This window comes from Haemorhous mexicanus, chromosome 1, assembly GCF_027477595.1.
Source record: "Haemorhous mexicanus isolate bHaeMex1 chromosome 1, bHaeMex1.pri, whole genome shotgun sequence".
Lineage (NCBI taxonomy): Eukaryota > Metazoa > Chordata > Aves > Passeriformes > Fringillidae > Haemorhous > Haemorhous mexicanus.
Genome location: NC_082341.1, coordinates 140162987 through 140288874, shown reverse-complemented (window position 1 = coordinate 140288874; position 125888 = coordinate 140162987). Strand labels below are relative to the sequence as shown.

The following is a 125888-nucleotide window of genomic DNA, read 5'->3' as shown; positions in this document are numbered from 1 at the left end:
GAAGAGCAAAGGCACTTGCAGCCAGTATCTTCTGTGAAACCTAACATAGTCTACATGTAGAATAACTTGAGTAGACTTCTTGTGTTCTTGCTTCAGAATTTTTCCTGCTTGAAATCACATTTTTAATCTTGCCCTGTGTTGTAAACTTTCTGGAATATTTTTGATTGGGAGGGAGGATTAAAAAAGGCCTGACAAGTGAGCTGTGTGTGTTTTATAACTTTCATTCTGAAATTTGAAGTTCTTAGGATGAATGATGCAAATATGAGACTGCAAAACTCCAGTTCAGCAGTTTTGGATTTTGGAGGGAGTTTGTAAGTTTCTGGGGTTTTCAGCTACTGTTTTACCCTTGCCTGGATTTCCTTAGCACCTTTGCACTGCAGAGTATGCCTCAGTATGTTAAAGAGAAAATCACAGATCCTTTTTCTGAGTTCTGTCAGGTACAGTGGCTGGTGACTGAGGTGAGTGTGGATGTTGGAAAGGAAGAGGCATTATCACTGCATACAGTTTTGTGTTTAAGGTTGAGGGAAACACCAATGACTCACCTTCAACTTGTTCCAGCTGTGTGCCTGTTTCCCTCTTAACTCCTTAAGTTCTGGGATTCATCTATGTGTGTAAATTTGTTTCAGCTTGCCAGCACTCCTGCTTACTGTCTGAAATTACATGTTGCCTGGGAAAGGAGAAACAGTTTAGTGATGTTCAGCCTTAAAGCTAAGACCAGTTTTTACTGTTGTGTTACTGGGTGGATTCACAACAAGACAAGTCTTCAACTGCATGGAGACAGGATCAGTGACAATGGACACAAAACATGGGAAAAATTCAGTTAGATTTAAGTGGGAATAACAATATTTTGTTTTATTACCTAAAAGATCATTAGACACTAGAAGCAGTCACCCAGAAAGGATATGCAGTCTCCACCTTTAGATTTACTAAGTACCTCAGTACCCTGATAGACCTAAACCTGCTTTGAGGAGGGAGTTGAACTCTGCCCTTCAAAGGTCCCTTCCTTGGCTGAGCAACTGGAATTGAGGAGGTGATAGCAGTAAGCAGTTATAAGTAGATTGCTGCTGGTCTGTAACCATGGTCCCAGAAAGCTGGTCCTAAAGCACAAGGATTCACTTTATGTATAACATTGGTTCCTAGGATGGGGACGAGGAGTCTGAAACACACTTGTAGTTAACAAGTTGCTTTTGGAGAGCAGTTCCAAGTCTGAGCATATTCAATGCCAAGTTCCTTATTCCCCAAGTTTTCTATCCGGGGGTTGATTAAATTGCAATCTGTAGACTCACTCTATATTGTTACAGCCCCAAAGCAGCCACTTTAGAACAATCCAGATTGTGTAATAGCCATGTTCCTTATTAACACAATCATAGAAGTGCAGTTGTGTAATAATTAAAGAATTTTTAAATGAGATAAAATAGGAATGTTTTGTTGTAAACAGCAGGGAAAGGGCCCACATGCAGATTTTCCTTTGACTGGAAGGATTTACTTAAAAGTACAGATTTAAAATAATCTCATCCCAGGAGTGAGATACTATGTTATCATAGCTTTCAGTTCTCTGTGTTTTGGACCCTTCAAAAAATGATGCAAATATATGAGAGCTGTGTAGACACAGAAAAGGTACATGCAGATTGTAGCGCTACTGAAATGCTTGGTAACTTTGTGTCATGTCAGTTCCATGAAGTTTGTAGGCTTGAGAATGTTCTGTAAATGTGAAAGCCTTAAAGCAAAGCTGCTGTTCAAAATTATAACTACCTTCTGTAAAAGTATTGAGCAACAAAATATCTTTGCCATCTTTACACTTTAATTCTTGCACCACCATGATGCTGTGTGTGTCAGAGTCTCCCATTAAAGATTTCAGTCCAGCTCACAAACCCCAACACATTTATGACTTTCACATTCACTAAAGCATTAATCATTACTCTTTTATTTGGTCCTTAGGAAGCTCAAAGGGTGGAGTTTGGATGTAAAACTATTGCTTTTTGGGTTGATTCTGAATTTTTTTTTTTAAGGAGTGTGGCAGGCTATGAGTTTTTTGGTTTTGCACTGTCATTTAAGTCCTAGTGCTGTCATCAGTGATGATTATAGTACACAGATGGGTTTCAGGACAGGATTTCAAAATAATTCATACTGATTTCAAGAAGAGATATTTGCTAGTCAGTTTACTAAAGCAGAAATCATATAATGGATGTAAGATTCAGAGCAAACTATATTCACTGGTGGCATCTCAGGTAGATGCAATTGTGTTGTATGTAATGCTTCCTATTTTCTGAAATGGCAATTTTAGATGAAAGGGGTTTTAAACAAATGATTTATTTTTAGTACTTTGTCAGTACCCCTCATCTGTGCTTAGGAGAATTTTAAAAAATGTTCTTGTCACTCTTTAAACAAAAAATGGAACAGAAGGGTGGTTGTATAGTAGGAGAGTGGTGCATGTGTTCTGAAGCCCACCTGCTGCTACAGATATGAAGTAATGTTTCTAAAAATCATTCTTGTAAATTGATCGATCTCACCTGGTTTCAATGGCTGAAAGGGAAATGCTTCATTCAAAATGTTGCTATGAAGGACTTTGGTTCCAGGTACCTCTTGGTGAAGTAAATCCACTGCTTTCAGCAGTCCTGTAAGAATTCAGTGCTCTTTGTTTTTTTCTGAATGTCCCAACACTGCTGTTCAGAGAGGAAAGCTTGGCTGAATCTAAATATCCAAGAACAAGCCCTGTCACGGGCTCTCCTGATGGTGCTGCAACAGCCCTCAGCTGTGCCAGCAGTCACCTGAGGGCTTTTCCATGTGGCTGAACGTGTGCTTGGCTGGGACTGTCCCTGTGGTTATGGAGAATGTGCTGCCGTGCTGCCTTCCCTGCCTGGCAATCTGGGACACCTTCAAAAGAACTGAGTTATGATTGAATTACACAGGCAGGGGAGAGTAGAAGGGGGAAGACAAAGTTTATTCTCAGGCAGAGGGTGATGCTGGCCAGAGTGTATTTGCAGTAGGTTGGCAGTAGATGAAGCTTTCTTCAAGCAGGACAATTGCAAAATCTGTCATAACTTTCCCTTCACTAAGCTTTAGCAATCTCATTAGTAGCAATATTTTATAAACATCCAAGAATAGTTGTTCTCTAAATTACATGAAGATAAGGTCTGCTTCGTGTCTCTTGTTTTGGCTTTGCTTTTACAAAAAAAATGTTTTTAGTAACTGCTAAAAGAAGAACTTGGAAAGGGGAGAGGAAGACTGTTAATAATTTCTTCTCTTTCCTTTTTGGAATAACAAAGGGTGAAAGATATAGAGAAATTTTGTACTTCTGCTCCGAGGACTCTTTTAAAACGAAGGGGTTTTTTATTTTTTAAATTTGTTGAGCAGATACAATGTTATAATATCAAGTTTTGCCTCTTTTGGAGAATATAAAGATTGTTGTTTTCCCTTTAAGCAACTGTAACATGTAAAGCTATGATTGTCGGGATTAAAATATTTCATCTATCCTATGTAGAGAAGATGTGTTGCCATGTTTGTAATTATTTTAATAAAATTTTATTAGTTTCAATAATTGTCTTCTCAATTCCCATTGTAGAAATGCCATCAGAAATGAAGCCTGCAAAAGCCATTCAAGGATCTTTAACAGGAGGGTTGTGGTAAGGCAGCAGTGCTGCTTCTGGTAGAGGGCTCCTTTTATAGTGTGTGAGAGTGGAAGAACTGAATGAGGGACTTCTACTCTTCCCTGCAACTGTTTATGTAACCTGTAATATCCAGGAGGGAAGCAAAATCAGAGGACTGTAAGCTGTACATTAAAACAAAAGATTAAACTAAATCCCACCTGCAGCTTGGAAATGCAGACATATTTTCTACTCCACGTCATCACTAGGTTTATAGCCTAAGACTCTGTTGTGCCAACAAAGAGCACGGACTGTTGGAATTGTTGTGAGTCACAACGGGGAATGAGCAAACGTGGGAGATCAACAGAAAATGCCAAGAGCACAGAGGGGCTGAAAAGTGGACTTGGCTTTCCTTGATCATTTTGTAACTCAGCAGAGGATTTGGTGTATGAGCTACCTTTGTAAATAAACAAGGTGGCAGCAAGTCAATGCCTTCCTCTGAAGAACAAGACTTCCAAGGCCTATGGATAACAGCAGGGTAAGGTGATTAGCTGATTAGCACCAAGAATTGGCTACCCAGGAACTTTGGGAGGTGCATGTGAGCTCCCTGCAGCTGGATTAATGAGTAGGAGTGTCCTTAGAAAGGATGGCAACTGGCAATAGAAGCCAAATTGTGAAACAAGTTCCTTGCCATGTATATGTAGCCAGCTGATTACTTGTGTCATGCGACCCTGGCTAAATAAAGTGTAATTTAAGGACATGAAAATGCAAATCTGCATGCCTCCTAATGAATACTTTCATTTTGTGTGAGAATGAGTAATGCTTTGCCAGGAGCAAAACCACCACTGATGTACAGCTCTCCATTAATTGTTCACACAGAGGATGGCTATGGTTTCTTAGCAGCCTGGGGAAAGAAATAGGCCACATAACCACATCTTCTTGGCTTCACATCACACACATCTTCAGAAGTAGTCTATTTGTGTCTTGATCAGTGCATCCTCAGTGATAGGAGGATATTTGAATGAAGGGTATGAATAATCCATATCTCTCCTTGTAAAAAAGTAGGCTGCATGGTAGCAGACTAGACCAGGCATGGCAGGCCTCATCCATCTGCCCTGTGCCAGTAGAAAAGTCTAAACTTCTCCATCCACTGTGTCCCAAAGTATCTTCAGTGTGAGGGTTTGTGTTCATATGTGCACTCTGGCCACTGAACAAAGCTGAGCTTTAGCAGGAGGTGAAATCATAATGCACTATATACATTCCACAGCTTAAGGCATTTAAAGGGTGTTTGAATTAGATTATTGTCATGTTGGATCTCATCTTCCTGGAGATAACCAACCCTGAATATGCTAAGTTGGCAATGAGGAGAAATTTTAATGCAAAGAACATAAAAGTTTAAGCTTCTTTCAGTAGGTTAACATCTTGTTGTAGTGAACATCTACTGTAAAGGCGAGAATTTGCCTTAAAAAAATGAGGTGCTTGTGAGAGCTCACACACACTGCAGTAGCATCTGGAAAGGTGCTGGCCTGGCTGCTCAGCTCCAGCTGCCTTGGCTGAAGTGGCCACAGGCTGGAAACTGCCCTGTGTGAGTTTATAAGAGTTGGAGACATGCAGATGCAATTTCTCTTACAAGGACCCTGGGCAGGGCATGTAGAAGCAATTGTTTAAGGCAATTATCTTTTTATTCCCACGTTGAGAAGACTAAATTGTGTTCCTGCAGAGATCAGGAGTGGTGGTGTTTAAGGAAATATTGTGCTGTGCCAAAGAGCCATTCACTGAACATGTAAAAGTATTCACCTTGTGCCTGACCAGTGAGGCTACCTGTAGAAGGATCAAGATTCTACATGTGGACAGAGATTTCTTGTTTATCTCATAGCAAAGAAATGTATGCTTTATGTCCCCTCTTAGCAATTAGAAGTCAAAGTACGTCTTTGGAGTTTTGGGGTGTAAATTATTTCTGTATGTTTTCATATTTTACAGTAGGGCCCACAGAGATGCATTGTGGTATTTGATAATAATTGTTTGCCTAATGCATAATTTAGGCTTTTTTTGCCTATTTCTTCTGCTTTAAGGTACATTTTTCCTCCCATGATGCCAGATTGAGGTACTTTTGAAGAAACAAAAGGTGATGACATTTAGATAGTAATAGTTTTTCCTACATCAAGCTGCAGTTCCTTCTTCTCACTTACACAAACCATGTGTTGTATGGTTTCCTCGATGTAAAACCCCTTTCCTAATGAATTTAAATGAAGAAATTTTGTTTCCAATACAGGAAATTTAAAAGTTTGCTCAGAGTAAAGAACAGAGAACAACCTGTTTGTTTCTTTTCCATAAGTTTCTTTGACCTAACTAGTACTATTTGTGTGGTGCTGTGCCTTCCTTACTGCATATGTTGGGAGAGGCTTATTTCTACTTCATTTCTTCCCTGTTCCACACTTCATATTGCCTTATAAATCTCCCTGAAGGATCTGAAACTCACTCAGGGCAGTCCGCTTCCAAAGCTTTGAAAACACTTATTGGAAATTATTAGTAGGAAAAATATAATCCAATATTTTGTGTGATTTGAACATAAAGCAAATGTTACCCAGAATGGGAAATGTCAGATAATTTCTGTGAGTCTCCAGGAGGTTCAAATTAGGTTAAAAGTAACACGAACATTCATCTATTTTGGCTTTCAACAAGGTTAGATATTAGTTTCCTGGACAAATTCTGTGCGTGTTTTCAACAAATATAGAATTTAAACTATAATTACACATCTTAAAGGTACTAATAATTTGCAGTGTCCCTGCCAAGTAAACAGAATTTATGAGAGGTCAAACACTTGTGATTTTTGAGTTGTTACTGGTATAGCCAAATCTAGATTAAGGAACTTAATTTAGCCACATCATTTCAAATTTTGGCTACATTTAGTAGAGGGCTGCAGGAGCCTTTTGGATCAAAGGTGCCTTGTGTCAATAGTACAGTGAAGGAATATCCCTGATGTGAAATGAGCTGTCCATTTTGACTTCACTCAATCCTCATCCCCCCAAAAACTATCTGACTGCATCTTGTGTATATAATTTATCTGTCAATTCTCTCAAAAAGGAGAGCTTATGTTACTTGGAAAGCCTTCATGCCAATTCCAAAATGAAAAGCAATACACACTGCCAATGCAGCAATTGCCTGCAGGCTTATTGAATTTCTTTCTTCACTCCTACTTACCACCAAAACCAGCTCAAGGAAAAAAAAATCCCCATAAAAAGCTTGTTAGGAGTCAACAAAACTAAAAGCTGATAAAATACTAAGTGTTTTCCTGGGGTGAAAAAAAAGGAGAAATTAGATATTAAACATTATTAATAGTCTATCATGTATATGCTTTGCTCTTGAATAGAGCCAGACCCAGCAGGACTGTTTTATGTGTAGGCAGAGGGAGCCACAAAGAGATATATGAAGTGTTAGTTTAAGGCCACATATTCCAGTACCCCACCATGTTCTCCTTATCTTCACTTCTCCTACAGCTTCTGAGCTGGTCTCATGGAGAGACAGAACACAGCCCTCCCCTTTCCTCTCTGTTAGTGCTGCACTTGTAAGAAAAGAAAAGAGGATATAAGGGGATATCCATCAGCTGGCAGGTTCCATCTAGGTAACAAGCAGCATCCATTCACTTAGTTATTAGTATATACATTAGTATTATATATTAGTTAAATTTATATGCAAAATTTATATATATATATATATATATTCATTAAATATCTGTGATGCAGGAATCATCAACTCAACATCACCAGTTCTGGAGCAGCGGGGAATTTGAGATGCAGTGTTTTCCTCCTGTGGGTTTTTCCATCTGTATGGTTCTCAAACTGAAGAATTATTATGGATCCATATAAGGGAATAAAGACAAAGGATGTGAAGGGAAGTCATGGGAGAAGCCTCTACTCCAGAAGAGTGTTTGAAAGGGATGTCTAAAGAAACAGGAGAAGGCAAAGGGAGGAGGAGCCTGAGGAAAGTACAAGGACAGAGTGAAACAGCATAGAGCACGTTATGAAAAAGAGAGAAAAGAAGCTGTCAGATAAGAAGAATCCAAAAGTACTAGGCAAAGTTAGGAAGAAATTAAAACAGAAAGATAGACAAGATAAAAATTCCAGATAGCCACAAATATCAAGGAAGAGTATTAAATTTGTATAGGTGCATGGGCAATAACATTGGTTGAAATGTAATTTCTAAATATTTGTTGGTGTTAGTTGTAATAACTGGGACATAAAAGCTGGACAAAACATGGTGGGAAAAGAAAGAGGATGAAACGTGCTCTGTTATTTGTCTCTTAATTTTATCTGTTTCCTGTGTATTGGCTCATTAGGAATCCTGCCTGCCTGCCAAGAGAGAAACCATTTTGGATTTGCATAGTTGTAGCCATATGGGGAAAAGATACAGTGTTCTCCCTGAAAAAAAATTGTTTTCTCTCTAATGTAAGATAAGATATTTTGGACACACCATGCTGTTTGCATGGAAATATTACAGTTGAGGAGTTACATGGCAGAAGCAGAAATGGAATAATAAACTTGAGGGAAGTAGTCTGGTTGGCAGCTTATTGGAGGTTTTGGTTAGTATTTATGACAATCCAAAGGCTTCTAGTACCACAAGCATCTTTCTTTTCTTTTTGGTTTATTTGTGATGAGAGAAGAATGACGGAAAAGATCCAATTTTAAATTTCCAACATATTTATATTTTTTTCTCTTGTGTTTGGAATGGTGATTTATTAAGTGACAGGGAAGAAGACTTGCCACTGGGGGAATGGCTCACTGCAGCTCTTGCTATGCACTGGACAAAGTCTTCAAGCTCTAATTTGCACAGGAGCTCTTATACAAAATGCCACAAATAAATAACATAACGTGGGGATGGCTGAGAGCAAGAAGTCACTGCAGTCCAAACCTCCTGAGCTAGAGATCCTGGCTGAACAATCCTGTGTCTCAACAAGGGATAGAAGGCTTCTCATGTTGGAGCAGCCTGCCAGGAACCTTAATAATCAATTTATTATTGCTAGACTGATCTAAAATGAGGATAAAAATTTCCAGAGCGTAGTTGTTCCAAGCACTATAGGTGGCTTGTGTGTCTTGATGTTGTCAAATGGCCTGGAATATGGAACTAGAAATGTGGCTGTTGTGTTAGTCAGGAGCTTCCAACTCCAGACCTGCTTTCAAGATCCTTCATGGTGCTTCTAGATGTATCTGTCAAGCTTATAAATGGAAAAGGTAAAAAGTTCACTGAAAAATTAGGGCCTTAAACCTATTCTTTACATTGTCCTGATCTGCCCCTGAAAGATTTAGTAAATAGCCTCAGGCTACCTCATAAAGACATTAGTAGCAATGAGGATGCTATGTCACAGGACTTGGTGCAGAAGAAGAGTCCCAGGAAGGCCTGGGGGTTCCCAGCAGGTGTGCACAGCCCATGGCACTCTTCTAGCACCTCTCTGCTGGCTTACCCTTGGAGTTTCACTTTTAGGAAAGGCTTAATCTGTGTGTTAAAAATCCCCTAAACTATAGCAATGTGGGGATTGCCCTGTAAATATCAGCAAGTAAGGATGTGTTATATTCCTACAGCAGTATTGCCCTAGGCACACTGTGTGTTCCCAAAATTGCTTTCAGGTGAACAGCTCAGCTGTCTGTACTTCTGTATCTGGCATCAAGACTGTGACAGGTTTCCTGCACTCTTTACTCAGATCTTCTAAAACTGAGAGAATGGTGTTCTATAATTTTTTGTTTCAACAGTAGTCACTGATAAACCAGAAGGAAGAGATGTGGTAGTTTGCAGAAAGGGTTATGTTAGTCTCTTGGGCAGACATGTAAGAACACAGTATTCAACCACCTTTCTTCAGCCAGGTAGTGGGATTACAATTAGTGGGGAATGTCTTTGAAAACCATTACTCCATCTGTCATCACCCCACAGTCTGAATGAGTGATAGAAAATAGTTTCATTTTCAGGTGCCTACATCAAAAATTTAAACCTGCTATGCCTTCTACAGCTGCACTCGAACCCTTGAGACTTCTGAATTCCCCATGTGGCTAAATGCCCAATTTCATACATGCAGGCTGAACTTTGCAGGAGCTGAAGTTGTGTTCCTTTTCCTGGAGTCCATCCTACCTGGTGGGCACTCTCTGAGGTCTGTCCTATCAGGAAAACAAACCAAGAAGAAGGAATTTTTAGCTGTACAGCCTGTGTGCATGCCCAGGACATTTAACACCAGGCTTACATCCCTGTTTTTCCTGATTTTAGAACAAAGATTTGAACCTCCACATCTCACCTCTCACAGGGCACTAGGAGGCTTTTCCAGTTTTGCAATTCCTAGATGATTTTTGGATCAGGTCTGCCCCAGGAAGTTTGATAATTGCTCCCATATAATCAATGTTTAAGTGCTTTTTTCAAAGCAAACCAGCTATATCTAAGGAAAAGAAGCAATCAATTGTTTGGGACTCCAGTAACCCCAACACAAATGCTTTTTGTACCTTGTATACAATATGATGCAGTTTATGGAAAAGTTTTGGTGTGACAAAAACTCTCCAGCAGTATAAACAAAGTGGATTTATTTTAACTGAGTATCAGCTAGTGATATCTGACAGATAAGAGATATCTGCAACATAAGGGTGGCTTTATTCTACTGCTTATTTGAACAAGTTACAAAGTATTGCAGGATTTTTTTGTCCACAGTCTCACAGTGGACGTAAATGATGTCTATAGTGTGGGTTTTAACATATATTTTTTTACTAAATATACTAAGTTTTTTTCATTAGCTACTCTGGTGTGTTTTCTCTATTAACCTACTACTTGCTTTTATAAAAAACTCTCTCCAAAGTATCTTGCTGGAAGTTTGAAAAAGCAAATAATGAAAATTATTATGTTGTGTGTGTTGCAGAGTCAAATAGAAAAACAGTTGTTGACAATTTGGCATTTAATAAACATGCTGCAGCTACCTCAGCCAAATCTCTCGCCTGGTGTAAACAACACTACCAGGTTAGATGTTAAAATAATATTTTTAATTTTTATGGCCTCTGATCTCCTGGATCTGAGATTGTACAATCGTGACAGTTTATCAGCCTCATTAGACTGTCCCCAACCAGGTTCAGATCTTTTGCCCTCAGTGTTCCTAAGCAGTCTCAAACCTGACACCTCAAAACAAATGTCCATCTCACTTGGCCTTTCTGTGCCAGCTCTGAAGACCCACACTCATTTCCTCAGTTAAGAGAGGCATGGACTTGCTGGAGTGAGCCCAGCAGAGGGGGACTAGAGCATCTCACTTGGGAGAAGATGCTGAAGAAGCTCGGACTGTCCAGTCTGGAAAAGAGAAGGCTCAGGGGGATCTTATATATGTAAATAAATACCTGGTGGGACAGGATGAAAAAAAGAAAGCCAATTTTCCCAGTGGGGTCTGATGACAAGTTGAGAGGCAGTGGTCACAAACCTAAAAAACTAAATTCAATCTGAACAAAAACCCCCCAGTTTTTTACTCAGATTATGATCAAACACACATTGCCAGAAGAGTTCCTTGGATATACTCAAGCCATCTGGCCACCAACTGTTGCTACACGAGCAGGGAGGTTGGAGCAGGTGACTTTCAGAGGTCCATTCCAACCTCAGCCACCCTGCGGGTCTGCGATAATTCCTTTGTACGTGAGACCACCGAGTGGAAATGTGCCAGTACCAAACACTGCAATGCACTCAGATTTAATACAAACCTATAACATGACAATGCAGCTGTGCCAGAGCTAAATCAGGCCCCAGAAATTGCTAGGAGTGTATTCCCCAAGGCTGGCATGACATGGGTCCAAGGCCTCCCCTAGTACAAAGCATACACCCAAGAACAATAGTTGGAAATGTCCAAAACAAATTTCTCCCAGCAATTTCAATATGATTGTGGCCAGGATCTGGCACAGGAGAGGACAGGGCTGAGTTCTAATGCAGGTCTTTAGGAAAGCTTGGTTTGATGGATCCTCTGAAGATGGAGTACTATCTTGTGTCTGATGTGAACATCTGACTCATACCCTGAGCATAAACATAGATGGAAGGGGTTCTGGAGGAATCATCTTTGTTAAAGGTTGTTTGCATTTTGCATTTTACAGGAGCAAAGGGTTTTTTCAGAGCAAAACATTTTTCAGAAGCAAACTTTAATGTAAGCATGATATATGGCTAGAGAGAGTGAGAAAAACATCAGTGGAATGGGAAAATCTGCTCTAAGTCTTGCCAAGAGTTTCATGCTTCTACTCTATTGCTACTTCCGCCACTGGTAAGCATGATTGGCTACCTTCCCTCCCTGTAAACTTACATAAGCTTTTCAAAACTTCTCCCCTCTTTCCATATTCCCTTTTAATAATGGCTGATTTTACAGTTGTGAGCTGTGGTTTCCTTTGTTTTAGCAGCTGCTGAATGCCCTGCTGCTGGCTGGGCAAGAGCTCCTGCTCCTGTCCACTCCATGGATCATGCCATTTACCTTTCTCCAGATGTCTTCCAAGCAGGCAGTGGTCATTTTGGATAAAAAGTTAGCAAGATAGTTTCCTCACAAAAATATATGCTGTGATCCTATCATCCTGGTCTTAGACATCTTTTTTGCCCACTGCTTTTTGCTCCAAGATCACATCCAAGCATAGAAAGAATTGACATTTGGGAATTCAAATGCATGCACCCTCATAGCAGTAATTTCTTATTACAAAAAGAAGAGCATGGAAAAACCCACCTAGCTAAACTGGTTTTATGTAGTGTTCCCTGCCTTTCTTTTCCACCCTCTTCCTGCAGATGATCACAATTTAAGCATCAAGCATCTCTCAAACATTGCTTTGCTACCTCAGTTTATAATTCACACGTAGCGTTACGTGTGAATTATAAGCTGAGGTAGCAAAGCAATGTTTGCACAGCCTTTCACAGAGCCACAGCCTCCTCAGCTGACCCAGCAACCATTTGCTTGGCTGCATCAGTGTATCAAATGACATTAGAGAAGCAGATACCAAAACAAAGCACCTTGGCATGGGATGCCTTAACTTGGATGAGAAGACACCTCAATCTGAGGCACCTGAATGAGGCTCAGCAAACTGTGCTAGAGCTGGGCCACTTTTTGACCATGCTCTCATCCTTGGCTTGTGGAGGGCATTTTTTAGAAGTCATGAAACCATAGGTAGCTGTAAGCCAGTGATCCACACACCTCTGATCCCATCACATATGTTCAAAAGCTGACATATGTCCAAGGCATCACACGGAGCTACTAAGGAAACTGTTAGGGGAGCTGGGTTACAGTTGCCTGTGAGCGATGTCCAGATCAAAGGTATTTGGGAGGCAGCAGTGTTCCTGCTCCTCTCCAAAGAGCCACCATCAGGGAGATGCTGCTTTAACCAGTGAAGAGGGTTGAGAAATATAGTCACCATGTGCACTTACTTACAGACATTTTGTCAAGGAACAGACCCAAATCCATAATTTTCTTTTAAAAAACCCCTCGTTAGGTCATGTCTCTCTTTGATACTATCTCACACAGCTGGATAAACACATCATGGGTGAACAGCTGGCTCATGGGTTGGGTACAAAGGGTTACAGTGAATGGGGTGACATCAGACTGGAGATCTGTCCCTAGTGAGGTTCTGCAGGGCTCCATCCTTGGCCCTGTGCTCTTCAACATCTTCATAAATTACTTGGGACTGGAAGGGACACTGAGCCAGTTCACAGACAATGCAAAACTGGAAGGAGCTGTTGAGTCCCAAGAAGTCAGGGAGTCCCCACAGAGAAACCTCAACAAACCAAAGGACTGGGCAATCACCAACCACATGCAGTTCAACAAGGGACAGTGCTGGATTCTACTCTGGGATGCAGCAACCCTGGATGTATGTACAGACTGGGGAGTGAGATGCTGGAAAGCAGTGCCATGGAAAGGGACCTGGGGGTTCCTGGTCCATGGCAAGTTGGACATGAGCCAGCAGTGCCCTGGCAGGGAGGAGGGCCAAGTGTGTCCTGGGGGGCATCAGGCACAGCATCACCAGCCAGCCAGGAGGGGATTGTCCTGCTCTGCTCTGGGCCTCACCTCAAGTGTTGGGGGCAGTTTTGGGTGCCATGATATAAGAAAGACATTAAACTTCTAGAGAGTGTCCAAGGGAGGGCAACAAAGATGGTGAAGGCCCTTGAGGGGAAGCTGTATGAGGAGCAGCTGAGGTCACTTGGTCTGTTCAGCCTGAAGAAGAGGACATTGAGGAGAGGCATCACTGTGGTTACAACTTCCTCATGAGGGGAAGAGGAGGGGCAGGCACTGATCTCATCTCTGTGGTGCCCAGTCACAGGACCTGAGGGAATGGCCTGAAGCTGTGTCAGGGGAGGTTTAGGTTGGATATTAGAAAAAAGTTCTTCACTCAGAGGGTGGTTGGGCACTGGAACAGGCTCCCAGGGAGGTGGTCACAGCACCAGCCTGACAGAGTTCAAGAAAAATTTTCACAATGCTCTCAGGTACATAGTGTGACTTTTGGTGATGGTGCAGGGCTGGGAGCTGGACTATGATCCTTGTGGGACCCTTCCAAATCAGCTTAATCTGTGATTCTGTGCTGTCATTTACAAGCTGAGCCATTCAGCTGGGGGGTGAGAGATGGATACTCAAGAAGGTCCTCAGCCTCAGTGTACATTCAGATCCACATCTACTGCTCCCCAGGCACTGCTAGCCATCTGTTTCACTAGCTGGAATCATCAAGAGATGCTTGGTGGACAGTGTTTGCAGACAGAGCTTGTCGTGGGCTGATTGCTCCAAAGGCAATTTATTTATTGAGGGGCTCTCAGCTCCTCATTCCAAGGTGGTTTTCTGTAGTGGGACACATGGAATATTTTAGGCAGTAACTGATGAATGCAAACATAAATCTTTTGGGGGACAGAAAACAGGGAGCCATGCATGGATAAAGATCCTAGAACGTGGGCTTCTTTCTCCTGCTCCTTTCTAGTCTAACAAATCCTGTTTTCCTGGGATTGTTTAGATCACTTCACCCCCATTCTGCCTTCCACTACTAATTACTTAGGATACATTCAGAGCTGTAGGTTTTGATATCATGAGGCAAATGGGAAATAGTCAGTTGTGTAGTGTTAGGGTACTGCTGCTGGCTAACAAAGAAGTCACCAGCTGTGTTTTGCAAGGACACCATTCCTGGATATTTTCTCAGAATGCATCTGATAAGCCACACTGGCAGGGCTAGGGGCATAGATTGAATATAGTGATACACATTTCATGTTTTGCAATTAAGGTTTGAGAATGTGTTTGCTGAAGAGGGTCTCAGCCTTCCACATTTGCCAGGATGAGGTAGAAGCAAAGCTTCCAGGATCTTTGAAATCAAGCCAAATGATGCTATGGAGTTTGAAACCTCCTGCTGAGAAGAAAGCCAAGATTTTTTATATACTTAAAAAGACTATTAGTATTGTTATTATTATTATTATTATTATTATTATTATTATTTATTTCTATTTTGTATTTAGATGCAGCAATTCAGGTAAAATTTAGTTGCAGATGCTCAAATATGTTCTTCAGGGATTTAGCTCCTAGTTTCTATCCCATATGTATAAGGGGTATGAGACAAGGTACCTTATCTTTCCCTAATATTAAAAGCATCTTAAGTTTTGAAGATGACAATTTATATGGTGCCATCAGTGGCACAACACAAATTCCCTTTTAAAAATCCCGTGCCTGACACTGTCCCAGCTACATCCCTCTGCATCCCTCATGAGGGACAGATAAAATGTGGATTTTGATACTTCAACAATTGCTTACTGTGCAAGATGCTGTTCCCCAGAAGCACTAAACAGCAGGGAGTGGACTTGGGCCCAGGGATATTATTAGTTGTACTCACCAAGCCAGCTATCAGTCAGAAAATATTCAGCTGCCAGCTGTGTGCCAAACCAGCACTGGGGTAAAAGAAGGAGAGTCATGAGGGCATTGAAGATGATCAGTAGCTGTTTTTAGACTGAACCATGTGATTTGTAATATTCCCTTTGTTAATTTTCATGCTAGTTAAAAAAAGTCCTAACTTAGTATTTTCCCCAAGGAGAGAAGTTGACATTAAATAATGAAAATCAACACAGAGGTCCAGCTGATCTGAAACTCTCCCTCAAAGTGATGATAAAAAACTTCAGTATTGAGTTCAGGGAAAGGAAAGTGAAATATCTGCATTTGGCATGGCCTCACATACTCCTCTGCTTTAAAGGGCTCAGTGGACAGAGAAAAATGTCCAAAATAAAGTAGAAATGAAATCTTCCAGATTATCATATGTATTATTCTGCCAGAGCATGACTGAGTCCTTTAATACTTATTTAAGCCTTTCAGTCCCCAAGGAGCATGATTTATGGGCTTGCTGCTGATCATCAGAAGATAGGCATGGTTATAGGCTACAACTCCTTACGTACTGTGGTTCATGCTCTTGGCTCCAGCAGTCTTCTCAGCCCCTGGGGTACTGTTGAAATGGCTGCCATCACAGTTTCTCTGCCCTATTCTCTAATTTAATTTTACTTTGAAGAATTGTTCTGAAGAATGATGACCTCAAATTTTCACTTTTTTCCCCTTATGGTTTATCTCTATTTTATTTTAAGGAAAGAAATCAGTCTAATATTGTTTCCAGAAGATAGATATGGTACACTTCTCCAAAACTTGCAATGAAGTAAAAGCTGACATTCAGCTCCCATCATGATTGGCAGGGTATACAGCTCAAACAAAACAATATTTTACTGTGGTTTATTGCACTTTGTAAAAATTAAAAGCTGTATTTTGCGACTCTCACATTTTAAAAATATATCTTCAGTTACATCTGTACAATTCCTCTGACAAAACTGAATGTAAGCTCTTTTGTTGCCCTTTCACCAAGACTCTTGGTTTCTGTACAGGTATTTGTACAAGGTCATGTAGGGGGCTGGCATCCCAAGGGCACTGAGCTCGCTCTCCCCTCTCCTATTCCTGTCACTATTTGCTCCTTCACTGTAGGATCACCTACTGCTCCAGGCTCCCTCCTGAGCTGGGCTAAAGGAGGTGACAGTGTTTCAGAGAGAATGCCCATGACTTCTCTTTTAATTTGTTTTCCTGAGCTGTTTGCTCAATGTATAAGACAAGGAGCAAGCAACGATGTGACAGTGGAAAAGTATAATATTTTGCAGATTATAAAACTGTCTTGAACACATTTTTTTATTACTGGAGAAAATTTTACTTTTGAAACTCGGTGTAAATTAACTACACAAATTTCAGGATTTTATCTAAGAATTCTCAACTGTCCAAAATTCTTTTTAAACTCCCTTCTTTATTATCATTTGGCAGAGATACTTCTTGTATATTCCAACAAGTATTGCAATCACTTTATTGCTAAATAGATATGCTGGAGAAAACATGCACTTAACATCACAACATTTAACACTTAGCCTTTATTCACATTAAATAGTAAATATCTCTAAATTATACTTGGAAGACATCTCCAAAGCCAGTTACTAAATTAGAAGGCTATTAAGAGAAGATGCTGAATACAACATGTGTCTTTGCTGAACAATGCTTCTGTTACAACAAATTGAGCCACAAATTCTGACATTTCAATAAAGAAGGTTCCATCATATCACTTTTCTCACTTTGAAAGCCCTTTTGATTGTCATTGCTCATTGTGGTAACAATTCTGTGTTTTCAGGTACACAATCATCTTTGCTCCCTTTCCTTCTGGCAACAGAAACAGTGGGAAAACAAACTAGACATTTCAAGATGATAGGGTTAGTCACTAGGATATAATTTTTAAGAAATATCTTAAATATTTTCTCCATTAAATGCATAAGTAATAAGGAAACAGGAAAAGCAAAGTAGAAATATAAAGTAAACATACATTTAAACCAGAATATATTATAAATATATATATATATATATATAATTTTATACATATTCATTATATATATATAATCAAATATATATATATCTACAAACGCATATATATATTCAGGTGTAAGAGGGAGCTCATAGGAAGATGGGATTTGCAGAGAAAAGCAAAAGGGCAATAATTACAACTTTCAATGAGCAAAGTTTTCTCTTGAGATATGGCAAAAATTTTCACTATGAGGATGGACAAGCACTGGAAGAAGTTGCCCAGAGAACCTGTGGAATCTTCCACCTTGGACTTTTTCAAACCTCAGCTAGATAAGGCTCTTGGTAACCTGACCTAAGTTTGAAGTTAACTCTGCCTTGAGCAAGAGATGGTCCCTTTCAAACTCAGCTACTCTACGGTTTTTTGTGGAGGGAGGGAGGGGTGGGTTTCTATGTGTGTGAGAGATAAAGCAGTGATTGCATAAAACTTAGGGTACATGATGTAAAATCGTTGTAAAAAACTATGCAAACACCAGCTCACCATTTCATCTTTGCATTCCAGATCCTTGTGAAGCTGTTTTGTTGAGGCCATGTTAGAGCAAATTTAAACCCATATATGTGTGTTGCAAACCTCCTCTGTAGCTGTAGTGCCATGAAAAGCATTGCAAAACAGAAAGCCTGAACTTTGGTATACATTAATTTTTCAGTAATTTTCTGATCTATATGCTGGCAAACTAAAATCACCATTCTCCAAAAGAAGTGGATTTTCTGCAGCTGCCAGGCTGGAATTTGAACTCTCACCTTCAGAATGCAGTATCCACACAGGAGGACACTGGCTCTTGCACACTCCAAGAGAAGCATTGTGTCCAAAGCTGGCAGGCAGGAACTGGTATTGTGGTGCCAGTCCAAACTGGGAAAGGAGGATACACACCATTTAGAATATATTTTTTATATTTTAGAATATATTTTTGTTACTATTTTCTGGTTTTCTTTCTTTTATTTTTTTTTTCAGAAAGAGCTGAAAATTATATTTGAGAGCTACTGAAGTTATTTTAGAGAGGTTAACCCCCTTCCCCTGTCTTTTCTTCTTTGAGCCCTTAATAAAAACATACAGCTTTGATGAATTGATGAATTTGTTCTTTAGGCAAAACACTCATGGACATTGCTGGAAGCTCTGCAAGAGCAAAGTCTGCACAAGGAGGTAAAAAATCGAGGAGTTTGATCATGTTTCAGAGAGGGAGAAGAGTCAGAAGGGTGACAATCTTTTGATCTCCCCAGGGTTTGGATGGAGGAGTTGTGGGTGTCCAGAGGTGTGCAGAGCAGTCCTCTCAGCCTGTTTTGGGAGCCCATGGGTTTTATAGGATTGACAGATCATGAAGACTGGAGGGACCTTGGGAGTCCTGAGTGCAACCCCTTGCTAAAAGCCAGTACAATCAGCAGAGGCCAGACCAGGCTGCTTAAGGCCTTGTTGTAGGAAGGAGAGCCCACAACTTGTTTGGCCAAACTGCTTTCAGTTCTTATTCTTCCTCATAAGGAAAATTATTTTCTATAATACCCAGCACAAATGTCCCTGTTTCAGTACATGACCACTGTCTCCTGTTCTTCTGTCCAGCACCTCCATAGGGGTCCTGGCACTTCCTGCTCAGTAACATCCTCACAGGTGTGGAAAGGAACAGCTTGGTCTCCTTTAAATCCTCTCCTTCAGGGTGAACAAGCCCACCTTTTGAAGCTTTCCTTCACAGGATTAGTGCTCCAGCCCCCAAACATTGTGGTTCTCCAGTAGTCTTGCTCTGATTTGGGGAGACAATATTCCATTATTTCTACTATAATTTCAGTTGACATTTTGAAGAACTAATGAATTAAGCGTATTTTAAGAATTTAAAGAAGGTAAAAATTGACTTAGAAATAAAAAGTTGAAGCTGGGTTTTATATATTTCTTTTTGAAGGTTAGATATAAAGCTTGTCAGATTCATTAATTTCTTTCACTGAAAATAAAGATATGTCTTTTCTGCTGCAATGTAAGGCTGCTAAGACTTACATGTTATTGCTGAGATTCTGGTCTTAGGAAAGATCATGACTTTCACATAGCAATGAGTTGCCCAGTTATAAGAATACGGAGAAATTTTTTCTAAAGTAAACCTTAGTGTTGCTCATTTTGAGATGATGAAGTAAGAATACTTACAGATCAAATCCTAGGGAGCCCAATAAAGAATTGAAAGATTCAATTACAATTACTTTCTATCACAAAAGCAGCAGTGCTTTGGCTTTAATACAGCTGAAATGTAGAAGGTAAGATCTTTTACAGTCAGTTACTCTGTGGAGCACAACACATAAAAATTAATTTTCTATGAACTGAAATTTAGTTCTAGAAAATAATATGATTTCTGAACATTGTGTAATGAATCATCTCAGAACTATTCAAATACATTGATTTGGCGGCTAAGAGTTTTGAGTGATCTATGTAAAATAAACCTGTTCTTAGCTGTCCCCATTGCTAAAGCTATTGCCCAGACTGTCATCATCTGGTATTTCAATTATTGCCACATCATCCACTTGGGCCTAGACTAAAGCATTCTTTCTATGACTGCTAATTGAACATGCTCAGATAATTTTCCCAGCTCCTGCCCGTGACAAAGCCAGCCTCAGAGTGAGTGCAGTGTTCACTAGAGCCACGGTACACAAGGTGCCATATCTACAGCCAGTTCCTCTCTGGTAACTGATGTGAAGCTGCAGAGACAGAGGTCACCATGTCCTACTGAACTCATCCCAGCACTTTTCCTTCCTCTGATTTTAAAGACTTGGAGCCCCTGACATTTTTTCCCTCTGACTGTAAAAATGTTCTGGGCTCTGCAGGCTCTGGTTTGGCTTCCAGGCCACTGACACCACACTTTGACAGACATCAGTCATCTTCAGTACCAGCAGGACACCTGTCATAAAGTCCTTTCATGCTTTTATTTCAGACACTTCCAGAAGTGGAGCTGTGTTAGTGAGGAGGTCCTGGTATCACTATTTGCAAATATTACTCCAAAACTCTAGAAAGCTGTTGTAAAGTCAAAGATGCATAATTATGGGTTTGTAGACATGAAGCAGTAAAGGAGATTAGTTCCTGAAGTCCTCACAAAAATGTAGTGAACACCTTTGTTTGGTTTCCCATTCTTGTACTTTGATATCTCTTTCCCTGATATTAAAACTTGGAGGATCTCTAGGGTGCTGGTACACTTCTTATTTCTGCAGCAGAAAATCACATACTCTAAAGATAGTGCTAGTGCAAAAAGGCTCACTCTTAGCTGTCTAGGGTACAAGGACTGCACATCTTGGAGAGCTCGAGTTGACACTAAACACACTTGACTGAAATAAATTATGGCATTAGTTGCAACAAGTTTTACAGAAAAGTTTCACTGTGTAAGTAGATTGGGGGATATAAAGACCATAAACCACATATACACATGCCTTTTTTTGGCACTCTTTCCCTTAGCATCCACTCCAAACCCACTTGGATACCACTGACACTGAGCTAGACTGACCTTGACTGACTGAGTTCTTAGATCTCTGTTAATTAGTTGACAGGTGACATCTTTGTAATTCTTGGATTATGACAGATACTGGTGCTCTGCATAGCACAATGGAATCTCACACACCGTAACCCCGTCATGACAGTTATAATAAATAAATATTTTGCATCAGAAAATAATCATATAACAGAATCATAAAATGGCTCGGATTGGAAAGGACCTTAAAAACCATTTAGTTCCAACCTTCCTGCTATGAGCAGGGACACCTTCCACTAGGACCAGGTTGCTCAGAGCTCCATCCAACCTTGAGCATTTCCAGGAATGGGGCAGCCACAGCTTCTCTGGGCAATCTGTGCCAGTGTCTCACCACCCTCACAGTAAAGAATTCCTTCTTAATAGCTAATCTAGAACTACTCTCTTTCAGTTTGAAGACATCCCCCCTTGTGTCACTACAGACCCTTGTAAAAATTCTCTCTTTTCTTGTAGGCTGCCTTCAGGCATTGGAAGGCTGCAATTAGGTCACTCCAAAGCCTTCTGTCTTCCAGACTGAATAATTCCAATTCTCTTGGGCTTTCCTGAAAAAGTGCTCCATCCCTCTAATCATCTTGGTGGCCTCCTCTGGACTCACTCCAACAGGTGAATGTCTTTCCTGTGCTGGGGACCCCACAGCATTCCAGGTGGGTTCTCATGAGAGCAGAGTAGAGGGATAAAATTGCCTCTGTAGACCAGCTGCCCACTCTGCTTTTGATGCAGCCCAGGACATGTTTGCCTTTCTGGGCTGCAAGTGCACATTGCTGTGGCATGTCCAGCCTCTCATCTGCCAGCACCCCCGAGTCCTTCTTTGCAGGCTGCTCTTGTATTGGTACTGCAGGCTGCCCCGATCCAGGGGTAACATTGCACTTGCTCTTGTTAAGTCCCATGAGATTCCCATGTGCCCACTTTTTGAGCTTGTCCAGGTCCCTCTGGATGGACCCCATCCTTCAGGCGTGTCAGCTGCATCACTCAGCTTGATGTCTTCTGCAAAATTGCTGAGGATGCACTCAATCCCTGCTGCAGTGTGACTTTAAAAATCTTTGTAATTTATACTAGTGATTAAACTAGTGTAGTGCTACTATTATGCACTAGAAAATATAAAGATGGGCAGCACAGGGATTACAGAAATATCTGAGAGCTTGAGAAATTCAGGACAGTCTCATATGTCCCTTTTGATTTCAGGCAACTTACATACCCTCTTTGTAAGTCAGTCTTCATTATGGAAACTGATGATACTGATCCTTCTCTGCTCCAGAAGAATATTATACAATAAATGCAGTCAAAAATTCTGAGGTCTCAGGATGGTATGGCAAACACCATACAGTCAGACTTCACTTATCTATGGTTAGATTGTTTAGGCCATGGATGAAAAGCCAGCTTGGATCTAACACAGCATATTAGCTCAGGCACAGTGCCACATGAATGCAGTTATGTTCTTTCTAAGGCCAGCTCTGCTGTGGAAAGAGTGCTTCTGCTTTTGTGAGAACCTAGCTGGCTCCATCCCGAGGCAGCTCAGGTACTTCAGCACCAGAATTATTGGCGCGGGGTTTGGGGGGAGGGGGCAAGAAGGAGGAGCAGAAACACCCAGCACAGACCTCGATCGTGGATCTAGCTGGGTTTATAAGACCTGGCTTTGCACCAGCTGTACCAGATCCACGCTGCCTCCCAGCTTTTGCACCTGCTTCACAGAGCCTCAGGCCCTTCGGGGCTCATTAGGTCAGGCACAAGGGGGTGAGAACCACAAGCAAAGAGTCACGGTCTGCCCGTACCTAGCTGGGGAACAGGCTGTGAATGAGGAGCAGAGAAATGAATGGCACTGTGGAGTCAGGGCAGTGGATGTTATGAGGAATTAACAGATCTTCCTGTATCAAAACCAAATTCACTTGGAAACTCTTGGCTTCCCCCTTGTTTCAGCCTTCCTTACCTGTACTATTGGGATTGCCATTTTACTAACTTTACAATACCTTTGCCAAGTAGAGATGTGGCTAGAAACAAGTACAAATCACTTACAGAAGTCACACTTTAGGACTTCCAGAGCCATCTTGCCAAGACAATGAAAGTGGTGTTTCAAGGAAGAGACCTCGAAATGTGTGAGATCAGACTTTAGGAAGCCAGAAGGAAAGGGGGGGGGGGCAGAATAAATCAATCAAGGTCTTAAATCCAGACTTGAAACACGTAGTTATCAAGAAGAAAAAGGAAAGGAAAAATTAAAAAAAAAAGAGAGAAAGAGCAGGGCGAGAAGTGAGGAGGACTAGCTTTCCCCAGCCTGTAAGCAGGGCAGAGAAAGAGAAAGGACTAGGAGGCTTTGCGGGGAGAGGGAGAAGCCCGCCGAGGAAGAGCCTCCAGGCAAAAGCATCAGCGGCTCTCGGGCCGGCTGGCGTTAGGGCCCGGCGGAGGCGGGGGCGCGGGCCGGGGCGGGCGGCGCCAGGGCTGGGCGGCGGGAGGGCCGGGGCCGCGGCACCACCCACGTACCGGGCCCCGCGCGGCCGCGCATCCCCGCGGAGCCCGCACGGCCCCGCCGCCCGCGCCCCCGCCTCGCCGCATAAAAGGAGCGGGCGGAGGCGGGCGGCCGGGGGCCTGGCGCGGACACCGCCTGCATGTGCCCGGGAGCCCCCGGCCGCCCGCCCCGCCGAGCCCGCGTCCCGGCGGCCGCCGCCGGCCCGCGTGGGGCTGCCCCGCGGCTCGGAGCCGCGCTCGGGAGCCGGCGGCGGGACGGGGCGGCCGCGGGGCCGCGCCGCGGGAGGTAGGGGGGGACGGCTTCGCCCCGCCGTGCCGCGACCTGAGCGCGTGTGGGCGGGGAGCGCCCCGCGCCGGGATAAATAGCGCTGTGCCCCGGCTGACAGCCCGTCCCGGGGCGCGCGGGGCCGGCGGCAGCGGGACAGGCTTGGGGCTCTTGGTGACTCCGCTCCGCGGCCCCGCTCCTGCCCCGACACGGGTTGCGGTTTGTCTGTTTGTTTTTGGGGAGAGCCAGAGCAGTGGAGGACCAGGAGAGCCCGGGTCCAAGCTTTTCACCTCTCTCTCCCCGCAGCACAGGGGAGATGCTGAAAGCGGCGGTGAGTTCGCAGCGCCCGAGAAGGGCGGAGAGAAGCTTGTGAACTCCCCAGCGGCGGCCGCTGCCCCGCGACCCTCCGCCGGCCCCTCCTCGCCCCGCACGCTGCCGGCCTCGCCGCCCCTCGCTGCCGCCGGAGGAGGCTGCCCACCCCAGCGGCCCAGGATGCAGTTTCGCCTCTTCTCCTTTGCCTTGATCATCCTGAACTGCATGGATTACGGCCACTGCCAGCCCGGCCGCTGGAGACGCAGCAAAAGAGGTGAGTGGCGCCGGCTGCTCACCCGGGACGCCGCCCGGGGCAGCTGCGGGAGCGCCCGCGGGGAAGGGCCGCTCTCCGGCAGGTGAGCCGCGCTCCGGCTCCCCGGGCACCGGGCCGGCGTGTGGGGCGGCAGCGGGGGCGAGCCGGGGGCGCGGGGCCGTGCCGGCCTGGCGACCGCTCCGCGGGGCTGCTCGCCGCCGTCCTGCTGAGGAGGGCGAACCGGGAGCAGGAGGAGCGGCGTGGACGTGAACTCCGAGGGGAAGGGACCGGCCGGAGCCCGGGGCAGCCGGGGACGAGAATGCCGAGCGGTAGGCGCACGGCCCCCACGGCGTGTCCTCCCCCGGGGCCGGCGGAGCCGGGGTCTCGTTCGGAGCTGCCCGCAGCGGGAGGGGCCGTGGCGGGCCGGGGACGTCGCTCATGTCGCCGTCGTTCCTCGTCCAACGGGTCGCGGCTGCCGGGGAATCGCTGTAAGCCCGCGCAGTTAGAGTCGCGTGTCCACGGGACGGACTTTGAAGCTGCTTTCCGTGGACGTTTCCGAGGCAGAAATGCGGCTTCTCCCCTCCATCCTCCGGTACCGCCGTGCCGCTCCCGCGGGGCTTGACCGCCGGGAGAGCCGCGGCGGCGGAGAGCACCGCGCCTTGCCCAGCGCCTGGGGGAGTTCTGTGCCGCCAGCTTTGCTGAAAACGTGCAGATCCCTTTGAGGAAAAGACATAAACGGTGCGTTGGGGCTTCATCGGTTTGCCTAAACGCTGATGTCGGGATGCCGGAGCTTTGAGCCGGAGTGGTGTAATATGCCAGTACAGCTCCCGTGTGGACGGAGAGGTTACTGCAGCGCCTTCCGGCAGGCAGCCTGGCCGAGGCTTCGTCTGCTTCTTTTTTACCTTTTTTTTTTTTTTTTTTTTTTTTGAGTGGTGGGGAGGTTCACCTTATTATAAAATGTTTTATTATCCACATATTCTGAATTATTTTTCTATCCATTATTTTTCTATTTTCTCAGCCATGCATCCCCTTCACATTTCTAAAGTTCGCTGAAAATCAGGTGGCTCAAGCTGCTGAGAAATTTCTGAAAGAATTGCACTTTAAGTGGTGTTATCTGGAAGGGGAGGGACTTAATATCTCCAGTGTTAAGCTGCTACAAATAGTAATAAAACTGTGAGAAGAAAATAGTTTGCACTTTTGTGCTTATATCACTTTCAGAGTAGGTGCAAATAAAATTGCAAGGCTGTTTGGTTTTGATGGTTTCCAGAGTTTAATTTATGTGTGTGTGGCTAAAACGATAGCAGTCCTTTAAAGTGACCAGACTATCTGTGCTAACAAAGGGTATACTGTGTCTTTAATTAAATGTGGAACTACTTAGAGTGCTGGCTAGACAGCGGAGGGTGATAGTGGTATTTCTGCTTTACAACAGAGCTTAAGGGCTGCATTGTGGGAGTACTGAAATGAATAGACATCTAACTCAAGTTGTGTGAATTGTCCTCTTACAAAAACTTAAGCTGGTTTTAATTGATCTCATGTTCACTGATTGATCCTAGACCAATTGTTGTGCTTGTTGAACAGTTGGCTTTTCCAAAGAAGATTGATTTAAATTGGTTTTTAGTTTAATTTTTGGATAAATACGATCAGTATTGACAGTTGACTTACTGGGTCTATTTTATGCTATCACCTATGGATTTTGTTTTGGGCTTTGAAGAATGCAGTCTTTTTCAGTTAATAAGTATAAAGAGGTAAGAATAGCCAGTTCTAAGCACAGAAAGCACAATCTAAGAATGTATTCAAATTATAATAGGTATTTGCCATGACATATCCAGTCTGAAGTAATGCTTTCGTACAGGACTCAAAATTCCAATAATTTCACAATTTTTCCATATCCCATCTGCAAATAATCAGGCAGTCACTGTGGGGTACTGGCAGTTAAAATTTCTCTGTTTTGTCTGTTACATGATCTCAGATGCTCCATAATATCGTTTTCTTAATGAAATACAATTTTTGGCATAGATTAAGTCTCCTATGTGGTAGGAATCAATTGCATTCAGTCTGGAATGATGGGCAAATATCATGTGTAGCTGATTTTTTTAAAGTAGCTAATTGTACAATAAACTTTAAGTGTATATGCCTGTATTGGCATTTGCTTGGATTTGTTGCTGATGTAGAATACTCTAGTAAAGAAGACTTAAGTAAGTTTGGGGAGACATTCCCAGGATTCCTCATATACCATCTGCTTGCGACCCTTTCCCAAATCAAGGCTTGCAACATTGCAGTAGAAGCAGAATAATAGAATAAGGTTCAGAAAGTGGTTCCTACCTTGCATTGATTTGTGTTTTGTTAGTTAATGTCACTTCACTAAATTTTTTTTGATAAATACATAATAATCAACAGGCTCTACTTATTCCACTGCTGCTCTTAATTACTTTTTCAGCTCATTACAATATTGCTTTGCATAGTTGCTCAGAACAGAACCTTATTTTCCTTAAAACACCTCACCAAAGTCTCCCTCTGCAAGTCACTGCCCTGAGCAGGATTAAAGCCTTTTTGCCTTTCCTGCAGAAGATATTTGAAAACCTATTTAAGGGTTACCTAGCTGAAAGCTCGGTGGTGTAGTATCACAGCTGGTTTAGTCTAATCTTCCCTTTTCTTGTTGAATTGTATAACTTGATTTTTTGTTTCTCTTGTAAGCCTTCTTCAATGAAAATTTGTATTTCTTTTTCAGATTTCTCTTTAGCAATCTGTATAAGATGGGCAGCTTCATGTCTTAGCATTTCACTGAATATCACTGGGAACACAAAAGACCATTGGTTTTTCCCTTAGAGACATAGTGAAAACAACTTTTCCAAAGAGTGCCACAAATCAAAAGGGGGGTACATAGAAATGGAGACTCTCAGGGAGGCATGATGGTATTCTGCAAAAGTTTTGACAGAAGAGAATATAGGGATCATTATAAACAGCCATCAAAAACCAGATGCTGACAAAACTCCCCAAGGGGAAAAAAAGTCAATGATAGCAGTCAGTGCCTGCCTTGATGGGGAAGCTCAAGAGTCTACAGAGAGGCTCGGCTCTCTACAGTTGGTAAGACCAATGTTGGAGTAATAAAAAATGTGAATGGGACACATTCATATAGTTAAATCAGAAGTTTATATCCAAGTACTCAAAACCTGTGGCTGTAAAGTACTTGTCTTTCCATTTAGCTCCTATTCATGGAGTGTCATGAGGGCTAAGGTGAATACTTATCTCCTAGATGCTTACACTCTGTGTTAGAGGTACATAAAGGGGGAATATCTGTGGCAGTGTGTGAATGAGTGACAGTGGTGATGGCAAAATACCCACAGCTGGAAACAGGAGGAATACCTGGGGCAGGAAATTTCCCAAGTATTTCTCAGACTTCAATATAGCTTTGTGCACAGCATTTATTGAACAATATGGAGGGGCACAGTCACTGGGTTCAAAATTATGTCAATTAAATTTTTATCATCTTAATATAAGATGGGAATCCTGACCACAAACTTGTTATTATTATAGGAAGTTGTTACATGGATTTTCAACTAGAAGAAAAACCTGCTTGGATATTAGGGATTGTGATTTAGCTTTCCTAACAAGATATTTACCTGGGATAATCTTGGAACCTGTCTCAGTTGGGTTGTATGGCCAAGCTTTGGGAAAGATAGATGATTTAAGCATTAGGGAAAAAGAAACTCTGTTGGATATATTTGACTGAAATAAATACCATATCTACTTTTACAAGGACTGTTCTAGCTCCTGAAGTGTAATTTATCTCAAAAAAAAGTCATTCTACATGACTTTTAATTGTCTAGCATTATCCAACTATTCTGGCTGTTATTAGCTAATCTTCCTCTCTCTGAGGTTGAAACGTGTTTGAAGGACAGTTAACCTTTTTATCTGCAGGTTAAGACTAAGTTCTATGTGGAAGCAGTACTTTGAGATACTTTTTTTTCCTCAGGTGTGACATTAAGCAGTTGTAACAGAACCTGTGACAGAACTGAGTTGTGCTAACACAAGCGGCAATTTTCCATCGCTCATGATCAGGAGAAGTGCTTTGGAACGTATCTTCTGTTCCTCAGACCTGCACTAAGGATAGTTTCTAATCATTCTTTATACATACATTGTTACTACAGCAATTAGAATATCCTAACTCTGTAACCATTGAAAAATTGCAACTTTTAAACCTTTTGCTATTTCCACTTATTACTGTCATAAACTGGCAGAAATCAAAATTTCTGTGTGAATGACTGAATACTGAACTAGCTAATGATGCAGTGTTACTGAGGATAAGCAATGCTCAAAGAGTTTGTGAAGATTTGCAGGAGAATGCTCAAAGCACCAAGAGTAGGATTCTCTGTCAAAATAGACATCTAAGGTTAGGTGTTTCAGCTTCCCAAAGTTGGCTTTTAGTGCTGCTTATAATATTTATAAGATATACTTCTGGGCTTCGTATGTACGTGACTCTCTTTAGCAAGCAGAGGCTGGGCAGGGTATTTTGGGGCAAGTCCTGTGCATTTGACTCCTTTGGGTGTCCCAAAACCTGTTACTGGGGAAGTTAGAATTGGGGAGCTTGTTCTGGCACAGTGTTGGGGTGTGTGTGCTTTTCCTTGCCTATATCCATCCCTTTAGGTTCCATCACAGGTCACTTGGGTTTAGGATGCTGGGCTAGATGGGTGTGCCTGATCAGACCTTGAAGTCTGTGTCCATGCTTTTGTGTTAAAACTTGCTGTAAGATTTACACTATGATGAAGAGCTTAGATTTGGACACTTGATAAACTTGTCTTAACGGTGTATTTTCCCCTTTTAGAGGATGGAGGGGATTTTCTAAGGCTTGGCTGAAAACTCTCACTAAAGCAGCTCAAAATGCATGACAGATACTGAAAGTGAGTTTTTACACTTATATAGGGACATTATGGTGATAAAAGCAAGAGTGCAGTTTCCCAATTTAATGTGTCATTTACAACATACAGGCCAGCATAATTACTATGTTAAAGTATGTTAGCATAGTGTTGTTTACATAAGCTGCCTTTAAAAATATGGAAAAAATGAAATTATTTAAAAGGTAGAAAGTGGAAGAGGTGTTTGGTAATAAAATTCAAAGAATAAAGAAATAAAGAAAGGGCTGTTTCTTTTTTGGGTTTTTTCTTTCTCTTGCTCTTTCTGCCAAGACTCTGACTACCCCATGGAGGCCTGCACTTCATTTCTGATAATCTAGCTTTTTTTTTAATACCAAAAACTTAAGCTTACTAGAGGGACTGTCTAATCAAATCTGCAAATCATCACAGACTGAAAACATTGCCCAACTTACTGTACCTCCAACTTGAAAGTTTATAACTGACCATAACATCCTTTCCAAAAATGCATCCTTGATTTTAAATTCTGGGGAGGGGCTCATGTGACTGCAGGTAACTATCTGGAACATGAAGGTCTGCGTGTTCTTTTTATAATTGATCTAGTTGGTGCAGTCCATCAAACTGTTAGTACAATTTAACTCCTCCCATGGTAGATGCCTGCCTTTGATCAGATAAAGCATACCTCTACCTAAATAAAGATAAGATTTCTTGATTATCTTTCTCTGTAATTAAAGTGTAGTTCAGCTGTACATGTCTTCAGTGTTAGCCCCTGAACTAACCTGAAATCAGCCTTCAATGAGAAAGGATCTACTACCTATATTGAAATTAAGTGTTGGTGCAGCTCTTAACTTTAACAGATACAGTCCCTGAAAGTTCTAATTTCTCCTGTATTAGAGATTGATTTAGTTTCAGGTATTTTAATAAATTCAGTTCCTCAAGCATGCCCTTTCTTTTCACCTCAAAGTTTTGTTCAGGCACAGTTGGAGAACCTTCTGTATTTGTCTAGGCTCCAAGTATTTGCTAATCCTTTTCTTAGTGAAGAGCATGACTTCATAAGTATTGGCTGTTGGTAATGCACAAATGTAACAGCTTGATCCTTTCATCATGGACTGCTTTAGAAACTGAAATTAGGTGCTGCCATGGTTTGTATACTCATTGTATTTGTAGTACGTGTTTAGCAGATGTAAGGCTTTGGTGTCAGTGTGGTGCTGCAAAGTAACTTTGTGCAAGAGGAGGAAATCTATCACTTTTTGGGACAGCAGTGGTGGGATTAAACCTGTTCCCAAGTAATTTTTGGTGTAGAGGGTGTAACAGGCTTTGTGTTGCATTTTGATACTTGGATCCTAAGTAATACATCTTAGGAAGGGAGGTGTTGAGGTGTCAGTTGGATCTTGCTGGTGAGCACCATAGGGCAGATGCAGAGCTCTCTTCCCTGCCTACACGATGGCTTTGTCCAGGCAGCTCCTTCCATGACGACCACTTACTGGTTAGACTTCAGTGCAACACTTGTTGAGTTTTGCATATCTGTGGGCAGTAAGGTCCTTTGTCTGACTTGAATTCTTGCTGTGCCACTTTATTCTCTCCATGTGTGGCTCCTGTCCATTTTCGCTAATACTTTTCAAAATTCAGAAGAGAAATGAAGTTGAAATGGATCAGGGTGGTGGTCTCTGCAGTGTTTGCCCCAAAAAGGCAGTTGGTGATACAACACAGTGTCAAGCACAGGAGAGGCAAGAGGGAGAGCATAAGTTTGCCAATACTCTAATGTCACCTTTCTGATGAAGTTTCTGCAGTGGAGGGGGTGGGTGGGATGGAGGAATTATAAGAAATTGGTGTTTATACATAATACTATTTCAAAATACCTAATTGGTGTGAAACTTGTGTTCTGAACATGGAATGGAGATGACAAGTGAAACAATGGAATATGACATTTTCCTCTGTAGGTTTTCCTCTGAGACTAAAAGGATTTGAGACTTTAGTTGTTTGTCCTTACTTTGGGATTTCTGTGTCTTAGCACTTTGATTTCAAACAGCTGTACACATCTCTGACCTTTGTCTGTCAAACTGTGGTCCACAGAGCAGCTGCTAGCATCTTTTGGATGTGTAGAGATCCCACCGTCTCATCCCTGTGTTTCTACCTAAATACCCTTGAATGAAACACTCCAGTGAACTTGTATAGCTCTGCTTCTTTAATCTTCTCCTATTTTGCTGCAAGTGCTTGTTACTTAAATTCAGATTTGAGCTTAAAAAATTTTTTTTAGGGGACAGCATATGAAAGATTGGCAGTTAAATTTTCTGAAATTTCCTTTTGTTTGTGGACAAACAAATTGAATGTGCAAACTGTGAAGTGCAAAAGGATATAAAAGAAGGAATAGGGAAGAGATTAATTTTTACAGGAAAGCAGAGAAGCAATCGCTATTTGAGGTACCTTGATTATGTGATCAATAGGTGGTTTTTAAGATCCCATCTGTTAAGATCTGGTGAAAAGTACAAAAACCCTTCATGTTCTTTGTTTCAGTAATTAATCACTTATGTATTTCTTTTTGAAATACAAATTTCAGTAGAGCCAAGTACTTGATATATCTCTAAGATTTTGTCCTTCTGTGAGGAAGTGTTGTCTCCATTCCTTCCCTTTTTGTTGATTTTATGGGATAGTCATAAGGCTGTAACTAGGGAAATGTAAGCAATTACAGGTTACACGCAGAATATTTAGAAGAGGTGTGCAGTTCTGTAATTTTGTTTCAAACACCACCCTCCCCACCCCCACACTTTCAGTGGAATTATGTGTGTTATTTCATAAGGATAATGGCAAATCTCATGTAAAATTAACATAGATCCAAAAATGAAAGTACTTCAACTGTGATTTTCTGTTTGTAAAAATATTTTTTCTCTCTAGGATTTAAATCTAAAAATAATCAAAAGCGTATGGTTTAGGGACTGACTCTCAAATTTATCTTGCAGAAAATTTTGTCTATTTTTTTGTGAGTATAGTCAAGATTTTCTCCATCGTGAAGAAAACTGGACCCAAACATAGATGTAGTGAGGTGGAGGAAGGGACATGGAAGATCAGTAATGTTTGTGATGTTGGCTTTTAGGTTGGTGGGTTTTTTTAATCACTGGACAATTGTATGTGCACTAACTCCAAAGCAGACCATGTGCAGCAATGAATATCATGTTTGTGCCTTTTTGTCTTGATATTTGTACTGCTTTTACACGGCAAAGGGACAAGTGTATTTGTGTTAGAGAATTGCAGTGCTGCCATAAAATATAAACTTCCTGATCCAAGCACATTATTTTATTTTTGAGTTGAAATGCTGGCTGAAATGTGTTGCACACAAACATATACTCTGCAGTAATGTATGGTCTTCTCAGCGTATGGTTGCCACCTTTGGAATACCAAAAAACTCCAAACTAGCCACATCAGACAAATGGCTGTTGTGCATGCACAGATTAATCTGCACGTGTATAGCAGCACTGACAACACCCATCACATCCATAGCAAAACATTATGGGCAAGATGGAAACAACTGAAACAGCAACTGTGCTTAGTAAAGATAGATGTTACTGATTTGCTCTTTCTTCTTTCTGGAATTACTCAAAAATTTTGGTAGATACCATATGTTTTTCTTATAAACCTTCCAATTTAGACAGTGTTTCCACTGCCAAGCATATGGCTGTGACTGTCGAATGGGCACTGAAGTTCCATCATCTTTTGCTTTGTCTATTTTGAGATGGTAGTCAACATCTCAGCTGAGGTGAGGCCCTGCAGTGCTGGCCCTGCTGACATGGCAGCCTCTGAACTAAGGTCACCAAAGCAGAAATCAGAAATCTGTCCTGGATTCCCTTCCCCAAGCAGACATGTTCTTTGGCCCTTCATGTGAGCTACTTCAGACCTGGTTCACATCTCATTGTACACAATGCTCATGAATGATGTGGTGGGCATGGGTTCAGTTTTGACTCAGCAAGAGTAACTAAGTTGGCACAATCACTTTGCACATAAGGTGCATTAGGTTCTGTTTACAGCACAACACAGCAGCTGCAGTTTCAGTTTTCTTAAAGCTTTTAACCATTATTGTGAAATACTTACCACTAGCCTCTGATCTGAGATGCTTCAGTCCTGCAAGAAACCTAAAGCTAAGGAAAATTTCACAGAGCATTCGTTTATTTATCTGTTGGCATCAGGTTATGTGTTTTACTTTCACCAGGGACATTCTCAGGAGGTGGTTTTACCTCTAAAACTGCTCTCCTATCTTCTCCAAAATGGTCAGCATTCTCTCCCCTACTTTGTTGAGTGCAAGGAAAGCTGACTCTCTAAGTGACATCTGAGGGAAGGCACCTCTTGGAATAGGGTAGCTGTGTGCCTTTGCTGTTGTGATGTACTCCTGTGGCAGCAGGACAGTTCTTCAACTTAAGTTCCTTGCTTGGGTCATACAAAATGTGCCTGGCCTGCATGCATCTGTCTTGGTCTATTTTTAAGTTGTTCAGCAAATATTGATTGTACATGGGTACAATCATTATTACACATTACATGTTTGGTTTTACCTGACAGGCTTCAGTGTTGGGAATTCTGCCTCCCTGGTAAGAGGTTTCCTTCAGGATGTCAGAGGGATTGCTTTTTCTGTTAGTCTTCCTACCTGTAAAGCTTGTGGTTTATATACATATATTCATCAATGAAAATGGTAACAGAAGATAAATTCCTCTTTTCTGTGAATGCTAAGTAGCTTTCCAGTGTGAAATGTTATGGCAGTAGGGACGTGAAAAATGTCAGCATCTAATTGAAGTGGTGCTTCTAGAGTGCTTTGGTTTCCAACTCTATTTCTTACAGCACTATTGCAATATGCTGGAATGCAGCATCTTTGCTGATGCTGAGATGACACTGAGTTATGATTTCTCTTTTTAGCTATAATGGAATTGTAGAATTACAAGTAGTTATAATAATTCTTTTATTAGTCACAGGATTTGCTGAATTTTGTCTGTGGCCTTCAAAGTTTTTTGGAATTCAGTTTTAGGAAATGCTTATGGCTGTAGTTAGGAATTAAAATAAAAGGGGTCTCTAATGTTTTTGTAGTGTTTAAAGTTACTTTTTTTGTTTTCTGTGAAGCTTACTTTGACTCCACTTCACTCTGTTTTTTTGGTTTTTTTTGTGGTTGATTTGGTTTTTTTAATGGAGATTCTTATAGAACTAGCAGCTATGACTTTCTTTGGTGCAAAATGCGTGGTGTGAAACTGAGAAGAAAATCTACAGAATCTTATATTTAGGTGAGCAGAACTTGTAGACCACCTAGTCTAGTGCTGTACAGATGTGAAGTAGTAAAAATATATATACTCCTTTTGAAGGATTCAGGTAAACAAAACTGACACATGGAGAGGAAGAAGAAGCAGAGAATTACCTTTTTATTAGTGGACAAGGCTGGGTGTCTGATCTGTAGTTTTGATTCTCAGATTCATCCATATTCCCTGGATTATGTAGTCCCTTTGTGCTGAGGGCATGTATTTGCAGAAAAACTTATTTTCTCTATTTCAGATTGGTGTTCAGCCTCATCTGTATCTCTTTGAGCAAGAAAGACCATTTTTTCTGTTACTGTTCTGCATTTGTGTTGTACACGCTCTATCCATCTCTTCTGCACGGTCTCTGCAGCCCAAGACAGAGACTTGTGTATTATGTCACAGGGAATCTAGTTTTGCTCAGCTTTGAGTACAAGAAGAGGATTATACTGCCTGTTCTTCTGCTAAAAATGTCTTATTATTTGCATCTTGTGCCAGCAGTATTCTGGAAAATACCCCCAATCCAGGGGACATCAACAAGCTGGAGAAATCAAAAGAAACCTCACAAAGTTCAACAAGACATTCAAAGCCCTGCACCTGGGAAAGAGCAACCCCAGACATCACTGTAAGCTGGGGGGCAGTCAGCAGGAAAGCAGCTTGGCAGAAAGGGCCCTGGGGGACGTGGAGGGTGCTGTGCTGAGCGTGAGCCAGCAATGTTCCCCTGCTGCAAGGAAGGCTCAGGGTGCTCTGGACTGCCAGCAGGGGACCATTCCCCCTTAGTCAGCTATGGTGAAGCACAGCTAAATGCTGTGTCCTTCTCTGGGCTCCTCAGTGCTGGAGGGAGTTCAACAAAGGAACACAAAAATGATAAAGGGACTGGAACATTTCTCCTGAGAGGAAAGGTTGAGAGAGCTGGGACTGTTCAGCCCAGAGAGGGCACAAAGGGGTTCTCATCAATGTAGCTGAAAGGGAGAGTGCAGTTAGGTCAGGGCCAGGCTCTTGCCTGGTGCTCAGTGACAGAACAAGAACCATGAGCACAAACTGAAACACAGCAGGTACCCTCTGAACATCAGGAAATACTTTTTTACAGTGCAGATGACTGAGGACTGATATGTGTTGTCCAGAGAGGTTGTGGAGTCTCTGTCCTTGGAGATACTCAGAAGTCATCCATATGTGGTCCCGGGCAGCTGCATTTGTCTGGCCCTACTTGAACAGGATAATTGGACCAAATGGCTCTTTTGGCCTCCAGAAGTTCCTTCCAACTTCAGCCATTCTGTGAAAGATAGTTTGGAAATGTATTGGGTACCTGGCTTGAGCCTGCTTTTTTCTTTTTAGTAATAGCCAGCAGTGGAGAGGAAACAGACAAGTCCTTCCCTTTAGGAATCCTTAGGATAGGTGACAGAATCATGCACAGTTGCAATCCCCTTAATGTTGTTGGAATACTTAAATCAACCTAGAGAATCTTCTTGGTATTTAAAAGTAGCACTGGTTGTCATAAAAATAGGATTCTATGTCATGCTGATTTTCCATCCCATGAGTTCCTTGCTCCCCCATTTTTCTTCTCTCAAATATTTACAGATACCAAAGAGTGCACTGTGAATGTAATAATTAAGATACTAGACCTAACTCTGGTCTCCCTCATTTTGTTGTAAATCTGGGGGCGATGTCAATCTCTCTCAGGCAGAGTGGATGTTCCTGAGATGGTGCTTGCTCTGGGATATTGTTGTCAATTTGCTGATGATATATTTGACAACTCTTTAATTTAACTCTTCCTTCAGACTCCTGAAAAAAGCCTTGCTGCTGTCAACTTTTCTTTCAGTTTTTGTAATTAGCAGTGGCATCAATATGTAGGAGTTTATTTCAGCTTTGGAAGGGGGCTTTTCTCTAACTGCTTTCCAAGCAGCAACTGAGTGAAACTGCTGCATATTGAGCCTGGTGAAACATGAGGCTCATTGGGAAAAATAACATTAGTCTGTGCTACTTAAACACACTCTGGAAGGCTTAAGGAGGAGAGGAAGGAAAATATTTGAAGAGATCAACTGGATGTGGTTGAATACATGTAATGTCACCTGAGAAGGATTAGAATTTGCCAAAGCTTGACCTGAACGAAGACCTCCATTTAGGGCTTGTGTTCCTACCAGATCAACTACAGTAGTTTTTCTATGCACAGCTTTCTACCAGCAGTCATAGAGTGAAAGAGTCCAGTGATTTGCTTGGCTTCTGTGTCTCAGATGTAGTAAGTTTAAAAAAAAAAAAAAAAAGGTCTCAGTTTAACATTCCTTTTCCTTATTAGCTGCAGCTGGCTTTTTCTAATTACTAAAGTCAACGTTTTTTCATCTGCATTCTGTTGCTTTTGTCTTTGCTGGGAGCTCAGTGTATGCACTCTAGCTGATAAGCAGCTCCATGTGTGGTTCATATCCATAGATGTGGACAACTTCAAAAAAATACATGCACTGACCCTTCCAATTCCAAGAGAAGACCCAGAGGAGTAGTTAGTGGCAATGCTACTTCATCCACCATGGTATTTGCTTTCTGATTATGTGATGTTAGCAAACCCAGTGACCTCATTCTTAATAACTTGATTACTGTGATTGTGAAAATCATGTGGTGTTTGTGGAAGTCATGATAGTGTTTTAGAGTGCTCCGAGTGCTTTCCCATGCACCTCCCTGAAGTGATGGGGGTCTCTTAGAGGTGTAGAAATGGAGTCCTGGGGTTACAAAATGAAGTAAAAGAGAATGACAATTGGGGATGCTTAGTAACTGAAAAAATGAGCCACAAGTGATGTTCTTGTTTTATTCAAGTCTGCTACAGAGCTGGGATAGAGGTTGAAGAAAATTAAATAATTGTTTGTGCCATCATTATGCAGCTAGACAGATGTTCACCACAGCAGGCCCCTGTAGCCATGCCTGCTAAATCTGAGGTTTGACTATTGAATGGTAAAGTAGGTAATACTTCTACATAATAACAATGAAAAAAAAAATTTCTTATAAAGATTATACGGTTTTTTTTAGGACTTACTTAATCTCATGCTTCTAGATATAGACTTGAGTATCACAGACTGGGAATACTCTTAGTTGGGAGATGAATTTGCCTTTACCAACAGGAGGTTTCTGATACCTTCCTCTAAAGCTTTGACTGGTGCTGGAGTGAGCAACGCTTTTGCTCAGTATAAAAATTTCCACGTAAATTTTTTGTTGCAAAGTTTCTTTTTCTGCACAAAATGGTATTTGAGTCTATATTTTTGGCCTTCTGCATAGCATGTGCCATACTGGGCTTGATCTAAAAAATACCTTAAGTTCCAGTTTGGTGGATATGTAATGAGAAAAAGCACACAATGAAATGCAGTGCTGTGGAGGAATAGCATGTCTGTCAAGAGACTTATATTGCAATGATTTAATGTCAGAACTATTTAGAGTTAACCTTCTTTTGCGTTTGCATCTCATACCACTAAATTATGAAATTGTGACTAAAATTTAACCATTTTGTTTAGCACAAACAAAGTTATCACTGCTTGTTATTTATTTGTTTCTTGTTTTTTTTCATTCATTCTCAGTTTGTAACAGAAACACTGTCCTTGTAGTAATCATGCAGAGATCCCCATGATACTCTGCTCTGTGGAATAATTTTTCTTTTGTTTATGTATTTTTAGCTAAGAAGAAATCTGATTAGTTGAATGCTCTTGATAATATTCAAGTCCATCCTAGAGTTTTGCATTTGCTGTTTGATGTTCCATTTACAGCTTTACTTAAATGCTCTGCAGGGATTGTGGTTTAGTGGTGAGAGCATGAAATCTGAATCCAAGGTGCCTGGTTCTCTTACCAACAGAGATGGCCAGTGTGTTTAAAACCAGATTCTTCTACACCACCACCCCATAACAGATTTTTGCATGTGTGTCTACAAGTTTTTTTTTTCCTCTCTCTGTTTTTCTTAAATAAATGTTGAGCAGCTTAAGCAGGCACTGCAGGTCTGTCTTTCCCTTCAATGCCTCAGTACCTCTGGTGTAGAGGGTAGTGTTTCATCACAGTGCAGTTTAAACTATATCAGTGATATGTGTGCCTAACAGGTCCTAGAGTGTTAATCTCTAGGCATTTATATGGTTATTATGAAGGATAATAAGCACATAAAAAGTTTCCTGCCTCCAAGTTTATTGTCTGAACACACACCAGCGTGTAGACCATTGCATTTATGGCAATGATTTAGGAGCTTTGGGAAGTGCTGGCTCTATCTAATGTGAATTCTTTTGTGCTGTCATGTCTCTCAGAACTGAGATAGCAAAACCTGTTAGACTCTGCATCAGTGCTCTGCAGGGTGCAGAAACTACTACTGCCTCTTTTCATTACTGGGTCAGTGTCTGAAAGTATTTAATGGGGTTTTATCCTGACATTTAAACTTCCAGATACAAAGGATGGAGCTCTTCAATTGAAGGTAGGTATTTCCAATGGTCTGATTTAATTGCTATATGAAGAATCTATGTACTCTCAAAAAATCCCCCAAATTATATTTTATTTCCTTCCAAACTGAGGTAACTATGTTATCAGATACCTCAGAACTGGGCTGTGAAATGAAGATGTCTCAAAGAGGCCCACAGTTAGAGTTACTAAACTGAACACCTTACTAAATTTACCTTATCTGAAAGTGGAAACTGAGCCTTAAAAATTTAAGGTATTCGCAAAATTAAGAAATGTGTATTTCTTGTATTAAGAATATAAGAAAAGGAGATAACCATTTTTGTCTTTGCCTCCTCAGAGCTTCCACTGTCTTTTCTTTAATTCTCCAGTCTCTCATTATTCACATTGCAAACATAAGCTGTGTAATTTCAGCCAAGTAGCTTTTAATTTTTTAGAAACATATGACCTGTCTGTTTTTAAGACTGTATTTGCATTTCCATGGAATTATGAAAAAAATCAATAGGCCTTTGCTAAATACCAATTCCAACTTTTGCTTGAAATGTACTGAATGGTAAACACTTAGAGTACACAGGTACATAATACATTTTTATCTTCTTTAAGAGGGAATTCTCATTTGAATTTAAAAAAGCCCTGTAGTCATGAAGTGTCATATTTCAGGATGACACCCAGCCTGCTGTGATTTAAGTGGATCTGAAATACAGAAGCTAGTACATTTAATTTCATTTTCAATAGTATTCCTGCATGGTGTGGAGATAGCAATATGAATATATCTGAAAAGCAAATATGCTCCATCTGTTCTAGTTCAAGATTTCTAAGTCTGGTCCATCATCTTTGAAGTTTCAGGCTCTGGTGCCTGGAGTTGACAACAGGGAGGATGACAGAAAATTTGGTGGATGTTTTAAATATGGGAGTACAAGCAGGATGTAAAGCTCAGTGATGTTGGACTGAATTAAAGTGATGTCCTGCAGCTAAGTGTAGGTTTGTGTAGTTTGGAAACATTCTGTTTGAGTTTTCTTTTTCATGTGTTATTTTTCTAAATCAGATGCTTTCATATTTTCAGAGTTCTAATTTTTCAATCCAGTGTTTCTCTACTATGTTTAAAGACACCTATTCTGCTCTTTTACCTTCCCCTTTCTAGTTAGATTGTTTTGCTGCTCCTCTTCTCAGCCATGTGTGGCTATGGCAGCATAAATAGCATTTATTCTTCCTTCTCTGTTTGTCCAAGTGTCTATGAACTCTTTTGCTTGCCCGCAAATCCAGAATTTTCTCAGGGCATATTGCTAAAATTTCCATATTTATTTGAAATACCACCTTCTTGTCTCCCAATATCCAAAAAGCCTGACCTTACTGAGAGTGGTTCCATTGGTTCATTTTTGTCTTGGAAGATAACTTCGTAGGAATTTTTGAAGTTTTTAAATCTAGTAATCTGAGTTTTTTAAAGAGTTCTATGAATTATGGCTTTACAATGATTGTTTGGTTTTGCTAAATATTCAGAGCAGGATGACTGCAGTGAAAAGGAACACTCTCAGGTGCACAGAAGGTATATTTTCATTTCCTGATTCTCAGCATGTATGACCTTGGTGAAGTTGTTCAGAAAATGTCCTGTATCCACATTTCTTTTTCTGGAAAATGGGACATTTGCTCCTTACATAGTCTTGCGGCAGCTCTACAATGGTGAAGACTCTGCACATCTGAGAAATAAATTAAATTCTGTTGTCTAGTATTTTGGTTTTGCTTGCATTCTGCTACATGCTTTTTTTTTGTTTGCATATTTATGACTTGGAAGATCTTTTCCTTAGCACTACGTTATTTTCTTCTTTTAGTGCTTTTATCTGGCATGTTCTTTGGAAGCTTTCTTCCTAGAAGCAGCACAATGGTCAGAATCTCACGCTCAGACTTTAGTGCACAGTATTTCAGTTTGCTCAAATTTAGCAAAGTAAGTTTCTTAGGGCAAAGATACTGGGAGAATTCTGGCCCTGTGAGATGAATTGCTCATCTTATGCTGACCTGGGTGGAATGAGAATGTCACCATTGGTTTTCAAGTGTCTGATGAAATTTTCTAACAGTTGGATGTGTTTATGAAAATGCTTTGCTTATGCAGGGCTTTTCCTGAGTTCTGGTAGGACTGTTCTCCTTTGCTTATTTGCCCTGTAGTTTTCCCATTTTACATAGATTATAGATTACCCTAGCCTTAGGTGCCCTAGATGTAGCTGAAGTGAGCTGGAAAACAGGCTATTTCCAGTGCAGAGGCAAGCTTGTTACTAATGCTCAATAAAAATAAGAGAATGAGATTTCCTTCAAGTTTCTGAATTTTATTTACTCAGCTTAGTCTTAGCATGTAAAATCTTATGGGCATGAATGAGATTAAGTAACACACGCTCTAGTTAGCATTGTTTCAGACTTGGCAATAAACAAACTTTACTCTTTTCAGCCTTCCAGTAGATAAATGCTTCATATTTTATTAGAACAGTTTGGCTCCTGACATGAACTGTAAGCCTGTTAAGCCTGTAATATAGTGATTAAAATTGGAAAAATACAGAATGCAAATATGTTCTTCATTATGCACTTTAATGCCAACCAGAAATGTCATGTGCAGCCTAGAACACGATAGTTGGAGTGTACTAAGCAACTAGCAAATTGTTGACAAGGCTCATCTGCTATTGGTTTGTGTTGGGGTTAAGAGCAAAAGACCTTAAGCAATTTCAACTGTTTGACATTATATGTTGATGCCTGTTGCATGTGGTTGATGCAGCTTAAATAGACAGGGCCAGTACCTTTATTACCTTCAGCTCAGTATTCTTCATTGAAGCAAGAAATAGGGCAAACTAAAGACTATGAGAAGAATTAATCAATAAATCTTACAGAAGAAAGACTCCTCAGTTATGAGAAGGGCTACTTTTTTAACATTGGGAATAATAATAAAAAGTAATTCTAGTCTATGAAGCAGTAAATCCAAGCTGTTCTATTTTGCCACAACCTTAAATGTGGGACTGGTTTTCCTTCCCAAGTTTAATCTGGGAGTTGTTTAGATCACTTAAAAGGTGAGAAAGAATGAATTCCTAATGATACCATAGCATCTGCTATGAGGACTTTGGAAGTGATGGTGGTGGTCTCAGTAGCCAATGAATAAGCTGCTCGGTGGGGAAATCAGCCTCCAAACCCTGGTCTCCACATTGGAATGTGTGTGTCTTATCTGTGGGGAGCATGCACATGGAAAGGAAACTTGAAAGCCTTTTGGATACAGTTTTAATTTTCCCATGCACTGTTTTCCTCTCGGATTGTCAAGATATTAGACTTCCCTTCGAAATTGTGGAAGACAGAATATTGATCAAGAGTCCTCATTATACAATGGAATCATAAAGTCATTCACCTTGGAAAAGACCTCTAAGATCAGTGAGTCAAGCTGTTAGCCCAGCACTGCCATGTCCACAATTAACCCACACCCCTAGACACCCATCTGCGTGTTTTCTAAATACCTGCAGGGATGGAGACTCAAATGCTTCCTTGGGCAGCCAGTATCAATTCTTCCTCACCATGGCTATGAGAAATATGAAGTTTTCATTGGTATAAGTTGTTCTTCCATTTCTCTTGCTAAACTCAGCAATACATTTCTGCACTTGCTTGGAGTTCCCTGTGTAAACCACTGTCCAGCAGCTCCCCAGCCTTTGTCCATCTCATCTGGCACAGCCTCCTCACAGAGAGCTTGGAAACATGGCCAACGTGGACCAACCCTTAATAAACTTTTCACTGGGTGCCAAGGACAGCTTAGGCCCCTTTTTAGATCCTCTTTGCCAGATTAAACCAATTCAAGCTCCCACATGGTGCACAAAATGCGTGGGCTGGACTCACAGCTCACAGCTGCTTTCAGGAGATGTTCACTCCTCCAGAAATCCCACTCTATTAAGCTGGACTTGCCCCAGGAGACAGCCTGTCCCTCAGCACTTGCTCCTGGACAGGCTCTTCCTCTGGCACAGGACAGGATGCAGAGAGGGCTCAGCTCAGCTGCTGCCTCCACTCCAAGCCTGCAGAAACCTGAAGCTCCCATCAGGGTCTCTGTACCAGGTGCCCCAGGACCAGACTGCCTGCTCATGCAACTGCTTACAGTGGTGGTTTGTGGTGTTTCAAAAGTTTTTGAAGTCCATAAATGGACCTGTTGTCCTGAAATAGGTTCTTTCACCCAGAGTACATCAAGCCCACTGTGTGCTGTAGAGATTTGTATTGTTTATACTGAAAGTCATCATGTTTTTTTTATAAAGTTTCCCTTTCTACTCTGTGGAGTTTGTCCTGAAGATATTTCTTTGTGTTGGCTTCCAAGCCAGACATATTTTTAGTACATTTGCATAAGTGAAAAAACAGTCCTTTTATAAATGGAGGAGACATTCTTTTGAAATTGCCAAAATAATGATAAATAATTATTGTTTTAATAATGCAGCAAAATTAGTGTATTGCATTAGTGTGCTGCTATATTATTTTCTTTCTCTTAAGAGACAGCATAGAAGAAATTTCAGGTCTTCATTATTGGCTTTTGTAAGAATCAGGCAAGTTCCATGGCACTGGCAATTGAGCAGTAAGAGATGCAGTGAATCTGTAGCCTTAATTTGTCCCTTTCTTAATCCTCAGACCTTTCTTTTAGGACCAAGAACACTATGCTTCCACAGTAGAGAATGTGGAAGGATAGAGTGAAGGAATCAGTGTACTTGGTGAAGAAAAACAAAAAGGTGCTTTCTATTGATGATCGAGGTTTGGCAAAGAAATAGGAAAAAACCCCCGCCCTTTTCATGAAAAGCAGACCGTTGTCATAGAAAGTATCATTCAGTGGAAATAAGAATAATTGCCAAACAAGATGTCAGTCTAGAAGCTTACAAGCAGCCCCAGAAAACAATACCAAATTCATTGGTGTGGGATTTTGGGGTGCAGTTTTTATTACATCTGACAAAGTGTGCTGTGATCTCTTTGGAATGAGACTTCATAGAACTATATTAACAGCCTGCACACAGATTCAGAAAACATTCCTCTATTTGAAGTGGTTTAGCAGAATTCATTTGTCCATTAAATCAAGAACTGTGTTTAGGCTGCAGGACCTGATGGTCCACATAATGCGCACTGGGCTCCTACCAGTCAAATGTAAACTGTCTAATTGCTCTCAGCTGTGTTGTAACAAATAATTGGAAACTGAATATCCACCAGCAGCCCTACCTGTAGCTGTAACAGTAGCAGATTCCTCTTACAGTTCCTCAAAAAAAAAAAAAAAAAAAAAAAAAAAAAAAAAAAAGATGAGAACCCTCAGAAAAAAGCTCAGGCTTCGTTTTTTCCCTGCTACTTTTAAAAGCTGTTGTTGCAGCGTGACTTGCTTGCCTGTTGTCCATGTTGTATTGCTTTCCTTGAACAAAAGCCAGTCGCCTTTTTGGCAAGTACTCTTGCCAAATGCACCATTTGAACAACTGTCAGTGGGGAGAGATACATTTCTGTGTTGATACAGTGATGATTTTAACAGCTTGCTGATGCACTGGAGGACACTCCAGAAGCTTTCCTGGGTATGGAGATCTTGGCTGTGAATCCCAGGCTGCTGTATGGTGGCCAGCTCTGTCCTGTCCACCAGATAGACTTTCAAGTCTAAAAGACCAGTAAACAGCCATGGTAGCATTTGATGTTATTCCTTGATCAATTTATGTGTGTGGGATGCAAAAACAATGAAAAAAGTCATACCAAAAAATCTGTAGAAGGATTGTTTCTGGTTTTGTAATTTTACCTGATCTATTGGAATTTTCCAGATATTGAACTGGGGAACGCAAAGCTGCTCAAATGTATTACAAGACCTGGGAGAGTACCCTGAAGGTAGGGTTTTGGCATTAGTTAATAGAGCTGTGCAGTCCTCTCAAAAACATGAAGGACATACTTGTGTCAGAAATTGGGAATAGCTGAAGCAAAGTTGTAATGAGATCTCTTGAAAGCTGTCATTATGTACACTTTAATTATAACTCAAGTATGAAATGAGAAATCTTTTCTTTCCTTGGTGGCTGTGTCTGAGCAGATGTAACTATTTTGGTGTTCTATAGTTAGCCCAGTAATTAGCTGATCATTGCTCAGCAAAGACACCAGCAAATCGAGTATGTACAGAGTACGGTGACTCATCTGAGAATATTTGCTGTGTGTTATATTTGATTGTTAATTCTTGGTTATATGGTTGCTGTATGAAGTACCCAAGGTTTCATAACTGGAGAAAGGAGATAAAGTGTAAGAACTGGTTTTCAAAGGAAAGTATTCTCTTGGGTTCATGTGGAGAGGATCTTTCTCTTTCATATTCAGGATAAAACAATGAGGCCAAAACAGGAATGGAAAAGCTGGAAAAGTGTCACTTTGAAGTTGCAGGTCATAGTATGATTTAAACATTTAATTGGGAACCTTACATTCATCTAAGTTTAGCTGTGTTTGTAATGTTTAACAGGTGCTGATGTGTATTAACCCCCACCATCTTCCAGGAAATGATCACCTGCTCTTGGTCTCCTCCTGATGTGAACTGAGCAGATGATGGGCTCAGTGGGACGTGGATCTGCCCAGTAAAGAACCTTGCACATCCTCACCTTGGTGGCCCTGTAACACTTGACAGGCTGCAGGTTGGCGCGTGAGGAGAACAGTCTAGAGTCATAGAATCATAGAATGGCTTGGGTTGGAAGGACCTCAAGGATCATCTAGTTTAACACCCCCTGCCATGGGCAGGGACACCTTTCAGTAGACCAAGTTGCTCAGGGCTCTATCCACCCTGGCCTTGGACGCTTCTAGGGATGGGCCATCCATAACTTCTCTGGGCAACCTCTCTGTTCCAGTGCCAGGAATGTGTGGTCTTCTCTTCCCTCCTGTTTTCTTCAATGTATCTATTTCTAATGGCCAGCATCTGTGTGAGATTTTTTATTTGTGGACTTTAAGACTCTCTTGGAACTCCCAGCAAAAGCTCAAACTTTTTGATATTCAACGTATGTTAAGTTGAATTTGGTGGTTGTATGGACTTGAAAATTTTTAGTTGTCAGTAGCAGAGTTAGTTCTTTTACTTCCATTTATAACTTTGAAAATATTCCTTCTTAACTACTTAAACAATTTAATAAATCTTAGCATTTTAACTACATTTCATAGCAATAAAGGGATGAATAGAAATAAGGAAGTTTTCCTGTGCTTATCTCTTTTAGTCACCCTCTGCTGTAATTTTGGCTGACACATTTTGATTGACAGTCCATATCTCTATATCTCTATCTATCTATCTATCTATCTATCTATCTATCTATCTATATGTATGCATACAGGTTCAGTGCAGCTATATTTTTCTAAATACTTCTTAAACTTTACTTCCATGCTGCTCATTATTGGTGTAGGATGCATTACAAGAACGTAGTCCCTTGAATCTTGAGTGTGCACTTTGTTCCCTGCCTCTTGGGTTTGTTTATTGTAACCCTTGAAGTAAGGTACAGTGCAAGGTATTTTGTAGGTCTGTGATGAACTCCACTAAATTCAGGAACTGCATGCAAGATGAAGGCCTAAATACATTAATCAGGACCCTTTAGAGTATAAATAAAGAAATGAAGGTGGTAAAAGATAATGCTAAAGTAAGGGAGCAGAATGTGGCACCAAGTAGAAGGAACAGTGAAGAAGGGAGTTTTTACTGTGGAAGGGAAATCAGTTGAGTTGATTAGTTTCATATGTGAGATTCTTTTTTTAAAATATTTGTTTAAGAACTAAATGGAAATTCTTGGGAATATCATGGTTGAGAATGATTATGCATGTGTGACAGAGGATAACAAAGTATACATTAAAAAAAAAAGAAACCCACAAAAAACCCCTCAAAAGTACTCAAAATACAAGGGGATTTACAGGAGAAGCACCTATTCATTGACTTTACAGCAACAAAATTGTGTGTCCCTGACTTAATCAGTGTCAAAGTTTCTTGGATCTCATCATATTAATCTTCTATTTGTAACAGTTAACTGAAATACAGCTCTCAAGAATGTTTAAGTTTTAGGTGCTGATGGACAAAGTTTGTGCATTTTATAAATTGCATGCACTGTGTAGAACACTTATTAATTGGTGGTGGAAGTTACAATCCATATTTTAAATAAGTAGTATAATACAGCCATTCAGAATTACACCACAAAAAAGAGAGGGGTTTAATGGACTCCATATGTCTGCTCTTAGAACTGGTTAAGTAAAACTTTGTTATACCACATAATGGTAAACCATCAGTGCTATAATGTCCTTGGGGTCTTTTCAGAACCTCCTTTATAGACACTCTTCTGACAAAGATTAATTCATTAATGGATTCAAACTAACAGGAATGTAGTTTATATTCATACAATGAACAGGCATCAGTGTTGGTTGCATTGTCCCTTTAAATTCCTGGAAACTGAAATGCAATATCCTTGCTCATGAGGAAGAATTAATTTTGAACAAGCAGCAGCTTTTCAAGTACGTCACTTGCATTTTAAAACAATCATTTCAATGCACACCTTAGCTTATGCTCTTTCAGAATAAAGACTAGAATAGTAGCTGTATCTAGGAACACAGGAACATAGAGTGCAATCTTCCTGTATCAGTGATAATTTGTGATATGGAAATAGTAATAATTATTTCTTAAAAGTGGTTAAGCATTTTAATAAAACGGGTCTGTTTATAACTTCTAAGTTATAAATAGCTGAGGTACTAATGGGTAGCTAGCCCAGGGCCACATTATTTAAATGGTTTGAAAGCCGTCATCTCCTTCCCCCCACTGTTTCCCCTCCCTCTCCCCTTGCCCCAAAATTGTACTTATGCCTGGGAGTATTTCCAAGCCCAGTGACTGTCCATGTGTGCTGCCAGGCCAAGCCTGTGGTCTTCTTGCATATTGAGAATCAGATCACTGGACTCTTGATCAATATTGCCATGGGGAGCATGTTAAAAACTGTAGCAATTTGCCCTCCTTCATTTGCACTCCTGGGGCACAGGCGGGTGAGAAATGTGCACACCCACATCACACCAGGGTATTCTGCTTCTCCATTCACACCTGTCTGGGTCTGCTGCTCTGTGGATCAAAACTGCCCAGTGGCACCAACACATTTCTAGGGGGCAGGCAGAAACTCTTGATGGAAGTTGATTGCAGGAATTCTGGACATTGGCATAGGTGAACGCTGATGAGACAAGCGTGTTTTGGTAGAAAACAAAGGGCCTAGACAGGAAGCTAATCATCTGATTTTGAAATAAAATGATTTGTGCTTTTCAGAATAGTGTATGTAAATGTGTATGTTTGTAAGTATGTGAGCACATACAAGGGAGTTACTCCTTCCTTTTGAAGTTCTTACTATGTTCTGTTGAGGTGTTAAAATTAAAAAATTTACAAAACAAGCATATAAAAATTGTCTGCTCCAAGATTCTTTTGAAAAAAAACTTATTAATATGAATATTTTTATTATTTTCATTCAAAATCTATTTAATATTGAGTTATTAATTCTGTGAAATGTTAAGCTTTTTTTTAAAAAAAAGTAGGAACTCTTTTACTACATGTAGTTGGCCCTCTCAAAGTCATATTCAGAGCATTTCATTCTTCTTTTCAAAGCAGCTGCCCCATGTTCAGCTGCATCTCCCACCTCCATGGTCCCCATGGATATTCACACTTCATCTCAGGATGGCTGCATGTGTCTAGGCACGGGGCTGACCTTGGCTGGAGGTCAGATGCCTGCCCAGCCTCTCGCTCCTCGTCAGCAAAACAGCGTGGGGGAAATAAGATGATAAAGCTCCCAGGCAGAGATCAGGACAGGGAGATCACTTACCAAACTAAATGTTCTTTTGCTACATGGGAGTAACAGCAGCAGGGGTCTATTTTTAAATCCTGGAGAGACAGAAAGGCATATGGGCCACCTCTTGAGTGATATTGCAGTGTTGCCTTTTGATAACGAACTAAAACATTTTCCTCAAAACTTACTGGAATTGCTGGTATTTCTAGAAATCAAGGGAAATAAAGCAAAAAATTTGAGCACTTCTTGCTCTGTGAAGTAGCCCATGCATTTCAAGGCTGTTATACAAACTGACTGCAAACTTAGACATTGCTTCATCTATTTTTCCTTCATAGTTTTTTTTTTTTTTTTTTAAGGAAAAAAATGCTATTGCTTGCTCTTTTATTTCTCATATGAACCAGGACCTGTATATTTAGGGTCCCATTCTCCCATATCTTAAGTGTTGGAAATACCTTTGGAGATTCTGCATTTCACCAAAAAAGCAGTTTGATGCTGGAAGGGAATGATGTAGCTATCAGAGAAGGACAGGAGAGATGTCCTCTCATGAAAGTTTATTTATAAGTCATCATTTCTCCCTTCAAAAAGGGCTGATAATTAATTAGTTTAGTTATTTGTAAATTCACTTTTTTCATCAAGATGTTGTATCAAACATTGTACATTAGTTATTTCAGATGTTGGGATTGAATACATGCTTGCAATTACCTTCTGCACATATGTAATACATTCTAGCTTTTTATAAGGCTGTTGGTTACAAATGGCTTTGAAATAACTACCATGCCTTCCAGCTATAAAATCCCATAATAATTATTCATTATATCATCATCATTTTTATTATGTTAAAAGGGATCCTTCCACACCCCCTCCCACAGCAGAATGTTGTAAAAGAGATTTCTTTTGCCCACATTAATTCAGGATTGTTCAACACTGCAATACAGCCATATCATCTTTGTTTTAGGGAAAACTGAATGGAGTGAGACAGCTGCTCCATGAAACTTCAGTAATTGGATTCATGTTTAAATAACTTGGGCAAAAAACCCCTTCAGCTTCCTAGCTTAATTCTTTTTATTATCTGCATGTAATCTGAGTAGGTTCTAACTAGAAGTTCTCTAACAACTAGGCTAGCTGGCTTTATAGCTATAATTTAGGCATAGTTGAACATACCTCTGACAATTCCCACTTCCTGTTACATATTCAGAACATAAAAGACAAGGATGTTGAGATGGTAATTTGTTTCTGAAAATGAAGTCTGATTATTTTAACCTGTCTTTCTTAAATTTTAAAATTATTTCTGGAACTTAAGGTCATTTATTTGCTTTTAGTTTTGTTTTCTTCTCTTTTATATTTAAGACTACAGAAAGAATCTGATTTTAACTTAATTTTAATGTGGTATATGCTGTTGTAAACATGCAACTGCTTAAGCATATTTTAGGCTATAAAATACACTCATTTAAACTGCTTTGCTTCCAGAGCATCTGATTTAGATACCTCTGCATTCACTTCTTAAATAAAGTGAAAGCATATTGTGTCATACAAGATTATTTTTTTCTTCATTATCTGATCCTTATGCATTTGAACTTGGGCTTCTGTGACAAAGGCACAGTTGTTTGTCTGCTGATTGAATTTAACAAGAAGCTGGTGTTCTCTAAGCACAAGTCCCTCATTTCCTATAGCATAGCAGTACAGTAATGCTAAGGGCACATATGTACAAAAAAGCATTAAACTCCAGAAAATCCCCTTAAATCTCAAAGTTGGAAATTCAACCACTGAAAGGTAATTGTACTGAAATTTAAGCCTGAAGTAATTTTCTTACATGGTTAAGGAGTTTTAAATGTGATTAATAAACTGCAATAAAAGGGGTATTTAGGGGTAACTTCGGGGAGATGTAATGAACTCATGTGCTGATCAGTGACCACAGTTCCCAGCCAAATGTACAGAAAACAGATATTTTAAAACCTCTAGGGAAATAATAATAGTAATGATCCATATTTTACTGCAGCTTCTCAATTTCTTCCCTTAGATATTTAGGTAAATGAGGTATTTTTGGAGCTGCTGCCTAATAAACAAGGACCATTGGCAAGTGTCTCTGCACCTACCCCTGAAGTGTACAGCAAAGTACAACACTGCCTTAGATTGAAGTTTAGAGAGGGACACCTTTCATTTCAATGTAGCCATCTGAAGTTCAGGCTCTGTCTGGCCTAGCCATTAGTCAGTGAAACAAAATGGGCAGCTCAGCAGGGATGCTCATCCCCCTTAGCTTTTAGGTTCCTCTCCAGTCAGTGGAATGTGATGAGCATCTCCAAGGGTAGTTTGGCTTATCCCAAAGGGCTAACCTAAGAATGAATCCTTAAAGTTTTAGCTGTTGAACTTAGGTGAGGTGAATTCCATCCCCAGCTCACTAAATATTGTTACTAGGGCATACTTGTTTATGACTTGAGAATGAGCCAGGATCTCTGTGCTGGAAATTAAATCACCTTACAAACTTTAGTAAAGCAGAATGTTTGTTTTAATATCATAGAGCAACAAAAAATTTTGAATTGTGAATTTCTGAAAAGAAATACCTTTGTCAAGGCTTGGGATCCCAATGGATGGGCTCTCATCTGGGAAGTTTTGATAGAGTCTAAAGACTGGAATTTCAGTGATTTTTTTTTTTTTTTTGAAGTACCATTCCATTATGATAAAGGGCTACAGTAGAAAAACACTTTTAAGATGAAACCTAAGCATGTATTTTACATTGTGCAATGTGCACAGGTCCTGTCCTGTTCTTCATTCCTGTATTTTCTAATCCTGGCCTTCACAAAAGTTGGAATCAATATATCCTGCAAGCCTTCAAGTGCACAAAGCTAACACACTTCTGTGAGTGACATCCTTTTTCTCACAACTATCAATGAGCTCATGAAAATACCTGAAGAAATGAAGAAAACTGCTTGTCTCCAATTCTGTCAAAGCAACTTAAAAGTTTCACATTATTCAGCAATATTGTTTGTGGAGCATCTTGCCATAGTATGTGAAATTTCTGGATTGCCTAGAAAGATGTTCTGGTAAGCTTCTAATCTTAGTATGTTCATTTGCACAGCAGTATTAACCTCTCCACAGTATTCTGTATGTGTGAATAGGCTATTGTTTTTCTCTAGTTCCTGTCTGGTTCTATATAGTTACCACCCTGGCCTTTTTTTTTGGTAGATGGGTGGGGCAATGGATTTGCTCTCAAATTATTTTGCTTTTGGCACTGGTGCCTGACAGGCTTCTGCCTTCCGTTTAACTCCTATTTTTTATTTTGATTGTAGTCTCTGTTCTTTATCTCTAGTAGTTACATTGTGATGTGTTTGTTTTAGAGTTTCCACAGTGTGTGATAGTCTGTTCTTTGCATAGTCCCATATGTTCACCTACTGACTTGGACTGCAAAGAGGAAAAAGGAAAAAAATAAAAAGGCAAGAGCATATGTGTTTTTTTCCAACATTTGTAGTCAACACTAAATACACTATGGAAAACACAGTTATTTCAACAGACTCAAAGCTGAGGCCTGGGTAAAGTTTATAGTTTCAATGAGACTCAAGGGAACATGTATTTTTCTGCCAACTCTAAAAAGACTTGAAAATGTGTTGAAATCTTATATGCTTTGTATTTGTTTTGTCTGTGTACGCAAGTGCTTCTGTGTGGCCCCTGTATTTCTTGATGTTCTCTACAGCTGACCTTGTAGGTGGGTTTTATGTCTCCAGTGTTGATCAAAGGGAGTTTGTAAAGTAATTTTAAAAGTTCTTTGAGAGTTGGTGTGACTCGTGTTTCATGGGTTTGAAGGATTTATTGAAAATATGTTCAGCAAATTAATTTTTATTTCTATGAGGATTTTTAATTTAGTTTCTCAAGTGTTAGGAATTTTTTCCCCTCTCTACTACAAAAAATAGGGATTTCCAATGGTATTTGAGTGGAAAGCTGAGAATCCCCATTTTATGATCTGATTCCATATAACTGAGTGTGTAATTCTGCTCATGGCAAAGTTACTGGTCCCATGCAGGTGAACATATTAGGCTTGTACACACCTGTACATTAAGGTAAGATTTTTAGAGTGGCATATATTGCAACTTCTTACACACCATTAGATTAATTAGTTCTCTTTCAAACACCTACTATTCCTGTTAGCAATTGTTATTAAGTATTGTTCAGTGCAGCTAGGGAAGGGTTGGGGTATTCCTCTGTGCCACTTCATTGAGGAGGGAGCAGGTACCTGCACTTTGATGCCAAGTGAAAGAACAGGTCTCTGTCACGTGGCTTATTGATTGATTTATTGTCCCAAGCATGCTTGTTAGGTACCATATATTGCCTAAACTCTGCTGTAACTTTGGAAGTAACTTTCCATACTGATGTTTCCAAACAAATTCAAATGTGTACAGACATAACTGATTTCAAATATCCAGTCAAACAAGGCTGGTTTCAAGACCACTGGAAGCAAGGAGTGTCAGTACACTTTCCATTTTGACCATGTTGGAACTGCTTTCATGAAATTGCTTGGTGAGGTGGATTAAGTTGGTAGTGAATTCCTCCAACTACCATTGGAGCTGAGCAGAATTTGCCTTGTCTCTCCATCATGGTGCTTTCTTCAGAGAGTTGCTGTTCTCAATCTGTGGAAAAGCTCTGCACAATAAGTATGTAAAGAAGGGAACTCTCACAGGAACATATTTGAAACTGCACCACATATGTAAGCAGATGTTATTTTGTGGTTTAGAAACATTAACTTCTTTTTTTTTTTTCCTCCAGCTGTATACCAGGATCTTCCATTTGTGCACTTTCTGGATACAGTCAGAAGTTTATGTATCAGTTTATCAAAAATCAGTCTGCTCTCTCTTGACTTTGTGCCTGATATTTCTGAAGACATTCGGATACATTTGGATGTACTCTTTCACTTTTGGATGCATTTTTATTTGCTTATGTGGATACATGATATTTTGAGATTGCTGCTCTGCAAGAGCAGTGGCCAAAAGGAGATGAGACTAATCCTTTGTTTAAACAGTTCAAAGACTAAACTGATATAGTAACTGCTTTTAGACTCTCCAAAATACTTTGCAACAAAAATAATACACTTAACTTTATCCCTGTTTTTCTAAATGCAGTTTTATTTAATCATCTTCTCTATCTGAGAATGAAGTGATTTGGGCTATTGCAGTAGGAGCCCATGTCAGTCTGGGTTTTTGTCTGCCTTTTTTCCCTCCTTAGTCCCACTGAGTCATGGTCTCCCCTTTTCTTAGAAGATTGTGTCTCAGCTGCCAATAGTGGACCTGTTCAGCCACAGAGTTTGAGTGTGTGTGTATGTATAGCTTTCTTTTCTGGGCATTGTTTTCTGAAATTTGTATTAATTCCTCTTTCTAAGGTCAGGTACTTTTCATTGCATTCTCTTGCACTGCAGTGTCGAAACATACCTACTGCCAGCAGGTGGAGATTGGTTAAAAAAAGAAATCAGTTGGTTGATCAATCCTCTTTATCAAAAGTGACATTTTCAGATGTGTTTAGGATATCTAACTTCTTTTTTCCTGTTCTAAATCCCACTTCACCATAACCTGTTAATTTCTGCTGGTGAAACATTTTATGCCAAAAAGGCATTGGGAGGGAGATCTCCTGAGCTGCAGAGGCCTTTGAGGAAAAGCTGATGAATGGGCAGAAATATTGCAGCTGCCCAGGAGGACTCCAGGAACACTTTCTGTGCCTCAGAGAACCGGGCAACTCCCTGCCTTTCCAGCTGAGTGCCACTGTGAGGCACCTCTCCAAAGGGATGGAAAACATTCAAAATCTCTCTAAGCTGTGTGAAGTATCATCTATGCATTCGCTACTGCAAAGCAAGAGGGAAGGTTTGAGGATTTGCAGTAGGGGTTAATAATTTCAGCCTTTTTGGTCTGATTCCAATGAGTTTTTTTCCTTGATCTTCCATTTTGAGGACTTTGCAGGTAACATACTACCATGGGAGATCTCATGGTCAAGTTTCTATTTAGCCTAAGGTAGTCTGGTCTTAACCACTGGGCCTATGGAGTAGGTTTGGGTTTCTTCTTGGGAGACAGCAGCATCAGAAGCTCAGGGCAACCATGAGCTGTGTTGGAGGCCAAGTTCTGCTGCTTCTCTCCTCATTCTCCCTCCCTCCCTCAGCGACTTGTAGCTCTGCTGACTCCCTTCCTCCAGTTGAGAAAAGTGCAGTGCTGAGGTTTCTCCAGGGCTGGGACGTTGCAGGGTGGCAGATGCTCCCAGCCCAGCTGTGCGAGAGGCAGCTGGCTGGTTTGCCTCCTCCAGGGAAAAGGCACAGAGCCAGATTCAGCTCGTTAACTTCCAGCTGGATCCTACTAGCTAGTCTGCCCCAACATCATGCACAAATGGCAGCTGACATTTGGGAAGTGAGCTTAGAACTGCGGACTGTCAGAGAACATCCTTTGGCAAAATTTGAAGCATCCCTAAAAGCGTTGAGAAGGCTTTCATGGTACAAGAATTCATCCAATAATCCATTGTCAGTTGTGCATCTGAGCTGGGATAGGCCAGACCTGAGCTCAACAAGCACCATGAAACAGACTGTTAATAAACTCCTTTACTGGCTTTGCCTTAGCATTTATTTAATCTTCCTTTTCCATGGGAATTTTTTGGTCTGCATCCACTCCTCTGCACACCACTTTCTTCAAGAACCTTTCCTTGAAGCTTGAGGAAGTGGTTTAACACTGGATACAGACGCAGGCACACAGACACACACAAGCATAAAATCCCAGCGATAGAAAAGGAGTGTGACTTCCTGTGCACAGCGGGACTGATGGGGGTGGGAATGGCACAGTTTCTAAAATGCAAACAGTGGAAAGGCAATCCCCAAAGCATGTAAAATTCCTATGATTAAATGACTAAATCAACTGAATGCTACTAAATGTTCTACTGGTTCAGTACAGAGTTTAAATGCGTAACCTCCAGCCTCTCCATCAAACAAAGTTGGACTGTGGAGCCAAGAGAAGACCATAGGGGTAGGTTATAAAAGAAGGTGGTAGGAATGGTTTTAAGCATCTTACTACACAAACTTATTTGCCATTTTATTGTCAAGTAGAACTAAAGATAGGGAAAATATCTGCAGCATACAAAACTTTGTTGAACGATAACCGGGGCTTCCTTGTTACTGAATTTCTGCTTCTCCTTTGTTAATATGCATCTCATACAGCAAAGAACTGAAATAAAGATCTCAAGTCAAATGCATCCTGGTCTGGAGTAAGATTGCTTGTGATATATTCAAGATGGAATAGCAGGAAAATGGTGTGAATTTTGCCTATATTTTCCCTAAATGTGTTCTCCTGTAAAATTGTTGCACATCCATCTCCCTACAAACTTGTTGAAACTCCTGAATGCCCTTAATGTTCCCATGTGCCCTCAGACCAGCCAAGCTTATGGCCCAGTGGGGTAAAAAGTTGAAGTGACCTGCTTCTCTGCTGCAGAACGCATTTAATTGGGCACTTGCCTGAGTGTCTTGCTTCCTAACTGACATATTCCTAATTCTCTGTGCACCTAGTTAGAGAATGCAGGTTGTTCCACAGAGATCCATGCTTTGCTAGGTGGTTGTGCAGGGGCTGCAGGAGGACCTGGTAAGGCAGCATTTGTCTGGAACTTTTCTTTATGAAGAAAAGAGAAGTATAAGCAGATGCTGGTACAGCAAAGAGGTTTCTGATGGGCCAGTTGAAGGCTTTAGGGGTGTCTGTGTCTGCAGCAGACTCTAGCAGTACCTGTGCCATCAGTAGGAACAAACCTATGAGAAAGATCCTACTCATTTTTAAGTAGAAATGAAAAGCAATCAGCTGAATAAACCCAGAAAATCTCTTCAGCTAGCTCATTACCAGCCAAGGCTTTTCTTGCTTCTTAACCAGCTATTATGGGGAAGAAATCCATTCTTGAAAAGAAGTGGTGTTGAAAAGATCATCTCTTTAGCTGAAACTCCTTCTAAACCTTGTGGTGGTACAGATTTCCAAGAGCACCACTTGGACTGAGAGAGTTATGACAAGCTTTTCTTTCTCTCCTAATCACCAGATTCTTCAAAAAGACTGTCTCAGTATCACTTATTGTTCTTTATTCTTTTTCTCTTGTGTTTTTGGATATGATAAACTAAGTTTCACCCTTAGATAACCTTGTGTCCCTACAAAATTTTATTTAGATGTCTACATTCCTAAAAATAATACATGAATGAAGTGTTCCAAGCAGCAAACCGCAGCTTCCTGAGGTATCAGTGGCTGTAATGCAGTTTCTAGTTCAAGGATTTTGTTTTATAAGTGATATAACATTGCAGAGTCTACATCCAGTATTGCTTTGCTGTGCACTGTTTGTGGGGTTTTTAACCATTTTTGGGTGCAAAGCATATGCCATTTAGTTGACTAACATAAACAGAAGGCTGCTAAGGTATGTTTTCTGTGATATGTGTGTCCACTCCTCTACTTAACAAGGATTTTAGCTATATAATGCTTCTAGGCTCAATCAAAACACTGCCCACAAGTTTTAGTCATATATTTTATCACTTAATAATGAAAATGCATTTACTTTTGTAGAAGATTTCAGTATGTTACTCTGATTCTTGGTAAAAATTTTTTTCCTGATGTCTAAAACCATGTTTGCTCAAGCAAACTCTTGTGAAAAGGAATCTAACTGGGATTCAGTAGCCAAATGTTTTTTGAAAAGGCATCATAAATGGTAAATTATGATTTCAACTTAATTTGTCTGGGACAAAGCCAAGCATGATTGGTGTTATGTTCCAAAATTAGTTCAGTGACATAGAGTGGGGGAAGGTGAAGGGAAGGGTGAAATGGTAATTTGGCAATACCAAAGTACTTAATTTCCTTGACAAAGTTCTTGTATTTTAACACAATTCCATTGTTCGGACAGCAACCATACACTTATTAATTACTGGCAGTAAAACTAAAGATTTAAGAGCTAAGAGCGTTACAGTGGGAGGAAGCTGTAAGTAAGGCTCTGTTTGCTAAAGGAAAACAGAGACTTCAAGCAGCTTTTCAAAGAAGATGGTAGTTATATGTGAACTTCTATGAAGACTATGTAAGACTACATGTTCTCTACTCTTACTCCAATAAGTTCAGCAGTAAAGCATATCCTAAGTAACTTCTTAATTTGTGTCTCCCAATGTGCTGTTTCAGGTCTAAGGTAATTTATCTAGTAAAAGATAAATATCCTCAGAGATTGATAATTGATCAATTGATAATAGATAAATTTCTTCCGATTGTAAGTCAGAATTCCTTAATCCTATATCTTTTATTGTGGACTGAGAAAGAGAGGTGTAGAACAAAGTAAAATGTAATGGATAAGGTTAAGAAATAAGCTGGTTCTAAAATATGCACTGTGTTTTTATTTGCACTCCATTGCAGCCTGTCTGCTTCCAGGGAGTCAGGGAGACACGGCTACTATGAACACAATAGCTGGAAGACTGTTAGTCGACAAATAAATGTGGGTGTACTTAAGTATTGTCAGTCAGCAGGTCATTACATACAACTCAGTCTAGACCATCTTGGCATCACTGCAGAAACCACTGGCATATAAACCCCTCTTAGTCTGATGGGCTTCCCTGGGGCAATATTTTTTAGTCGGGAAGGATGCTGTGGAGGCTGGAGCTTGGAGTGGTGATTGCCGCAGCTCCTGTGCACTGCAGCTCTCACTTTACCACAGCGTTCCATGGCTGTCAGGATTTTGGCTGCTTTTTCCACTGGCTTCCCAAGCACTGTGGAGAGAGCAGACTGGTGTGTCCTGGTGCTGAGCCATGTGGGCTTTCCCTTAGCCTTAAATATGCTGGAAGGGCATGAGTACCTGGGAAGCCCTGTGATAGCGGCTCCCAAGTGCCTGTGTTCCTGCTCTTGGTGCAATTAAATACTCTTGTCAGATGGGCAGCACCAGAACTTGGCTGATCTTTGAATTATTTATTCCTATGATATTCTACACTGGAATGAAGACTGATTTTGAAACAGGAAGATCTGTAAAGTGGAATAATATTTTCTCAACATTCCTGCAAATAAGAAAGACTGTTTTTGTATCACAGGACTTTGAAGTATTACGTAGATTCAGGTAAAGAGTTACGTAGAGAGGGAACAGAATACCTTAGAAAACTTTAGAAAGTCATTGCACTAGTGGTGTAGAAGGATAGTGTGACATATAAAATTCTCTTCTACTTTATAATTCTTTTTCTAATCAATTCTCCATTTAACAATCATTGTTGAATTGGAAGATTAATTGTTGTTTTCAGAGTCAAGGATTAGTGGTGATTTTATTTGAATTTTAGTGGGGCAGAGTTCATGTCTCTAACATTAAGGTTTATTTTATGAGTGAGTTAGAGTAACCAGAACATTTTGTGTGATTTTGTGTAAACAGATCATTTTGCATGTGAGATAGTTTGGTTTTGAGGCAACTTCTTCAGAATCTAGTAAGAGCTGTCTGTAGATAAACAGCTGCAGTGCTGTGAAGAGGATGTGCGGTCCACAACTTAATGTCCTGATGGACAGTGGTGGCAACTGGTGTCCCTCAGGGGCCCACACTGGGCCCAGTACTGTTTAATATCCTCAATATTGACACAGTGGTGGGATCAAGTGCACTTTTAACAAGTTTGCAGAAGACACCAAGCTGAGCAGTGTAGATGACATGCCTGAGGGAAGGTGTGGCATCCATATGGATCTGGATAAGCTTGAGACATGGACCCATGGGAACCTCATGAGGCTCAGCAGGGCCAAGTGCAGGTGCTGCACCTGGATTGGGGCAAGCCCCAGTATCAATCCAGGCTGGGGGATGAGCAGACTGAGAGCAGCCCTGCAGGAAGGACTTGGGGGTGCTGGTGAACGAGAGGCTGGACATGACCCAGCAATGTGCACTTGCAGCCAGAAAAACAAACAAGTCCTGGGCTGCAGCAAAAGCAGCATGGGCAGCAAGGGAGGGATTTCTGCCCCTCTACTCTGCTCTGCTGAGATCCCACCTGGAGTGTTGCATGCGGCTCAGGGGCCCTCAACACAAGAATGATGTTTGTAATAGGACAGGGGATAATGGTTTTAAACTAAAAGAGGGTACATTCAGACTAGATATAAGGAAGAAGTTTTTTACAATGAGGGTAGTGAAATACCGGAACCTGTTGCCCAGAGAAGTTGTGGATGCCCCATCCCTGGAAACATTCAGGTTGAACAGGGCTCTGAGGAACCTGCTGTAGTTGAAGATGTTCCTGGTTATTGCAGGGGATTGGAATTACATGGCCTTTGAATGTCTCTTCCAATCCAAATTGTTCTGTGAAATTGTTCATGTACCCTCCTGTCTTTTTCATATATGAATAATTTTAAAAAGCTAAAGTAAAATGAATATGTTTCACAGTGCTTGCAGCAAAGCAGAGCTAAGCATAGCACCATGTTTTTGTACAGGTATATGCCACAATTATGTTTTCTCTCCAGGTTTGGAGATGAAGGAGGCAGCTGTTCAATGAGAACCATAGTGGAGAGTGAGGGAAAACTGTTCTTTTGGCACCTGGGATTCTTTTCCAGTTTCTAATTTTTACATTTAACCATCCCTGAAAGAGCACAAAAAATGTTGAAACTCAAAGTGTTAAGAATGACTTTCTAGGTCACAGGTTATATTTTAAAGCAGACTCATGTTTTTATGGCTCCTGATAATATTTTTGGAATTAGAAACCTGTCAGTGTTTCCATTTGGAGATAGGGAGCTATAACTGGCTATAAAAATATGTTTCCAGCCAAGGCATACCATATGAGGTTGTTGCTGAAAAGCAATTAAAGTCTGGCAGCTTTGAAATAAGAGGCACATCAACAAGATTGGGAAATCTGCTGTTTTGTGTTGCTGCTGCGTTCTAGAGGTCAGGAAATGTATGATGATAGGTGTGACTGTTCAGGGTCTGCTTTTATGGGTCACTGTGCGGGATCAAGTCTGGGTGGATGATTTTGGTTTGTCTTAATGTCAGGTTTTCTCGTGCTCTGAATGTCATTTCACAAATTAGGTTCTTGATAGATATTTTAACACCTTCTATCCATTTCCTAAATCTTTTTTGAAATTGGTCCTTTTCCTTTGGTTCACCACAACTTTAAGTAGCTCCAGCACATTCTTCCAATTTACAGTCTCCCTGACTCGCCAGCTGGACTCCACACATAGCCTTGGTGCTCCAGGAAGGAAGACTTGGCATCAAGTGAGTCTGGGGTTAATGAAAGCCTGGAGTGGGAAGTTATAAAAATCAGATGGTTATAGTAATTTTAAGGGGCTGTACTGAGTTTAATAGCTCCGTGGGGAATGGTGTATATATGAGGAGTGGAGAAGGAGAGAACGGGCATAGCAAGGTGCCATTATTTCTATATATTAATGTTTGTATATATGAATCCCTCATCCCTCTTCCCTTTCATTCCCTCTTTTCAGGAGATTTGATATTTTTTGGCCAGAATCCTAGTCTGACCTGACTGCACTGCATCATAATACAATCCCTACAGAAAGCTTGCAGAGAAGGGAAGCTGTTTTCAAGATTCAGTTTTCTTTGGCTGCAATGAAATATTTGACTCTGATAATCACACATGAGTATCTCCCCTGCATTTGCCATGGTAATTCTAAATCATCTACTTTATCTTTTATTGTGATCAGATGAAACTTATCTGTTTCATTTTTTGTTCAGGCAAATGTAAGATAAGTTTCTTCAAAAGGAAAACAGACCTAAAGTTAACTTGGCTTTTGCTTTGCCCCAAATTCAGGGTCAAAATCACATGGGCCAATGCTCCTGCTGAGGTGGAAGGAGATAGTAGCTGGAGGCAGGTGAAGGGTTGGCTGTAATCCCAAGCTTCTCATGGCTGGCTGCCTGTAATGCCCAGTGTGGAGGCAGAGGTGCAGGCTCGGAGCTCACAGCTCTGTGTGTGCAGGCACTGGAAGCTGCTGTTTGTACTGGGCTTGATGCTCCCATCCTTGTCCCTTTGTGGAGCACATGCCAGGTGCTTGATCTCAGTGAGCTGGACCACTGAGTCTTGTACCATGACCCTGACTATAAAGAGATAGTGGTGTTACTTATCAGGCTTAAGAGGACATGAAAATTAGGAGTTGCCTCATGTTTAGGGTTATGCTGTATCTTAGTGATGGTAATCTGCAGAAAATGAATGTTTAGGTAACAGTGAATAGTACTATGTTGAGGCATGATGATTTCAAAATAAAAAAAAATAGATAATATAACCTTGTAAATGTAAAAACTCTTTTATAAAATAAGATATTCTGTGGGAATGTCTTGCATTCATTCTCTGTCATTCTAGTTCTATAGTGTTAAAAAGTAGTTGTTTTGTTTGCTTTGCAAATACAGTATTGTGACAAAAAATTCTTCTATATTTAAGAACAATTAAATAAAATTGCAACCTATATTCTGCTTTTACTTACATCTTTTAATTATGAAGGCCGTGTTTTTTAATGTAGTTTGAAAGAAAGCTTATGGAGTACAAAACCTTGGAGGGAAATACAAGCCCTTTTTATGACATTGTTTAATTAGTTGTTTTGTAGGGCTGGTTTTGGCAGGGAGTATAAATGCATCTGTATATGTGGGCATGTACATAGATGCACACACATGCTCATAACTTGAGCAAATTATTCTGGCAAGTCCTTGAGACTCAGCTGTGGAACACCACTTTGTTGGTTTAGCAGTCATGTTTTGGAGAGGAACTGTACTTTGAAGAATATTCTAACTGCATAATTTATTCAATTTTTAAAAAACACACTTGAGGTTAGGATAGCTTGTTTTCTATATGCTTCACAATGTCAGAAAAATAATAAAAGCAAGCAAAAAAACCCCTATACTGCAGAGATTGTGTATCTTGAGGTTTCATTTTTAAATAAAGCGTTCAAATAGACATTTGAATACAAATGTGTTTAATGTTGTTTTTGCAGAAGCAAAAAATGTGTTATGACTTCCTAAAAATATACCTCTGGTGGTAGAGATGAAAATGTTCTTATGATTCACTTTGTGTGGGGAAGGGTACTTCCAGCTGTGAAGACACCATTTTTGTTGCCTTATCTGCAGTTACAACACATTTCTAAAATGCTTTTTTTCTATTTCATTCATTGATAATTGTTGTCTCCCTCCATGGGAAGTCCTGTGTAAAGAAATATACCTGGACACACAGAAAATTTAGCGTATCCTCATGAGCTTTGTTATCTATTCCTCCTCCATCATGTAGCTCAAGCTGCCTCCTTCTTTGGGCAAGAAGTGAAATCTGATACTTCACATGCAGGTTGTCGGATGACGGGGTGAGTCCTGTGGAAGTGACTTTTCTGGCAGGATTTTAGACTTCCTTCAGCAGTCTCCTCCTCAAAGCAGGGTCACGTGTGATGGCAGACCAGGTTAATTGGGCTTTATCTGTTTGGGGTTTGTAATGGCTGTGCCTTTGTTAAGCTGTTGTGACACCACTTGGAGTCTTGGACTTACCCAAACTGAGTAACTCTTGGAGTGCCCACAACCTCCATGTTACTTTGAATTTCCTTCCTGGGCAAGGATAAGACAGTATTTCCTGTTTGCCTAGTGCTTCAGGAAGATTTTGACAAAAAAATTCAACTTGAATTGTAATGGATTCAGCCCAAGAAGACAACATGGAACCTTAGAGTCTATCAGTTTTCTAGTGCAAACATAAACATTGTCTACTCTCAGCCAGCTGCCATACTGAGGAAATGCAGTGTTGCATCTACACAGAACCCAACTCAGTTTCTCTTCAGACAAATCTACCAGGAAATTACTGGCTTAGTCTTCCACAATACTCTGAGGAGCAATTTCCTGCTTTGTGGTCAAAGCCTCATTCTCAACCTGAGGTGAGAATGGTGCCTAACTTGAAACCCTGGTGCCCTACATCAGACTTGGACATCTGGCAAATCTACTTGCACAGGCCCTCACTGAAGCTTAGGTCAGAGCTAGCTTTGCTCAGTGTTAGGAGCTGTGCAACACTCCTTCTGCAAAACTTCTGATGCTGTGAAATTAACCTTACATAAAGTTTCCTACTTAGTTACTTATATCTAGGGACATTAAATCTTCCAGACTATTCACAGCTATCTAAACTTTGAATTTCTTCATTCCTAGAGTGTTAACTGCTGTATAATCTGGAGAACTAAGGCAAGTTCTTCACTGTTACAGATTTACAATTGCAATCAAGCATTTTTTTTTGTTTCCTTTGTCATTTCTTTTATATGCTAGTTCTGTTGAACAATAATGTGACAGTATCAATAGTTAAGGTGTGGTTATTAGTTTACTAGTACCTAATATAACTGCAAATAACTGCTTAGTCTTTGCTTCTGTTTATTTCTGCTGGAATTTCTGTATGAGTCCAGATTTGGTATCTATGACTTTTAAAATATGTTTCATTTCATCTTCTGGGAAGTGAAAAAGACTTTGCCTAAACTCCTCCTCTAATTACATTTTTTCTTCTGTTCCTCAGTATTTTTTACCTTCTTAGGAATTTTTCAGTAAAAGTGTGGAAAGGTAAAATGAAATATCACCCATAATGCATAAAGGTTTCTTGTATGTCATTGTACTTTGTTTCTTAAACAGTGTTCTGGATCTTCTCGTCTATAGCTTCAGTGCTGCCAATAATGTTTTGTCTTCTGTGGTTTGGGTGGATCTGGATTTGGAACTGTGTTTTTGTTGGAATGCCTCTACATTGGATCCCTGCAGTTTTCAGTGCTTGGAAAAGTTATAACTTACAATAAAAGACAAAGTAAACCCACCATCAAAGGGGAAAAATTAAATCTCTGTTTATTCACCTGCATGCTAAGATGAATCTTATTGACAGCAGCTAGCTGAAATATTCTAGATATTAAAAGACTTGGAAAAAAGTGAATTTTTTTAAATGCCTGGGACTTTGTTTCAATAGGATTTGTGTTCCAGATGTTGATTTGCAGCAATATGCTGGATGAAATTTGTGTTGAATGTGCTATCAGATAGTGGCACAGAATGTGTACACGGGAAAAATGGATTTCTGTGCAGTTTTGTAATCAAGGAATAGACTGTGACAGCCTCTGCATTTCTGAGTGACTATAGCATGGGAATCTGAAATGGAAAAGTCTGAGAATGGTGTCCAAGTGACTTTTAACCATCTGAGAGGTGAAAAAATACTGCCTTGTGGACTCCACTGGCCGGGCCTCTCCACTGGCATGGTATTATGAGGAAAGAGTAAAGGAGGGTTTGTTGTTTAAGTTTTGCTTCCCTTTACAGCTTTCACAGCAGCACTATATATAAAGAGTTGGTCCAAGGTATAGTAAGTCTAGCTTCTAGACTTCTTCTAGCTTCCAGAAGAAGCATGACTATTTTTCCGTATAAAAATGTAACTATCAGCCTTGGTTTGAGCATCTGCTCATGCTTCCAAATGAAATTTATTTTCAATGGAAGGCAAATAAAACACCCACTTGAAATAAGCTGGGGAAGATGGGGGTTTTCATGTACTGTCTTCCCTGCATATTTCTTCCCACATACAAAGTCTGGTAGGAGCTCCTGTGCCTCATATATGGGTAAGACATAGTCGATTAGATGTAAGTGAAAAAGAGATAAAACCTTAGCTAAGGAATGTGATTTTTCAAAAACCTGTTTGGGAGAACCCAGCAATTGGTTTTGAAACCCCACAACTTCTGCTGTAGATGGTTTAAAGTCAGCTCTGTGTAGGCTCCCTGTCTGAGCAGGCTCTTCAGTGGACATGCTCCTGGTGAGACCCACTGTCTGCAGCAGAGCTGAGACTGCTGAGTTACTGCGTGGTGGCCTGATGGAAGGGAGCTCTAGCTGTGCCTTCCCTGAAACCAGCCTGCTGGCCCATTGTCCCGTGAAAAGAGGAGATTTCCTCAGCCCTTAGTGCGGGGAGATTTCCTCAACCCTTAGTATTTCATTTGTCTGTCAGTGCCCCAGGAAAGCTGAGACCCTTGTGCCCAGCCAGTCTGTCAGCACTACAGGGACCCTTCACTGAGCACTCCTGGGTCAGAGGGTGGTTTGACTGACTGAGACAGGGACACACACCAGCAGCATAAAGGAGAGCTCTCAGTGGGTCTTCCCACTTTGAGTGTGTTACCTGCTGCCAGTGACTGCTTGTGCCTGTGAAAGATTCAACACTAACAGTATTTACAGAATAACACTCTTTATTAGTATAGCATTGTGACAGATAAAGGTTCAAGAATTGCCAGTGATAGTATCTGACTGCAAAAATGAATTCAAAGCAATATTGCTAGTCCCCAATAAAAGAAAGTATCAGTGTGCATAGAGTATGGTTCTTGCCCAAAAGCTGTCCCTGTGGGGGGGAAAACAGGTTCAGCCCCTTGGCTGCTCCCAGAAGTCATGATGGAGTCTTCCCTAGCACTTCCCCATTCTCACTTACTTACTATTTCTTTATGTTTAGGTGGAGCTTGAGTGGCTCTATATATACTTTTGTTGCTGAGCAATGTAAAATTATCTTTCTTTGCTCTTAAAAATACTGTCAAAAAAATACAGAACACATGTTTAGTGAGGGGTGATCATATCTTGGAGTTGGGTAACAATGGATGGAGATTAATATTATAATTAGGCTACAGTAAAATGAGTTCATCCAAGGAGAACAATTTCATCACACTTGCTGTCTCAGCAGCTGGGCACCTTCTCCCATCTCCCTGGCTGGCAGGTGCTGTGTAGTTTATCAGCTGCAAGTACCACTGAGTTCCCCTTCCTCCCAGGATTTCTGCAGAGCCTGGCTGTGGTGTCTCCACTCCTCTACACCATCCATTCCATCCCTCTTGGTTGCAGATCATGTGTATGGGGAGTCATTGTGGAGCATTCCAGCCAGGGAGCAGCAGCTGTATTTTACCCTGTAATTTCCACAGCGTTACAATTTATGTTAGGGTGTGAATGTAGCTTCTCAGTTTCCACTTATTTTACCCCCAGCCCTTTTTCCACTAAGACAGAAGAGCCCTGTCATTGCATGAGGTGCATTTCAGAGAGAGCTGAACATTGGGGTAGATCTGAGGGGTAGGGCAGACTGGCTGTCTGGGCTCTATCCCATTGCTTGATTTATGCAGTCTTCATCAGATATAAATAATCTGTGCTGTGGCCAAAGTCAGTGATTGTGGTGCTCTTCCTCCCTGTCTGAATTTCTGGGGTTTGAGGAAGAACAGCATCTTCTCTTTAAGGAGCTGTTTTGTGGGATTTCTACATTTTACTCTATAGACATGGAAAAAGGAGGAAGTGTAATTAATGTAAAATCTAAATAACAGCATTTGAGAGACAAGTTATCTTTCAAAAGTACTGCATGTTAAAAGTCCTCTTGAGTTTTATGATTGAAATTTCTTGAGGTTACTGTATATGAAACTACTGACATTTCATCACATTATCTGGGACTTATAAAGTATCCTAAAACTCAGTGGAAGTTTATGGAAAGCTTATATAATGAACATTTTTGGGGAGACTGAAGATGCCATATAAGAAAAAGACTTTTGAGATTTGGAGTAGACAAAACTGCCCAGAGCTGTGCAAATAGCATGTAATTGGCAGATATTGTCTGTGCTTCAGTACTGTTATACTTATAGGGTTTCTAAAATAGCATCAATCTATCAACTCATAAGGAGATGAAACAGATTCATCTTGGAAGGACTCTTCTCAGTGTGATCAAAACTGAAGCAGCCGCTTTACAAATCAGCAACTTCAGTTGATTAAAAGAAGTGGCTGGTTCATTTGTTGGAGTAATGTAATTTCTTACTGTATCTGCAATGGATTGGCCTATAAATTAAAACTCAGAAATGGGATTGGGAACATACACATGAGTCTGCATTGTGTAAGACTTTTAAATACCAAAATGAGTACTTGGTGGGGAATGGGTGGTGAGCTAGGCTTTGAAAGAAATGACGCATGAGTGGTATTTGTGAATCAGTTGGTTGGTAAGGCTCGGTTATTGTGTCACTCTTTTTTTTCTGGACAGACACTTTGTCTGTCTTGTTTGCATGAACACAATGGAGCAGAGCTTTTTAGCTTATTTTATCTTTTTTTTTTTTTGTCTCTGAGTATACTCTGTGGTTGTGATACTTGGACCTTTTATGTGCTTCAAGTGTGTATGTTGAATTAGTCTCAGTTGTAACAGGAAGACCTAGAATAAAACTGGTGAATCTGTGAACAGAAAATATCAGTAAAAGCTAACATTTCCCAGGACATTGCAACACTTATTATGACACTTTTTCTGTCTATTTCTGTACTTGTTTTTAGGAAGGCAGGTGATGGGGTGGTGTTTGTAACCTGCAACAGATGTTCTGTATTTTTTTTTCCATCCTGTAGACAGAATGAACTTCCCATGGAAAAAATATAAATTGGTGACAGCTCTGGATTTCTGTACGGGAAAGACAAGTTCCATTAGTGGGGAAACACTGGGGAAATGCAAGAGGCCTGATCAACCAGACTGCTCCATTTTCAGGGGAGGAGGAAATGTCTAGGAACTAAACAGAGAAATTGTGGAGGAAAATTCACATCCCAAGTAGAAGAAGGAAACAGCATTCAGTAGAGTTAAGGCAAGTGAGGATTTGTAGGATGAACAGTGAACAGAAGAGGACAAGAAGAGTTAAATGTTTCCAGATGATAATAGGTATCCAGAAAGTGAACTATGAAAGACACCTTCAAAAGCTCCAGATGTTCAAATGAAGAAAGATGGCTTAGATACCTGTTAGTAGCAGTTCATCCCAGCTAGAAAGAAAATCGGTAATGTTCTCAAAACATCTTAGTAACCAAGCATCCTGAAACCAACATACATGTCATTTTATTGCTAAAGTAGAGATTTCTGAACTTGGTAGTCAGTGTGCAATGGTGCTAATGCCTAGGGTCACTAAACATTGCAAAATATCTTAATATGTAGGTGATTTCTTGAGACTTGCCAGGGTGCTGCAGGAGAATAATGTCAAACTGATCCTCATAGTGATTTTCCATGTGGTAGGGAAAACCATACAGACAATTCTGTAAGTATTCAGCGGGCTAGATGTGTAGCAATAGTAAAATGTTTTGATTTGGAAGTGGAATAAAATGCCACTCTCTTTTGAGTATGGATGGAATGAAGACAAGTCTCTTGGAAGCTTACACTAGAATAACCAGAAAGACATTATACCAAAAATGAGATAATGAAATGAGCTGATAAGTGAGAGTAGTTTAAGCATAAAATTTGTGATATTGAAAATAAAATTACAACCTCTGAAGGAACTGAAGGAATAGTAACCAGGCAAAATTGCTTGCTTAAAAGCAACATTTGATGAGATTTCTACCAAACTTATTGAAGTGAAATGCTTCCCTACACCTAATCTGTCTTCAGAGGAAGAGTGGGGAATGTGCATTTTCTCAGCTATAGAAAACTTTAGAGAAAATAATCCTGAGTGGTGAGGGCCTGGTGGCCTGAGAAGGAGCACTGGGTGATCTCCTGTATAACAAAAAAAAAAATGGCTGCAACCTACCCAGAGCAACATGGTACTTGGGAAATGGTATCTTCCCAGTAAAAAAAAATTACATAACACATGAATGTTTCAGGAGAGTAAAATCTAGGAAAAGTTGAGAAGTTATATCACTTCTTTATTTAGCATCAGTACAGTTGCTTTTCCAATGCTGAGCTTTTTTTTGAGTATCCATAAGCCTGTTGATAAAATTGTAAGGGATTTATCAAAGGACTGGATACTTTGCCTTGCAGTAAGACATTCTGGAATCTTGCTCTGTTTATCTTACCCATGAGAAAGCTTGGACTTGACCTGATCAGAGGATCTGCATTGGGAAAAAAAACCTTGAAAAACTGTTAACAAACTGGCAGGCGAAGATATACAAAGGTCCAGTGGTTGGTCCTTGGAGTTCCAAATTCCACTGTACATTTTCAACAGTGTGAGTGATTAGCCCCTATGATATCTTAAAAAAGATTGTGGTGGCTTCCTTACCACTAACAATTTAAAAATTAAGATTGAATGGTTTCTTAAATGATACGTTTCAGTAAAGCAAAAGTTCTGTGGCTTCTTGGTACAGGTCATTGGACTAATTGTTCATAAAAATCCCTTCTGACCTTGAATTTTTAAATTCTTTTAAAGAGAACTTAATAGAATAATTACTAGAAACAAATTAGTATTTTTTTTTAATTGAAGTTTTCTGCCTAAAACTTATTTTGGCTTTTACAAAGTTCTAATGAAAAATAGGTATTTTTCATGGCCAGCTTCTGTTCAGCTGTAGTGGACTTGCAGTGTTACAGTCTCTGTGCCTTGATAAATGATGTAGTATTGGTTTATCTATAAGGCTGTGGTTTTTGTTCTATTCCTTGGCGCCCCTGAAGACATAAGCCAAGCACAAATGTACTTTCCTGAGATATGTATGGGATGTCTTCAAAGCATTAATTAAATTCGGGATTATGAAATCTACTATTTTGCAATAAGTGCAGCTTGTAGTGTCTTTTAGTTCCTCACCTCCTCTGAGTCCCATCTGCACATCTTGTGTTTACAGTGGTAAGTGTCTTGGAGACATTTCTGCAAGATCTGTACTAAAATCCAGTCACCAGCATTCCTGTGGCTGCAATCCCAGTTAGGGTGAGAGTGTCATTAAGCTGGCCATTGTATAGCAAGCTCAGTTTCTGACTTCAGAGAGTTCAAAAGACCAAAGACTGCCAAAGAGAGACACAGTGACCAGATAGTGAGTGATATTAGGGACATGGTGAGCATGTTAGCCTGGCTCCCTAAAGCAATGTTTAGGGAATGACTTTAGTGCTTGTTTCTCTGCCAGGATATCCTCTTTCTCCAACTGGTTTTGGATTCATTTGTCTATTTCAGCCTGTTTTTTTCAGAAGTATAAAAATACCAGGTTCTTGTGGTGAGCTGAAGCACCAGGTTCAAAAGAGCTTTGTAACACCCAACAAATGGGTATACAAGAAAGACACAAATTAGAAGCAGTTGTAGTATGGGCTACAGGACAGTAAGATCACAGAAAATCAAATGCTCTAAGTTCTCTTGCTTACAGAACAACTTGTATTCTTGTGGGGAACAGGCTAGACTCATTTAGATTCTCTTGTGAATTCAAATAGTCATAACAACTCACTCAAAACTGCTTCAGCAATGTGGCTTAAATACATTTAATCTAGACAAGAGTTAAAGTAATTAGCTGATATTTGATTTTACTTGATATGGATCCAAACCATGAAACTTTGAACACCCTTAGGGTTCAGAAATATTTCATTCAGTGTTTGGGTACTAGTCTGCGTTCTCAAGTAACCTTTTGAAACTTGGCAAATTTAATACCAGATTTAAAATAAAGGCACTACATGGGGAATCAAGTCTGTAAATGTTTTTTCTTTAACTATGGAGATGCTCTGGACTATAGTTGTAGAAGCAGAAGGAATAGAAAATGCATTACATGTATTGAGGTGTGTGCTTGTGTTTCTATGCAGTATTCACACCTGTGTACATACTTAGGTGGCTGCCCAAAACATTACTCCTGCTGCAGGGAGCTTGCAGTCTTAACAGAGAACAAGGGCAATCATGTGCTTTGAGAGCCAGAGGATGGTGCTAACTTACAGCATGTGTGCATTTTCAGTTTTGTGATGTGATGACAGCAGCACTCTGGCACTGGTTAACATTTGTGGGCTGTGTGGAAGGAGCAAGTCTCCATGAGGGATTTGGCTGGAGGAGACCTGCCTGCCTGGCACACAGAGATGAGGAGGGTGTTCCTGGCAGGGTTGAAATAAGGATGAGTAGCATGATGTTTTACATTGCATGTGATGCACTCAGTAATCTGGAAGGTGATAGACCACGTTTTATAAGCTTTTTTTTTTTTTATTGCAAACAAATATAGAGGGAAAAAAAGAGAAGTTATGAAGAAATTAAAAAGGAAGTGCATAGATGTTTCTGTTGAAGGTGGAGACATTTGCTTCCTCTTCAAAGAGCAATTATAAGTGAACTGGAAAAGCTGTATGTGATAACAGTACATCCAGTTTGCTGTGCTAAGAAACTGAGATGGGAACGGAAGAATTTGAGGCAAGGAGGATGTCATAGGATTTAATTATGGCCAATGTATATGGGGCCAAAAGAGGCACAGTTAAGTGAGTATCTTCAAAGTGGCATCCTTATGTGACCCCAAAACCAGTGCTATGGTATTTGGTTTGTGAATGTGTATGTTCATTGTCCAAGTAATTTGTTAGTAGATCATATCACAACTTTCCCTGGCTCTGGGAGAAATTGAAATAATGGAAAGGTTGCAGAATTCAGACCTTCCCATGAAGTTCTGAAAAGAAAACATGCAAGAACAATGTGGAAGAGGATCGACTCAGTGGTACACATTTTACAGTTATTTACTATATGCAAATTACCTGGAAATTATTCAGTCTAATTCCTAAGCATCACAGTGGAAAGTTTTCAGATTCTTTCACAATGTTTGCTCTTTGTAATGCAACATACAAGTCATATTATCTTCCCCTTACCATTATAATTCTTCAGTGATTTTTAATTTCTTAATGTACTAAAGAAAGAAAAAAGCTAGGAAACCAGCAGGGAAATTCATCAATATGTGACCATTAATTAAGTGATAATTTTGAACACTGTCCAAATTCAATGTGTGAATTAAATAATTGTTTGTTTAAATAACAATAAATACGATATATCTGAGGATTTCAGAGCAGTTTACAAATTTTTAATCTCAGAGCATTTCTATAAGAAGATAAAAACATACAGCTATAGAAAATATAATTTTTCAAGGCTGCTCAGGAGAAGAAGAAGAAGGAGGATTCAGATGTCACAGTTTGGGAAACCTATACAATTTACAGAATTGATGTATTACTGAAGTCTTTAATATATCTTGAGTTGACCTTAAGCTGTGAAAGATGTGCCATGCATTTCCTGAACAAATAATAGCATAGGATAATGGAGGATCATTTTATGCTGTTATCTCCTTTTCTATGGATCTGACGCCAAGAGGAGTCAGCATAACTAAATTTGCCTGAAGAAAGAAAGGGTTATTGCTAAAGATATCTTACCACGAGCACAGAAAGTGTGCTTGGGAAGAGTAACATGTGGCAGTAATAAAGGAATGTTGGGCAGCAGAGTCAAACTCAGACACATTTTGTGGCAAAGAAGTCAGAACTGTCATGGAGATCCATGAGAGAAGATGGCAAGGAAACCTACATGGAGCACTGATGTATCTGCTCCAGAGCTTAATTCCTGCTCCACAAGATCATAGAATTGTTTAAGTTGGAAAAGACCTTTAAGATCATTGAATACAGCCATTAACCCAGCACTGCCAAGCCTACCATTAAACCATGTCCCTAATCACATTTACACATTTTTTTTTAATAACTCCAGAGATGCTGATTCAACCACTTCCCTGGGGAGCTCTTTCCAAGGCTTGACAACGCTTTCCATGGAAAAACATTTTCCTAATATCCAATCTAAACCTCCCTGGCACAACTTGAGGTCATTTTCTCTTATCCTATTGCTTGTTATTTGGGAGAAAAGACTGAACTCCACCTTGCTAGACCTTTCTTTCACGTATTTGTAGAGAATTATGTGCTCCCTGACCCTCCCTTTCTCCAGGCTAAACAACCCAGGTTCCCTCGGCAGCTCCTCATAGAACTTGTGCTCCAGACCCTTCCATAGCAACACAGCCCTTCTCTGGACATGCTCCAGCTCCTCAGTGTCCTTCTTGCAATAAGGGTCCTAAAACCCAGCATGGGTTTTGAGGTGTGGCCTCACCAGTGCCCAGTACTGAGGTACAATCACTGTCCTGGTCCTGTTGGCCACACTATTTGTGACACAGGCCAGGATGCCATTGGCCTTCTTGGCCCCCTGGGCACAAGCTGGCTCATGTTCAGCCACTGGGCAGCTTTCCAGCCACTCTTTCCCCAGCCTTTAGCATTGCACGGGGTTGCACCTGTGACCCAAGTGCAGGACCCAGCACCTGACCTCACTGAAATTTGTACTCTCAGCCTTGGTCTATAGATCCAGCCTGTCCAGATCCCTCTGCAGAGCCTTCCTACTCTCCAGCAGATCAACACTCCTGCCCAGCTTATGTCATCTTCAGTCCGACAGAGGGTATTTTCAATCCCCTCATCCAGATCACTGATAAAGACATTAAACACGACTGGCCCCAGTACTCAGCCCTGGGGAGCACCACTAGTGACCAGTTGCCAGCTCTGTTGATCACCACTCTCTAAACCTGGTCATCCAGCCTGGTTTTCTATTGAATGAAGAGCACAGCCATCCCAGCCATGAGCAGCCAGTTTCTCCAGGACAATGCTGTGGGAATTGCTGTCTAAGGCTTTACTAAAGTACATGTAGAAACACCCACAGCCTTTCCTTCATCTATAATGTTGATCATCTTGTCACAGAGGAAGATGAGGTCAGTCAGACAGGACCCGCCTTTCATGTCCTGCTGGCTGGATCTGATTGTCATGGTCTCAGCCTGGCAAAATGCCAGTGCTTCCATGAGAATACCTCTTTTCCTGGTATCTACTGTGAGATGTGATCAGAGACAGAGCAGAGCAGGCTCCAACTTATGATTGAAAGGAAAAAAAACCTTATTAACCTAAAGCTACAGGGAAAAACACACAGAACACAGGATGAAAACCTTCCAAATTTCCTCCTCCTCCCCCCACCAAATTTCCTAATTCTGTTACCACCCTTTGGATAATCAATTCTCAATTCTTCGAGAAGAGAGGAGTCCCTTTTGCACCACAGACTTCACCCAGGAAACAGTCGAAACTTCTCGTGTTTTCGTGTCACGTGTGGCACCGCCTGGAGAACATTTTGCCATCCTGACCTCTTCCTTCCATGTCCAGTGCTCTCACCACTGCACATGGACCAGAGCTGCTTCTAGGGTTTTTCTCTTTAAGGATGCTTTGTCCAGTTCCAAAAAAGAGCACAGTCCCTCTCCTTTTGGGCACCTGTCCCCCCCATGTTTCACCCCCTGGGGCTGAGGGGTCTCTCGAACAGAGATCATCTTCCTCTTCTTCTTCTTTGAAGACAGAGGGCACCACCACCACCCTCCTCACCCGTCGTCTCTGTTCACACACCTTCACATCACCGCACTCTCCTGGCTCTGAGCCATTGCCTCCCCCTAGAATGCAGTCTCTGTGTCACAGGAACTCAAGGGTTCTGTCCATAGCTATCCAAGAAAAGTCCAGCCAAAAGCCACTCCATCATCTCCTCCCACCAACATTCTTGTCTTGTGTGTGCTGCATGATGGCACTTAAGATGATTTGCTCCATGACCTTCTGTGGCACTGAGGTCAGTCTGATGGGCCTGGAGTTCCCTTATCCTTTTTCTGAATATCTTCTAGATGGGTGTCACACTGGCCAACCTCCAGTCAGCTGGGACCTCCCTGGCTGACCAGTAAATGATCCTCCACCAGCTCCCCCAGTATCCTTGTATGGATTTCATCCACATAAATTTGGATGGATCTAAGTGGTATTGCTGACCATTCCCCATGGATTACGAAGACCTTATTCTGCTCTCTGTCCCTGTCATTCAGCTCCGGGTGTTGGGTACCAGAAAAAGACTAGTCTTATTACTGTTACAGACTGAAGAAAAGAAAACATTGTGTACCTCAGCCTTTTCCTTATCCTTTGTCACTGTGTTTGCCCCCACATTCAATAAGGAATGGAGATTTTCCTTAGCTCTACTGCTGTTGCTAATTCATTTATAGAAATGTTACTGTTTATGGAAGTAGCAGATGCAGTTCGTATTGGGCTTTGGCCCTTGAATTTTTTTCCCTTCATAGCCTCATGCAATCCTTGGAGTCTGCCCCATAATCCTTGCAATCCTGAATTGTCTGCCCCTTCTTCCAGAGGTTAACTCTGCTTTTTTCCTGAGTTCCTGCCAAAACTCTCTGTTCAGCTAGTCTTCTTTCCCCCTGGATCATCTTTCGGCATGTGGCACCTGCCTGCTCCTGTGTCTTTAGGATTTCCTTCTTGAAGAATTTCTAGCCTTCTTGGACTCTGTAGCCCCAAGGAAAAGGTTTTGGTGACCCCTTTCCTTACTTCACTAAGAACAAAAAACTTACCATTTGGTGATCCTTATGCCCAGGATGGGCACAGTGACTTCCAACCATCACATCCTCCACAAGTCTTTCTCCGTTCCCAAACAGGTCCAGCAGTTACCTTCCCTAGTTTTCTCCCTCACCAGCCTTGTCAGGAAGTTAAGTGCCCCCATGCTCCAGAAATGTCCTAGGCTCTTCCCTCTTTGCTGTGCTTCGAACAGACATCTGGTAAGTTGAAGCTCTCCATGAATACAAGGGTTAGACTTCTCCCTAACATTGTTAGACTTCTCCCAGCTACTTAGAGAATATTTTATCTGCCTCTTTCTCCTGGCTGGGGGGTCTGTTGCAGACTCCCACCATGATACCTGCCTTGTTGGCCTTCCCCCAGTTCTTACTCAAAACCACTCGACCCTATCTTCACCATCACTAAGCTCTAGAGAGCCAAAACACCCCTACCTCCACTGAGACAGCAGACTGACAGACCCTGCTAGTATCCTGTCTCTCAGGTCTTGGCATGCTGCTCTCAGACTTCAGTGAGCTTTGTTTTATCCTTTTCTCTCTTCAAAGCTCTTTCGGTGAGCCCTACTAACTCCCGTGGAAAGATATTTTTCTCCCTTTGAGACAGTTTTGCCCTGTTTGTTGCCAGCAGGCCTGTGGTTTTGTTCCCTTTAGCTATATCCATATATATAACATTTATCTGTATCCATATGTATATGTCCATGTATATACACAAATATGTACATCTATATGTCTTTAGCTGTATTCATGCTGTTCAGCAGTCGGCCTGGCCCTAAATCAAAATCAAAGACATGATTTCAACTGTTTTGAACTCCAAAAAACACTCTGAGTAGGGAGTAAGTTCAGGCATCTTGCATCCTTGCTTTTGCTTTATTCCTTTTAACTCTTTTGTTATAATACAGGCTTCTCTAGGGAACCTTGAATAAGCTGGAGGTAAAGATTTACTGAGAGTGACATCCAAGGAGACTAAAAGAGAAGTCAGAAGTCTACAGGATTGCCCACTGTGTGTTAAGCAACAATTGCTTTTGTGTACATGGTCACATATTATTTGATGTGGTTACAGTAAGGCAATCCCTGCCCACAGTGACAGGAGGGATGCATCCATGCCTAGTTCATAATTTGTTTGTCTTTGAAGAAGTGGGTTGGGAATGAAAATAGTTACAAGATGAAGTGTAGGAAAAGTTATATCTCAAGTCTTTTAGGCAACAGGAGGTGGGAACTGTTTTAGGAGTGTGAGGCTGTTGGTCTGTCAGGGTGTCTCCCTACAAAAGGGCTAACAGAGTGCTGAAGAATCATACATATACCATGAAGGGTAAGGATTCTTTTCCCTTCCAGAGGATCTCACCTACTGAGACTGGTACCAGGGGATTCCAACACTCAGAAAGTGTCCCACTGACTGAGCTGTTTCACACCAGATTGCTTCACTTCTTGTCCTGCCTGCCACCCACTAGGATTATTTGTACAAGATTGGAGTTGAATGGTGTCATGCTGAACTTAGTGTGTTCTGCATGGGGGATGGGAGCAGAGAGGGAATTGGAATGTGGTGTGCAGATGTCTGAAGGTGAGAGTAAAGCTTATCAGCTACTGGTTCCAGAGGGTGGTGGGATTTTCCTTGTTTTTTTCCCTGACTCTGCTGGTGAAGTCATCAGTTGAACAACCTCAATTATCCAGCCATACCAGGTAAAAGTACCAGATCACTACATAAGGGTGTGAATAATTTTAAATATTTTAAAATATAACAATTAAACATAGGCCTTTTTGGTGAGCTGCTCCCTGGGTGGCCTCTATTAAAAACCTCTTGAGATCCCAAAGACACTTTCCTTTGTTGCATAATATTTTTCTTTTGTTTTTGGTAAACCGGGTTTGAACTGGCAAATTTCTGTGAAGTTCTGTAGCCAATTTAATATTTAAAACAGACCTGTGATGTTGTGCTGGTTTCAGGAATGTCTTGAGTCATCCTCCCTCTGGTGACCTACTGTGCAGACCCAGCACCTGAGAAGGACTTGACAGCCCATGGGGACAAAGGAGTGTTCTGCAACTCGCAGAAAGGCAGGATAATAAAATTACTCTTTGTAAGAACAAGGAGGGATGTGGCTGAAGTTTGTGTTGCAGTTATCAGCCAAGCAATTTAAAAGAAAAAAAGAAAATAATCCAACAAAATCAGAGCATAGACTTGAATGCACAGCAACTGGTGACTTAAAATGGTAACCTGCACTAATTGTGCTCCTTTGGTAGCGGCATATGCTTTTCAGCCCAGAGCAGAAGGCTCTTAAAACTGCTTCTCTTTTTTTGAAAAATTTATCTTGATACTCAGGTCAAGAAGAGTCTGTAAGAAGACAGCTGTTCTAGGACCCTGAGAGCGAGGGGGCAGCACACATTGCTAGTGCTGTACCTGCTCTGCAGAGGCTTCTGTACTCTGAATCAGAAATTGCAATAGTGGTGTTGCTCAGTTTCCAGGGGCATATCATTCCATGTGTATATATCAGGGTCCTGAAGTTCTTATATTTTGTTGCTGTTTTGTGCTTATATTCTCAGCTTCAAAGTATGCTTTTTCATCCAACTTTATACTGTGAGCTTTATAAAGCTTGGTCTCTGCTTGCCTGTGCCTGTATTTCAAATGTGTGTAAAATCATTAAACTGCCCTACATACAATTAAAAATGTAGAGATTGCATTTCTTTTTATTCAGTGCCCCTGCAGATGTCTGAAAGTGAGTGCACTCTCAGAACCCTCTTTTCAAAACTGTTTGTAGTCACGCAAAAGATGAGTAACACTTTAGAGGATGGAGGACCTCCAGCCAAAATACTTTCCAAATGACCTTACAGTGTGATTTATCTTATTTTGCAGCTAACTATGGACCAAATCCAATTTGCAAAGGTTGCTTATCTTGTTCAAAGGATAATGGGTGCATCAGATGCCAGCACAAGTTATTCTTCTTCCTGCGAAGAGAAGGGATGAGGCAGTACGGTGAGTGCCTGCACTCCTGCCCGTCGGGCTACTACGGACTGAGAACGCCAGACATGAACAGATGCTCAAGTGAGTTATTTCTTCAACCCTTGCACTCACTTTTGTCAGAAGGCCATAATTCGTGGTAGGTTTTTAAGATGATATGCTGTGAAAACACAGTTGTATTTTCACAGATGTCTCAAGATCATCTTAAAACTTCTTTGCTAAAGAAGGTCCCAGCTAATTCTGAGATATATACCATTCAGCAAATTAACTAGTTGATGAATCGACCTATTTTTTATTGTTATTATTATTATTATTAGTTTAATTAGAAGGGTAATTTAGGGAAGAAAATATGATTCATGCACATACTCCTAGTTTTAAGAAACAAATTCCTGCTACATGAAAATAAAAAGGATTCAGAATAAATTTAACATATAGGCACAAGTCAGTATAAACACTAATATATGGGTGGGCTTTTTTTCATATTTTTTGTTCCCACACAAATTTCAGGTGACCAGACACCTCACACCAGACACGCTTTATTTTGTAAGTGTTGCTAATTTAATAAAACAGATGTACTATTAAAAACAAACAAACAACCTTTCACTTTTAGTGAAACATTTTATTTGGAAATTTACAACCTGCTAACGTGCAACAAGATTCCCTGTTTGCATGTTTATGCCTAGAAGCACAACTGTTAAAATCCACGAGTGCTCTGGTATCTCACATCGTTTCACCTCTGTCTGGCAGTTGTGCTGATCTGCATCGATTTTTCCATATGCTCATATGTGGAGTATTACCCACATGGATTATTAATCACTGCTGTTACCTCTTATTCCTATTTAGGGGGAGAATGTTTTTACCATAGTCTAGCCAGAATCAGGTCACCTGACATAAGAACCTGAAGTGAGAAATCGCTTTTCTTTTTCTCTTGCAATAGTCAAGTGTCTGTTAAATGTGTGGCACCTTTCCCCTCGTGCTGTGCCATGTCACTGGGAGCACAGAGCTGTGAGAAAGCCTGTGCTGGTTTTCACATCACACATCATCTTGAGACTCACATGAGGTCACTCAGTGGCAGTCTGGCTGGGTGAGGAGCACTTATGGCCATGCTTGGACCTGTCCCAAGCTATCCCACCTCTTTCTCCCCATTCCCTGCGTGGGCTCCATGGATATAGTATTCCCAACTGCTGTGTAATATTGCAGAGTGCTGCCTAATCTTTACCAGGTGGTTAAGTTTTGATAAAAAATTAAATGAGACAGTATATGGTTTATGCATCCATTCTGTAATGTAATTTAGAATCTTGCCCGTAATTTTCCTAACACATTTTTGAATTCAACTTCTGCACTTGAAATCTTTCAAATCTTGGCTGTAAGTACTTCCCCATGTAAAAATGTTTTTGAATATATTTGTAGGTTTAGGAAATAGATTGATTTATCTCCATTAGCCTGTACTGTGCTTGTGAGAAACGCAAAGTAGTCTTTTTGGCAGAATTCTTCAATTTCTTGAAAAGAAAAAAAAGTAAAAATGTGCAATTCACCCTTAACCTTCTGCAAAGTTAATTTGCAAAGTAGAGGGTGAATTCAAAGTGATATTTTTTTTTTTTTTTTTTGGTTTTAGCACTCATGGAACGTGGCTTTTCCCCCTGAATTACAGGATTGATTTTGAAAAGCATAAATGCAAGTACTGTCTAACCCATAGTGGCATGTGTTGAGCACTTGATGTTTATCTCATCCTCATGCCTTTCACAGTCTCCCCCTGTGAGAATAATGATGCACTTGCATTTATGGACCAGTAGTGGTTCCTCTCTTATGATTTTTGTATTGTATATTTTTATATTAGTGTAACTGCTAAATATTTACGCATCACTTCTCTTTTTTTTCCTTGGTTTGGTGATCTTGGTTTGCACATATGAAGCATTGTGGACATACAGACATTTTGTTGATTGGAATTGAGTTGAAGTAAACATCCTTAAAAATGTTTCTTCCTACTTGCTCTTCTTAGGTATGGTTACAGATTCCATTGCTCAGATAGTATTATCTCAGCTAAAAATAATAAAAATCTTGGCTATGTTAAAATCCTTATGGGAGTTCCAGGGCTTGAATTACATAAACTGAAATAATTTCTGCCCTAATAATGTCTTCATAGGCACAAAAGCTTTTAAACATTTTTGACTGGAACACTTTCCAATTTTTGTTAGAGAAGCTATAAAAAATATTTTTTATGGAAAATGTTGTCTTGGTTGTCTGTGCCAAATGTAACACAATAATACCACAGCCAAATGCAGCAGCTCTAAAATGATGGAAATTTTGGATTTCAAGACAAATTTTCTTTTCTACATGTAAACAGTATGTGTTCCTAGAATTTGCTAAGTGGTTCTAGACCATTTTTTAATAACAGTGAATCATGAAATTTGAGACTGCTTGTCTCTAGAAATCAATGTAGATTCCTGCTGGATATGATTTCCACCTTGAACACTGCAGTATGAGACTGCAGTCCTTCTGGGCATGAACTTGGAAAGTGTTGAATCTCTCCTGTAGAAGAATGCCCAAGAGACGAGCTACACTTTGTTAATTTTCCAATAATTTTTTAATAATTAATGACTTTGAACTGAACTTCTCCAACAAGACATAATCTCATGAGAAAAAACAGAACTGAATTTAAAGAGTAGGATGAAACCTCTCAGTTTTGTGGTTGCACTGATTAATGGATCAAGCCTGTCTTGAACCTTTCAACTTAGTCTGTGGCCAGAGTAACCTATATAATTTTAGGAGGAGAAACCACTCAGAGATTAGAAATTACAGCTCCCTTCAGCTTTGGTTGCTACTTATTTGTTTAAGTTATCCCTCTTTCTCCTAGGTGGGCCCAACATTGTAATTTCCCCTTCCATTCACCTTCAGTAAAAACAAGATAAAGAGAAACTTTGAGACAAATTGAGCATTTATTAAACACAGGTAGTTAATTCAATGCATTAAGAAAGGTAATGAATTTTTTTAACAGTGTGACAAAATAGCAAGACTTCATGAATATGCAGTTGCTTGAACTATACTTATGTAGTACAATAAAGCATATGACCCTTTCAGACTGTTGTAATTGCAGATGTAGCAGTCAGGGGGTTCAATTACCAAAAAAATAGCACAGGAGGTGTTGCTGGCCAATGACAGATTGGTGCAGAGTGCCAGTGGACACTTCAGGATGGCAGTGTGAGGTTGGATCTGTAGTCCCAAAGCTGCTCTAGTGAGCAGCAGAGGGGTGGGAGGAGTGGAAAGGAGTGAATGTCATGGTCATGGGGACAGTCTGGGCATTGGTGACATTGCAGAAGAGTCAGGTTGTTGTCACTCTTAGTTTGTCTTCAGCTACAGTTAAATTATCATTATGATTAGCACTCAGTAACCCTAAGCATTATGATGAATATCACTCTGATGAATTAATATTTTAATTTCAGTAAGAAGAAAGAATTCTGACAGTATTCCTAATACTCTTTCAGTATTTTCCCCTAACTTGCATCTGATACAGATTAGATAATAGGTCTTTCATGTTTGGAGTAGTTTATTTTCATAGGAAAAAAATGAAAATAAACTGTCTTGGTGGAAATCTCCACCCAACCTTCATCCAACCTTCACCCAACCTTCACGGACTAAAACTTCTAAAAGATAGTTATCTCAAGGACTCTGCTGGCAAAAGGAAACTGGCATTGCAGGTAAAGCAGAAAATACAAACAAGACGGGAGTTTTGAAGTATGATCAAAACTGAAATAGGATTCATTCATTCATTTAATGAATGGTAGTTTTATGGAGGGAATCCCCAGTGCAAAGTGAGGCCGGCTTCCACCCACCAAGTGTGTCTGCATCGTGTCAAATGTTAACTTCTGTTGAAGGTTTTTCCTTTAGTCTCTTTTCCACACACACAGAAAAGCTTTTAGCATGTTACTCCCAACAGGTTTTTTGAAAGCAATAGTCAAAATGTTGTTTAAAAATTGTTGTGCCACTTGGGTGTGAGGGAGGGTTGCAAGATGCTGATTTTTCTTTCACTGTTCTGGTCTGCATCTTATCATTGGGACTACATGATCTGTAAAACCCTGATTTCTTTTCAAGTGTCTCAGATGGGTGGGCAAGAGGCAAATGTTTTTTCTGAGTATTTAAATACACAGGATGCTTAACTAAAGAATTGCATTTAATAAAATACCTGCAGTACACCTTGAGTGTAACAAACCAGATTAGCAATTAGCTATTGTGGCACATCTCCAGAGCAGCCCATCTAGTTGGTTTTGCCTTGCAGTTCATTCATCTAGGAAAGTGATTTTGCAGAATCACTGTGTAGACATTTACCAGGATCCTGTTCTTTAGGGACTCGTTCAACCCTTGTGAAAAGAAATTATTATTCTAAGGAATTTCCTATAACCCTAAGTGTGGAAAAGAAGCCCAAGTTGTGCTGCTTATATGAACTTGAGTTTTAAAAGCCCCTTTGGAGAATGCTGGATGGAGGAGTTGGTACATTCAGGTGATGTGTGGTTGTGTCTAAACAGAGCCAGCAGAGGTTGTCTTTGTCAGGGCAAGGCTTCAAACTGATGCAAAGGTCAGCACCACTAGAAATATACATTTTTCTTTTCATTCAGTCTGTCTAATTTTTTGCCCAATGCCACAAGACATCTGATCTAAAAGGCCTCATATTTCCATAATTGCTAACAAAGAATTTTACACAACCACACTCACACACACACTGTTTAAGTATTGTGGGATGCCCTGTTTTAGCCTGCTGAAGTTCAAGAATAAATATTAAAATCTGTTTCATAAATATTGGCTAAATTTTGAAGTGTTGATTGGAGATATTTAGTAATTGCTATTTCAGAATAATGACCTTATGGTTTGTGCTTTTTTTTTCCATTATAAAAGAATGAAGAATAAGTGACAGAATTACCAAAATTATTATTATATTGTTGCATAACACGAATAAAAAATGCTTCTTGTTGTGGCTTCTGATAGCTGAAAAGAGGATTCAGCTATTGTAGCTTACTTAATTTTTTTAGCTGAAGGATTAGATTTTTAAGAAATTATTTCTAAAATGATCATTACTTTTCCAAATGTAATGGCTTATCCTTTTTAATCTTTGGAATATTTTTTCCCTGGTATTTTTTGTAGTTATGTATGATATACAAATGATCATTAACAACTAACTCATTTCCAAGTTGACATGTTTTATTATGGAGGAAGATATTTCTGAAAAGCCTACACCTGAGTCTGTCATCTATTGCAGGTCATATTCCTCTTAAATTTTCTGAGAAATACAATATTTCATAAAGATAATAGTTGTTTAGTTTGTTTGGTTTTTTTCTTTTATTTTTAATCTATTCAGTATGGTGTATGCCTGCTAGTAATTTAAGAATGGTTATTTTTTGTGGATTAAGTGTCTCAATAATAGAGAGGAGTTAAATCCAGACAAATTGAGGCTGCTTGCACATGCATATGTGTAGATACAGACATCAGATACACTACATGAAAGCACCCACTCAGCTATTCATAGGGTCAGCTCATAGAAAAATGTATCCTGCTTTCAGTGATAAATTATAAACTGAAGAGAATACATATAATACATGCATACTTACCAAAATGATTTGTTGCATCTCAGTTTCGTCAGAATTACTTACACATGAAAATAATTTATACTGAACAGTTTTCCTCCAAAGAGATGACAGTAATTCAAATATAATTAAACTAGGGGATTTATCTACAGTTTGATTTTAAACAAGCGGGATTGGAAGAACATAGAGGAAAATGTGGCAAATACAGCTACCTCTAATTTTGTCTATGTACCAGGTGGATTTCAGGATGACAGAATTATAGCATTTCTGGCTTTGCTATTTCATTGCTTTATAAGTCCCTTCATTTTCAGTCTTACCCTAACTTTGCTGTCTCATTGTTCCTTATGATCCTTTTGATTTAGGATGCAGAATAGAAAACTGTGACTCCTGCTTTAGCAGAGACTTTTGTACCAAATGCAAAACTGGCTTTTACTCGCACAGAGGCCGCTGCTTTCGAGGGTGTCCCGCTGGGTTTGCAGCCTTGGAAGAGCTTATGGAATGTGTGGGTGAGTCAAGTAGCTCTTTTGCCAGGTGGCCATATTCAAGGATGGCACTACTTTATGATGATGTTTAGTATTTCTTATCAGGGAATATTCAGTAAGGAATTATTATTGATTTCTTTACTGATAATACTAGTACATTTTTCCAAACTTTAAAATACGTTTCACTGGGAATACCACTTACTTGTGCATCAGAACGTTCTGTCCTCTTAACTGTAAAATCACCTTATGAAGATTTGTAAGTCAGAATCTGTAAGATTTCAGGATTTGTGTCAGAGCAAACTCCTTCTTTCAAGAGTATTTCTTACATTTCATGATGGAGAGGACTTGGAAATGTGAACTTCTGAAGTTTTCAAACCCAGGTGACAACCAAGCTGGATCTATATATTTGATAGTAAAAAGAAGTCAATCTCGTTAGCTTAGGAGAGTTTTTGAATATTTGAGACTGTCATAACATATCAAACAAAAAGTTCAATATTCGGATTTTTTTGGTTGGGTTGATGCTGGCTAAAAAGATTCAATCTCTGTAAGAGATTTTAATTTTGTTTCTTGCTTTTTACCTGCTAATGGTAAAACTGTCAAGTGTTGCTTTCTCACAATGCACATTGTATTCTAATAAAAAAAGAAAAAAGAAAAACCAAGAAAACCCAGAAGAATTGCTCAGTTGTGTTTTCTTTTGCTTTATCAGAAGGCTGTGAAGTGGGTCAATGGAGTGAGTGGGGAACTTGCAGCAGAAATAACAAAACATGTGGATTTAAGTGGGGCCTGGAAACAAGAACAAGACAAATAGTGAAGAAGCCAGCAAAAGACACAATACCATGTCCAACCATCGCAGAATCCAGACGGTGTAAAATGGCCATGAGGCATTGTCTAGGAGGTAAGTGTAGCCCATGCCAGAAAAATCTTTACGAGCTGAAGGCCAAATTCTGTCTCTCTTCTGCCAGCCAAGGCTGAAAAGCAGCAATAGCACATCTGTCCTAGTCTGTGTAGAGAGACTCCAGGGAAATGTTTAGCTTGGGAGCAATCAGTCCTTCAAAAGACTGTGAAACTCTTTTTCCTGGTGTGGTACTGAGGGTTTTTCAAGGAGGAGCCTTATGGAAGAACTGTAACAGGTTGCAGTTTTGATCTTCAGCATGGAAATCATGCTGATGGTGGAAGAACTACTTGTTCCACACATGGCAGGAAAGATTATGACTCTAAACCTCTCTGCAAGTGGCACACGCAGTGTTGGTGTGCTGGGTATTTAAATTAAAAGAAGTTAGTTACACATGGCATTGTTAGCTGGAACCATTAGCTGGAGCATGTTATTTGTTTTGAATATTCTGGAGCGAGGCCAAACTGTGATAGATGTGATACAAGCAGAACAGTGAAAGATATCAAGATTTTCAGCTTGAGACCAGCCTGTGGCAACTGCCCCAAGTAAATAAAATCAAATTTCTTTTTCATGGTGTTGCAAGACTTAAGTAGTGTTGCTGATGTGAGAAAGGATATCAAGTTTCAAACTTGGGCTTGGTTTTTGTAGACCCCAAACTGAAGGCACATCACTGCTGGAGAATTTTTGTTATCTTTTAAGTTGAAAAGTTTAACCTCTCAGCTGTGGATTCTGACAACTTAAGCAGGTTTCAAAATTTGAAGGAGAGGTGGGTGATCAACAGGTGATAAAGATGCCATTCCTTTCAGAGGAAGAAGAAGAAAAGGAAAAATGGAGGCTGATTAGGGCTGCCATGGTATGTGTGTCATGGTATCTTTGAATATTAGTCAGCTGCCTCTGCATCAAGGTAGTGAAACTTACCAGTGCTTGCAGCCTGCTGAGTGATCCAGTTACTTGTAAGACTTTGAAGCCCAAATGGGGTTAGTAATCAGATCAACTGAGGAAATGTTTTACTGCTGAAACGAAAGGAAATAAAAAGGGCCCATGACAAGTTCTACTACATCTCCAATCAGTGTTTCCTTTCTTTTCATGCGCCTTCAAAGGCGGGCAGTTTAGCTTGCAGTGGAAAATTTGAGAAAATTGAAGAATTTTTTCAATTCAACGTAATGTGGTACAGATTTAGTGATTTCTGTTCTCAGTGTGTATAAAGGCAGGTATTTTATGGATGCATCATCCATCTTCTATTAAAACTCCTGGCAAGTAGAAATATGGGTTTAGTCTTGATAATTTAGTTAGTATACAAATTATTCAAATTGTTGTAAATAGTTTGGGAAATGTGCTTAAGTGAACCATAATATTCTAGAATGCTGTAGCATGCTCATAGAGCTATGTTAATTTGGACATTCATACCTTTTTATGTCATATTCTCTTAGGTTGTTTCAAATTTTCTTGTCTAGCAATTTGTCAAATTTACCTTTTCAAAGGCACAGTGGCTTTCCTAAGAGTGAGGATATTTGTTGTCTAGTGTCCATATTGTCTCTGTGTTAAGATCCATGATCACATCTTTGCTTTTTTTACACCACTTATCAGGAAAGTTGTTGCTGCAAATACAAATTCAGTGTAGCACTTGTAGTACTCTTTCATGGGCTTCAGTAAATCCTAAAGATAACAGTCCTCTCCTCCCATGGTGTGGAATTCCCTGCATCTGTTTTCAGAGATAAAAATAAATGTGTGCAAAACTGCAGGTTTGAACTCTCCACACTGAATGCAGTGTTTGATACTGCTTCTGTGCTATCATAGAGAACACCCCCCAGAGTATAAGCTCCTTTCTCTCTCCTAAAAAAACCCTGGGAGAGTGTTAGTGGTGTTTTATGTGCCTAGGGTAAGTCTTCCCCAGGCCTGGTTATCTCTGCAGGTGAGGAAGCCACAGAGGCTGCCCTGTATACAACTCCTGCTTTGTAGAATATTTTAATTTATGCTATATGCAGGGCTGGTCTAAGACCCTGTTCCTTTATCAAATTTTAGTAACAGGCTACCACATTAGACACTCAAAATGTTTTATTGCCTATTTGATCAGTCTGACATAGTGGGAGGCTCAGACACAGCTTACAGGTTCTGGCTGCTGAGGAAGAGATTCTGAACCTTTAAAAATGTGGTGCTTTCCTAATGTTAGGAGTTTTGTGACTGAACTTTTAAACTGAAGAAATAATAGGAAAAAACTGTAAGGTTAGCACTTCTGGGAGACTGAAGAACCATAATCCCCTATAAATGTCAGTTGAGAAGCTGTTAATAAATCCTTTCATCTTAATGTTCTCAGTAAATAAACTCTCACAAATGTGGAGAATAAGTATTGGATTATACAGCTAAGATGATTGAAGATTGTGATGGATTAAGCTGAGCACAGGAAGTAAGGATATTTTTGGTAGAATAGGGTCAAATAAAGTGCTTTTGTCATGTGCTTTCTACTTCTGTATATTTTAAAGTTACTATTTATGGTCCACACTACCAAATATCCAAAACAGATTTTTATGTATTTGCAGTAGAAGGAAAGTTAACGAAGGAGAGTTAAATTCTGTTTTTCTACTAACTATTTCAGTTTCATATTTTTAAGGTGCTACCCAGCTGGCCATATGGCAGTGGTATTCAGTTTTTGATGAATGATTTATCACTTTCTCCAGTATCTGCAGAGCTGTAGAGATACAAACTGGAATACAAGTGATAGATCATTTAACTTCTGTCCTACTGAAGCCAGCAACATTAGAATAACACTGATTTCATATTTGTTACTTAGAGATATTTCCTTAGTAGTCAGTAGTTATTGATTTAACTATTACTGTATGGAAATGTCACATCTGTGTATCTGTTAATGTTATGTGAGTTACCCTGTGGCTTTGACTGTAAAGTGAATTCTACTTTGAGAGGTTATACTTAGACAAAGGAGACTTGGCTAGCTCAGGCCACCTTCTACCCATGCTGGTCTCTTCCTGATAAGGAATTTTCTTCTCTTTAGTTCAAAAAGAGAAAAAACCAGAATCTTAAAAAAAAAAAAACAGTGGGGAAATCAGCAGTCAGAAATGTACAATAGACTGATAAATCTTGCTCTGTTCATGTTTTCCCATATATTTACTATAAATATTTTATTTGCACCTCTTATTTGTATGTTGCCCATGTTTACCTCAGTAATTGTTCCTCTTTTGTTCGTACACTCCAGGAACCTGCAGATTGGTTTAATTGTTCATACTAAGTGTTACCTAAGCAAGCAAAGCAGCTCTCTGCTATTTTAGTGTTCATCAGACTGCAGTTCTCCAAGCTGTCTGAAACTTGAATATCACTCTGTGCCAAAGTAATACTTCTGCAAGTGCACATTGCTGGCCCATGTCCAGCCTCTCACCCACTAGCACCCACAAGTCCTTGGTCACCAAAGCCTGTTTTCCAGACTCAACAAACCCAGTTCCTTCAGTCTCTCTTCACAGGGTAAGCACTTCAGCTCCTCACCATGTTGGTGATGCTGTGCCAAACTCTATCAATATTTTTCTTTTCTTGAGCTGAGGGGCCCAAAGCTGGATATGGTATTCCAGATGTGGTCTGATGAATGCCAAATAAAGGGAGATGATCATGTCCCTCAATCTGCTGCCACACTGTATTAGCAGGTCAGCAGATTGAAGGAAGTGATCGCTGCTGCTATGGCACAAAGTTGTCTCACATTTAGCTCAAGTTTCACCAGGACCTTCCCAGGAGAGCTGTTCCCCAGACAGTCCATATCCAGCCCCTATTTTTTCAGGGAGTAATTCCCTCCCAGATGCAGGACTTTGCACTTTGTTGAATTTCATGAAGTTCCTTTCAGCTACAATGAATCTTTTCCTCATAAGTGAAATAAAAACCAGTCAAAATAAATCTAACACCAGAACTCAGTGAATGATCAGGCAGTTGATCACATTCTTTTGAGCTTTTTGATACATCTACATTGTAGTACTCAATGTTGAAAAGCTTGTAAGCTGGGACTCTTTTGAGACCTTAATTTATGTATTGCACTTATAGTCTGTCTCAGAGCCAAATACCTACAAGCACCATCTGTCCTTTGAGTCAAGGCTAGGGCATTCTCCAGCTGGGTCTCAGGAAACATAACCACCATATTCTCTGTCTCCTTCTGGTGGTGCAATGTTGCCACAAGAACAGAGAGCTCAGTGGCAAAGGCTGGCCCAGGAACAGCAAGAGGTGTTGCCTCCTCCATGAGGACTGTCTAGCATTTGGCTGGATTGGTCCAGTAGACTGTGCAGGCACCATCCTTGGAAGTTTCTAAGATCTGACTTGGCAAACTCTTGGACAATCTAGTCTGAATGGTCTCAATCCTACTGAGGATGTTAGACTGGGGATCTCAATCCTGCTGATCTTTGGACAGGGGTCCAGTCTGAATGATTCTCTCTGAATGGCAGAACCTCCTGTGGGTATGTGCTGAAAGAACACTGTTCTTCCTGTTTGAGTTTTACAAAATTTCTGATAATTTCTGCTCTGAATTAGAGAAAAGCTAGAATGACTGGTTGTAGGGAATAGGAGCAAACCAAATCTTTGTTGTGGCTGCTATAGTGCTGAAATATCTTCATTTGGCCTATTTTATTCTATTTGAAATTATATACAAAGTATGTGTCATGTTTTGAATATAATGCTAACCTTTGTTTCATGCATTTCCAAGTTTTGCCTTAACCAGGATAAGAGCTTAGTTCAAAGTGCTGATTTCTTGATTTATTTGTTATTATTTGACCTGTTCACTTTGTTGTCTTTGGCTGAATGCTGCACACTTCTAAATTCAAAATCATGCATAGGTTCTAAAAGATCTGCTGTACAATGTATTTCTATTTGAAGTTAATGCACTATGGCAGTCTAAGAAAACATTGGAAGACCAGCAGAACTATAGAAGTGCAGCTATAAGACTCTGCTTTGGAGTTGCTGTGACTTTTCACATCCTAAAGAAATGTCTGATTTTTTTGACATTTTTTAGTAAATTGAGGATTTCATTCCATTGCTATTTATGTCATGACATAAATGTCTGTGTCAAGTTAGACCTAAAAGAAAATGATTCCACTTGGAAAAGATTACCTTATAGGTTGAGGCATGATCTGACCAGGGATGGTAGCAACCAGAAACCATTGTGGTTTAGGGAAAGCTGATGAGATTTACAAACAGATTGTACTTTGTTAGTATTGCATGGCTCTTTAGGGTATTGGAATATTATTTATCACTTTAAGACTAAAATTAGGATTTACAAGATTTATTGGTATTTTAAGCAAGACTGTAGTACATAGAATATACCACAATTATACTGTCATTGCCTGCTGCAGCTCTCTGTTAATTTTGCAGTCCCATTGGACCAAATCTGACCTTGTTTGCACTCACCAGAGAGGTAGAAGCTGCATTAAGTGTAGCTCCACTGAGTGCTGGCTCTGCTAGAATCCTGGTGCCACCAAGCAGGCTTCCCTCCTCTATGAGTTTTTTGCATGTCACTCTGGACTAGAAGATTTGTCCTTAGCTTGTCTGAAAATAGAACCCATCATTTTCATTTACAAATCACGACTCAAAGCTTTTGAAGGAGAGAAGGGAAACCTGCTTCACCATCAGTTTACAAGATGCATACTCCACCAAAAACACCTAATTGCACAGTGCAGGGTGGGAAAGCAGTGGTAATGAGGAAATATTTTTGTGAGTATTTTAGTTGATGGCCATTCTGTGAAGGACCAAATAAAGGGAGCAAGAAAGGATAAAATAGTAGTCCGACATATTTGGGAGGCTTTCCAGGAAACAAGAACTATTTTACAGTGTGGCTTAACCCTCAGAGCCTGGCATGCTTGCTAGTACATTTGTTCAGGAAACAGAACTTTACCAGCTGCAGATTCTGCTTGTCTGGATTGTCAGCATCTACTTTGTACAGAGAATGTTGTGCTGCAAGTATTAAAATGAGGGTCTTTTTCTACCCTTCAGAGGATCACATTCAGAAGGGGCTGCAGCTAGTGAAAATTAATTATAAAGCAAATCTAGATCCTGAAGGAAGTGAAACACATAATACTGCTGATTTCAGTGGGAGTGCCTGCAACTAGACTATGTATTTTAATTAAGGCACCTAGGCAGGAGCTATAGTTATATCATAAATACTCAATTAAGTTTATACCAGCTTCTAAGAAGAGCAGAAATTTGGTAACAATAAAAAAAGTGAAAATCAAATCATAAGTAGCTTCAGGCTGGAAAAGAACATAGAAAGTCATCTAGTCCAGCCTCCTGCTTAAATCAGGTCTGTTGTGGGAAAACCAGGATTAGCCATTACTCACAACCCTCAGACATGGACTAGTCTCCACTTTTTGGTCTTAGCTATGTTCCTCTTCATATACTTATTTCAGAGATGATGATTTACAACTTGTTGTTTCTATTTGTTTTGAAGTGGAAAATACAGAAATGCACAGCTAATTTGTAGGTTTATTTTCATGACATTTGCATCCATTGACAAATGTACATGCATGCATGTGCCTGTATTGGAGCACTTCTATGTCTGATGCTTCTTAGATTTGCAGGTAAAAGTTAGGCAGTGTGCCTCTCAGGTGATAGCATACTATAAAGTAACTCAAATGCACAGATGTTTTTCTGTTTTTTTTTTGAGGGGGGCTGAGAGAGCAAATAACTCTCTCTCTATTATGCATGCATTTGATTAATATTCATTAAAATGAGTTCACAAATAAACTTACTGTGACTTTTAAACAATTGCTGTTATTTTTATTTTGTACTGTTGGGAACAATCCATTCCTGAGTTATTTTCCAAAGAGAAAATACAATCCAATTGGATTCATATTTGAAAAGTAGTTAGAAATAGTTTTTATAAGCCACATAAACTTGAACATCAGTTTGAGTAGCAGTCATGTTCAATTCTGAAACCAAGTACCATCCATCAAGGACCAGCAGGCAGATTTTGCAGGAATGCCTCCCCTTTGCTGCTACTAGATGACATCACATTGCTTGAAGGTTGAGGTAGCTCTTAAAGCTCTGTGAACAAGATACAGCCTTTGACTGACCCTCCTTTTCCTACATCTTTGGAATCAGGTCAGTTAAAGTAAGCAGTTAAACAATTAAGTGCTCTGAAACAATATCAACACTTATTGAAAGGAGCCCTTCTGAGATTTAGGTCAGGTAGGTAACTGTTCAGTGTTTGGGTTTGCATTTTCCTTGAAAATGGGATGGTGGTTTTTGCACGGGACTTGAGGAAGCTTGTCACTATGTCACTGTGCTCCTACAAAAATTTTTGCTCTTTTTGTCTGGATAAATACTACTATGGGTTACAATTACAATTACTAAAATTTGTGGGTTTTTGTGAATGTGGTGCAATAATGCATTACTTATATTGAAACCTGTAACTTTGATAGACATAGATAACCTAAACTTCCTTGGAGTGTTGTTTGAGTGAAGTGTGGTTTTGGTTTTCTTTTTTAACTGATAGATTACATTTTAAAGCTTTTAAGTGACTTCAGTCTCTTTGAATGAAGCAGAATTTAAAAATGCATAAACCAGAAGTTAAATCTGTCTAAAATGAACTGTAGAGGGTGCCTTTCATGACAGCAGCAAAACACTTTTGCAGAAAAGCATTGTTGCAATTTGATTTCTGTTTTAGTTTTCCTCTTCAGTACCACTGCCCAAAGCATAGGTTGTAATGGACTGTATATACTGAGCACGAGGTTTGAACTCTGCATCTACTTTTTCAGGATGATACACACTGTGGAAATTTATGTATTGTTTCATCATATTGGCAAGCTACATTTTCAGCTTATTTTTAAAGGCTTTTGAGGGAATTACTGGCAGTGCAGAAAAGCCAACTCAAGTGAATTTCCCCCTTCCTTCTGAATATAAATTATCCTTCAATCTTCTTTAATTTAAGTAATAGGAACTATTTTCTTGGGAAGACATTAACATAGTTTTCCCAATCATTAAAAGGTAATATGCTCAATTTATTAATTTATTACCATTATATCTTAGACCAGATAAGTATTCTTAACATGTGTGTTTCTTTAAGTACACCATATTTCAGAAGTAGCATGAGTACTGAGTGATGCAGTGTCTCCTGTGGGAGTTATCTGTTTTTAATGAATAACTGAGTGTACCAGAGTGTAAATCCTCATAAATGACCAGAGTATGAGTTAGAATGGTCCCATGGCAATTATACAATTCAGGGTTGTTTAAAAATACTGAAGGAGAGCCAGCTGCTAATCCACATGGAAATACAAATTCTGAAAAGAGCTGTGGCTGATCCAAGTGCACAGATTGAATTTGTCCATAAAAGGCACTTGATGGATTTTATTATGCATACCCTTGTGAAGTAACTCCTGTTGGGTTTTGTCTCTTGCTCATTCTGAAACCACAATCCACTTGTAGGAGGAAGAGTCATATACATGCTCATTTCGAATTCTTGACCAAAGAGCTATTTTTGTACATTATGGTGTCAGCCATTTCAGTCACAGCAGAGAAACCAGCAAATGCTCACCTGCCTGAGATTATATGTTCCTCCCTTAGGATCAGTCAGTTTTGAACAGTGCTGTGCATATCCTCTGCCAAACCACCAGCCTGGGTGTGGCAGGTCTGGAGAGCCATCTGCCTCAGGTGTGGCATGACTAGAGAGCAACCAGCCCTTCTCAGTTTTTAAAGGTTCAATAAGGCTTTCTTTGCACAGAAGTATCTTCTTAAGTAAAAAACCTATTGGGGTATACAGAGCGTATTTGTATTCACAGCATTGGTACAAGGGCCACATCCTGACTTTGGTATCCTCAGGCCCAAAGGTAAAGCTGACAGGTCTGTATTTCCCAGGGCTCTGCCTCCTGCACTTTTAAAAAAGTGGGTATAGTGTTTCTCTTTCTTCAGACACCTGGTATTTCACCTGATTGCCATGAATTTTCAAACATCATGGAGAGGGACTTGGCGACTACATCAGCCAGTTCCCTCAGGACTCTGGGATGCATCTCATCAGGCTCTGTAGGCTTATGTACTTCAGGTTCTCCAGGCAGTCATGAGCCTGAACTTCTCTTGTAGGATGGATTTTGCTCCCCCCGTCTTCCAGTCTGTTCTCTCAAGTGGTGTGGGAAGAGAGATTGCTGGTGAAGACTGAGGCAAAAAAGTTGTTGAGTTCCTCAGTGTTCTCCTCATCTGCTGTTACCAGTTTTGTCAGTCTTGCTCATCAGGGGGTACACTTTTTTTGACCTTCTTTTTCTGGCTGATGCACCTATAGAAGCCCTTCCTGTTATTCATTGTGTCCCTTGCCAAGTTTAAGTCCAGCTGTACCTTGGCCTTCCTGACTGCATCTCCATGCAAACAGGCAGAGAGCCCATATTTTTCCCAGAATACCTGGCCCTGCTTCCTTTGCTTGTGGATTTCCTTCTTGTCCTTTAGTTTGACCAGTAGATCTTGACTCAGCCATGCTGCTTTTTCTATTTTAAGCCTTTTATCGGTTTCCTGTGAGCATTCCTTGGTGTTCTTACCTACATACATATAAGTGTGATGACTTTTGCAAACCTGGTGCCAAGTCAGAGGTATCTAGCTGCAAAGTGCAGCAGCAGCAGTAGGACACCAAAGCAGGTGCTCTACATCATGTCAGATTTATTAAAAACTGCAAGAAGTTCAAACAAGGGACATGAATTGCAACTCCAACATAGCTGCTTGAGCTATCAAGGAACATAAAGATCACAGGTATTTCCAATGACATCAATATCCCATGTTAACACCATGGCACTTGCCAGAGGAACTCCTGATGAAAATGGCAGCCAGCTCTTAAATTCCTCTGCTTCTCTGTCAGACACAAACGTGAACATTTTGAATGGGTTGCCAACTGTACTTAAACAAAAAGTTCAGCACAGTAGAAAGAGTACTATAAAAGCTGTCACACTCTTTTAATTCATTGCTTTTAATGTTGCACAATGAAACCTTAGCTGTTGACTAGAGGCAAGTGCCAAGCAGCTTTGATCAGATCTAGCATAGCTGCCCTGAAGCTAGATTGCATCTATACTATAGTTTCTTCAATACTGACAAAGTTGCTACATTTATCTGCTACTTGACATGACAAATGTTTAAAGGGTTTCTAAAACAAAGCTAGTTATAAGCTACCAAAAAGATGGTTAAATTCTGGCTTTTTATTTTTGCTCTGAATTTATGGACCAGATTATTTTATTACCTCCTCATTTGCCTTCTGTTCCTTGTGACTTCTAAACAAGAAGGAAAAAACTTCTGTTAGGGTTTGCAAAAACACCCCACAGTTTGGTCAAATATAGAGGATAATCTTAAGCACTGCAAAACATTATTCAGGGGATATGCACTAAAAATCAGTTTGCAACTCTGCCATATGGCACTAAGAGTGATATATGAGTAGGTCTCTGAGTGTATTTACAACAGGAAAAAAGAATTTGTATTTGATAACTGATGGTTGAAGAAATTTCTGGGCCATAAAAACTTGACAGATGAAAAATATCTACTGAGCAAGTCCTGTGTCAGCCTTCAGGTCATTGCTCTGGTTAGGCAACTGGAGTAACTGGTGGGAGGTTTTAGCTAAAAGAAAGTTCTGTGGCAAAATAAAGGGAGGTGAGTCTGAAGAAAAAGGAAGTTGTTTCAAGATCATTCCAGGTTGTGTCAGTATAATAATACAAATTACTGACATTCTGATGTGAGGTCAGAATCAGGTTTTCATAGTCACTGAAGGTGATTCTATGTGTGTTCTCTGTGGCATGAATAGATGCTATCAACTGTAATTCCCAGCACTCAGCACATGATTATTCTGCCACCAGCCTTTGTTAATCGTGTCTGCAATCCAGTGCCAGCTTGAACATACGCTGCAATAATTCCTCTTTTGAGAACAGGGGACGCCAGTGCATGATGAGCCTTAGACACATAAATGGAAAAATCCTGGGAGATAAAGTTCATTTTTTTTTCCTTGCAGCTGTGGCAAGGAAAAAGAGAAGAGGATTTATTATTTCTGCAGAACTCAGAAATAGAGATGACCCAAAAAACAGCACGGTGTTTTGAGAGAAGTTTTATAACATGCTGAACAGTTCTTTCAAGTGGAGTTTTTTAATTATATAAGTAATTGTTCTTCAAATTTCAAGCTCTAAAAAAAAGAGTTGATTCATATGTCTTTTCCAGAATAATGTTTTTTTGGGTGGAGAATGTTGTGAAATAATAATATTTTACTTTTCTCTTAGTTGTCTTCCAAACAGCTGAAAAAATTTTTTAGAGAGATAAAAGAAATTAAATTTCTTTGGAGTGGAACTTTTCCCCCCTTTCATTTCAGTGTCATAGGTTTACAGTATCTTAAGCTGTGGCACAAGTTATAAAGCATTCACCTCCCAGTTCTTTGGGTGAGATGCTTGTCTGGAATAGGTTGGTGGTGTTTTATAGAGGAGTTGTTATAAATCTCTCATAGCATTGATGAGCGTGAGCTTCTTGATGGTTATTGCCAAAATTCAGAAGTCCCATCAAAGCCAGCAAAGTTTAATGCTTGCTTCATTTAAATGAGAAGCAAATCTATCTGGTTTGTAATTATTACTTGTTCCATGAAGTAATGGGATCTCAGAACTTAAAAGTGAATGTAAAATAGGAGCCAAAACATAACTAGAGTCTTTCTCACTTCATTCAGAAATTTTAGAACCGCTTTCTATTTCAGTGAAGGTTGTCCTAGAAGAAATAATAAAAAACCCCCAAAAAGTGATACACCTTCCTCAGCTGAGTATAGAATAAGAGTTTAAACAGCATTGCTGGACTTGGATTTATAACTGTCTGCATCAGTGCATGCACTTTAAAGCTGGGAGCAGCATGCTTCAAAACAACCACTTAAAAATGATTATTCCTTTTTAGACAGTTGTTCAAGTCAGCATCTCTGCATCATCTTTCAGGGCTATTAAAGAAGGGTGTGGATCTATTGATAAGAGTTTCATTTTTCTATGTGAACCAAAGTTTTATCGAGTTGGACAATTAGCTGTGTAAATTCTCTAGAATTGGTAGAGATTTCCTGTCAGTCCAATAGCAATTGAATTGGTGTGTTCACCTTTTGTACCACTTACAGTAATTTTTCTAATTGTCTTGTTCTAAGACAGTAACAGACAGCAGAGTAGTGGATGCCTTCTGAGAACAGTGTCATGCACAAAATTTTTTCTTCTCCCTCGACCAAAAATGAAAAGACACCTTTTTTAGGGATTGAAACTCCAATGCTGTCAGTGTGGCAATGCTTCAGCTGCCAAAGGAAAGGTACAAATGCCCTGAAATCTGTAAGAGCATTTGTTCCTTGTGGACACTTTGAGGAAGCTCAGGTACTTCCTTCAGCAGAACTCCTTGAACTGTGAAGGTGACCATGTATGGCTTGCAGGAGTTGTTATAAAAAGATTTTACCTTATTACTTCCTAAAGCAATTTAGAGAATAAAGTAGTAGTGAGGACATTAATGGTAGTTCCCTGTATTGCTTTCTTGTGTAATTTTTGTCACCAGTTTCCTCATTTCTTAATGCTCAGCTGCTGGAACCACCACATAATACTTTTAATGTTTTAGCTGTTTTTCCAGTCTTTATAGCTGCAGGCAAAAGTTGGAGAAAATGGACACTTTGAATGTTTCAACACCATAAATTAAATGAAAAGCACTGGAAATTAATTATTCCATTAAAAGCCAGTGGTTTTAAATTTTGCTTGCAACTGGCTTATGATTTTTGACTCAAAGTGGTTGTTAAACTTTTACCTGACATCCACCCCAAAGGGAACATGTTTAGAGGTGGTGGTTTTCAATGTTTGCTAAAGCACTGTCTCACTTAGGTATTCGTGTGAAAACTGACATATTTCTGTGTGAAAACATTTGGTTTTCATTTACGTATTTCATTTTACATATTTACGTAAAACCTAGTCAGCAGCAGAGTATCAAGTGTTATTAGTGAAGGAACACTTCAATGCACTATCTGGCATGCTAATTTGAAAAGATTAGAAATTCATATTCTCTATTAAGCTCTAAAAAATGAGCTAATGCAATGCATTGTGACTGAGCAAAATAATAGCTGGTAATTTACTTCCTTGGTTCCTGTCAGCAGTTTCATTTGTCTTGAATAGGTATAATTGTGTGTCCAAAAAGAGATTGCTCTAAACCCAGTTTTGATATAGTCAGACTTTCCAAATCCTGTATTAAGCACAGCAATTTCCTGCTTCAGATAAAAATACTTCAGTCTTCAGTTATATTTATGTTCTGCTAGTAAAACATGGCTTTCTTTTAAAATGTGAAAAAGAAACATTTCTGCAAAGCTGAGTTGATTGAAGTTGTCCTATTACAGCAGTGTCCATGTGAAAATGGTGTTCAGCTGAGCATAAGTTAAAATCAAAAAACTCATTTTAAAGGGCTGTTGAAGGGTAGAGTTGTCACAACGTTTCCTCAGGTATGAGATTTGGAAAGCAAGCACTTGCTGATTGTTTAACAGTTATGAGTTATCACAGAGGTCAAGCGTGGGAGGTTTCCAGCCTAAGCCATTTTACAGAAAATGAAGTGATAATGGTTACTGCCATTAGCCATATGAGTCAGTAGTAACTCACAGAAACATTGCTTATGCTTGCCAGAAGTTAATACTAAGCAAGCTCCATAATCTCATTTTAGCTAGCAAACATATTTTCCCATTAAAAAGGAGCTAAATTGTACTTATGGTGATCTTACATCTTTGAAGATAAATGCAAGAGGTACTTTGCCTAGTTTGGAAGTTTTGGAGTGTTTTTCTACCAAATTTATAAAGATAATGATAAAAAAATCAGATCTGGATCTTCCTTCCTTCATACAGTGTTTATTACAGGCTAGCTTTATTTTGATGGGAAAATATCAGGAAATTGAGTATCTAATTGTCTATATAATAATAAAATGTAGGAAATTTTTTGACTGAGTAACTGTACCTCAAGAGCCAAAATTTATTATTCTGTTTTTATTTTTCTACCACTCAACATGTTTAGTTAAGATATGGGAACATAAATTTTGTGTGTTCTTGATAAAGTTTGGTATATATAATGTTTTTCATTTATACCTCAAACTTACTGTGTTATCCCCAAATGCTAACACCCCCACATTAGAGAGATTGGGACAATAGTCATCTGTTTAGATATAGAATTAATACTAAAATGTATGTGTACAAACACAGAACTAAAAGTGTTTTTGTGCTCCCAGGCTTGCTAGGATTTCTTAACTCCAAAAGATGCTTGCAGCTAGAATAATTTTAATCTTTCACTACTGGTGTTTCTTTTAATACACAGCTGCTGTTGTTCAGGCTTTCAAAAATTTGTTCCATAACAGTTTTGTTATTATCCTGCCCTAAGGAGTGCTGAGCACTTTTGAACATTTGCTGCTGAAGAGTATTCTTTCTGAGAGATGAGTGTGTTCAGTTTCCTTCAGCTTTTATAAAAATGCTTTACTGATTTCTAGATGGACTTGCTGCTCTAAATCCCCCGGGGGCTTGTGAAAATGTTCATTGTAAAGTTGGTCTTTTCTGCCCAGAGCAATGGTATTGCAGGGCACACTGGGAGATTTTTGTAGTCTTATACTTGTTCACACTAAACTTCAAGATTATAAAATGCTAAATTGCAAATAGTGCCATAAAATCATATTCTCTTGTTTTCCTCAGAAGCAGTGTCCCAATTTATGAAATATTTCTGACTATGTTACAGTCACACATGTCAGCCCAAACGAGACAAATAACAGTGTCAGACCTGCTGAACATTCCACAAGGAGCCCTCCCTGACTGGTTTAGAAATTGGAGTTGTAGACAGTTTGTCAATAAAAATGTTATTGCACAATTCTTAGAATTGCTTGATATTAGTGAAAATATACCCAATTTATTTTCATGTATTTAAGACCCTGTTTTTGCAAGGCTTAAATCAAGGGATGGAATAGAAGGATAGAGATTTTTTTTGGTGTATCTACCTGTGAATTGCATATTAGTTTGGAATAATGGTTGAACAGTATGTCTTTGAATACAATCTGGATATTAACCCACAGCCCTGGAATCCTAACCATGACCTCAAAAATATTTAGCTTTCTACATCATTGCAAAAAGTCTTGATCATGATTTAATTTATCTTACCATTATAAAAAAATGAAAAATTCTCAAAATCAGGCCATAAGAACAGACTCTCTTGCAGGATTTTGGAGCTTCCAGTACTGGCTAAAAGTAGGAATTGCAGAAGTATATGAAAATATTCAAATTGTGGTTAATGGATGGTGTTTTGTTTTGTATGATTATATTGCTATTGTACTGTGTATAATTGTGATACTTGATATACAGCTATTTTTCTAAATGTCAAGATGTGGCTACTAAATAACCCTAGAACTCCAATTCTTGGTTACTAAAATAAATGATTTTCAATGGAATAATGCAGTTTGGAGAGGAGACATAGCTGTTGCTCACACTGTGCATTTTTGTTGGGGCATTTCTACTTCTGGGTATTTTTTTTTTTTTAAATTTAGCTCTCTAACATAAACCACAAAAAAATTTGATATGTTTTCTTAAGCCCCTTGAAGAAAAAAGAAAATTCATAGTATTTCATAATATTCCATTCAAATAATGTGTATTTTTTCAGTCCTATACTGAGGCAAGATTTGATATTCCTGTTTGATGGAGCAACTCTCCACTCAGGATGCTGGTACAGAGATAGATCCACTCTTGCACAGGTGCTGGCACAGGGTATTTTGAAAAGCACAATATCAAGTATTCATGAAATTGTTGTACCTTCACCAAAACCTCCATCTTTGAAGTTGCTAAGCTTAGCAGACATGCATAGTGACATGAGTTTTCTGCCCTCCATAAAATGATTGCAATATTTAATTTTAAAAACATTATATTAAAATATTAAGTACTTTATTAATTGGTGGGTAATTACAAAAAGCATCACTTAACATAAATTCACAAAAATGTCAATATGTCAACATTTCTTCTGCCATAGTGTTGTTTGTGTCATGCTTTCTAGCACTTTTGCACCTTCCAAAACTATTTCTGGGCCCCTGTGTGTTTTCTTCTCCCTTCAGTTTTTGACACATTTCTCACAGTTTAGCTATATTCCTCCCCACTTCCCTGGTTTACTTCTGCTTCCTGTGCTTGTACTTTATTTTTCTTCAATAAACAAGGGGTTTTACTCTGTATGTCTTTTCTATTTATTCATGAATGCTATAACTCACTCATTCAATTTTGCAAGCTCTTTCAATCTGTGTAAAATAAATTAATTGATGTAACTAATCTAGAGTGATAATTTTTATCAGCCCGCTCAATAATTGTGATACCACTTTGTATTTAATAGGTAATCTAAGTGAGTGGGATATATTTATCTAACCCATAAATAAGAAATCTCAATTTATTTCTGTATTTGAGCCAGCAATGTGCCATGGGAGCCTTTATAGCCTAGAAGGTTCATGGTGTCCTTTGCTGCATCAGGAGAAGTGCTGCCAATGGGGTGAGGGAGATCCTTCCCCTCTACCCAGCAGTGGTGAGGCCATAGCTGGAGCAGTGTGTCCACTCTGGGCTCCCCAGTACAAGAAAGACACAGACATACTGGAGAGGGTTCAGTGAAGGGTTCAGTGAAGATGACTGAAGGGATTGTCTCTGCTGTGAGGAAAAGCTGAGAGAGAGAGGCAAAGCTGTTCAGCCCAGAGAGGGGGCTCAGGGGGATCTTACTAATGTGTTTAAATACCTGAAGAAAGAGTGGAAAAAGGCAATGGGCATGAACTGAGACCCAGGAGGTTCCTTCTGAATGTCAGGAAACACTTTTTCACTGTGAGGAAAACAAGAACTAGCACAGATTGCTCAAAGAAATTGGGGAGTCTTTCACCTTGGAGGTGTTCCAAAGCCATTTGAACATATGCTGGGGCAAATGGCTCCTGCTTGAGCAGGAGATGTTGGATCAGATAATATCTTTTTTTAAGCTCAAAGTCCCTCCCAACTTCAACCATTCTCTTCCATGCATAGCTTGATTTCAAATTTGAAGTGGTGGTAAATTAATCAAAATTTTTATACTAGCTATCTTAAAAGCAAGCTAATTGCCAAAGGTAAAAAGTTCATGGCTGTTTTATGAAAGCCATGGTTCTCCATTATTCATAAAAAAACCCCAAAACATGATGTCACATGCTATGTAATTTAGAGAACCTGACATTTTAGTCCTCCTGACATTCTCAGTCTGTTGCTTTATCAGGGAAGGGCAATTTCTATGACTAGATGACTGACTGGAAGCTGTACACCTCACTGGAACACTGAGGGTGCTTGTAGAGAAAATTTCTGAAACTAGCAAAGCACTATGGAAAAAAAATAGTGAGAACTTATGTGTGATATATATATAATGCCAGCAAAATATCTGCAGTTTACTTCATGTAGCTGAAAGCAGAATGTAGTTCTTTGCTGTGCTGTGGATGCTTTTTTTCTTACAACTGAGACATTGGCACCATTTGTGTCTCTTTCTTACTATCCTAAAATAACAGCCCTGTTTTAGAGGCACTCTATCTCTGTCTCTCTGCTACAATAATAATTAAAATCAATATAATAAGTGACTAGAACCTAAAAAGATTCTGTCTGCCTTGAAATGTCAATACAGAAGCCTGAAATCCCTTAGCCACTTGGACTTTGATTTCTGAATCGACCTACATTTTAATTTCCTCAAAATAACCTTTACAACTGAACATTTGCAGCGTTGGTGGTTGAAACAAAGGGCATTGGGCTTAAAATTCTCTTTTATAATGGTTATTAAACACACCAACATCTTCTGTGTATAGTTTCTTACTTCAAAAAGCCCAGAGGATCTGGCTGTATTATGTTCCACTGCACATCTGCAACAAACTGTTACCATTTGCATCAGCACAATAGTTGGCTGAATAGGCTTGCTTCACAACAGAATATTAACAGATGCCTTTCTCTTTTCTGACCCCATTTAATCACAGTGAAAATAATTTTTTGTTTTATTTCCCAAAGGTGATAGAAGTCTTACTTCAGTGTGTTGTCTGATGTAGTCAGCTTATAACAGAAGTCTTAACAATACATTTTATCAGAAATTATTGTCTCCATGTGCTTTCATGTTTTGTAACTACCATCCTGGGCCAGTCTTTCCAAACTGTGGTACTTGAAAGCCACATGCAAAAAATGCAGTGGAGTCATGCACACATTTCTGTATGACACTATGGAGCTACAAGTTTGAAGTGGCAGCATCTTGATGGCTACATGATGCTCTAGGTTGGCATTGCAAAAGAAGTAGATTCATGACCTATCGTGTCATGAATGGACCTGATGTTCAGGGCAGTAGGTAATAAATATCCTGATTTTAGCATGGAAACACTGTTATGGTGAGCTGTACCTCCACTCTTTCTTTTACTCTCTATTAGTGTAATCTCATACAGATTTCACATTTTCCCTTATTGTTTCTCATCTCTCATGTCTCAGGCAGGACATGTGAGACTTGCAGGTACAATAAATATCTCGTGCTCTTTTATTAAGCCTTGATTTTATACAGTTTCAGGCAAAGTCAGCTGTCCCTTTTGTGCAAAAAAGTTTGTCCTGATCTATTATCGGCTGGAAAATCGTAAGTCAGAATGTCATGGTTACATGGCCCTAACCAGACATGCAGGATTAGCATCATGAAGTGGCAGAGAAGTTCCTGAGTGGCAAAAGTCAGGCTGAGGCTTTCAGGACAGGACAAATGTTCTCCAGCAGAAACCTGTTCCCAAGCCCTTCTGCAGTGAGTGCCTCCATATGGCCATGGACATGCCAGGCCTCATGTGTGTTAGGGAAGCTTCTTGTGAGAGGAGTACATGTCTTTGTCTACTTTCTACTGTTACTGACATGTTAGTTTTGGACTACTGCTGCAGTAGTGGTTTTGGTGGATCCTTGGTTCACCCAGAGCAGCCACTTTCATGTTTTTGTATTCTGATGCCACCAACTGACTCTTGCAGACCATAACGTTATGCACATAGGCTTTTAAGGATTTGTGAAATTTGAGTTTCAGTGATTGTTCAAGACTTATGGCCAGCATGGAATGAGCAAAATTCTGCTAGTAATAGTAACTTATATCTGGTCTGTTGTTTGAAAGCTCAATTTTGTTTCCAAGTAGTAATTCTTGCGCATAAGAAGAGAATAAATCCGTTCTTCAAAGATGACCAAAATTTCATTGCCAGATGAAATTTCAGAAGAGAATCATTTATCAAAACAATGTTTTTGAGAAATGATGAGATCAGGCTAGTTAAGTTGTTCATTATGTAAATTATGGATGAAATCAATCCCATCTATTATAATTTAAAAAAAAAAGAAAACCCTATCTTCTCATTTAGTAACATCTTGTATTGTTCAGTGTTAGTTTTAGCTTCTGTACTTGGCCTATCCATAGATCTGCAGCCCATTACAGTGGCGCCTGTTAGGGCAAATACCATGAAAGTTTTGCCAATTTTTCTATGATAAACCATGTTTTCCAGGAATTCATACTTAATCATAAAAAAATCCCTCACAGTTGAGACTTGGCTTGGAAAGTCTTGATTCACAAAAATTTCACTTGTGTGTTTATCCAGATATTAAAAAAATAAATCAGTCATCTAATTTATAAAACCAGAGGTATTTAAAAATAATGTATTGTTTAAAGATTAGAGAATTGTATTTGTTGGAAGCAAATAATATTATGATCACTTAATCCAAATAGACACGTTTCCTGACAATGAATAATTGATTTCTTGCTCTTACCTTACTAATCACTTTCAATGTTTCTGTGTATATTGTCTGTTGTGCAAATCCATAGTTTAAAATGGCAATTTTTTTTCAGTATTCTAGAAATATTTAAATGTCTAAGATATTTTCCTTTGAAAAGCTCACTGTGTATCAATGAAAATCTAAATATATAAATAACTCTGAAACTTGTGGTATGATGTTGCTATTATATACTAATGTGCATTTTAAAACTTTTTTTTTTCTAGATGTCATGCCTATAGTGCTGGTGGCAGAATTGTTTGGTTTAGTTAATTACACATGAATAATGATTAATGCAAGTTGTGAATGTTGATCATGGAGATATGAGAGCTAATCTGTGTTGTTATTCTTATCTGCAATGTTTCTATAGTTCTGATAGAGACAAGCTTTAATGTTGTCAATTTCTAACTAATAATCCAAATGATTGTTCAGATTTAAATTGCCTATAATTGACAGACAGACTAGTGAGAAATGCTTGTTCTGTAGTACAAACATTTCTTTTCAACTGTGTGTTAGTGCTTGACGTTTCCTGTTGAAATCAGGTTTGAGGAAAGAGCTATTACCTAAAGTTTATTTACACAGAATGTGCAGCAACAGAAATCACATGTTCAAAGCCTGTGTATGTGGAAAGAAGTTTAAAGAAGAATAACTAGTTAGCATTAGGGAGTAAGTAATTATTTGGCTACACAGAAGGAAACTGGAAGATATTACCCATAACTGGAAAGATAATAAATTCAGACAGGATTTTGAAAGGATTTTTGTGAAGTTGGTAAATGAGGAGAAGAAAATGCTTCCAGTCGCAGAGAGAAGGAAACTGGCTGTAATAGTGGTTTAATTGTCTCAGTAGGGAAAATAAACAATTGAGAGGATGCTTGTAACTAATTTGATAAGTATGTCACACCCTAAATGATCCAGTTGTCATCCACAATTAATCTTACAGGACAGTTTAAATCAACATATGGAATAGATTGTGATGAATGTGCTGGCCAAGAAATGAGTATTTGCTGACATGATGAAATAATTAGCATTGGGTAGAGATCAGTCATACCTCAATGTGAGGAGCTGATAATCACTTAACTGAGCTTGGTCCAAATTAATAGTTCCTTCCAGCACTTAAATTGATATCAGCCAGTCCAAGTATGCAGCCAAAGTCATACACTTGTGTTTTTCTTCCTAGTAGCGGGTACAGTGCTTGGATTTAGGATGAGAATAATGTTGATAACATACTTATGTGCTGGATGTTGCTGAACAGTGCTTACACTAAGGCGAGGACAAATAAGCTTCTCATGCTGCCCTGACAGCAAGGAGTAGGAGAGGGCACAAAAAGCTGGGAAGGGACACAGCCAGGACAGCTGACCCCACTTGAACAAAGTTTATTCCAGACCCAGCATCTTGCTGAACAGCAAGACCGGGATGAATTGGCTGAGGGCTAGCAGCTACGTCTCACGGACTGGGAGATTGGAGGACTGGCTGGGAAATTGCACTGTGCATCACTTGTTTTCCATATTCTATCACCATCATGGGTGTTGATGTTGTTATTGTTATTTTCCCTTCCTTTTCTGTCCTAAGAAATTGTCTTTATGACGACCCACGAATGTCACCTCTTTCCCAGTTCTCCTCCCCCATCCCGTTGAAGAGGAGTGAGCAAATGGCAGTGCAGAGTTTAGCTGCCTGTTGGGTTGAGCCACAACTTGCATGCCTGGCTTTCAGGACCAGGTACTCCAGTCCAGGCATTTATCACTCTGGCATCCAATTGGCAAAAATTGCTCAGCTTGAAAAACTGTTATAAATTTGAAGTTAATGATGTCTCAAGGGTTCACGTAAATGTTTCATCATCTCTTAATCTTTTGCAAAGAACAGACAAACAGGAAGGTAGCATTCTTGGAAGACAGCTGGCATAAGAAACATGCCAGGAAATCTGCTACATTTTCAGGACAGTGAAACACTAGCAGGTTTCCTGGCATGTTTCTTGTGCCAACTGTTTATATTTCATATAAACATAGAATGGTTTGGATTGGCAAGGACCTTAATGACCCTCTAGTTCTAACCCTCCTGCCGTGGCCAGGGATGCCCCCCAGGACATCAGGTTACTTATTTTATTCATAAAGTGTAGCACTTGCAGCTGGCCACCAGTTCAGCAGGGATTGTGGTTTGTGCTGCTGTACTGTATTCCAGTCTCTGACTGCCAGCCTCAATAACTACTGGTGGAAGTACCTCTAGTGCACAAAGAATTAAAGAATTATAAGCACCAGGCATTTCTAAGCAAAAAAAAAAAAAAAAAAACAAACAAAAAAAAAAAAAAACTTGAACAGTTTCAATATTTCAGCTAATACTGTCACAAAATAATAAAGACAAGATATCCAAGATCCCACATAAACTAGAAGCTGTCCAAAGTAGCTATGAGAATCTGATGATGTGGAGCTGGAATAGCACATGCATTTATATTTTTCATATGGTTAATTAAACCCATAGAGTCATTCTGTACATACTAGGGTTTTATTGGTATTAGAATAAAGAATTTCTTTTTTTAAAAAAATGAAACTGATAATTACTTCTCTCTGTGCTTCTAATCAACAGTCTTTGATGTACATCTGTTTTTTAAGCACATCTGTACTCTAACTTCCAGTCAGGAAAAGCCTTTTATGGCAAGTAGTCTTTAAGCTACATGCTGTGTTTATTTCATATATTCTTTTTCCTTTTCTTCTTAAGAAAGTATCCACAACTTTTCCTTCAATTCAATTTCAGTTGAATTTTCAGTGAATATATACCTTTAAATGTTTTATGCAAGAAAAACTTCAGTTTTTCAATTTAGCTTTGACAAGTTGTTGAAATGATGGTAGAGGTTATAGCACTATCTTTCTTGCAGATATATCTCTGAATAAGAAGTGAACCTATTTGTCCACTCCACATGTATTATTGGACAACATATTATATTGCTTCTTATATGATGTGATGCCAAGTGTGTCTCCAGCTGCTGTGTATGTCAGGGGGATCTGAGGGGAAACACAGCCTGCTGTGGTGCTGAGAGCATCTACAGTGCTGGGCTGCTGCAACAGAGATGCTGCAGACCATTTATTGATTCCCATAGCAAATCAGTCTCTTAGCTCTGGAAGGGGAAAAAAGACATTTTTTGGTTGTGTTCTTCAGGAACACAATAATGTAAAATGTAATGTAAAGTGCTGAATGTAAAAAACACATGCTTTTAAGTATGATGTGTCTAAACACTGATGCACTTGGGTTGAAATACATACTCATTATTTAGCATATTTAAGCATGTGCATAGATGTGGATGAATTTATTGTCATGGAATTATTTCAGTTTAGTGAAAAAAATGTTCAGATCAGCCTTTGTTCAGTTTGGGGTAGTTGCTGTACAAGAGGCCAGCATTGCCCTGCTGAAGGTGTTCCTGCAGCTGTCCAGAGAAGGGACACACAAGTGCACAGCTGTCTGGAAAAGGGACACACAAGTGCACAGCTGTCTGTCCAGCCTCCAGCAGCATGGGTGGAGCTGAGCTTTCCTGCAGGCATGCTTTGCTTCCATGGGCTGACCATTTTGGTGCATCCTCTTCTGCCTGCAAAGCTGTGAGAAGTAGTTGCTGGATTGGTGGGCACTCAGGAAGAGCTTGGACAAAAGTGTCCTCAGCAGCTGCAGCTGGATTCAGAAAAGGGGCATTCCCTGTAATTGTTGTAATACTGATTTCATTCTGAAAATACACATGAGTTCTGTTTCTAATGGCTTTTCCTAGACATACATTTCAGTAGTGAAGATAAATAACAGGCTTGGGCTCTGTGGCACCACTCTGAGAGATCACATTTTGCTTATTGCAGCTTCTGATGTGAAAGGTGTTAAAGGCATACGGTTCAGTCCAGCCCAGGTTGTTTTGGCTTTCTTTGTTTGGTGTTGTCATGCCATCAGAAGAGTTTAACCAAGAATAATTACTTTAAAAGTAGAATTTCTTTTTGTGAGACTAAGCCTGTACATTCATATATGGAAAGCTTCTGCAAAGTTTCTTCCTTTTGGATTAATATTTGCAGCTGTAGAAATGAAGCTAACAGAAGCATTACAGGAGTCATGTCCAGTTCTACCTACCATGCTTGAATGTGTTCAGATTCAGGACATGAATAGACCTATTGAATTTTAATCCTCGTTACCACAAAATAAAATTAAAACGTTTGCTGGCTGGATGGCTAGGAAAAAGCAGTGATGGCTTCTAGATGTATCTGTAAGCATTACTTACTGTTTTAGTCAGTTATATAAACACCTTCTAGAAAAAGAAATAATCAGAGGATAATGGTAAACTATATCATAGGGTAGACCCAAAGAAAAATGTAGGTTACTTAGTAAAACAATCACAATTTCTCTTCATATAGTTAAATGTAAAGCTATTCTGCAGAATCAAAGATTTATAGAACTAGGAAAACATAGCTGCAGGATGAGGTATGGCATCCAAAAATGGTGTTCCTCAAAAGAAATCATTTGAGTCCACTACGATATATAGGGAAAATTTCAAATGCAATTCCTTTCTGTATAACTTTGGTAATAAGGAAGGAGCAAAATCAATCTCAGAATTCTGACATCCAGATTGAGACCTGTATTTTATAGAAGATATTGGAAAAACAGTTCAGTTGGAAACTGCAGGTACAAGTAAAAAGTAATTATGTGACGACTAAAAAATAAGCTTTAAAGAAAGGTGCAGAAAATCTGCCACATGTTTAACTTCTCAGATGATGAACAAATATTTATCTACAGTCTGATCTAGGACAGAAGGGAATAATAAGAAATAACACCTGCATAATAAAATTGAAGTTAGGAATTGGACAGAAATTCTGGTGGTGGAATGATTAACTGCTGGAATAATTGCCAAAGTATTGGACCCTCCATCTCCTCTTGTCTTTGGATTTAGACAGGACAAATTTCTCCAACAAGTTAGTAGCCTCAACAGCATATGAAACTAATGTTTCATTTCTCGTGTTTATGTAAGAAATCCCACTAAAGGTTCTCTTGGCCCCAAGTCTCATTTGTAATCACTGCATCATCTTAAGTTTTAAGCAATGAAACATGTTTTCAATTATATTAATGTAAAGTGTAGGCATCCTGAAAGAGACAAATATTATCTAATTTGCCTATGCATTTATTATTTAATCTACAGACTGTGAAAAGCTATGCAGGTATGAATTATTAGGGCCCCACAGTCTGGGAAAGTGCTTCTCACTGAGCAAGCAAGAAAGCAACTGTAACACATTTTGGGATAAAGCCATGTGCCTCAGAACATCCTGTACCTCCTGCCTGGCCACAGCTCAGGACAGTCACTGTCTCTGCAGGAGCTCACTGAAGGGTCTGGGCTGTTACCTGGCGCAGCTTGGGCCACACCCTCATTGGTTGGCTCAGAGCTCCCAAACCAGGGAGATGCCTGCAGGAGCAGCCTGGCCTGTGCTGCCTCTCTGGGAAGGAAAGGGCTGCCCCAGACCAAAGTTCAGACCATGGAGGTGGGGTCTGGAGGTGTTCTCTAGCACTGCTGAATTTAATAATGCAGGCCTAGCATGACTACAGAGAAGTCTGTGGTCATAGTGTGTGGGATGTACAGGTAAAGGGAAATTAAAGGGAAATCAAAGCTAAATTTGGATCACTGGTCTGATCCAATGTCTGTGGAGAAGGGAAAGCTGTGCACTGTATTCATTGGTGGAGTTATGGTTAAAGAGAGACTGCCTGACCAAATTCAGGCAGGCACTGGGACATCCTGAGCACCCTGAAAACATAAATCCAGCGAGTGGCAAGCAGCAGTGCAGGTGCACAGCTCACCTGGTACACTTTTCACTACATGAGAGAAATGAGGCAATAATTTTACACCATATTAGAAAGAACACATTCATATGCACTTTCAGTTATTATTCAGAAGGAGCCTTCCTGCTGGACAATACTTTAATTTGTTGTCAGGTGTTTAATTAAGCCTCTTCCTGAACATCTATAAGATTTACTGTGCAATACTTAAGGAGGGGCATGAGGGATAATAGAAGTAATTTCTGAGCTCTTTCAATTATAAAAAAGGAATAAAATAAGATAAAATAAAATAATCCTGAAACAAATTTATTCCTCAGTTCTTGACCTGAATTCTTGAAGTGAATTTAAAAAGGACTAACTCTTCATAACTAAATAGCAATCCACAGAAGAAAATATAGCTCTAAAAAAAATTAGTTTCTCAGTATAATCTTCCTCTCTCTAAGAAACCCTTAATTGAATTAAATGCAATTTCCAGTATGAAATTAAACCTCGGGGGCACCAAAAATAAATGTTGCTTCAATAAAATTCATTTTTTATTTTTAATATGATGCATTAAATAAAATTAATTAAATTCACTTGGAAACAAGAAGAAAAATAAAGAATCCATTTTGAAATAGTGAGCAGGAGTTTAAAGTCAGATTAATATCCAGTCAAGCCTAGAGAAGTTCAAGCCAATTAGTTTTTAGCTATAAATGTTGCCTGTAGAGTTAGAATGCATTTACATGGGTGTGCATGCTCTTGACAGTGTATAATTTTTTTTATTATTTTGAAATTTGCTTTATATTTCTCTGTAAAAAGAGGGAAAATAAATAATCCCAAACCTTCCATTGTAAATATTTTCCTTGGCTCTGCTTGCAAAGTATCTGATCTGACATGGTGTTGACTAAGATAAGAGTAGTGAGTGCCCTGCATGCAACTGATATTCGTACTGTTTGAATTCTGAGCTAAATTTACATTAGACAAACATTTTGGCTGCATGGAGACTCACCTGTTTGCATGGAACTGTGACTGAGAGGACAGTGGGACCCAACATTTGAGCATCTGTGTATTCAGTTAAACAGGGGGTCTTCTACGAGAGTTTTACGGTTTCCATGTCCCCTTGAGTTTACTGGTTTTTCTCTACCTCAAGAGTGCTTACTCCTGCTTTCTTCTCTGAGTATGTCTGCGAATTTTTAGACTTTCACTTTCCATATTCTTTTATGAATATGTACCTCTACAAATAAAAAATAATATTCCTGGCAATGTTGTGAGAGCAAGCAGTTTTCAGTTCATATCTCACTGCCATCTACTGTATATGCTGGAAAACTGCACTGTGGGAAATGCATTGCATTTCAGCAGTGTAAGATGACTCTTTTCTCAGTTAATTTGCCCTAAAGTTGAAGGAAAAAACTACTGAGCTTTCAATAGGCTGTGACATGTGAATTCATTCCTTATGTAGGAATCAGTATTTCTTAAACAGATGACAATGTCTGATTACACCATATTGTCCAGAAGGAAAGAACATCAGATTATATAGTATTGCTTAGTTAGTTTGTATTCAGGCCAGATGAAAATAGATGGGCAGTTTGGGAGGAAAGGAATACCTCACTTTGCTTATTCTTGTCCTAAGTAGTAATACCTTTAATTTCTTAATGGAAATGCCAAAACAAAAACCTAGCAGGATTTAGATGCAGGAGCTTGAGATATTTGAATATTCATTTTAGTTGAAGAATTAGTCTTTGAATCTTTTAAATTAGCTTTCATCTCAGTAGCTGATGTCTAATGTGTGCAAACATCAAGTATATACAACACTACGTGCTGGTTGGGATAGATATAATAATTTACCTAAAGTTGTGACATTATTAAGTTGTAAATAAATAAATAAATCAGGATTCTGGGTGTCAGGAACTGAGTAAGATATCTTTCAGATCAGCTTTGCACTGAGTACTTTTGTAATGGTTTGTGTAGAAATTGCAAAGTTTACTTAAGACAGAAATTTTTCTGATTTCATCAGGAAAGCTGGCATCAAATAGACAAGAATGCATGCAAAACTCTGTGTTTGCATAAGTGAATTCCAATTCTTAGTCTATTATTAATTTCAGTAGACTGGGAATATATATTTATACCATTAGATACCAGTATTACACCAAAAAGAATAAAAGAAGACCAGTGAGCTTGCAAACTCAGGGATTGCAAAGCTGAAGAAGTACCTTCATTTGCTTCATATTTTTATCTGTTTTGATGATGGCTATAATTACATTAGGGGTTTTTTGTATTCTTATTCAGTAATTGTTCTAAGACCTCTAAGACCTCATTTGCTGAACATTATATAACTCTTGCAAATGAAGAAAGAATGATTCAAGAATTCCTTACTTTTTGTGATGTCCATTGTTACCATGTTTCATTGCTTTGCAAATGTTTATTAACCCACCTTTACACATTCTGGTCCTTGGGGATTTGAAATGGTATTGTGGGCAGCTGATGTACCCTGTGTGATCATTCCATCCCTTCCTTCCCTGGTGTCTTCAGAGGCAAATACCTGTTCACAAGACTTTGTCAAATGACATCAGAAATTCACCCAGGAGAATGAGGAAGTGGTTTCTGACACTTGACCCTTTCTGTTGCATCTCCTAAACCTCATTTCTTTTCCTGTGTCACCATCCAAGACAAAATGTCTTTCACTCCTTGTCCAAAAAGATAATTTACTTTGGCTGATTTCCTCCAAATCATATTCCTCCTACAGCACATATTGAGAACAGCCAATTTCAGCCCAAATGTTATGGCATTAAAAAAATCACAACTGCAGACTAGTTTAGGAAAGCTGTCATGAATTCAGTAGCAGGTGAGATTGGTAGAGATGCCCATGGGCTGTGGTTTGCAAAGTTATTAAAGCTCTGTATATCCTCTTCTTCTGGGCCACTTGTCAGTGTCAGTTTGTAAATCATGCTTTAGGAAGAGGGTGACTCTGTAGCAGTGAGGAATTTTTTTTTCCATTGAGTGTGTGTTTACAAGATTTCTTAACAATTTGTGCATTTCTCTGGCAGTTTCAGTATCCAGAATTTTTAACTGAAAGCCCTGGGAAATAAATTATTTCTGGGAATAATTTCTGGTCTGAATTCTTTGCCTGCTTGGTTTTTGGATTTTTGCAGTCAGTGTTTCTGCGTAGCTTGATGTGTGGTGCACATGCAAAGTAAGTGCTGAGGCATTGGTGGGTCTGTGCATGACCAGTGTTCTGCCTGACATGAGGAATGGCTGAGGCAGCTGGGAGTGTTTCCCTTGGAGAAGGGGAGGATCAAGAGAGACCTTATTGCTCTCTGCAACTACCTGGAAGGAGGCTGGAGCCACGTGGATGTCGGGCTCTTCTCCCCGGCAGCAAGAGACAGGATTAGAAGACATCACTCAAGCTGTGCCAGGGGAGGTTCAGGCTGGACATCAGAAAGAATTTATTCACAGGAAAGGTTGTTAAATAAGGAGGTAGTGGAGTCACCATTCCTGTAAGTGTTCAAGAAAACACTGGACATGGCACTTAGCGCCGTGATCTACTTGGCAAGCTGGTGATTGATTGTATTCAATCTTAGAGGTCTTTTCCAGAACCTAAATGGTTCTGTGATTCTGTGATTGTGACATGGTTTAGTGGCAAACATGGTGGTGGTGCTTTGCTGGTAGTTGGACTTGATGATCTTAGATGACCTTTCCAGCCTTCATGATTCTAGTCTATGATTCCATGATCTGCCATCTTTCTCTTGAGTTGATCTTGTTGACTGGTTAATCATTGAGTATCTACCATCTTTCCACTGCTGTCATTAGTTCCCTATGTTGCCATTCTTCAGTGATATGTCTTGATAATAACTTTTCTAGCTTTTCTCATGGATGAAATGCTGCCACACTTGAGGTCTGTGGTAGAACTGCAGCTGTAGGAGCATCATGTACAAACATGCAGCTTTTATCTCCTTAAAGGACAAGTGAAAGGGGAGGAAAGACTAAAAGGAGTATTTAGCAGGATCTGCTCTTATCTTAGGATTCCCCTGTGCCTTGCTATTAGTGGTGAAAGTTCTGTGCTTGAATATCCATGGAAGGGAAAAGCCCAGACATGTAAATCCCATCATTCAGTAATCACCAATAGAAGAGAAAAGTGTTTTAAATAAGGAGGGGAGTATTAAGCATTCTGGTAGCTCTAATATGATGATTTGTGTGTAAGACTGCTGAAATTACACTGTGAAATAAAACTGCAGATGGTTGTTTTGCTCATCCCTTTTATTAAATGTTTTAAATTTGCTGCCCTCATGTGGCTGTATTCTATACTTTCTCTGCTGGAACTCCCACAGGACAGGATTCCTTAGGACAGCAGTACCTGCAGCAGTGTTTACACACCAGATGAAGGACAGTTCAGACACTGAACTGGTGCTGTCTGGCTGAGTCAAGAATGTCAAGAAATGTGGCTGGGAGTCCCTGTGAATACATTTGGTGCCTTTTAACTCTGCAGGGCCAGGACCACCCTAGGTGTTAGGAATGGATGCCCAAATTCTGTCTGGAGAAAGCTGCCTTTGCAGCTGTCAGAAGGTGATAAAGGCTCCTTCTGAACCAGGTAATGTGTATCCCCAGTTGGCCAGGTGGGTCCATGCAGAAGGAATACACAGTATATTTCCAAGCATCTTTCAGCTTGAGGTATGAGACAACCCAGAAAACTGAGCACAAGTGCATGGATTGTAGTAAGAACACTGATAAAATAGTACAAAAGCAACATAGGATGAAGAAAAATAACCCAGCAAGGTCCAGTTTAAGGTTGTTATTGTTTTTTTTTTTTTTTTTGTAGCTGTTACTCTTTGGTGTATGGACAATTGCTGAGTATATTAGCCTAAAAAATGTTTTTTCAGGAATGCATGTTATAATTGCATGATAACCTATATTGGACCATTACCATTTAATGTTGCCATTAAAATACATGATAATATTTCATTGCATACCATATTAGTTGCCCAGATACCTACCAGAACTAAGTGGTCCAAACAAAAGTTTAATGAATAACACTGTCAAGACACCACCTATTGGGATAAGTTACTTAAAAAATAAAGACTTACTAATTGGTAATTCATAGAGAAAATTGCAAAACTGAATTTTTAAAAATTGGAATAAAGAGTTTATATTACAGTATTGCTTCTGCAGAAATCATCTGTGCAGAAATGCGAGATGTAGAATGAAACATTGGGCTTTCAAGGCTCCGTTTTTAGTAGGAAGTTGAACACTGAATTCAGCTACATTTCACATCTTTCTTGGCCCTATAGATTTCAGTGTATACATGTGGCTTTACAGAGAATTAAACAAATTATGTAAATCATGTTCAGAGCTGACTTTGATAACAGAAATTGAGGAGCCTGTTTTTAGACAGTCAGAAATAAAAGATGCTTTCCAACAAAAAGCTAGTTACCTAGTTTGTATGCAAGGGAAAACGCAGTCAAAATAAATATAAGAATACAGTATGCTGTATATCTGAACAGTGCTCAGATATCCTGCTTTTAGCATGAATTATTTGTATTTGCTCCCCTTGCTGCTAGCATCAAAGTCTTAAAAAGAAAAAACAGCAGTCATAAAAAAAAGATTGAAGATGAGGCCTGATCTGGAGACCTAAAACCTGGAAAGCAGAAACAACGTGCACTGCCATCTGCCAGGTGACAAGCAGATGAGCATCCTTCCACTAGGAAGGATGTAATGTCATTGAAAAGACCAGTGCTGACTGTGGATTCTGGGCAGTTGCAATGGATTGTTTGCTTGCTTGGATACTGCTACTGATCAGGAGTGGTTTATAGGGTAATTGGACCAGACTTAATATCTCAGATATTCATATAACCATAGAATGATCTGGGTTGGACCGTACAGATCATTTACTTCCAGACTCCCTGCCATGGGCAGGGACACCTTCCACTAGACTGGGTTGCTCAAAGATTCATCCATCCTTGGCCGTGAACACTTCCAGGGGTGGGGCAGACACAACTTCTCTGGGCAACCTGTTCCTCACTACCCTCAAGAAATTCCTTCCTGATATCTAATCTTAACCAACCCTCCTTCAGTTTGAAGCTGTTTTTTCCTGCCCTATCACCACATGCCCTTCCTTGTATGAAGTCCCTCTCCAGTTCTCTTGTATTGTCACTTTCTGTTCTGTACAATAATATTGCAGCCTGGTTTTGATGATGATAAAAGGACTCTAAAGAGGCAGAGTCCTTTCGCTCACTCTCCTCATTTGTTTCAGTCAGGAATTACCTTTTTTGTGCCACAGCAGGTTCTGGACTGTAATACAGTGCTGCTAAAAAATTCCACTCCTTTTCAACTGCACAACAGAGCCAAGCATGGCAGAGCCCTGCTGCTTCCTATGGGGAGACAAACCTGGGGTCAGGGCTCTTGCTCTAAGGAGCAGGAAGAGAGTGTGGCAAGGTGTGGGGAAGGTTGTGCACACAACCTGCACACAACCTGAGCCATGACACAGTGCAGAGGTGGCTGCTGCCATCCTAGCCCCAGGGGACAGTCTCTTCCATCGCCTGTCCTCCTCCCACTGCCCTCCAGTAAGGGAAATGGGATAGCTTGGCTCACAGATCCTCTCAGAGGATAAACATCACGTTCTTCAAAAGATGTCTGTAGCAAGATATTCAGGAGATACTTCTGTTCACTGTGCTTCTGCTGATAAAATAAACACTGTAATTGAAATCTGCATTTAATAAAAGTTGTTATGCCTGGGGACTTCAGCAGCATACTTTGTTTGAACTCTAGTCTTCATAATCAGTTTTTTCTTGCTAGTCTCTAATCTCTCTTACATTCTACTAACAGTGTGGGAACTGATGGTTACCCAAAAAAATACCTTTTATATTCAGTTTTCTGGTTAAAATGTCATGTGGAATTTGGGACTCAGCATCACCAAATTATCTGGATTTTCTCTGTGTGGTTTAATATTGTCCTGAAAATAATGAAGCTTATTCTGTACAACAGGGAAATTTGAGATACACTGAGCAGCAAAAGAGCTCCTAAACTATCCTTTATGAGTGGCTCAGGGATGCTGCCTCTGCATGGGTAGCTAGCCCACAGAACAGGTAGAAGTTAATTTACCTTTGGGGTCCCTTGGAATAAAAAAGCAGGGAGGGAGACAATTGCTGCAGAGCAGTAGAAGCATTGCAACGTGCTTGTTGCACAGTGACATCAAATCATTGAGCTCCAGTCCCATTCATTTCTGTTTTAAGGATATCATATGGGCAGTGTGCTGGCAATTTGGTTTGTATTGCAGGAGCTACTTTCTAAGGCTTAGACAGAGATAACAGCTGTGTTCTGTGTTATTTTATCAGCTCAACTCACAATTTTTTAGTGGAAAAATAATATGATCTTTCATTACCTTAAACTTATAGTAAGCAATTAATCTAGCTCTCTGGAGGAGGTCATAGAGAAACTAGATGAGACACTGACTGAAGTTTGTATTTCTTTTACTGATTGGTCTATTTAGTGAAAAAAACCCAGAAGGTAAGATCACTGAGCAAACTGGGAAGCAAATTTCCATTAAAACTCCTGTTGGTTCTGCTGGTCTCGTGAGAATCAATTGACCAGCAGAATTGGTCACTTTTCTCATATTATTTCCCCTCATCTACTCCTCCTGAACAAGCATTTCAAAGATTTGGATTTAAAAAAAAAACCATATTGAAAGTGCAAGTTAGAATACAGTGTTGAACACGACATTCATGCAAGTTCTGATGCCTTAAAATATAGCAACCAGTAGAATTCCATTAAAAAAATTATATTGAAATTTCTGTAATTCAAACCACCTTATTGTAATAGCATTTTGTGTCCAGTGTTCCTTCCCTCTGACCTCATTAGGAATGCCTCGTCATTAGATACACTGTTAGTAAAGAGTTTTAACTTAAAAGCTGCTTTGATTAATGCTTGGTTGGACTGAGGATTTATTGTGCAGGATTAACTAGATTTAAAAATGGCAAAATGCCACAGTAACTTTAATGCCAGACTTTAATGAGAAGCAGAAGTAAACTCCAAGGACCCATATGATTTTCAATATGGACTAAACTCATGTGCTCATTACCCTAATGTCCTGTCCTATTTCATATACAAGTACTCCAATAATTCCTGAAGAACAGTAGCCTAGAAAGTGTATTACAAATGTGCAACCTGAAGTTTGTACATATTTTTAATTAATCATAAATTTTGATAATTTTATAATCAGATTTATTCACTATTATTATCAAATAGAGAAAAACTCTTTGCACTGGTTTGGTTCTTTTTAATTAAGAAACAATAAGGAAATAAGTCAAAACCAGACTGGCAAACATTTTTCCCAGTAAATAATGTACTGACCATGTAGATTAAAAATGCATTTTCACATTTTTGTGTAATCTGCTAAACAAATTTCTTTTTACTGTCTTCTTAAGTTCATTAGCTGCTCCTGAAAGTTTATAAAGTTGGCGCTTCTAGAGTTTAATAACCTTATTTTTTTACCATTGATCACATATTTTAGTATATGATACTGCCAAGAAAATCCAGACCATTCTCACATCCGACAACATTTGGTCATCTCCTTAAATCCTACTAGACTTGATAGGATTTAAGCATATACTTAAAAGGTAATGCACTGCTCAATGAGGGCCTTTGTATCTGACATGTTTTCTGTCCATGCTATCTTTGCTGAGATAACCAAAGGGCACTGATTTATCATTAGAGCTAAACAGGAAAAACTTTCTCATTCAAAAAGCTTGTAAACTTTTTTTTTCTGAATTGATGGTGATTTCCCAATTTGTTTATTTTTCAGTGAACTCTCAATAGTAGAAGCATGTATTTAAATTTTTGTTTCTGCACAGTTATATACTGTGAGAATTAGGCACAATGTACTAATAAGCAATACCAACAGTTCTGGTACTGTCTCTGCCAAAGCAGGTAGGATGGCATCCAACCAAGTTCTTGGGCTGTAATGTCAAATTTCTCATTGAAATCACAGATGTGTTGGACATGACTTAAACAGGATTACTCACTCCAGCAAATTTACACAAGGGTCTAAGGCGTATATCCAGCTTGCAGTGGGTAAGGAGCCTGCATTCTCATTTGGCTCTGGGCCTCGGGCACTTGCATAACGTTGCTTGTGTAACTTACCCTGCCAAAGTGAAACCTGCATCAACATGGTTACTCATACCAGAAAAATTGTGCCTGTGGACAAGTGATGACAGTCAGGGATCCTGCTTCCTTTTGTAACACACTGAAAACTTCTGTTTTCACTGATGATTGAAGCTCTTTAGCCAGAATTACCATTGCAGTCCCTATTGATAATTTCTGTACCACTGAGTTGTTTTTATTGGTTTTTTTTGTCACTTCTGGATTCTTTACTTGACTCATTATTTGTTTTTCCTTTTTTTTTTTTTTAGGGAGAAGGCCAGCAAAAACGAAGGACAAAAAAAAGAAGAAAAAGAATTTGATGGAAAGGGCTCAGAAGCAGCACAGCATCTTTTTAGCAACAGATAAAACAAGCCAGTAAAGACTTGATTTTCCTTAATGTATTTTTTTTTGCGAAGTGCACAAAAGCTGCTATATGCTCCTGCCCATGGATGCACTACAATTCAGCTGCTTTGACAGTATTGGTGGCAAATAACTTGTGAAAATAAAGCCCACAAGCTTGTTTGTTTTATTTATATATTTTTTATTTTATATTTTCCTCTCATTTTTGACCTGAAAACTTCAAGGTCAGGAGTGCACTGAGTTGGATCAGTGGAAGTGGTCCTGAAGTGCATCAGCGACATTGTTCTGAGTGCCTGGTCAACATGTTGACAAGGAAAGAAACCTACACAGCACCAGTAGGTGGACTTGTGCATATTTGAATAAACAGGGGGGAAAGGAAATCTTGAAGGTGTAGGTACAATTGGATTTATGGCCTTTGTTTCCTGTATTTGTACATTTCAAGAGTAAATGGATATGACTTACCTCCTGAGTGGTAATGTACGTTGTTCTCACACCTGCTACATTGACACAGTTGTGTAATAAAACTGCTTTAAGACAACATGCTGCAGGATTCACTGCTCAGACTCACCCAAGCACAACAGACTGTGTGTACATATTACTCTGTCTACATATAAATGAACATATTTACTGTACATCTATGCATTTTTATGTATAATACTTTATACATGTTTAAAGGTATGTTCTGTTGGTTCTAGTAATGTACTTTAAATAATCCAGTAAATGTTTACTTTTTGCTGTGTTTTAACTATCTTCTCATGTTCCTTAATAGTTACAAACTGGATTTTTTTTCTCATTGGCAAGGCACACTCATTTGCAGAACTACCTTGCACAGACCCTCACAATGGAGTGTCAGCTCTGAAGTATAATTGCCAGACTAGTAATCCACAAATTCTTTCTGCAATTAGGTACTTCTGTTTCAGGCCCCATGTATTTTGTCTCAGAAAAAGAAGTTTAGTGTTTTTTAAGATGAGGCATGATGATGGTAGAAATTTTGAGTGTCAGGAGAGAAATTACTTGTAAAGTTCTTGGTATCAAAGACTGTATGTGTAGTTTGAGATATTTTTGTTTGCTTTTTTTTTTCCCCCCCTCCCAGTGTAATGCAGTGTTTAATTTCAGTTAGTCCTGATGCAGTCAGATAAGAAAACAAATAATTTTTCTCCCTGAACAAGAGAGAAACAAAATAAAGGTCATGTAAGGTCAACCATTCAAAAGCATAGAAAACACCAATTCCTCAGTATTGCTGATTATTTGTAGAAGCTTAACAAATTTATTCTGCAGCTGTTGTTTGCTTTGGGACATTTTTTGGGGGGAGAGGTAGAGACAATTTTCTGTGTAGGCCATTAAAATGGCACAGGATATGTAATTTGGTAATCTAGCATTATTGGGCTAGCATTCAAGGGTATTTTTGGATACCTGACAGGTATGCCTGTCACTTAAGAGAAATTATTTCACTTTTGGACCTAAAGCTTGCATACGACCTACACCAAAAAATGAAGCAGCAAAACAGACCCCAGATCTCCACAAACCTCTTTTTGACATATACTTTAGAAAAATCCCACAAATTCCAGTTTTAGTTTTATGGGTTATATGCTTTTCAAATAAACTAGGGAAATAAAGCATCTGTAAGCACAAATATATCTACATTTAGTTATGACAAGTGTTACTACCAAAATTACATATGTTAGACACATATGAATGTTCCATCAAACTGCTTGTGGACTTCCACTCAGCCATGAGGTTTTCACTGTATGTTCATATTTACCTAGAACATAATAAAGTTACAGACAGTAAGATTGCTGTAGTCCTGGGATGCTAGTTTGGACATAAAATGCTCACTTCAAAAGCAAAAAAAGAAAATGAGAACTGTAACTGTCTGTTTGCTTATTGGTTATCAAATTAGGCTGTAAGTTCAGTTAATGCCCTCATACAAGCCTTTCAGTAGTGGTTACAAATATTGTATTAGGCATGTCATGGAAAGAATGCTACAAAATACAATAAAATGGTGTCACAAGCTCCTGAGTAAAATATTTTTGGTCCTTTTAAATTCAAATAGCATATTCTTTTGGAATTTCATACATGTAGAAAAATTGCAGAAGATGGGGAGATGCAGATTTTCTTCCACTGGAGTAAAAAATGTGAGGGTTTTCCATACAACTATTTTGTTTGAAAAGACCCTGAGCATTAGCTGTACATTGATTTCTCCTGTCCCAATCACCTTCACACCAAGAGTTTTCTTGGGAGTGTGGAGTGAAAATAAAATATCCCTAAGTAGCCCTCTGTAGCTCCTCCTTTGTCCTGGGCATCCTGCCTTTGCATGGTGGACCCTGTCAGTGTGTTCATAGCCCTGGGTTTTGTAGGATCAGACTTTGGAGGTCGGAAAGGACATTAGGAAAAGGCTTTGCATTAAGAAGGTGTTTGGTCACAGACTCCTCAGGGAAGTGGTCATGGCACCAAGCCTGTCAGAGTTCAAGGAGTGTCTGGACAGTGCTCTTAGTAATATGGTTTCATATCAGGTACTCCTGTGAGGAGCAGGGATTGGGCTCAGTCATCCATATGGGTCTTTTCCATCTTGAGATATTCTATGATTTGATGAATCTATGACCTTGACAGATCAGCTAGTTGAAATATTTTCTTGAAACAGGGCTACCTTGAAGTTATCTTCAGATACTGTTTCTTGGAAAAGTGAAGAAGATCAGGTTTCCAAGGCTGAGCAGCATAAAAGCAGCCTGTGCCCACTGTGGCTCTTATTTCCTTTAAATTTGATCAGAAGTGGACTTACAAAGATCGTAGTTCTGTTCTGGTAAGCAACTGACCAGGTACAAATTCTACCTTTTCCCCCCTTTCATAGCTGTTACTGCTGTTTGAATCTGTTTCTCTCAAACAGCAGAAGGTTTCAGAGCAGTGTAACTTTTGTGTTCACAAGGCTTTTATGCCCTGGTTTGACGATTAACTATTGGAAATTTATTTTAAACTACAAAAGATTCAAATTAGGAGGACAAAGAACTTAATATGCTGTAGTCACTGGTTTTAAAATGTTGTTACATTGCTGTGATGAGTAAAAAGTGCTTTTTCAAAACCATACACTATTTTATATCTTATTCACATGTCCCAGAAAAGACAATTGCATAATGCACTGTGTACTTAGGATCTCTCTATTCTCAGTTTGCCTTAGCTTATCCTGGCCTCCTAACAACTGTCTCTAAATTAAAACAAAACAAAACCAAACGAAACAAATTAGAAAAAAACATACTCCAGGTGTATCTTTAAAGCAATTATTTTGTGGCTGACTCGTCTTTATAGCATCTCAGCTACTCTTGTTAGTGAGAAATTATTGTTATGTCTCTTTGTTTATTCCTGGGGGGAAAAAAAACCAGTGTTGCATTCCACATTATGCTAATGCAAACCTTCCATGTTACGAATGTCAGTATAAGGCAATTGTTCTCTTACACCTGTATGCTCAATATGAAGATGTTAGCAAAAGAATAGTGAATAGTTATAGAGCTTACATGATGTGTCTTCATTTATCAGTGGGAATTACAGAAAACTGCAGAGCAGAAAAAAAAGTAGATTTTCATTCATGTTAGCTAGAAACAAACCAAAGATCAATTAAGTGCCATGTCAACTTTTTTAAACAAATATATTGCTAAAATCCTGATTGAAGCCTCATAAAATGAGAAGACAGATCTTTTCCAGACAGATTAAAATCAAATTCAGTGCTTCAGCTTTTTTATGCTGATGAAACAGAATATAGAATAAAAATATCCAGATATTTCTGGCACGAGTTTCATGCTTTTTAAAGTGGGTGATGCTACTGAAGGCTGATGCTACCACTTACCAGAGGATATGAGAGTTTTGAATTCAAACTCTCTCTCTTCACCAATGAAATGTATTTGTCTTTGGACACCAGTCCACTTTCACGTCCAGTGGTGTAAGCCAGCATGAATTCCAGTAAGCTCTAGACTGAAGTTATTTTGGACTGACACCAAGAAGAACAAAATGTACCCTTCTGAAAGTGTAACCCAGAAACCACTGTCAGCTTTTTGTTTAGTTCTTTACCGAAAGCTCTGTGCTGAACCTGGCATCGTTTCTTTTGAAACTATGAGAAGCCTCAGGACTGAGGAAAGGACATTAACTTGAGGAAGTCTTAGAGCAGCCTGATCTGCAGGACATCTGGGAGATGAGCAGACCAGTATTTGAAGTGCAGTTCCTCTCAGAAGAGAAAAACTTTAAGAAAAGTGTGACTAGAGAGAGCGTCCGAAGTGAGCCCAGCCTTTAGTCCATTGCCAAACTCTTCCAGACTTCAACTGATTTTTTAAAAAATCAGTTCTTTTTATGTCTAATAAACATATGTCTTCAACCCCGGTGAAGCTGTATATTTACTTAAAGGGCCAGAAATATATCTGTGGTTGTGCCAGCTGCAAAAACACTTCCAGCCTCCTTGTTTTCAAATTGTGTCTTCAGTGACACTCTTGTCACACTTGATTTTAATTAGGCAGTACTGATGAAGCTAACTAACAGTGCATAGACCACAAATGAATAAACAGTAAAATTGAGGCTGGTTTCCTCTACCCCTGTGAGTTTCTATTTTCAAAATAGAAATTCAGCTCAAGAAAGCAAACATGTCTTTCAACTGTTTCTTAACTTCCCTTCAGACTTTAACGTGGCTTTATGAGAAAGATAAGAGTTTTGGGGGTTTAGTTGGGGTTGTTTGGTTTTATTTTTTTCCCTGATATCCTCTTTTTTTTTTTTTTTTTTTTTTTTTTTTTTGGTCAGAAACTGCAGTGAGACTCTTTGCTTTCTGTTTCTGAGTGAACTTGGTTGCCATCTACAGAAGTTAAGGACCACAACTGCAAAGGGGCTCCTGATATTTGCTCCAGAATTATTTCAGTCTTTTATTTAATTGTCTTGTGGTAGGTACATGAAAAGTCTCAGGGACATGGAGTGCCACCACAGGATTTCTCTGTCATGGCCTGGTGCTCTCCTTTTGGCCTCATGTTCCTTGTTATGCTGTAGCCTGGCTTCAGCAGGAGCAGTGAACAGTTTTCTACCATAAATCTCTTCTAGCCTGCATATTCTCTTGGCTAGGGCATGTGATTTCTAGTTCTAAGGCTGATCCTAGTAATTTATTTTGTGGTCAGACATTTTCTCTCTAGAGAGAGTTAAAGAGAAATTCAAGGACTTAGGGTCTATAAACAGATGATGAGAGGCTTGTATGTAACCTCTCACAGCTATAATCTAATACATGACTAGGTAAGTGTATAGGTAAATACAGCAACCACCCCTGATCCAGTGATTGCAGATGCTGAGGGAATGTGAGATGAATGGACAGCAGATAATGGCTCAGATATTACACAGTATTGGCCATGGTTGGAGAGAGAATATTAAACTATTGGTTTGACTTGTTAGAGCTTCTCTTTTAGGCTTTTATGGAAAAGTATGTTGTGTTTGCTGCTCTACTGAGATAGTTTAGATAACGGGTATTTTGACCTTTTTTTTTTTTGGTTCATAATGAATTTATAAATTCAAATCAGTTTGATCCCAGCTCAATGGGAT

General features: G+C 39.6%; 1 protein-coding gene across 1 annotated transcript; it reads left to right on the top strand.

Moving 5' to 3' along the window:
- Nucleotides 1–23697: 23697 nt before the first annotated feature.
- On the top strand, nt 23698–122346 carry RSPO2 (R-spondin 2). The gene is made up of 5 exons (XM_059865357.1): nt 23698–24235; nt 78321–78509; nt 84361–84504; nt 85187–85375; nt 120245–122346. The coding sequence occupies exons 1-5, from the start codon at nt 24142–24144 to the stop codon at nt 120352–120354; spliced, it is 726 nt and encodes a 241-aa protein (XP_059721340.1). The 5' UTR covers nt 23698–24141; the 3' UTR covers nt 120355–122346.
- The last annotated feature ends 3542 nt before the right edge of the window (nt 122347–125888 follow it).

Bases quoted from the DNA above. Each gene is read 5' to 3' on its own strand.
- RSPO2 (XM_059865357.1), top strand. From the start codon at position 24,142: ATGCAGTTTCGCCTCTTCTCCTTTGCCTTGATCATCCTGAACTGCATG. The intron at 78,510-84,360 runs GTGAGTTATTTC...CTTTTGATTTAG, and splicing joins AGACATGAACAGATGCTCAA to GATGCAGAATAGAAAACTGT. The intron at 84,505-85,186 runs GTGAGTCAAGTA...TTGCTTTATCAG, and splicing joins AGAGCTTATGGAATGTGTGG to AAGGCTGTGAAGTGGGTCAA.